The 137,747-nt window shown below is 41.4% G+C and overlaps 5 protein-coding genes across 6 annotated transcripts; 2 read left to right on the top strand and 3 right to left on the bottom strand.

The window, feature by feature from the left end:
- Positions 1-23,434: 23,434 nt before the first annotated feature.
- Positions 23,435-79,792, bottom strand: LOC134873522 (GDNF family receptor alpha-2-like). 2 transcript variants are annotated; one of them, XM_063897188.1, is made up of 9 exons: positions 79,189-79,792; positions 78,931-79,079; positions 77,308-77,676; positions 63,918-64,004; positions 47,046-47,424; positions 35,925-36,037; positions 34,882-35,022; positions 29,219-29,361; positions 23,435-24,644 (listed from the first exon to the last, which is right to left on the bottom strand). In XM_063897188.1, the coding sequence occupies exons 2-9, from the start codon at positions 78,980-78,982 to the stop codon at positions 24,507-24,509; spliced, it is 1,422 nt and encodes a 473-aa protein (XP_063753258.1). In that variant the 5' UTR covers positions 78,983-79,079; positions 79,189-79,792; the 3' UTR covers positions 23,435-24,506. The 2 variants fall into 2 exon arrangements, with proteins under 2 accessions (XP_063753258.1, XP_063753259.1); XM_063897189.1 differs by lacking the exons at positions 78,931-79,079; positions 79,189-79,792 and adding an exon at positions 78,439-78,590.
- Positions 79,793-82,233: 2,441 nt separating this feature from the next.
- bco2l (beta-carotene 15, 15-dioxygenase 2, like) lies at positions 82,234-116,386 on the bottom strand. The gene is given in 14 exon segments (XM_063897187.1): positions 82,234-83,546; positions 83,787-83,897; positions 84,066-84,248; positions 84,776-84,907; positions 85,320-85,490; positions 85,894-86,054; positions 89,231-89,248; positions 89,251-89,370; positions 90,662-90,764; positions 90,870-90,985; positions 91,436-91,647; positions 92,518-92,695; positions 94,719-94,763; positions 116,357-116,386. Coding segments are annotated over 13 exon segments (1,656 nt in total). The 5' UTR covers positions 94,753-94,763; positions 116,357-116,386; the 3' UTR covers positions 82,234-83,429.
- Positions 100,287-104,351, top strand: ela3l (elastase 3 like). The gene is made up of 8 exons (XM_063896260.1): positions 100,287-100,438; positions 100,647-100,735; positions 100,921-101,018; positions 101,354-101,482; positions 101,933-102,069; positions 103,037-103,182; positions 104,060-104,212; positions 104,297-104,351. The coding sequence occupies exons 1-8, from the start codon at positions 100,399-100,401 to the stop codon at positions 104,312-104,314; spliced, it is 810 nt and encodes a 269-aa protein (XP_063752330.1). The 5' UTR covers positions 100,287-100,398; the 3' UTR covers positions 104,315-104,351.
- Positions 116,387-117,393: 1,007 nt separating the features above from the next.
- Positions 117,394-124,686, top strand: fam219ab (family with sequence similarity 219 member Ab). Its single transcript, XM_063896588.1, has 6 exons — positions 117,394-117,651; positions 118,645-118,744; positions 120,012-120,117; positions 121,153-121,233; positions 121,531-121,585; positions 122,975-124,686. Exons 1-6 carry the CDS (start codon positions 117,574-117,576, stop codon positions 123,131-123,133), a joined length of 579 nt encoding a protein of 192 aa, XP_063752658.1. The 5' UTR covers positions 117,394-117,573; the 3' UTR covers positions 123,134-124,686.
- A 1,860-nt stretch (positions 124,687-126,546) lies between these two features.
- On the bottom strand, positions 126,547-130,872 carry klf9 (Kruppel like factor 9). Its single transcript, XM_063896587.1, has 2 exons — positions 130,030-130,872; positions 126,547-128,473 (listed from the first exon to the last, which is right to left on the bottom strand). Exons 1-2 carry the CDS (start codon positions 130,412-130,414, stop codon positions 128,193-128,195), a joined length of 666 nt encoding a protein of 221 aa, XP_063752657.1. The 5' UTR covers positions 130,415-130,872; the 3' UTR covers positions 126,547-128,192.
- Between the last annotated feature and the right edge of the window lie 6,875 nt (positions 130,873-137,747).

The raw sequence follows: 137,747 nt of genomic DNA, 5'->3' as shown, positions 1-137,747 counted from the left end.
TTGGAACATTTTAATCCTGCTAGTAACAAATGTAACATTACTCTGATGAGATATTTTGTATTTAAGTATAAGGAACTACAATCCTTTTGGTATCCCGATCACATATTAACAGGTATTTCGTTACAGCCCAAACTTGGTAGTGTGTGTGTGTGTGTGTGTGTGTGTGTGTGTGTGTGTGTGTGTTTGCACTCACTGTCATATAAATCTCCTGCCAGGTCTCTAAAGATCGCATTACAGGAATACAATTAAGAGATGTTTGTGTTTTCTGCCAAAGTGAATGAACCGCCGTGATTACTCATGTGAGTTTTGTGTTTTCACTTCTTGAAGGAGCAGACTGTCACACTGGGAATGGGACCGCAGCAATTGATTGGATTTTATGTCAAATTTACTCTTCCAGAACGTGCCTCCTTTTCCTTGGCCTGGCCCCATCTCTCTGCTTATCTTCACTCGACCCCCCCCCCCCCCCCCCCCCAGACACACACACACACACACACACATATTAACGCACGGGGGAAGATCAATACCCAGTTGAATAAAGAGGCTGAGCATAATGTTGTTGACCCAGCTGGCCCAAGAAACTGACCCTTGTCAATTTTGATGGCCAGATGCTGAGCAAAGATGAGACACACACACACACACACACACACACACACACACACACACACACACACACACACACACACACACACACACACACACACACACACACACACACACACACACACACTTCTGTCACACATATGCACACTTAAATCATCTTCATGTACAAATGAAATACATAGACACATACTTTATGCGTTCAGACCCTAAGGATTTTGATGAAGTAGTTCTTAACAAGTATTTAGAAAGTAACACACACACACACACACACACACACACACACACACACACACACACACACACACACACACACACACACACACACACACACACACACACACACACACACACACACACACACACACACACACACACAGAGAGACAAACACACAGACAGACACGTTGCCAATCTCAAAATCCAATTTCTTATGTAAGCCTGCTCTATATTTACACATATGCCTTTTTTTGGCAGACTGGTCGATGTAGGCAGCTGAATGTGAATCCAATGTGAATCCATAAAACACTGGAGATTTAAAAGACAGTGTTGAATCACAATAGTATCACACATTGAGAAACATGCACAGTAGATGTAGGATTAACCGCTGTCATTTACATTTATAATGAGTCATATTGTGGAAACGTTGGTAACGTTTATTTCAGAATTTCCTGAACAGACTGAAACTTGAAATTAAAGTTCTTCTTTTGCAAGAGTTTTTTTTACATAAATAAATCAGTTTGAGCTTTTTGATGTCGTACCAAATGAGTTGAAAGAAGAGTAAAACATGCTTACTTTTACCAAATGATCACTGGCACTGAAGCAAAGCCCCCTGCTATTAAAAGCAGTCCGACATGCTTACACACATATTTTTTTCAGGCCTGAATAAGCGCAGCTTTTTAAATATTAATTAGCAAAATAGTTCCAGAATACATAAAAAGCATGCACATTTTGAACCTTTCATCTCTACTTTACAACTTCACCGCAACTACAATCTCTGAAGGATCGTTTTTGTGTGTGGAATATTTCCAAGAGAGATTATGGTACCATTTCCCAAAATATATTCCAAATCCCTTGTGGGAGGACTTCATAATGGTAATCGATGGTAATAAATGAAAGCCAAACCTCTCCACCACAGGAAACTGCTACTCTTTGGGTCGTAAACAGGTAGCAGTGACACTGACGCTCCAGTTTAATTACCGTGAACTACTCCCCAGTGCTCCTTCTATCTCTCTAATAGCATTTCCACTGCTGTCTGAAATGGTTTGTGGGTACTACACAAGGCCCTCCATCATGTAAACTGTCTATTTGGGGAACATTCGCCCCTCCAGAGTCTGAATCACTCAGCCTCGCTGCAAAAACTTAACTATGCATTTTTCCTGATGTAGGTGCCGCTGCACTAACAAGCTGAATGGCCTTCGGTAATCCTCAGGCCTTGGTGTTTTTCTTTATTTCCAAAGTGCTTTTCTATTTTTTCCCCCCATCTCCAGTCAAGGCTGACAGCTCCGCCGTGTATCAGCATGTTCACCTGGGGCCGAGCAGAAGGGCAGATAGAGATAATATTGACAGGGGTTGGAGTCAGACATAGATAGATGATGTCACTATGGACAAGACAAAGTGGAAAGAAGAATGGACAAGAAATGGAAGAAGAATTTGGGTAAGGAGAGAAAGTGTACAAAACTAGGGCTTTAAGCTAAAGATTTATTGATTCTGTTGTTTTCTTTCTGTCCCTGTCTCAGAGGACACGCTTGGCCTATGATGTATGACCACCTCATATTCTGCCGCTGCGAAAGGGGACATGTCATGGAGTCAGTCTCTGCGGGGACGGTGTGTAACGATGGCAGGTACAGCAGGTGCAGGGCAGCCCCCGGAGCCACGCACATCACAATTCCACCGAGAGCTGTGTGAACCAGGGAGAGCAAGAGACACATTGACCTGCTCGTTGACCTGCAAGAACAAGGGTTCCCACTGAACTCAATAAATCTCCTGTGCTCACTTGCCAGACAACAGACAACAGAACCTTGTCATCGATAAATACAATCCATGCACAGATTTGTATTTTCCCCTGGCGTAAATAGGTACAACTTGTCCTGGAAGACTTGAAATGTGAGGTTGCACACATGCACACACACACACACACACACACACACACACACACACACACACACACAGATGCTCACACTTCAAAGCAGCGATGGCTGTCTCTCTCTGTGCAAGGCAATTTGCTCTCCCAAAGATCTCTCACACCGGCAGCATATAAATAAGCCTGGCACCAAGCGGTCAGGGCGCACAGTAACAGCCTGTCAGGTTAGATGGGGACAATAAAGTTGTCTGTCTGTCCCACACACCTGATGAGTGGAACGAGTAAAGAGCAAAGCACGCATTACACACCCAGGCGATGGTGTTGTCACCGAGACGCGCACGCAAACACACACAGGGGGTTATTAGTATTGATTTAATGTACCTCGCTCAACTCCACTAAGCCACAGTTTGATAATGCTTTAATTCATCAACACAGCCTCTGTGTTGAAGGTGTTGGGCAAAGAGCCAAGACGAGCATTGTCCTCACAGACGAAGAAGGATTCACTGACTTCAGATAAGGGTACAGGATCAAGCACATATATAGCTACTCATCAATATACATGTTGATCCGTGGAAATGTGAAGTGAGAGGTTATTGGTAGGACAGGGAAGCCTCTGGTGCTCACTGAATCCCTATCGAAGCTTCTGTTCCAACCTTATTTTACCTTTCAGACCGATATGGACATAGTTCTTTTAAATTGTGGGGTTAATAGAAGAATCTTTTGTAATGATTTAAGTTTTTGATTCAGCAGCTGGGAGGCGCAGGGTGACTCTGTGCATATGTAGTACAGATGGATCACTGCCAAAGTCACCCTGATCCAGTCGTTTTACCCCCCAGGTGTTAACGTGCATCATTTCAATTTCACAAATCAAGTCATCTATCCCTCCCGGTGGTTAACACTTCACAGGCTAGCAACAGTTTACTGCTTTCACAAGTCTTAAGCATCTGCTAATGGGGATTATATGGAGTGTAACTAAGCTATTAACTGCAGCAAGGTGCACACTCAGGTAGTGTGAACAGAATAGCAGAATACACTCCTTACTCCACAATCCGTTCGAGAAAGCTCCAGATCTTATTGTTTTTTTGTAGTTTCTACTAAAGATTGACGGTGTAATATATGCAAATTGTTAAACTAGAGCTGACTCATGCCAGCTCTCAACAAGTGTCTCAATTGAATCATGAAAAAAGCGGTCTGCTAGCCAGTAGTTATTACTTTACAGAGAGGCCAAGCTGGTGAAAAATGGCCTTCAATATCATGTAATTAAGCCTATGTGAACACTATCACAGTATTAAACAAAAATGTTAATACTTACTACACTAATTAAAGCTGAAGCCCCACTGCACTAATGCACTTATAGAAATCCTCCTGTAGACATAATACCAGCTTGTGATTGCACTTTATTCAAACTGTTATTTTATCCGTCTTTTATTCTCTGCCACAAACTGTTATAAGCTTGTACCTTAAAATAACCCCACTACACATAACCCGTTTTCCTCAGCCATTTTGTCAGTCCTGATCTTTCCTGATCACTTAATCCCTTTTAGCATGGCTGGAGTAACTAAGGTGTGATGACAGTATGAGGCTGAACCGCACAAATCAGTTTCTTCGTGTATAAAAGAAAAGAAAAATGTGAAGCCATTGAAAATCTTGAGAGTGATACTGAATGCAGAGGGAGTCGCTCATCTGCTTCACAAGGGGGCACTGTTGCCATTCCCTTCATAAACCAAGGTCTCACACACATTATTTCTTATGATTTTGTCTTTCTTTTTGATGATATCATACAAGAAATGAAATTATGTTACTCCTTATAAGCAGACGGGAAGTATTAACAACAGCTTCCCCATTCTCTCCTTGGTTAAAATTAGCTGAGTGCATAATACGGGGGGCAGTTCCTCCATTGTGCTTGGAGCACACAGGGTCTCTGTTAATTTCCTAGCTCAGTGGTGAGGCAGTCATTATCTGAGGATGGGCATCTACAATGGATAATTATCCTGGGAAAAAGGATTTCAAACTGTGGAGAAAATACTGCTTTCAGCAAGGGGGCCTGAATGCACATAAACACTGGCTAGCAGTTAGTCGTTGCCATTACGTCTTTCAATCTGCTTTTTTCCAGACGCCCAGTTGTGATTTGGACCAACCCCCGACGAAACAATTTTGAAATCACTCTCCTTTTTTTCCCCACATTATTCTATATGTATTGCTGTTTTAAATCTAATTGCCAAATGAGCTTGCTAGCTGTGGAGACCAGATAATAAAGTGTGTAATTTGAGTGAAGAGTGGACTCACAAAAATGTGCACACCCGTGGGCACAGGTGCATAAACATAAACACTTACCTGCAAATACACAGAAAGAAAATTATGGTTGAGGCTTGACATGTTCTCATTCTCTGTTGAGTTAATATCAATAATTACTACCTTGTGTTTCAAAGGCTGCGTTTTGCAGATGGGTTATTTTAAATGGACTCTTCCTTGGTGAGAAAGCATCAGACATCAAACACGCCTGCTCAGTCCATTTATCAGCACAGTCAGTCTGACTTTCATGCACTGATTTATAATTTTAAAGAATAGGGAGGCTACTCGACCTCAATGAGAATCCCCTTCTGCTGTCAATCATTTTATCTGAAAATCGAAAGATAAATGACTTGACATAATGTCATGTCAATGTTATCTCTGCCTCTTACATGCAAATCAATACCACGGTCAATTCCTTTGTGTTCGAGGGGACTCAACAGGGATGGCTGAGACCAAGTTTAAACAGATCCTGGATCAGAAGTGTTTTGACTCCGCTGTGCTGAGAGAAGTTCAGTTCCCTCCTACGCCCTGTGACCTCAGAAAGTGGAAAGAAAGTGCTATTTTATTCCACTGTGGACTGCAGTTCTTATTGGAAAAATTCATGCAGAGAATCAATTGATGTCCAGCAGTGCTGTGCGGCAAACTTTAAAAAACCTTAAATAATATTACACTAAAAGAATAATGACTTGGAGAAGCTTCACACACTCAGACATACACACTGCACACCGCAGATGTTTGACCAGAGCAGGGCAAGTGAAGAAAAAGCCAGATCTTGAAAAATACATTACATCCTAATAAGGTTATCCTCTATAAGATAAAAGCTAAATAAAATAACAGGAAATCTCTCTGGATGAGGGAATAAGTGGATGACAACACTGTGGTCTGATTTGTTTCTGGTGTACTGCTTTAGCTCAATGTAATTGGCCATACGGTCTGCAGAACACAGGTGATTTACAGATAAGTGGGTCTGCATGAGGCCTGGTTCAGGCTAATGCTCATCCACTACCGTCAGCAGTTGGTCTCCTTTTTGTTTCAACTCATTAGACCTGAGTGCTGCAGAGGGCGGGAGAGGGAAACATGCAGCTGAGAGTTTAGAGCTGCAACTCTTAGAACAGCCATGCATGTATACATCTATAATTTCTGGAAGGAAAATGGGAAGGTTTCATAGTGCACTTTACTACTTTTTATTGTAGCTTGCCAATGGGGGTGCTGGGAGAGTGAAAAATGAGGAGAGACAGAGAGTGAGAATAAATATCATAATGAATTTAAGGCTCTGTCACGCTAAACCTGTCACTGTCACTTGAATACTTAAGTTTGGGATGTTGGGATTTTTCTCCTTATCCTCTACCCCCTCACAATTTAAATCCTTTTCCCAAAGACACATTATTATTCCCGTATCAGTGGATTGTGCGTCCCAGGTGACAGAAGATTAAAAGAAAAGATACCCACGCAAGAAAGACAATTCAGGCCGAAAGTTTTGCAATCTGATTATAAACCATATAGTTCGCATGATAACGCATACAGTCTCCTTGCTATAGAGTTCTTGTCCTCAAAATACCGAAGTCGCCTTTGCAGTGCTTTTTCTGTGATGCATTCAAATGTACCAACACTTATAAAGGGCAATTTATTTAATTGAATGAAAACTTTAGATCAGAAGGCCAAAAGGAGTATTAAAGGTGTTTGAATGCCACTGCCTTGGATGAAGTGGTCTGCTGTGAATTAGCTTTAAAAATGCTCCAACAGAAGGACACTTAATCCTTCTGTCTGGTCAAAAAAATCTCCCTTTCAAATCAGAGCAAAACAGATGCACAGTAGCACTTCTGTTGACAGGAAGCATTCAGAATAAATCATCAACTTTGTGTTTGTCCATTACTGTCTTATTGTCTTCCCCCCATTAGCCGCGAGCATCAACAAGCAGCCATCTTCTCTTTCAGCTCACTTGACCCCCTCAATTAATCACCCCTCCTCCCTATTTTTCCATGAAATGTTTACCGTCTTCCTCTCTGTCCGGACCTACTCACTCTATCATTTCTTTCCATCTCACCGAGTCTCCAGTGATATCTTCTTAAAAGATGGAGCAGTCATCATGTCAGGGATGGAGAGAGCCAGCATTCATTAATGATAAAGTCGTGTAGATTTCTTGGAGATATTACACATTGATCCGCCTCACTAAATAAACCTCCCTGTTGTGCTGTTTTAACGTAAGGGCATTAGTCAGTATTTTGGGAAATATTAATCACTTTCTTGCGAAGATTAGAAGATCAATTCTATCTGTCCTCAAGGCTTACCGTGGGCCAAGTTAGCTTAGCTTAGCATAAAAACTAGCTTTGTCCATTCCTTCACTTCTAGAGCTCACACACACTTAATTTAATACAAAAATCAAAGTAGAGAAACAGCCATTATTCATTTACCAGAGTCATGAGCCAGATATTTCATCCTGGATGGGTGGAAATTGTGTTCCTGGCTCTTCCTGTTTTCAGTGTTTGTGCCAAAATAGAAAATCTTTGCTATGAAATATTGTGACTCATTAATTGTGCACTGTTACGGCAATACTTCAACCTTTTAGTGAAATAAGCTTATTTTATTTCTGGCAAAAAGTAAGTTATGATATATGTTGCCAGTTTTGAAGATAAGGCCAGCAGCTACTTGGCATAGCTTAGCATAACAACTGGAAACGTATAAACAGCTAGCCACAGTAGCTACACAGCTAGCCACAGTAGCTACAGCTAACATAGCTACAGCTAGCCACAGTAGCTACATTAATACAGTATGGTACAAGTACAAGTACAAGTACCATGGCATTTTTGGGCTAACCCTCTATTCCGACATCCCCCTATTCCGACATCCCCCTATAACGACATGCCCCTATTCCAACATACCCCTACTACGACACAATTTTAGTACCGCCATTCCGACAGTTTAGTAGGCCTACCGCCATTCCGACAGTCTACCCATGCGCGTCAGGGCATCATCTTTCTTTCATTCATTTTTGTTTGTGTGTCGTTTTAACATATACTTTTTTAACATATTCAGTTTATTTTGTATAATATAATATAGCCTATTGTTGTAATGGATGCACTGACTGGTTGGCACTCAATTTTGTTGTTGTCGATCGCCCTGCATCCGATCTACAAGGGAGTCGCTCAAAGAAAGTTAAAGCTATGCAAGCCATCGAGGTTGCTCCCATTTCTGCGGAGCTGTAGACCGGAGCTGATGGGATGACGATGGAGAGACTTGGAGGAGCAGTGGCGGTGGATTCGGGAGGGCTATCAGAAGCGTCCATGAGGGGGGAGGGGGGCCCTGCGTGTCTGACAGTGTCAACTACCGCACCGAATGCTTCACCCTCCCAGCACATCACACACACTTGCAGAGATGACTTCTCCCAGGTGGATCCTTAACTAACACCGTCTCGTCTCAAGGCTAGGCCTACGTCTCCACCAACTTCCTCAAGATGCTTGAAACAGATATTAATTACCTCATGTCGGAATGGCGGAATGTTTTGAAAAAAAAAAGTGCCTCTACTCCGTAGTATGTACCATGTTACTGTAAAAAAAAAAAATGCAATGGTTAGGTGCACCATAATACTCGAAGCCTACCATGACACCATTTTAAACAGTGCCCAACAGTAAGTCGAAATATCTTTTAACAGAGATATCTTGCCGTCTGCAGTTGAATATATACCACTTTAAAGAAGATAGTGTTTATTAAAGGTATTCTGTTCTTCCATCAGCCCATTCTTACAAAATGCAGCATTTTCCTGAAAAAGGAGTGATCACAAGTTATTATTTTTCTCCATCTTCAGAACCTTTGCCAGTTGTAGCTACAAAGTGCAGCACTTGGTGTGTGTCTGTGTAACAGTATCCACCTCGAAATTTCAGTACTGGGAGAAAGGGAGCACAGCAAATCTCCAGGTTTGTGATTTTCTCACTTTTATGGGTGTTTTTTGCCCTGCTCCACACAACTGTCTTTTGCCCCCTCTCTTCAAAACTGCACTTTATACCCATACATACCACACACACACACACACACACACACACACACACACACACACACACACACACACACACACAACACACACACTGTGTAGGCCTTTCCATTTCTCATCACTATCTGTAAGACATCACCCTCCTTCCCCTTGATTGTTCATCCATTTCCCCAACACTCTCGTTATTTCTCCTTGTCTAAATTTCTTCCTCTACCTTTCCTCCCTGAGCTCCCCTTACCTCGCTCTCTCTCTTTCTCTCTCTCTCTCTCTCTCTCTCTCTCTCTCTCTCTCTCTCTCTCATTCTCTCTCTCTCCTTCTCCGTCTTAGCCCTGCCTTGTGTGTGGTTGTAAGAAAAGGTTTTTCGACCTGACATTGGTTTGTTCAGCACGTCAGTCCACAGCTGCTGGAAGCTCTCTGGGGTCAGGTTCTGTTGGTTGTGGAGTGCAGTTGTCCAGCCAAGCCTGATTCAGAATACAAACCTGGAGTTCACCTCTGAGGGGGGAGACAGGGAAAAGGCTGAGAGGAGGAGGAAGGGGGGAGAGGGGGGGGGGAGGGGGGCTTGAGGAGGTGGTCATCACCAACTCTTCTTCCCTCTGTTCATCCCTCCTAACCCCTCTCATCCTTCGCTGCTCTCCTCTCACTCTATGCCTCGATGCATACATAAAGTACACACACTCAGGGTAGTCCAACGGCCCTGGGCTAAGACCTGAAAATACAAGCTTCAACACACCCTTACACACACACACACACACACACACACACACACACACACGTAGTTGCGATACCACACTGAGATCCCCAGAGCTGCTCTCTACCTTGCACTGAGCTTTGTATGATGTTCACCTTTACTCGGACTTCGTCTCAACTCAATAAATCTCTCTTCACACTTTCACTGTAGTTTTTTTATCTGAATTTAACTCCATTGTGTTTTTAGCCGGACTACAAATCCCTCTTTCTTTCTTGAAGTTATTTCATGCGCTGTTGAAACACTTCATCACTATTTAGGGGCTTTAATTCATTGGCTGCTGATACTGACTAATGTAATATTCATTATGATAGTGCATTTCTATCAATACTGTTTGAGATGTTGACACGCCATCTCAATCATTATGAATGATCCCAAATAATTATTCCAGATCTAAACATTTCCCCACTTGCTTTGGGTTGTACAGCACACTCAAATATTTATAATTCATTAATTATTTGCTGTTGGTTATGATCTGACTGTTAACGCCAAGAAATAAACAAGAGCTACTGCCACAGTTGAAGGCAGATTTGCTGGAGCAGCGAAATACTCAGTTTTACGGTAATTGATGAAGCACTACAGCGTACAGTATTTCATGTGCTGAGTAATTTTCTAATTGGTCGAGGGGTAGTGAGTGGTTTTGTAGCCCTGCAGCCCTATCAGCGGGGGGGAACACTTGCTCATCAGAGCGAAAGGAAAAGGAGAAAGAAATGCATTGAGTTGTGAATCTCTTTAATTGAACTGAGTTTCTGAATATCCAATAAACTTACTTTTTTCAACCCACTTCTTTACTGCTTGTACCTTTTGAAGCTTTATAAAAGTAATACTTTGACCTTCAAAAGCCTTCTTCAATGATCAGATCTCACACACCACTCCTGCTGGAATATGTACAGCTCATGAAAATATCGTTACAAGTCTGGAAGACACTCGCATCATGCAGTGTGTGCATGTCCACAGAGAGAATGGGATCCTATATATCCAACTCAGAGGTATGGATGGAATATTTTTTGCATAATGGATTATCCACAACTCACAGAGTCTTTTATGAATGAAGTGTGATGTTTCAGATGGTTAACATTTTGGGAATAGATGGAGAACATATGGTGTGTTGTGGAAAATAAAAGCACAAGACATGCAATAAACAGAGCTGGGTAGGTTTTATTTTTAACAATTCCTTCCTCCAACCACTTTGACAAAATACTGCAGTCATGTTATCAAAATTCCCAAAGGGTTGATTGTGAAATGCAAGTGAAATTGCCAAAAATCGTTGCTGTATTGCTGTTTTTTGTATCATCCAAAAGAGGGTCCTTGATGGGTCATCTGCTCAAAATTCAAATATTCCAGTTGTGAGAAAAACCGAGGGTAATTCTTTTTGAAAGCTCATGTAATCCAAAAATTCAGCCATAGCATTTTAAATCACCACAGGCAGCAGGAATAATGAATCTTTTCGCTGTGTGCACGTCATAAACATGTAAACTGGCTGGGCCAGGAGGTGCAAGAATAATGAGAGGCAGTCTAAACAGTCCGTCATCATCTATGCCTTTAGAGTGGGTCCTCTACCCGGGCCACTGCAAAGTATATTGGTAGCAGTATAGCATAGCGGTCCTCAATTTATCAATAAAAGAACCAATGTGTCACTCCAGTAAACACACAGGCTGCATTTGCATTCAAGATAACGAGACCTGTCATGTGAATTTTATACTCTGTCTCGTCACTCTGTTTGTGCTGTCCTTCTTTTTTTGCTCTCTTCCCTTTTTCGTTTTTTCTCCCTTTGGAAATGTGGATGAAAGCTCCTCCCGTGACCACGACTGTTCTTCATGGACCTCTCTAATATTCAGATTCCAGTGCGTTGCAGATAAATTATTCATAAATTGCTTTGCATAGTACCATTTCTTTCATTCTTTTCTGCCCAAATGTGTTGTATTCTTCTTCATTTCTATTAATTTACACACAATCTCTCCTCCCAGTTATGCCACTTTTCCCACCAACCACCTATTGTTGCTTGCATCCTGCAGTCACTGCTGGTTCCACCACTGCTTTTCACTTCTGCTTTTTCTTTATTAGCCTGCTTCCATTATGTTTGCCTCTCCTTTTGCAAAAATATAATATGTTTTCAGAGAGTGCAAACTACATTTAGCTATTACCTATTCTGAGAATGAAAAACTGAATTAAAATGCAGTAAAAATGCAGTGTTGACAGACCAATCCAGAGAGAGTAAACAATAGCTACGATGGTGGGCATCAACATAATCCCTATACGCGCAAGACTCCATGCGCTGTACAGTGTGTGTGTATGTATAATGTGCCCTCCACGGGATGGCTGTGCAATAAAGGCCAGAATACAACTGTGAGAGAGACAGAGATCCCATCACCAAATCCAATAAGAGGACTAGAATTTCATTACAGATGTTCAGCTTGGATATGACGGCTCCATCAATAACCGCCCCACATGTGAGAGGCAGAGATGTGAGCATGACGCAGTCAAAGTCGCACAGCCATGGCAGAATCTATATCGGATTGTTTCAAAGCTCCAGTAGCCTGAGTCGTCTTCTCCCTCAATGCCTCTTTGTTCTTGCTGATGCTTCTCTTTCGCTCTGTCCTTCTCTCTTTCTTTCAGCTTCACTTTTTTTTTTTTTGGGCCTGACAATAGAGATGTCCAGTCTTTCTTCATTGGAGCAAGGAATTACATCTCAAGTGGTCTGGTTCAATACTGGCTGTCCACTCTTCTCTGCTGACAAAGAAGATGTTTGCTTGAAAAAAGAATATATATATATATATATATACGGCCCTTGCTATGATTTCAAATTGCATTCTGTCTCTGCGTTTCTCTCCTCCCAGACGAAACCATATTCACCCGTCAAACAACGTGTCATACGCAACACCTTTTGTTAAGTGACAACAAAGAGACAGTCAATTAAAGCATCAACAGCAATTAATTGAAAAATCATCTCTTTTATTTGTGAAGTCAATAACAGTTTTTCTCATTTACTGTGAGACAACTTCAAAGGAGTTGTAGAGCTTATTTGCCTTTTCCCCAATAACATATCTAACGTAATGCCCCCTATATATTCATAATGGGATGTGCACTCCTTTTGTAAAGCATTTTATTGGAGCTTGTGCTTTTTGGGGTTTTCCTTCTCCTGCAGTGTGTTATAATATACATTGTTGTGCATGTAAATGGTCTGCAAAGGCCCAAATCCCAAGGTTCCCTTCATAGGGAGTTTCACCCTCGCCTTGATTGTAGTCCTTTGTTTACTTCTGTAACATAGTGACCTCACTAAGTAACACGTGGCTATCTCAGCCAACCAATCAGAGCAGACTGGGCTCTGGTTTCAGACGGAGGGTGAAAATAGGTGCTGCAGTACAGGCAGTATGAGAAAAATAAAGAGCTTTTTGAACATTAAAGCATCGAGCTTTAAATGAGCTTAATATGTCCTTTTTTAAATAACACTGCGGTTCATGAGAGACATTTGAACACATATAAAAGCCGTAAGAAGGTCAAACCAACTCCACTGGACACTGAATAGAAGGGAAGGACAGCCGTGTCTGGAAGAGTTGCCATCCTTCTTGAACATTGGGTGGAAATAAATGTGATAGAAAATGTCAGAAGCATTTTTCAGACCATTTAACTTTTTTTCAGACAACCGAATATGTGAAGGATTCCAGTTTTTCTTTAGAAACACAATTTGTGACAAGGAATTCATTGGCCTTTTAAAAAAAGTATTGCCCTACAATGATTTGAAAGTATGAAGAGACACTTTCCTTCCATCACCTTAACATGAATGAACTTCAAACAGGATTTAATTGTACTTCACTGAACAATATTGAATCTTTAATCGGTTATTGTACAATTCATTCTTTTTACATGTCCATAGAATCCTGCCCTACTTGATCATTTCAACAGGCTCTGTATCATTTAGCTTATTGTGTTTATTTACTTTTCTAATATGTATATACTTCATATGCACTACATTTAGACCCGTCTAACAACCCAACCTGCACCATTTTAGTTTCATGTTGCACTATTTTTTAGAGTTTTACTTTCTTATTTTGTCTTATGTCCTTTACTGATATGTTGCATTGTTGGAGGAGGTCAGGACCTAAGAATTGTATTACCATAACTACACTGTAGCTAATGTGCACATCATAATAGAAACCCTTGAACCTGAACTAGATATGATTATGGAAACGCTTTTTTGTTCAGAAATCTCTTAAACAGGTAGCAGTTAGGCAGAAATTGTTGAGGTATAAAAGGCTTTTCAGGGTTGTAATAGTGTACTTTAAAAAAAGCACTGATTGAATTGGTCATTTCATGCAGGCATCGGAGAGGCAGAAATATTTGTGTTTCTTTTTACAGCCACCACTTGGGTTGAATGAATGCAGGGTATTGAAGTTCACATTTTTCAATTACCTCTCACTGCCATCTGGAACCCACCGCTTGGGAACTGCTATGGCCAGCCTTTGTTTCATTTAATGAGCAGAGTTGATTCACAAGCCCGTGCTGAAAGTCCAAAATGCATCATATATGTTATATAAGCGAGAGTCTGCAGCGCTATAATAGCAAACCTCACTCACTTAATTACATTTTCAGTGTCAGGTATAATTATTCCTTCTCCCAAAGTCAAGTGTGTGCTAAATATTATGCAAACTTCAGAGAAAAGAAACTGCAATCTTAATTATTGCCGTGTCACTGTGATGTGCTGCGTTTAAATTGCACAGATCTGCTTTCACATGCATCTTTTTTTTATGTTTCCCATCTTTTTCTGTGTTCTCTGAATCACATAAATAAAGCAGAACGTCTTTTTTACAACATAAGGTGAGCACTGCAGTCCATCTAGTGATTCACTGCTGTTGCATCTGTCTCTTTTATTCACTTTAATTCCCTAGAACTGCCTATGTAATACCGTATTGCAAGTCAAGCAACCAGGAAGGATTCCTCACATTATAGTAAAATATTAACACCTTTAGTGGAACAAATGAAAGCAGAAAGAAATTAGTTTGGCTTGCAGATCGTGACAAAAACATCTGAATTCTTCTCGCAGGCATTAAAGTAATTTCTTATCTCACACGGGTATATATACTACGCACAACATCATGAGCAGTCCATTACTTTGAATTTATTCGTCTGATGCTCTTGCGTTTCTCATTTTATCCTCCTTTGAGTTATGTTCACAGTGTATTACAGTGCTGAGGATACATGCTGTGGCTAGTCTTTTGCCCAGGCATTGAAATGACTATCTTCCTCAGCTCATATCGCAGTGGTTTTGAAAGCATTAGTGCATGCCATACATATTTATCAAGGATCATCACATCCAGGCGGTGTATCAAACTTGATAAACATTTTATATCAGAAATCCAGTCCTGTCAAGCGTGAAAGTGACACATTTTCAAGCACATCCGCAACTATTAGTCAATATTTTACTGGAGAATCTTTTTCCAGATGTCAGCAGGCAGCCTACTATGCTTTTCCTTTTGCATGATGACATAAGACACATTAAGAGCTCATTACAAGCGTTTACATCAGTTTCTGTGGTAATCTCCAAACACCGCCCGTGAAACAGACTGTGAACCGCACGGTAGCAGATGTATCACTCATTCCTGAGACAAAAAATTACTTGGCATGGCACCTAACATAGGGTAAAGGGTCCAATTGCATCAGCAACAAACTGCTGTGCAAAACAGAAGAAGAGAGCCCAACAAAAACAGGTGGGTGAGCACAGAAAGGAATGATGGGACGGCAATGGGAGCCGCATGTGATTGGAGCATTCCTAGCCTCTGTAAACCTTTCTTCTCTCTGCGCCATGTGCAGAGTGTTGATAAGAGACATCATCCCACTGACTCATTAATCAACTGTGAAATGTACAGCTACCTGCCTCTTTCTTATTCCCGTGCCCCCAAAACCCCTCCGCTACCTCCTCTTTTCCACTTCTACCCGCCTGTAAAAAGAAGAAACAAACTGGACTCCACAAGGATTTCCTTTTGAAAAAAAGAAAAAAGGAGAAATTGCTCTCCTAGCACATTTCTGTGTTTCATTTTTGTACTCACAGACCTTGTGTCTCATCATCTCTCCAGATGGCGGCTGAGAGGACGCTGGCGTGAATGTCGCCGCTTCTCAGTTCTCCAAAGTTCTCCAACTCGCTAAAATTATCAGACTCCAAACTTGGATTCCTACCTCTGAATCGCGGGTCTACAGGTTGCTGCTACAGGGATTTGCAAATCGCTGTTGTTTACGAGTTGATCTGCTTACTAGTAGGCATCAATCTCGCGTCGCTACATTCTCGTCAGCCTGTGTAATCTGCGTATACTTTTCATTCATTTCAAGACGATCTGTGGACTACCACCAACGAGAGTGTTCGTGTTACGGATACCCTGCTTGACACAGATCAACAGTGCTGCAACTGACCTGGTTCACCCGGACTGCCTCCTCCATAATAGTCTTGCTGAAGTTTTCCTGTTCGTAGTTAGCCGCCGCGCTAGCAGGCTAACACTTTCTGGTGCTCTTAGCTGGATAGCTAGGATGCGCTGTCTCGCTGCCATGACTCTCTACTCTGCGGCTGAACTTCTAAAACTCAGCACTCTCTCTTCTCCGAACTGTCTTGAGGTCATCAGATCTCTCTGCCTACTTCGTCGCCCCCGCTACGTGCATAGGGCTGCCAGGCACAAGTTTGTTTACATGGATAATACTCTTGCTGTCCCCTCAGTTAGGTGCACCGCTTCTCTGCTGCAACGTCATCATAACAAACCACGCCCACTTGCTGTCAACCGGTGTCCTCTGCTCCCCATCAATTGCACTGTGACCCCTGCTGCTGCCTCCATGAATAGGGCTGCCACATTTATGTTATTAAACACTCGCTCACTAAATAACAAAGCCCCACTAATTTATGAAGTTATTCTGGATAAAAAGCTGGACTTCCTATGTCTGACAGAGACATGGCAGAGCCAGCAGGACTTCGTAACTCTTAACCAAGCCACTCCCCCAGACTATGTGTATCTTCATAAGGCCCGTAGCCTTGGCCGTGGTGGTGGGCTAGCTGTTATTCATCGATCTAATATACTGGTCAAAGAATTTCCAGTCAGCTCCACTTCCTTCGAAAGTCTCCATTTTGCATTGGCAGGCGCTACACAGCTCCAAGTGCTGCTTATCTACCGGCCGCCTAAAGCCTCCACCCACTTCTTGTCAGAGCTCTCCGGGTTGCTTGCCACCATCTGCCCCATGTACCCATCTACTATTTTAATGGGTGACTTTAACATTCATGTGGACTCGGCTAACTGCCCCTTTGCCTCTGACTTTTTGTCACTATTGGACTGTTTTAGTATTGCGCAACATGTGCATGTTCCAACACACACCAAGGGGCACACCCTTGACCTTGTGTGCTCCACTGGAATCACCCCCTGTCATCTCCAGTGTGATGACCTGGCTATTTCGGACCATCTCGCCATCTCATTCTCTGTTTCTGTGCCCCTTCCCAGTCAGCCCAGTAAACGAACCATCACATTTCGGAAAACCAAACAGGTCTGCACATCCCTGTTGTCTTCCACCCTTGTGACCCACCTGGCCACTCCCCCTCTTAACACCACCGTGGATGGTCTGGTGGAACACTACAATACTGCTCTCTCCCTCAGTCTGGACTCAGTTGCCCCTCCCATAACCCGGTTGGTCTCATTTGCACGCCCCGCTCCCTGGTTTACTCCTGAGCTCCGCCTCATGAAAGCAGCCGGCCGCCAGCTTGAGAGGCGCTACAGGACATCTGGCCTCACCGTACACCATGAGGCCTACAAAGACCACATCAGGGACTACAAGGAGGCTCTCTTGAAGGCGAAGACACTCTACTACTCCATACTTATTAATAACCAACAAAACCACCCTAAAAAGCTTTTCATAACAATCAACCGACTACTGCGCCCTCCTGATTCCCCCCAACCCTCTGATGCAGCTGATCTGTGTTCCAGGTTCCTGGACTTCTTTCAGAAAAAAGTGGAAACTATTCATAAACACCTTCTGCAATATTCTACGCCACCCCCCCCTTCTCCCCACCATCCTGGTGCCGACACCCCTACTGCCTGCCCACTGCAGTGTTGCCTCTCCTCCTTCACCATGTTGGACACTGACCAGGTGCATGACTTGGTGTCCAAAGCGAAGACCTCCTCCAGCCAGCTGGACCCCATGCCTACCACCCTGGTGAAGACCTGCCTCCCTGTCATCTCTGCCTCTATTGCCGCCATCATAAACTGCTCACTGGACTCTGGTGTGGTGCCCTCAGGCTTCAAAACAGCTGCAGTCATTCCCACCTTGAAAAAGCCCGGTCTGGACCCTGACGACCCTAACAACTATCGTCCAATCTCCAACCTTCCTTTCCTAAGTAAAATTCTGGAAAGAGCAGTGGCTTCCCAGCTTCAACATCACATGTCACACCATGAGCTCTTTGAACCCCTCCAATCTGGCTTCAGAACTCAACACAGCACCGAGACCGCCCTCATTAAAATCACTAACGACCTGCTCACTGCCGCCGACAATGGCCTCATCTCCATCCTCATCCTCCTCGACCTCTCTGCAGCCTTTGACACAGTGTCCCACTCCATCCTCCTCTCCCGTCTCACTGAGCTCATCGGCCTCAGGGGCTCAGCTCTCTCCTGGTTTCAGTCCTACCTTTCCAACCGCAAACAATATGTCACCCTGAAAGATGCCAACTCCATCCTGGCCCCAGTCAATCATGGCGTACCCCAGGGATCTGTGCTCGGCCCTCTCCTCTTCACCATCTACATGCTCCCCCTCGGCCAAATTATTCGTCACCACGGCCTCAGTTTCCACTGCTACGCCGACGACACTCAACTGTACATCAGCACCAAACCCTCCACTCTGCTCCCACCTGGCCCACTCATCAACTGTCTGCAAGAACTAAAAACCTGGATGACCTCTAACCTCCTCAAACTCAACAGCAATAAAACTGAGCTCATGGTTGTGGCGCCCAAGCCACTGCTCAGGAAGGTTGGGGATCTTCTCCTGGAAGTGGATGGCTGCTACATCACCCCATCACCCGTTGTCCGCAACCTGGGTGTCATTCTCGACCCCACTCTATCATTCCAGTCCCACATTAACAACATCACTAAATCTGCATTCTACCACCTGAAAAACATCTCAAGACTCCGACCCTCACTTTCAGCCTCAGTAACCGAAACCCTCATTCACTGCTTCATCTCCACCCGCCTGGATTATTGCAATGCCATCCTCACAGGTCTCCCCTCAAAAACCCTGGACAGACTGCAATATGTACAGAACTCTGCTGCTAGGGTCTTAACTGGCATTAAGCCCTGGCAGCACATCACCCCCACCCTCATGCAGCTCCACTGGTTACCTGTCAAATTCCGCATCAAATTCAAAATCCTATTACTCACCTACAAGTCCCTCCACGCCCTTGCCCCCCGTTACCTCTCCGACCTCCTACACCCCTACACCCCCCTGCGGTCCCTCAGGTCCTCTGTCAAGGACCAGCTGGCAGTACCCCGCACCCGACTTAAGACTTTTGGGGACAGGGCCTTTTGTGTGTCTGCCCCTACCATGTGGAACCAACTCCCCCCACACATCCGCTGTGCCCCCTCAGTTGATTCATTTAAAAAGCACCTCAAGGCACACCTTTTCTCTGAGGCCTATGGACTTTAACCCCCTCACAACCCCACCTGGCGCCCTGCGCACTTGCACCCTCACTCACTCTCACACACGCACTCACACACACACACACACACACACACACACACTCTTTGTAAAGCGACCTTGAGAGTCCTGAAAGGCGCTATATAAAATTAATTTATTATTATTATTATTATTATTATTGTGTACGCCTGCATTCACACACACAGAGACAAGCGTGAACACACACAGGGGCAAAGAGGAGACCATAACTTTCTAATACAGACACATGTCCTTCGTATTTCTGTCTCGGTAGCTTACATTGTGATCATGCAAACAGATAACTGTATCAGTTTGGCTTTACGACATAAAAACCAAGCTGACACCATCTACTTTATTCTGCCTCTTTTCAAGCTCTACCATCGCTGCTCTCCTGCACTGGTAATACCTGCTATAAAATCCCTCATATATATTTCTAAATTGAGCAGTGTGTTGTGTAGGTCTCCAGCATACTTTCCCTTAAACTGCGTCAGAACTGCTGATCTGCTGCCTTTTCAACCCAAAACCGAGCCCCACTCCAGGGAGGGTGAAATGAAGTGAGGGTCGATTTGAATTTTGATCAGTTTACTGACATTTCCTACATGTCAAAACCCTTCATTTAGATTTTGCCCGCCTTTATGAGAAGCTGACTATATTATAACTTAGTGCGTGTCATCAATTTTTCTGAAAAGTAAGCAACAACCTGACCAAATCAGAGTTTGATTAATAGGCAGGGAGGTGCATTGTAGAGGTGACAGCTGCGTAAACAGGAAGCCCAGTGAGCCATTTAGCTGTACGTTTCCTGATAGAGTAGATTGTAAAATATACACAGCAGGGCAGAAGTTCACTTTCATGTTGCATTTATGAAACTGAAAATACTGCTAACAGGCAAAATGCAGTGATTTACATTTACGGCACACCGTAGAGGCATGAAGAACTCTATTTGGTTGCACGCATGAAGTGAAAAGCCCAAAACATTTTATGTTGTCAAAAGGGTTGAACTGAAGTGTCAGTCAGTGACTCCTCACAGAACGCATCCCAGAAACATCACCAGATCCCGCTATCATCCACACACAAATGCTGCAGTCTGTCTGCATTTCACCTTCTCCCAGTTATAATCCCGCTGTAGACCCGACTGAGCTCGAAATTATTCAGGAAAATGCAAAATACATAGAGGTGTAAATTACTGCAGGTGAAGAAATGCCCAAGTGTCAAACAGGACAAACACACCTTGTAATAAAAAGCTCAAATACTCTATATTTTACTTTGAAAATGTTAGCATGCGCACAATTTGAATAAGGTTTTCCTGCTACAAAGAGGACCCGTGTCTGTGACAGGTCTGCACTTTGTTATGACTGTGTTGCATTCTGGACTTCTGAAGCTGTCCTAGAGGGGAAACTGGCAGCTCTGCTTCATCTTTGATGGATTTCTGTCTCTGAAATCGTTAAATGTTGATGTAAGATCAGACACCTTTGCTTTTTTGAAATTCTCAAACACAGAGCCTGACTTTCACTTCTGATGTTACGGATGGGTTTTTTAAATTGAAGCTTTGATAGATTTGTTAAAATTGGACGGTTTTTCACAACAAACCATATCTGTGAAAACGTGTAGTATTATATAGATAGAGAGTCATTTAGAGCAGCTTGTAAACATTTTCAAAGTTACTTTTGATTCAAATGAACGGCAGCATTGTCAGGAACAATATTTGATGAAACAATATTCAGATTTCGACTAGAAAACTGAGGAGCAACTTTTAAAATATGATTATTTGGTATAGATTAAATCATGAGTGGATTAACTGAAAATATTTGGCATCAATTCTGCTATTGTTTTTGTCTAAACATATTTAAATGTTAAGATTTGCTGCTTTTACTTTTCTTCTGCAATATTACTTTTACGCCTAATATTTGAAGTAGATAATCATACTTAAATACCTTTATTTAAAGTATGATTCAGAGCTTTTACTTCAAATGTAGTATATCTTGAGTATTTGTACTTCTTCTTACCTAAAATGGAGCATTAAACCTTGTAGTGTGACCATGTTTTTTGACAAATAACATGCTGTCTAGACCAAGCCAAAACATTGAAGATGGTGCACTGTTCAAATTCATTGAAAGTTGAATTTATGCAGAGAAAGTATAGTTTTATATTCCAGTGTTTGACATTTTGTATTCTCAGAAGCCCAGAGCGGTAAACACACAAGTTAAGGTAATCACTGTCATTTCTGCCAAACCTGACCACACTGTGTACGCTGCAAGCACATCAATAAAATATCGAGCAGAGTTTGATTTTACTTCTGTTCCCGTGACAGACTGTATACTTTTTTTGTAAATCAATGTGAAACATAAAGCTCTTTGATTCAGAGCATGCATTTTCGTGATACAACACTTCACTGGATGTGTCGCCTGAAGACGTACACATATTGTGGGAGCACTCATTGTGCATCAAGGGAAAAGATGATGTATGTATAAACATTCAAAATACATCTTGCTACCAATGTTCCCATTGTCAGAAGGGTTTTAAAAGGATAGGTAGGATAGATTTAAATATGACCTCATATAACCATGTGTTAATTGGAGGATTGGTTGGTTGGTCGGTCCACACGGGCCAAGAAAAATCCCTTTCTCGCATGTGGGACAAAACCAAAGTCCTCTGTATGAAGGGATCCCATCCACAGGACAATCATCATAATTCATGTTTCAATCTACATAGGTATGAGACCTTTGAGGATTAAAAATGCATTAAAGATCTGAACGGATCCCTTAAGAAGTCTTGTTTTGCCCAATGTTAGTCTAAAACTGAAGCAACAGATTTAGGGTTAGCTGTGCACAACCCTCCTTAAATTGCATTGGGTAACTTTCACACAAAAAGCAAGATGTTGTGTTAATTATTCAGCTTTGGAGGAGCTTGCGGGTAGATTTCTGACCAGACTTGTTATCCTGTTTTCAGGCTTTATGCTAAGCTAAGCCCACCAGCTGCTGACGGTTTTATATTCAGTGTACAACATTACAAGTGATTGAACTTCTCATTCACATTTCACAACTAGAATGGCAGCTTTATTGAAATGTTTGTTCAATTATTGTGCTGCACTTTCAAAAACGATGCAAATATGAAAATACAAATGTGCCAAAACACATACAAATAAAGAAACGTCTTCACCAAATTAGAAACAATTCACCAACTTGAAGAATGCTTAATGTTTTAATAAAGCTGCAAAAACAAAACGCCTCAAAATCTCACAAGACAATGGAATGGGGGACACTAAAAAGTGACGCACACAGCTGGGACAGGGGCACTTGTTGACATTGGGGGATTATAAATTGGCCAACTGTGACTGTTAGTCCGTCTGACAAGGTTAGCTACGTCAGCTAGCTAGCTTACAGTAGATCTAGAATAATATTGGAAGGAATTATGCATTTACATTGTTAAAAAAAGCCGACAAACATTTAAGTAAGTTTCCAGTGACAGTTGGACAGCTTGATAATCCCCGAACATCCACAAGCGCACATATCCCAGTTGTGGCCATCACTTTTTAGTTTCTCTGTTTCCGTTTTTTTTATTTGCAGTATTTTGTGTTTGCAGCGTTTTGTTTATGCAGGGCTTTTAGTAAACCCTTTACACGTGTTGTCAGGTTGGTGATTGTTTTCTAAATGCTGTGCAAGTCGTTGAAGATGTTTCCTCCTTTGCATCTGTTTTGGCAAAATAGTGTCTTTGTGTTTGCACCGTTTTACAGCGTGTCGGTCAACGTGAAATATGGATGCAAATGAAGTTTCCTTTTGAAGACCTTAAATATAAGACCTTTTTTAAAACATTCTCTGAAAGGTTGAATATAACATTGTTTCATAAGCAGAACAAAAAAAAAATAGCGTGTGTCCTGCCTTAATTACACTATGCATCATAACCTCTGCTCTCTGAGGGGGCAGAACAAACCCCCACACCGGCAATTTAAACTGCTTCTAATAAGCTACTTTCCTCCTGCATGGAAATATAGATCGTGCACACACACACACACACACACATTGTAATAATAATTGTCCACACACACTCAGTGATAATACTCACACACAGGGGTTATGGCTTTCCAAGCAGTTTGTGCTTGTTTAATCTCATCCCTGTATACATTCTTTGTGATCAATCCTTTATAGACAAATATAAACGCAGATAATGAAGGCTTTCAATTAGTCCCAGTACAGAGCCACCTCAGAGTACAGTCCATTCAAGGTACATCATTTGGTTGAATGAAAGAAAAGAGTTGTATATATACATAGACAGAAATATACACATGTGCAGCTGGACTTTTGGAGTACACCCACAGTCATAAACAAACACAGCTCAAATGACCAAATGACCGTTCACTGATTATGTCACCGTCTTTAAGTTCTTTTTCGCCGCCTGCTGAAAAAGAACCCAAATGAAAGATCTGTACGGTAGATTGATTATGGTCACGGATACTATACCAACACTTATAACACTGAGTAGGCTTTACAGTTTAGAGTTTACACTAGTGTTGAAGAGACAGAATGTAATCATCCCCCCCATCCCCCCTAAATTTGCGGTCTGTTCATCTAAGAGATGATTAAGTCGTGAACCAATTCAAGACAAAAAAAGTGTGACTGGAAGCAGAAATATGTCTCTTTCTTTCTCTCTCCCACCCTCTACCGCTCTACCCCATTTACCTCTTGCTCATTCCCTTTATCTCTGCAACAATTTATTTTCTGTCAATCCAGTCTTCTTTTAATTAGGTTGTTCATTCCCTCTCTCCCTCCTTTGGTGAGAAAACGTGCAGAAGTCTTTCAAATGATCAGCTTCAGTCCTCCAGGATTTTGTGTCTCAGTCTGAGGGAGAGTCATTCCCGGAGAATGGCCTTTCATGGCCTCTCCTACCGAGGGACCTTTTTAAAAAGCCATGTGCTCCATCACTGTCGTGTTCCGACCTAACAATACATCAAATGAACAACAAATTCACAATTGCAAAATTTCAATATTTTTCACCTCTTTTTGTTTTTTTTCCTCTTTCATAAATGCCATTTTTACGTCAACCGCCGAGAGATTCAGCCTTCTTAATATCAGTCTCCGAAATAACACCTTCTGCTTTTGGGATCAGCTTGTGGGTGGATGACCTCTTTTTTCTCCTCCTGGCGATTCTATAAGGCATGCTGGGCCAGGACCAGAGCCAAAGCCAGGGCGGGAACCAGCGCCCAGACGTTGGCACACAGACAGGCAGAGTGATCCTCTGGCAGGCCATGGGTTTTGCCCAGACCACCCTCACTTGGTTCAGGATACTGGGCAGATAGAGGGACACACAGAGGGAGAGAGATGTGTAAAAGGTTAGACATGACTCAGACACTCGTGCTGCTTCTTGCGCTGGCATTTGATGAGGAGACGGGGGGGGAAGTGAGTAAGGACAGGGTCAGAGCTAAAGATAAGACGAATAAACAAAGAGTCAGAAAGTCAGAGTAAAAGTGAGACACCACATGGATCTGCGGCAGACCCACTTTGGTATACTTCAAGCCCCGGCTGCTTTGTATGCTCTCTGCTTCTTTAACAAGTTGGCAACAAAGGAAAGCTTCATGTGAGGACTTTTTATTTTTCTAAACTCTTTTAGGTTGTGCCAGCAAGTCTCTAAACAGTTTTTAAAGCTATCATCACAGACGTTATTTACAAGAAAAACATGCTACCAAGCCAAACACACACACACACACACACACTAGAGAAGCCGGCAGCAGCTGCGTATTTCTTTCAATATTTCATAAGGCATAAATTACAGCAAGCAGAGCCCAAACCAAGCACTTGCGAGACCCCTTGTATGCAGTTTGACTGTGCACAATTGAAAACACTACAATGTTTATTCTTATGCACAAGAGAAAATAAACTTATGTAGGGCAAACAGAGAGAAAGAGAGGCAGTTTACCACACTGTTCACATTATGGCAGAGAGCAGTGGGAACACATCAGCCCAGATATTAAACTCTGTGGCCTCCAGAGTTCTACTGTTATATCCACACGGAAATTGCCTTATTATGTGCTTTCCCATAAAATTGTTAGCATTTTGAATACTTTTTAAATTTTCTCGTATTCTTGTAACACAAAGCATAACCATTTGCCTCGAAGTTAAAGTAGTCTCGCTCAATTTGTGGAGGCACCATTTTCAGTGCAGCACAGCAATACAGCGGCCCATCATAACGAACATGAAACATTTTCTACTCCTCCTCCTCCCACTCTTCCTCCATCATCCCCTCAACTCATCTTCGGCGATGTAACCTTTTGCAGAAATTGTACTTTGCACCATTTCCCTGTACACAGGAAACTCATTTACTCAGATGTTATCCACCAGCGTCTTCATCTTCCCAACAGAACAAGGCAACATGTGAAACATCGAAAAATGATACATGAAAAGTGTGTTGGATTCTATTAACAAGACAGGCATATTATTTTCCCTGTAAAGGAAAGGAAAGAAGGATAGAGAGTGAGGAAGGGGGAAAGGAGGGGCTTCCAAATAGCTGCAGTTATCTCAGTACCTGGGCTTGTGCATTCACACAAATATGGTTAAATGACAGTTGCCAAAAAAGGGGGGGAAAAAGCTATGGGTAGCTTGACAATGCACCAAACACATCCGCGACTAAAAGCCAATTAATTAGCAAGAGCAGTGATGTGTGGCAGCAGCCTGTTGACATGAGTCCAGATCTCCGGCTGCAGCCAATATCCACACATACACTCAGGCTGGTGAGTCGCCACACACACGAACACACACGAAAACACACGCCTAAAGAGCACCAGCCGCGCAAACAAACGCATGCACCGTGACGGAGTGGAGACAATGTCAAAACACGCTCTCGTTTACGGATGCAAAAACACATGCAAAGAGGGAGAGAGGATGGAAAACAGAACTTATTTTAAATAGGGATAAGACTGTTTATCATCGAACAGGTTACTACACGTTTACTGTACACAGAGTTTTCATTATCGATCGGCACATGTAAAATCTACAGTTCTATAAGGCTGCAGCTTCCAAGGCAGGCGATGGAGTAACCCTGAGGAACGTAGTTTCTATCTGCAATCAATTGTATTCAATTGAGCTTAAAATCAACACATGGCAGTGACAGTGTGGGAACAAAGACAGCAGCCGCTTCCAACTGGTTATGAGGTTACAGAAGGTTAACTGTTTAAAAAGGAATGTTTGAAAAGCAGTAAAAATAATAAACATTTCCTTATTTGAGGAGGATATGTCAATTCGAAAAAGGATTATAAAAGCCGAGGAATACAGAAAAGACATCAGTGCGGATTCACAATATTCCTCATTGAACATAGAAATGTTCGCAAATGGGGAAAACTATGTTTCTCCTTACAAACAAAGATTATTAAACTCTGACAATGCTCAAAGGAGCGAGCCTCAGCCCACATGTTTACTCACTGAGCAGGGGATAAAACCCACAACAACTGGTTCTGTCATTTATGAATAATTATGCATCTAAATGTGCTGAAAACACTCCATAAGAGAGCAGTATGACTGACGTGAAGGCTTAGTCACAGACCGCTGATTCTGCTATACGCTCACTCCTCTCTAACACATTATAGGTTATGCTTTTTGTGTAATGGTGGTACATCCATCCAACAAAATATTCTGTACAGTAAGGACCCCACGCTGGCCACTGGGAGATTTACAACCTTGGACGGTCAGTCTTCTGCCAGGAGGACTCCATACCACAACAGCATTTATCTGCCATGGAAGTTTGACAAGTTTTAATTGCCAGCCTAGTTGTCTGAGAACGCAGGGCCGCCCAAAATGTCCCTACCAAGCTCCCTCTCTAATTATAAACTTCCTGCTTGAGTAATCACACGTCTTATTGTTTCCTAATTACCATTTTTACAATAAATTAAACACAACGCTGCACTGAGACAGGCACAGAGCGGTGCATCAATACTGACGTACACACACATTCCTCTGCAGATATGTACAACACATTACCTCCCCGCCATCTCTCCCTGCAACACCTTTCCCAGAAATACACAGTGTTATTGTTATCAGAGGTGCTTGTTCATTAATTGTGTTCCTCGCAACATTTTTAAGATTTTAATTTGCTGTCTTCGAAACAATGAGTGTTTCTGCGTGAAGGACAATGCCGCATGACTCGGGTGCCGTGTGACCATTTATTGGCTGTGAAAGCCCCTGGAATTACTCAAAATAGATATCTTAATGGGAGTCATTCATTCAGCATGCTAATTTGCATCCATAAACACGCTGCTTAGATTGCGTGTATATCTGTAATAGTGACTGAAGAATGACTTTAACAATCACATCAGCAGGCAGCGCATCAGCGGGAGCAGGAGGTTCTCAAAGTGCAATCTTATACTACAGTATCTCATTCAGCCCTGCTTGGTTACTGGGTCTCCTGCAAAGGTGAAAAACATCATTAGTCTTTCACCAGAAGGCAGCATCTAAAATACATCTGTAAAACAGCGCAATATTTCATTGTGAAAACTAATCAAACTTGGCTAGATAAAAAAGAGAAGGGGGAAAAAGGAAAACCTCTCCTTTGCCCAAAGTGCAAATGAAATATTCCTGTCCTGTTCAAGAGAGACAGATAGTGAGGGGGGGAGTCTGCGGCAGACAAAATAGTCCTGTCATTTTGCACATTTATTTAAAAAGAAAATGAAGTGCAGTTCTATTAAAAGACAAACACATGTGCATTCTTGCAGCACAGCACAGAGTGATGTGTTTCTGCTCTTGACGGTGAACCCAGTTATAGCTGAGCCGACTGCAGTCTTCTGTTCGGGCACTGGGCCAGTATTTTAGAACCTCTAATCCAGATTAAAAACCCGTCTTCTCATTCATTTCACTATTTCATTGTGTGAGAGAGAAATATAATATTTCAACCATATTTCATCATCTTGGGTGTAGCCTAAACTGTCTTATCGTAAAGCGTCTGAACTGATGCACCAACTGCTTTAACGAGCGGAGAGATTAAATGTGATGAGAACGAGAATGGGCCATTGTTGAACTTCATCATTTCGCCTCTTTACAAAATCCTCCTTTCATGAAAGCAGAGTTAAACACTGTGGATCTTTTTGTTGTAGAAAGTCTGTTTCAACAACTTTATCCAAGGAGGTTGACTGCTGGAAATGAAACGATACATTTGTGCTGCAACAACAACACGTACATATGAAAATGATTATCTTATGCATTGTGTTGTGACCAGGCTTACATATTCAGGATTAAAAAATCAGATTGCTTTTGTTAGAACATGGATTTGAGCAGGATAAAAATACATTTGAAATAAACATTGTTATTGTTTTTATGTCGACGCACTGCCTGAATTTTATTTTTGGTTTCCATTTAGGCTACTTTGTTTTTAATTTTATGCAGTACACTGAAAAAAATAAACAGTGACTCTAAATAAATGTATGTCAACAGGTTCCACATATTGTGTTGAAAGCGATAATATTGAGTTGTTTAAACTTAATATTATCGATTTCAACTAATCTAATACAAGTAAGTGGAACCTGTTGACATAATACATTTATTTTAGTGTAGGTAGACACCTGATCCATGAAAAAATGCGTGCTTTAATTAATGTATTCAACTAAAAAAGAGCATTTGTTAACAATTGTATTCTTCAAAACAACATAAAAACATCTTATTGCAATTTCTCTAATTTCTTTTGACTCGTTTTTATTTGCTTTGCATTTGAGATGAAGGTAATCCTAGAGTATCGGAAAGTAATCAGGTTACATAACTTTTATTTTGTGATACTAAGAATAGGAAACTGATTATATTTGTAAAGTAATGCATATTTAAAGTAGCCGTCCCGACCCTGGTTGTAACAAAAGCAATGAAACCATCAATTTTAACATATCACCTTGTGGATGATGACAAAGGGAGGTTCTGAGGGGCCTGTCGTCCAATCAGAACCGGTCTTCGTTGTCGCAGAGGGGCCGGGGACGGACGCGTTTTTGTTCTGCATGTTGTCTATCCCGTAGCCGAAGGCCTGGATGGCATTTCCTGGAGGGACAGAGATATAAAGTCATTTGTTTTTCACTGCCGTCCCAGCAAGACGCCAGCGAGCAGACAGACAGCTCTAAGTCAACTTCTTGGTCCCCTGCCCAATCTTTGGCAACCGAGGGAATGGGGGAGGGTGGAGAGGGCAATGAAAAAAGGAAGGAGTAAAAAGAGTAAGAACAGCCAGCCTTTTTGCTTCGTCAGTGATCTCGAGAGTTCAGCTAATCAAAAACAGCAATCAGGGATTTGTTTTAAAAAAAATGTTGGAGCAGAGTCTCTCATCTAAGGTCAAGTCCCTTTAATCACTGAGGGAATTTGAAAGGGTTATACCTGTTTCATCTCAACCCAACTTGACTTCTGTAAGGCCCTTTATGTCTGAAGCCAGGCCTCCGAACTCTCTAGTCTGCCACCTTGAAGCTCTTTTTTTTTCATCTAGAAACCCGCAGGCGAGAGCTTGGTCCGTTATACTTGCCTCCTATTGCTGGCTCTATAGAGCTCCCCTGCCCCGTAATCACCTTTCAGGCCCTGAAACACCATGCAGATAATCAGCGATCGGTCAATGTCGGGCTGTCAGTGAGTGTCAGTGAGCAAACCAACATGTAGCTTCTGGTGCAGAACATATGTGTTGATTGGCTCTTTGCTGTTGCTCTGAGCTGGGTTCAAAAGTAACTATCCAAAGACTCGATGACAGGCTGCAGTCCCTGCGGCCACTAGTTCGTGAATGTCTGTTTGGTGTTTCTGGGCCTTTAAGTTCTTCAAATCAAGCCTCTTGTTTTAGGGTGTTTTTTGTCCGCGTGCACTTTTATTTATTTTAGAGCAGGGTTTGCACTTTTTGCTCAAAGAAGTTGTTTGAATTTAGGTACAGCTCTATCGTCCTTTAGTTTTGGGTTGATTTTAAGAATTTATTGTTAGCTTACTTTAAAATGTTTGAGTCGAGCCGTCGATTTTTGGGGGGTTGTTTTTTTTATCCGTGTGCAATGGGTTATTATTTTCAAGCAGGCTGAGCACTTTCCCAAAACAAAATCCCCCAGATGTTATCTTCCCATTACAAGCGACCATCCCTATCCCGAGTCGTTTGGATTAGGGCACAGCAATAACTTCCTGTACATTTTAGGATTATTCGATTTTTCGTTCATATACAACAACACTTGACACATACAGTGTTTCCAGGTAGACTTGTTAAGAGGTAGTAAGCAGTTTGTCTTACAGTGTATGCTGAAAACAACAACCAATTTAACCTAAGCCAGAACGGCTTCTATGACTGAACCTTAGTTACCCATTATCTCTTCCCACCCAGCAAAAACAAAAAACAACAAAAACACAAACAAAAAACAACAAAAACAAGAAAAATAAGGGGGGAGGGGGGGGGGGGGGGGTCGCTTTCTGGGTGAATAGTAGTTCTATCTAAATAAAACATTACCAGAACCCGCAAGTGAGAATCTAACCTTCTCAAGTTTGATATTAGTTAGCACCTCCCTAAGCCAGCTATTGTGTAAAGGGGGGAGAACATGTTGGCCAATAGGGTTGTAAAAGCCAATACCCGGCGCTTTGTCACAGGGAGAATAGGTGTTGTAAGTGGGGGGGGGGACCAAACAGGCGCCATGCAAGGCTCAGGAATAAGATCCATCTCAAGCACCATTGCAAGTGTATCAAAAATGTGGCGCCAGAAGCCGGTAAGATTCGGACAGGACCAAAACATGTGTGTGTGGTTGGCAGGTGATTGTTTACACCTATTACAACTGTCACTGGTGCCTGGTGCCCGTTTGTGTAGTGCACTCTGAAAAGAACCTTACATTGTAACAAGCTGTGCCTATCACACATGGAGGACGAGTGAACTAGCTTAAGAATTTGGTCCCACCGGCTGTCTGATATTGGTACTCCTATCTCCTCCTCCCAAATCCGCTTCAGGCGAGTCACCTGGTCAGGGTTAAGGGAATCAATGGAGTTGTAGATCACTGAGATGGAGCATCTTTGGGCAGGGTCGAGGGTGAGCAAGGAGTCAATCAGAGACCCGGGTGGTTGGTTGGGGAAGTGAGGGTAGGTGGTTTGGACAAAGTGCCTGGCTTGAAGAAAACGGAAAAAGTGAGAGTTGGGTAATTCGAGCCTGGCTGCAAGCTCTGTAAAATCAGTACAAATGGTTTATTTGTAAAGGTCCTTGACATGCAGCAGGCCTTTGTTTCGCCAGATATTAAAAGTAGGGTCTGACATAGAGGGTGGAAATAGATGGTTTTTAACAATCGGGGCTAAAGTTGAAGGTTCATTCAAGCCATAATGTTTACGGAATTGCATCCAAATTTTCAGGGAGTTGGTAACAACAGGGTTCCGTGAGACATTATGAATCTTGAGAGGGAGTCGCGCAGTAAGGAGGGACTGTAAAGAAAACTTTGAGGACCGTAGTACTATCTGAGCCCATGAGGGACCTGTGTCAGCTCCTCTGTCAAACCAATGAATAAGTTTGTTAATGTTGCATGCCCAGTAATATTGGATGAGATTGGGTAGTGCGAGACAGCCCAGCTTTTTGGGGAGTTGTAAAACAGCTTTTTTAATATGGGGTGGCTTGTTCAACCACAGAAACGACGATATTGTCTGGTCTAGCTGCTGAAAAAAGGACTTTCTCATAAAAATTTGAATATGCTGGAACAAATAGCGGAATTTAGGGAGAATCACCATCTTTACAAGGTTAACTCTGCCAGTTAGGGAAAGGGGGAGAGAGGACCAACGAGTCATCATTTTAGGATTGATTTTAAGAACGTGTTGTTATCCTACCTTTAAAATGGGTGAGCTTCCACCTATCTTTCGGATCTTTCACAACCATAAGGTCACTAAGGTCTGCTGACCAGTTGCCTTTGGCACTGCCAAGATCAAGGTTGAGCGAAGGGGAGATAGTTCCTTTGCAGTTGCGGCACGGCCCCCTGCACTGCCTTGTGTTTAATATTCTAGGCTTTCTTTTTGAATGCACAACATGTTTATAGTATGCTATCAATTCAGCTGGTAATTATGCTTCTATAAATGAATCCTGCAGAGACATGATAGAGACGTCTATCAAATACAAACAAACAACAAATACTGGAATGATGTCCGCACTTGAGATGATGAACCCCAATTTGTTTCCGGGCAGTTACACACTCAGCAATGGAATCAGTTAAAAGTAGAAAATCATTCAGCTCAAACAAAGGACAGCAGCCTGTGAATGCATATGAGTGCCTGCAGATTTACTGTATGCATGTGTGTAATGTTGTGTCTCAGTGCATGTGTGTGTCCCTGCAGAAATGTGATAAATCCCTGTTCAGTCAGCTTTTCAGCTAGATATGGCAAAATAAGGGCTGAGTACCTTTTCACTGCTCATCCGTTTAAAACACGAGGCTTGTTTCTCTTTGTTCAGCCAGAGAGAAGGCAAGGCATGTAATTGCTTGGCAACCACCTCCATTATAAGGTCAGCAGGCCGAGATGACTTTGAATAGATTCATGTGACTGATCAAACTAAAAATATTCAGAGACAAAGCAACAAAATAAATCGGGAACGCACATAATCGGATGGACACAAACATTCCTCAGTACTCCCGATGCATGGCCACATTTGTCTGTCTCATCCTCCATCCACCTACACAGTGTTGCACACAAGCACGCGTACTGTTCAGCAGAACACAAACAAAGGCAAACACACATACCCCTGTACACCTAACACATACAAAAGCACCCTTCATGTTTCGCTTTCTGTTCGACACTGGTGATTTGGTGCTGGAAAATAAAAGCACAGAAAGGAACAGAGCTCACCAGAGAAGCCTAACAACTTAAATGCCAGCAGTTAGGAGGCTGCAAAGTGCCACTGAGACGTGTGATGTCACGCGTTTGTTTGTCAGTGTTGCTCGCTGTCCTCCTACAGATGCCGAACGACGGAGGAATAAAGTCATAAATCAAACTACTTGGCTGGAAGGCCTCCACACAGGATGCTTTACTGCACTCAAATGTCTCACTGAGTGATTTAACTCATTGCCAATAGCAATTCAATTTTTTAATGACTCTGGATAAGGGGTCCTTTAACCCCTGGGCCACAGCATGCATAACCTCACCTGCAGGGACAGATGGAGGAGGAAAAAAAGGGAGGAGAGAACAAGAAAGGCAGAGACAAACGGAAGAGGGGTATATTTGATCTATAATAATATTCATTTAGTTGGACTGTTTTATGTTAGGCTTTTTCATATTTGACTAATCCTTTCTATTTATTTACTCGATCTTTAAGGTGAGAGTGTGAGATAAAGTGTCTATGATAAATGATGTGTCTTACAGATTCCTTCAATTGCAATGTGCTTCAGATGTCAATCAATGCAAAAATAAGGTATTTACTCAACAGTAAGAGAGTCAATGAGGGCAATTGGGAGCTAAAAGTGATTTTTCAAATCTATATGTATAGATCTATATGTATGTATGTATGTAGCTGCACATTGACTGTTTTTCTCCTCAGCGTTGTGTCAAAGTTTATCGCCTGTTCTCCCTGACTGCAGAGCGGAGATGCTGCAGTTTGTGTTATTTTTCAAGACGCCTCCTCAGCTCCTAGCGTCATCCCTCATCCTGCACACTCAGCTAAAAAACGGTACACCAGCAATCTATTGAAATGGTCTGAAAGCATTATCCACACAATGGAACATGTTAAAGGCAATGGTGTCGTGTAGCGCTGATCACACTGCTCGCTCCACCATAGCAAGGACGTGGCTTTCTGTATTTAATTTTTTTCAGTCAGAAAAGCACAAAACTGTTTGAGGTAACCTCTCTGTCATGCTGCACCCTGGGTGTTATGCATGAGATGTACAGATGATATGTATTTTAGCATCTGCTATTATTTCATTTTGCACTTGTTCTGTTCCTTTTTCATGACATTTTTCCGCCGCGAGGGATAAGCCCTTTAACTCTCTCAGATTGAATATGAAAATGACATGCAAATGGTTTCCTTTGTATTAAAGTCTGGGCAGATCTTGCCCAAAGGGGGGATGAGAAGTGATAAGAAATGACTAGTTTTTTGAGAAAGTAAGAACATTTAATTCCATCTTAGTCAGTGGGCAAAGGGGTGTTGGTGGATAAGTTGGATAAATGTAGCACAAAAACGTTATTAGGACTTGAAGGAGTTTCATCTATCCATCCATAAATGCCTCAATCTTTCCCGTTTTATTTCCTTTTCTTGCAACCAGCTTACATAAATAACGTATTTTCTCTTTAATTTAAGTTCAAAAATCAATTTTAACCTCATTTTTATACCTGGATGGCTCAAGAGTATCCACCCGACTACATCACCTCCCAGGTTTCACCACTGAAGGGCTCCAGGACATTGAAAAACAGAGTCTGCCATGAGGCCATTAAAGTTGCATTAGATCGAAGTTCATAGCTCACTCTACTCTTACATGGCAGCAAGAGTAACTACTGCATCACACGCTAGTGCACTTATCAATATAACATGACTGTTGGACCCTATCAGTTACAGAACCCATTACACATGCATGCAGAGTATCCATATATGTTGGGATGGCTTACTTAGGCATGTGTTTTCCGTGAAGTGCCGCAGGAAGTTCAAGCATTCCTGTTCCTGGTTCCCGCTGCCCTTACAGGTGCACCACGGGGAGATGGTCCAATTGGAGAAGCTGCTGTCGACATAGTTGGGAGTCATTTCTGTCCCTGTGAGGGCACCCACACACAAACACATACACAAATCAGGACAACTGTTATAGGTCACTAATGGACAATAATGGACTACATTTATTGCACACAGGCTATAAACAGATAACAAGATGTTAGTCATAGGAATGGGTTTGCACCATCTGAGTTTATGATAAGGTGAAGCATTTTGTAATGCTTTATTTTAGATGTAAAGAGGCCATTATGTTATGAATATTTTTGCAAAGTAGGTGCTTTAGGGACTGTGTGTGTGCTGTTTGAATTTAGCACTGCTGTACCAAAACATTTTACTTAGCAAATGTGTCCCTGTGTCGATGCTCTCAGCAGGAGTCAGGGGTGTTAGATGCACTTTGTGTAGTATTTTTCCAGAGAAACCCAGGAAGAGCCATGGCAAATTAACACTTCACACTGCACCAGTTATGACACATGGTGGGGAAGCAGTGACTGATTGTGAATTATGGACTCTTCAACGACCACTATGCGGTATTAAAAAAAAAGGAAGTTATTTTTATGTAAATTTGCATTTTAAAATCTTCCCGAGCTCCGAGATGCCAAGGGACTGTTATCAAACATTGGCCGGGATGGAAATATGTGCATGTTGTAGTCCAAGCACATTGTTTGAGCAACATTTACTATGAGCAAACAGATGGTCATCAAGTGTTTTAATTAAGTAAACACTCTCTGTGCCTCTCCTGCCTAATTACTTCTAGTAGTGAGCTGATGTCCAGTGTGCTTTGGGAGATGTAGTCCGGGCGGGGAAAAAACTGAAGGTCAACCTGTCTTTAGCCATCAATATTTATCTCATCTAATACCTGGAAATTGAGGAATTTATTGTGGGATTTAAAGTGAATGTGCCCACCATTCCACCTACCATATTTTCTCTTAAACACTCATAAACTCACCGACGAGCCGTGCGTAGGAGGCCAAACAGGCTTGGTGATTGTCTTGGTTGGGACAGGTGCTCACTGTCTGCGGCGTCACCCCGCAGTTCACCACGTAATCAGCCAGCCTAGACCTGCACACAACAAACGTGAAGCACAGAACCGAAAATCAAAAAAGGGAAGCACGGGTTCAGTTAGGAGCAAAAGACAGATGAATGCACATACCAAAATTCTAAACACACTGCCTCATTTTCTGGCACCATTGTCACAGCATCTGCCAATTGCCAAACTGGGATAGTATATGCAACATCTGTTTCTAGGCCATGACAACAGGTGTCCTGAATTAAAAACCAGGTCTTGCTCACACCTCAGTACCAACAAGCTTTTTACTATTTTCAACAGAAACCCAGGGCATTCGTGTGAGGGTGAGAAAGATAAGATATGCCTCTTCTTTCTTCCAAGCTTATCCTGGACATCTGCACCGTCTCCCAAACTCACTTTCCCCACAAACCGAGGGAACTGATAAAAATAGTATGTTTTTGTTTCGGTGTGTGTTTGTGATAAGAGCTTAAGTCTGCGGAGGCCCCCAGGGTGCCATTGCTAATCCACTTAAGTAGGTTTATTGGGAGTAGCGTGTGCAATGTTGGTCTGTCTGTACTGTTCACATCACAGCTGCCCACTAAGTGAATCACAAACCATTGCACATTTCCCTCCCTCTTTATCTCTGTTTCTCGCTCTGCCATGACTTATTCTCTATGACCTGGTCTGACCAATTTCTGCAGCCTTGAGTTCAAAGGTGCTGAATTGATCCTCAGGCTGTCTCTTAGGATGCACGCACACAAACATAAACACACAGGAAAACACAGAAACATGATCTGAAAGGGAAGTTATATACCGTTAAACAACAATGTGTCACAGCGTTTTAAAGGGTGCTATGTGGCCAAATTTAGAAAAAGATCATTGAGATTGACTTTTGAAATTCGATAAAGATATTAATCACCATCAAGATGCCAGCCAGTGTTCAATACTTTCTCTGTGTCTCTAGACAGTGATGTTGGTACTGCTTTTCCTCAAAATCAAAGGAATTGTCCAACATTCTTTGTGTTATTTCGGAAAGGAAAGATCAAAAACGCTCAATACCGCTCCCACTTCTGTATGAAATACAGGTTGATTAAGGAGGTGGCTAGCTTAGCTTAGCACAAAATCTAGAAGCTCTATTATTATGAGTTGGGTGGTGAGGAGCAAAACTATTTTTGACAGTCGAGCTAGCTGCTTTTCAATTGTTTCCACTCTGCATGCTAAGCTAAACGTAGCTAATGGTCATTTTTTTTGTTTCAGTCCGAGGCTTTTACTTCCACTTTTCTTTCATTGAATGTTCAGTGCTAACAACCTTATCTACACTTGAGTCAGACACGTTTTAAACACTGGTTCAGTTGTCTGACAAAGCAGGTGTCCATATAAGAGACATATAATCTTCTGCATCTCTTGTGTTCTCCGCCTATTTTTCGCTCATTGTCTAGCTGTGGAAGGTGTAGTCAAGGTGTCAGAAATGTGCGGTCTGGTGCTAAATTGCTTCTGTCAAGTAATTATCCTAATGTCTCAAAATGGATGTGATAATAAGTGAAAATTCTACAATTATAACAACTCTACTCGCATTTGCATGAACTATTAAATTCACATATCACTGATGTCTATTGGTGAAGTATTGAATCAAACTGTAGTTAATGAGAAACCTCGATGTATGCATCTACATTATTGAGATTCATATTAAGAAAACAACAGATTGCTGACGGTGCACATCACTGCATGCCATGGCAGCCTAAACAGGTGGAATGTTAATGTCAGAAACATTTACATACTGCCTTGTCTTAAAATATGCATTGGGCCTTTTTCTACTATTAACTTCTATGGTAGCGCTTCTTCATCAGTATTCATCATTTTGTGCCTTTTTCTTAAATTTCTGAAGTAGTTGGATTGGATGAGATGCATTGTAATGATAGTGAGCTTCCTGAGTTTATTTGCAAACACTGAATCTATTGCTCTCGGCAGGAAGGACATTGTTGTTCAGGAAACTAAGGGAGGAGGGTACATTTAGCCGTAATACTGTCTATCAGAGAAAGAGGGTTCTTCTGTTGTTGCAGCAAGTTTAAGACCAATGTATGCTGTATCTGGGCTCTGTGAAGACAGCAGAGACAAGCAGATTTGGCTGAGGGGGAACATGGGGTGATAAGGTTACAATCTCTCCGTCTCCCTCCCTCTCCGTCTCTTTCTCTCTCGCAGTCTTTCACCACAGTGGAGATGCAGCCAGTGTGGTGTGATGGGCTTGGGCCTCGAGCAGCAAAACCCACTCAGACTCACTTCATTACTCCAACTCCATCTCCATCTCCATCCGCCCCACTATCAAATCACCCGGAGAGCTTCTCGATGTGACATGCTGCTAACATCACATCGCGAGCCACGCTTCAGAAAACGTATGGCTGCTCTTCCATGGCTGCAAAGACCGATGCCGATGCACGCATACACAAACACACACTCTAATGATGATACACAGTACATAACATTAATTCCCACAAAGAGGAACACACACACACACACACACACACACACACACACACCAATCCCTCTCCACAGCAGCCCTCCAAACTCAAAGCCCTCTCTCATCCATTCCTGTTTTGAGTGAAAGAAGGCACTTGTACCCACAATCATGCCACAGATGATAAAAAAAAAGATACAACAGACCGAGAGCGAACAACTCTATTGTGCCGATACAAAGCAACCTCTGCAGCCACATTTTCCATTTTTCTATTTCTTATAGGCAAAGGGTCCTTTACTTTCATGCCAACAAAGACTGTGAATGTCAGATTTCTTTTTTAGGAAAGGCAAAGACCACGGTAGATTAAAGAAAGTGAACCAGCACTGTGTTTCTTTTTTAGATGCAGAGCCTTTTCAGACAATGATGGCTTAAAAACAGTAATTTAAAGTTTAGAGAGGTGTCCTGAGTGTTCAGACAATGGTGTTCCAACACTGAGATTCAGCAAATTTCATGGCTTCCACGGGCTTTCCATTATACCTCTGCAAAGCGCCACTCGCTGCTGAAATTACAGGCTGTCTAGCTCAACAGAGTTTTATGGTCATTTCAGCCACTCAGCCCCCAGGGAAGTGGCAGGGGAGCCCCCACAGAGGTAGACTTCTTTCAACCAACCTGACACTTTAAACACAGTGATTCGGCTGAGCACTGAGTGCCTGTCCATCCAGCTTGGCAGTAATAGAAAACTAATGGCTTTTCATATGGATTCTTATTCCTATCACTTGATGCCTCTGACAAACAATGTGACTCAAATCAGATGAGTGTCAGTCTTGGAAACCATTTCCCTTGTGGCGGAGAGGAGGAGCAGGAGGAAAAACAGTTATCAATTTCCAAAGTCTCTAATAGCTTCCTTTCTACATTAAAAACTATCGAGAGACCTCTCTCTGTGCTCCGTCTACAAATATGAGATCTTCTCCGGATGATCATTTCTGTTAAATGTTGCGCCTCTTTACTCTTATCGCTTCCTGCAGTCTTCAGCCTGGAGAGGCTTTAGAAATCATATCTCTCACTCATCTACAGAGAGCATCACAATAACCCTGACACAATGGCTGCCGACATAATAGCGGTTGCATGTAGCAAATGAGAAAAACCAAAAGATGTTTCTCGAATGCCACGCTTTCCCGCCTCTGCTATCTTCTCCTCTGTTGTGTTTCTCCGACCTCATCGCTCCATCTCTCCTCTCTCATTCATGCCCTGTTGTCTCTGTCATACAAACTCATTGTCGTTGCAGCCTTAAGTGTTCATATGCAAACTCACGGCAAAGGAGGTTTGACCCTGGATTAATCAATAGGCTCCCTAGCCTTGTGCATTCTATCTGTCACTTTATGTTAAAAGCAAGTCTTGGCAGAGCTGAGATCACTCTATTTTGTCAGGCATGGTTTATAACATCATAACAATTATTATGAAAAGCTTCACAATAAAGCACTGATTTTGTGTGGAGTGCTCTGAATATATTCTGATTAAAGGATTTTGTTTTTTTCTTCCATTAAAAGACTATTCCATAAATTGGTGGGCTTCAGTGTCATCCCGGTCCTGCATTTCCACTTAAATATCTGCCAGTGACCCAGAGATTGCTCCGGTCAGAGATGATCATCCATTTTACCCACAGCTATTTTCTCTTGGATGTGCGTGGAGAGAGGCCTTCCTCTTTTGGCAGCACTGTACTCATTAGGATTCACAGTCAATACTCTAAAAGGGCAATGTGGACAGATGGCATTCAGTCAAAACACAAGGCAGTTTAGCTTAGCTGTCACACGACAAAACCTTTCACCCCCTGACTCAGCAGAGAATAGAAACCAACAAAAACTGTCTGGTGGAAGAGCGTCGCCTGCATTTTAAGCAGACGTTCCATAAAAAAAAGCAACTATCTGAAATGTTTTATTAAATTAACACACTTGTTGTTATCTTAACTTATGCATGATGGCAATGTTCCTTGTCTGGTGACCAGAGAATCGTCGCGTAAGTCGGTGTTTCTTTTACTTTCTCTCCCTTTCTGTGTTCACCACCCGTTGCAGATGTCTTACAACCCCCTGGTGAATGTTATAACATCGGGATGAATGCTAAATCAACTGTGCCACACACAGAACCTAGTACTCTCTGTTTGATAAGAGGCGAGTAGATTATTCAAGGTTATCTGAACTCCCTAACTGCTCGCCGAACAAGGCAAACATCCGCCCCCAGACAAAGAGTACATGTCAAACAAATGGGATGAACTGTCCCTGAGAAAATTACACAGTTAGCAGCACGCCAAAGAAAAGCTACTAGCAGTAATTAATTAACTGTTAGACACATATTACGTGGGGAAAGTTTAAAGAAAGGCCACAAGCTGCAGCTATCAATAAGACTCCTTAAGTATGAAGAGAAGTTCAGAGTAAGAATGATGAGGGCCAAAGAGCAGGCTCTAATTGACACATTCAAAACCACACATCGACTATTCTGTAAATAAGGCTGAAGTCGTATTGATAATGTTGGCATTAATAATGGATAAGGTGCTGTTGGCTGAAGGGATTGTAAAGTAGGGTCTCGTCGGTAAAGACTTCCCCTATACCATGTTCCGTTGGAGATTACGGTTAGGAAAGTAAATGGTGATACACTAATCCATGTATTGGAATTAAATGCACTACTCTTTCTTTCCAACTCCGGCCCCGTCCGTCCCATTACTTGTCTTCCTCTCTCACTTTCTCTTACTTTCCTCTAAGCCAGTTTGCGGCTCTCATGTGTAGCCAGCAGGCTGAGCACGTCTCCACTGAAGCTAAGGCCTGATTAAAGCCGCACACTGCAGCACTCACACTATGTATGAGAATAAAGGTCACATATTGACACATGCTTCGCTTGCAAAACCAGAGTTTAGCACTCAGAAAAGACACTTCACTTGGATCACTTGTAACGTAACTAGGGAGATAGGAACAATCCAGGTCGTACCTTCAGCGTAGATTTCTACAAAGGTAATACAAAGCTCTACTTCTGTCATTGTGAAAACCATATTTTATAGTGAGAACATTCATGTAAGCACATGTTGGCTACTCCGTCCTTTCATTAACACGGTAAGACTTGGCTTTACATCAGATATTAGAATTAGAAAGATTTAGGTTGAAATGTGTGCTAATTAGTCCATATTCTTATATAAAAAAGGATCTATTGAATCTGTGTTCTGCCCCGTTCTTTTCTGCCATCTCAAATACAAACTGCATTGCTGATTATGCCTAGAGAGAAACACATTTTTTCCCAAATTCAGTTTATTTTGATGTCACAAAGACGTTTCTAATCAAAGTCTGAGCAAGTCTGAGTTAGATGGAGGTTGTGTGGATGGTTGAAGAACTAACACAGGAGCTGTTTTGTCGCTTGTGAAATAGAAAATGCATGTTCAATTAACTAAGATAGGGAATTTCAGAAATGACACTTTGATTTCTTTCAACTTATGTACAGAGGTTAAATTAGCATACTTCATTTACATAAATACTGACTAGCACATAAAATATTATTTCACTTCAAGAGGACATATTTGGTCATTTACATGTTCATATTTGTATTTAGAGCCTCCACTGGGACATGTCTCCATGCTTTAATGTTCAAAAAGCTCTTTATTGTTCTCATAATGCCTGTGCTGCAGCACCTCTTTTCACCCTCTGTCTGAAACCAGAGCCCAGTCTGCTCTGATTGGTTAGCTTGCCGACTCTGTTGTGATCGGTCAACAGCTTCGAGATGTCCTGCCCCTTAGCCTATCACGTACAATCTGTTGGAGCGCTAGCCAATAGAGGCGCAGCTGTTACGTAGTGATGTCACTATGTTTTGGAAGTAAACAAAGGAGTCCACTGGAGGCGTTTCAGAGGGGTGCTGTGGGAGAGAAATTCTCACTGATGGGAAATGTGGGATTTATGCCTTTGCAGACCTGTATAACACACAACAGGAAAGGGAAAACCCCACAAGTATAGTACGGCCTCTTTAACCTTACAGGTCACTTTTGCTTTTATTCACAACTTCAATCATATTTTCAAAACTACAACCAGAATCTGGAAGTCATTCATTCTATTAAAACGTTGCTGTCTGATGTAGGAACAGGGTCGCTGTCATGATGATCACTTCTTACGTTACACAGGCTGGGTAATGTGTATGAGCTCGGCTGCACGCAATAACAAAATCAGACAATAATCAATCCATGTTTAGGGTAAGGATCTAGCGCCGTAGCTTTGATGGTAGATGCTTTGCTTACCCATTGTTCACACATGAGTCTGTAGCTCCGGGCGTATTTGGGTTGAGCATGTCATTTACATACGCTGCTTAGAATGTGCTCTTATATCTTGATTCCTTTCCCGGGAAATGGGTTTCCACGCAGTCAAGTCTTGGCTGCTCATTACGGTACATCACAGTGAACTGACTGCATGTATGAAGACGAGGTTAGCGAACGGTGAGTGTCCTGGGAATACTCTGAGGGTCTTCGCAAGTACGAGCGCACCAAAGTATATGTGTGTGAGATGGAAAGGGAGAAAAACTGATGATAAAAAACGCAACAACAATCTTTCAACTTGGTCTCAGAAGCCACAGAGTCAGTCTCCTTACACTGTTCCCCCTCAGTGGAGGCTTGAGTTGTCAGATACGGCAGAGAAGGCTGTTGATTTTAGGGCAGTGTGTGTGTGTGTGTGTGTGTGTGTGTGTGTACTACCCTGTGAGTTTTTCTGTGTGCAAAGGCAGCCTGGTACAGAACATCTCCCAAACTGGGTCAGGTTACCTGTATAGTGATCGATTGTCTCTCAGCTCTACACTTTGATAACTGGTGGCAAAAGAACTCAATCAAAGAGCACCCAGTGAGCCCAGAGACACGGGGATATTAATCAAAGGTAGAAGTGTTGCATTGATCTTCGGACAATCAATGCAGTACACATACAAGTCAATGCTCTTTGGGCTACGCTTCAACGGGCTTACGTTGCGCGAGCTGACATGGAATAGAACAGGGAATTTATCTGCTCTCACACATGCACACACACATGCTCCAAACAGCACATCCAAATATAGCCCTATTGTCACTCTGTGGACTCAGCAGTCCCAAATGAATAGATGTTGGATAGATTTGAAGGGTGGTGAGAACACTGAGAGAAGAGGAAGTGGATATAAAAGCAGGACATGTAACAAATATGGGTTTATTGTTTGTTGTATGTCTGTTTTTTTCTCAGTTTGAGCAGGATTATGGAAGGAAATAACATAATAACTGCAGCAGAAGTACAACCAGGTGTAAGAAATAGGAGCTGCTCCATTTAATGCTTGTTCTCCGTCCATCTGCAGTACCTAGATCTCCAGGGTATGTCAACAACTGCCTCCACAGAGACCAGAGAGAGAATGAAATCTTCCAGTGCAATATGCCACCTAAGCCCGTGCCAAAATTATATATTTGAAATCCTTTCAAATATTTATTTTTGTTTGATTGAGCTCTGCGCTCCACCTGGAACAATCTGAACAGTCTCCAAAGGTGAAATCAAAGCCAATCTGGCATCCAATGTGCAAAAAGCAAGAAATTACAAAAAGAAAAGTATTTCAAGGCATTTTTCAGGGAACGGCCTGCCTTTCAAAGTCTAAAATAAATTAAAAAGCAGTGAGTATACATTTTTAAATCCGTTTCGACTTTCAATCGTGACCTTTTCTTCATCAGAGCACGTCAGGGAGCTGAGTTTGTCTTTTAGTCGGCCTGCAGAGATCCAGAGCTGTGTGACGGGACCGCAGACGTCCATCCCGCTGAAGTGAAGTTACGGCCCGGATCGATTCTGCGACCCTCCTTCACTCCCTCTCTTTCTCTCATTATGTCCCTTCCCCTCTCTTCCGCCTCCCATTCCCTCCCCCCTCGCTCGATCAGTCCCTTGAGTTAAAATGAAATAGGCTTGGGTTAGCTGTGTATCCCCTGTTTGGAGTCAGACAGGCGTCCCCAGGAGAGACAGGCCTGTGGTGGAAAGATCTTCCTCTGCTTTTATCAACACATCTCTGAGAGGGGAAAGAGAAGCCAATAAAAGTATTCCTCTGGTGCAGTTCTTCAGAGTGCTGTGTTAAAAAGTTTTGCTCAGGGCTCCTTCTGAGGGGTTTTCAACGGTGTTTATCACCAAGGTGGCGTGAAAACAAACTCTAATCTGTTAAATTAGCATGACAAATAGCTTTTAAATTTAATTTGCTTGTAAACACACACTTGGTGCAGAGAATATGAAGAACATGACGTGTTGTTTAGTGCAACATCTCTATAAATGATCAGATTAAATGAATATGAAGTCAGTGTATCCTGCATAGAGAACTGCCTGCGGTGATGCATGACAGCATGTAACAGATAGAGGACACTGAGACAGACAGAGGACACGTTAAGAATATCTCACAGGATAGTGGTCATTGTGGACACCTCAAGGCGGGATAAAATCACCAATCAAAGCACACTGTCGGCCCGGGACCGACCAATGACATCTCACTTTAATTGAATCGTTGTGACACTCGCCCGCACGGCAACGCTTATTCACTGCAGGAGAATGCGCCAGCTAAACAGTAGATTATTTGAGTCACGTTCCAGCTAAAAGTGGTTGTGTGCGAGTGTGTGTTTGTGTGTGTGTGTGTGTGTGTGTGTGTGTGAGACTTCTGAATGGTTGTTGGTGCACGAAGCAGCATGTGTCCGCACTGCACTGTGTGTGTGTGTGCGGCTCATCGAGCTGTTGACCTCAGCGGGGCATGACGCAGCCACAGATAATGAGCTTTAACGTTCTATTTCATCTTTCTCAATAAGCAGGTGCACAGCAGACACCTGAGGGCCTAAAGGTCAAAGAAAGCAACTCAGCCTGAAAACAGATTACACAATGCAGGCAAGCAGGTAATTATCAGGACAATCATAAATCGTAGAGGAGGCGATAGAGTTTCCCTACTTTAGCAGCGCGCTGGTTGGATTTAGTGTTGGTGGAGAGTGGAGAGGAATTGAGTTTTCTCCATTAACGCTCAGCTTGAAGGCTGCTTACTCTATGTGGAAACAGGATAAATGTGAAGCACCGTAGATATACTTCTCACAAGGATTTTTTTGTGCAAGGGTAGCAAGAGTACTCTGAATTTTATGTGACTCTTAATCATTCTTATTTGGATATTTTTCATTCTTACAGAGGTTTTATTATGCTTTTTGGGGTTTCCCTTACTAGTTAGGTTTTTGTGCATGTTAATGTCTGCAAAGGCTTAAATCCCAATGTTTCTCTCCCCCACACTCCCCCCCTGCCTGAAACGCCTCCATTGGAGTCCTTTGTTCACTTCCTTAACAGACTGGCTTCTATTAGCTAGTGCTCCAAGACATGTGATAAGTGAAGGGGCGGGACATCCCTAAGCAGTTGACCAATCCCAACAGAGCCAACCAGCTAACCAATCAGAGCAGACTGGGCTGTGGTTTCAGACAGAGGGTGAAAAGAGGTCCTGCAGCACAGGCAGTATGAGAAAAATAAAGAGCTTTTTGAACATTAAAGCATGGAGACATGTCACAGGAGAGACACAAATATTAATATGAACACACAAATTAGCACAACAGGGTCCCTTTAAGCACATGACCTTGGCTAGTTATCCAAAAGAGAGCAAAACAATTAAGATATTTTGAAGTGGTAAAAACTGTTTTCACATTTATATCAGTGCTTTATCTTATTGGGCAAGATACTATTCAATCAATCCAAGTAGTTTGAGTCTGTTTCAAGTCATTTTCTACTGTTTATTGGTTGTTGTGCCACAAAACCCTAACTAAATGTATTCCAAACTGGTCACAAGACCTTTGTCAGTCTGTCTCTGTATTGCATTAGCTGCCTAATCATCCGTCCAACTGGGACATAAAAAAGTAACCTTATGTTTTCCCCTCTTTATAATTCATACATTACAAGTATTATTTTTAGTGGTGAGCTTTCAGGGGTCTAACACTTGGTCGAACTTCATTAGGTTCACAAATGAGCTTTTAAATGCATGGAATTATTTAAATGTCCAACATCTTTTTTGTATGCTATTAGACTAATGAACGCTGAGTATATCTTCTCCAACAGCCTGTTGACAGCCAGACACAGCACATGGTACCACAGGGTATTGAGATCCTGACAGCTGATAGTACGACCGCTGTGTTTCACCTGCTCTCAGCAGCACTAACACAAGGTAACATGTCACGGCTGGGTAGCTGTGAATTGAATCCGGCCGCGTGAATCCAATAGAGGCCCCATGCAGCCAACGTGATCCACTAATGTTTTGTTCAGCTTAATTGAGCATTGTCTATTCAACTTAGCCTCACATCTTCATCTAATAGCCACAGCCTCCCTGAAAGTGTAATTACTTCACTGGCAAAGTTACAGCAAAGAAATATGCAACTTTGGGATGCCATGGAAAGGAGGAAATTGTCTCTAACACACAGATTCAATTTTCTCCTTTCCCATTATTTTGTGGTTGCCAGTAGCTCATCACATCATCTCATTTCCACAGCACAGAACACTGCCAATCACACCAACCCAAATCAGCTCAACTCATCTACCCTGCCACTACTTATAATAAATACATATATGTACCACCCACAACATTTCCCTTTACGTCACCTGCAGAGAGAGTCCTGGCGGCAGACCCTGCGTAGCTCCAGACAGTTGGGTTTCTCCTTATCTTTGTACGAGCAATCAGGAACGATTGTCTGCCTGCGACGCTCTGCGCAGCCCTCGCTCTGGCAGGGGCAGAAGAGCAGCCGGTGGCTAAACTCAGGGGGCACGCGGTCCAGGAACAACCTCAGCGCTTTGTGGCAGCGCTTCTTGCTGCACACTTCACCCTTGTTCAGGTCCTCCTTGCTGCAGGTGGCGATGTAGGCGGAGCGTTGCCTCTTGCAGCTGTTGTTGAGGTTGCACGCTTTGGTCGCGTCAAGGCAGGGGTTGCAGTTTTTCTCGGCGTCGACACATTGTAAACCTTTCGGGGGCACTGTGAGCATGCCTGATGGTGGGATCAAAGAAGAGACAGGAAGCAACAGTCAGACATGTGATTTCATACGATACATGGTTTCTATATCCTGGTGGAGTCATTGCTCGGGTAAGGTTATAAAACAGGGACAATCCCTTACAGATATACTTGTGTTTTGATGCCTATACTCTACAGATCAGAGCTGTAATAACCAGGGACGTTCTAGAAAAATAAGGTGTCAGGGTGCTAACGTCACTTCCGGTCAAAATTAAGGCCCCGCCTACTCTCCGGCGATAATGCGTCACATATCGCAGCTCAAACAACAGTTCAATCCAACAGATCATTCAGAAATCACAGTTTCAGTGTAAGCCTGCTGCCTGCCACTCGTACACCAACCGGACATCTGTCCCATATTTATTCGGAGCTCTGTAAAAATAAAGCTGTCTCTGCCGTCTGACGCTGTATTTGACAACATTTTCATATTTTGTGAGTCAATATACCGATTTTGACAAACAGAAATATTGTTTTCTGGCATCACTTTAACATTTGACGGGGAAAATCTGTATTTTTGGTACGAGGGCACACGTCGACAGTAAGAAGACGCAAGACCCTGTTAACCCGGTTTAGACTAGTGTAATGTGGGTGTAATAACAGCACAACATGGGTGTAATAAGGGTTCATCAAAAAAGGGAACCCTTAATGGGCTATGTTAGTTGATCAAAAAGCCTTAGAAAATTGCAATTAATGCTTTCTTTCTTTCTATTGTCATGTGCTTACCCTTTAAGGGTTAACTGATACACTCACACATCTTTCCATTGATCCTCTGACCCAACACCATCAATCTGACGTAGTTTACAGTCAACCCACTTGCAAAGTCAACAAATAAAACAATCGTTCTTGGATCTCTAAACGTCGGGGAGTTCATAGCAAATGTTGAACGTTGAAGGAGACTCTTCGATTTCATCCATCAGTAAGCCACTGGAGGAATGCCTGCAGGTAGCAGACAACCACTCCAGCTGAATTATTGATTGAGTCTGTTTCAGACCTTGAGTGAAATATGAATCAATTAAGCAACGACTTGAAATTGGAAGTTTATAAATGATTCATTTCCAGGTAAAACTATGATGTGATTATATCTGTACGCTATCAAGTTGTCTTCGCAAGTTACCTCCTTTGTCATTTGACTTAAGTTCAGTAAGTCTAAGAAGCAAACGCTTCATGTTTTTAACTTTAATATAAATCATGTAAAGCAAACAAGTCCTTGGGAAATTATTGACAAGAACTCTAATTGAACACCGGTCATTGAGAAATCACATTAAATAATGTAGCATCCGCGCAAAACGTGCTAATTCAAGGACATTTGCCTCGATGCTATAACACACCCTTTGCATGCACTTATTGGACGGAACTACAAGATCAAGTTCCCTTTTATTTCTTTCCATTGTAATCACAAACTGAAACATTGCAATTACCCCTCCGGCCGCACATCATATTTGCAGTAAACAAATGATGTCATTAGGTGTGTCTGGGCGTTCTCACATACTGCATATACCACAGAGACAGTAGAAAAAACCCCACCCTTTTTTCATGAGATATACCGGTAATAAGCAGGATCATGTTCACTTGTGGAATCCCTCTCTTGTATTCAGGCTATATCAGAGAAGTTAACCTCCCTCCCCCTGTAGATAATGATATTTCAGAGGTCGTAGCGGCACAGTGACACCCAAAGAGATTCATCTCTTATTCAACAGAACCAATCTAACTCTGTCTATCAGCCTGCAGCGGGAAGAAGACCATTTATTTTAGAGAGGTGTGCTCGAGATGCTGTGCTGTTTCCAAGTGGTGCATTCCACGTTATCAATCCTAGGAATGGGGATACAAAAAAACACGTTACATCACAACGGGGGGATAAAATATTAAGCCTACCCCTATAATTTATGATTTACTGCAGTTTCAGAGCACATCAGATAAGACAAAACTCTCTGCCACTGAAGAAAAACAGAAGTATTGGGACTTCATCACAGAGTTAGACTAGTTTTCTGTTGACCATTAATTTAATTTAGATGTAACACCGTTAAATGTAGCAGACACAGGAAACTTGATGTGTTCAAAATAGTCCTGTATTTTATTCCATGTTTGAGAACCTCCGCTTGTTTCCGTATAATAAGAACATTAACTTTACTATTAGAATAACACATCATTGTATCATCAATTGAAACTTGTTTATCCTGGCACTCTCTGAGGGGAGTGGATAAATGATCCACAGCAGATGTCTGGCAAAACTGAGTCTTGTTAGTGTACGTGACTCAAGAAAAAGGGCTGACAGAATTGTACTCAGATCATGTTCTTATGTGACAGTGACAAACCTTAAAGGCAAGATGTGAGACAATTAGGCGACCCTGTCAAGAGGGAGCAGCTCGGTTCATGTCGGTTCAATAAGAATTGAAAAGAGTACTGATTTTGGCTCGGGGAATGAAGAGGCCGGAGCAGGGCCAAAGTTTCACTAAATTGGGCCAAGCTTGGCTGAAGCCGGCCTGAAGGGGGGCAGGACGGTCCAGCTGGAGGATAGGTTAGCAGCGCGACCGTCCAGTGGTTCAGGCAATATAACATTGATGGATTGCAGCGGCTTAATCTCCCCTGGCCATCTGCAGGCTCTAATGTGGGCCACCGGGGGGACCAGGATGAAAAGAAAATAGGAGAAGGATGAGCTACTAAGATTTATCTGACCAAGCGGGGCTGAAGCAGCTTTTGAGGCTACAGCGACGGACGAGAGTTTTTACTACCTCTGAATTGGGGAGCTTGAGATTGAATTTGGTGCTGAACTCCAAAAAGATATCCTGGGGCGAACATAAGACACAAAGCCCACATGATGGCTCTGACGCGCTTACACACAAACAGGACGATGGGCGAGAGCTGGGGGGAGAAGAAGAAGAGGAAGGAAGCTAGCCAAGAAGTGGAGATGGGGAGGGGAAATGTGCAGTATTGTGTTACAGAGTCATAATTGATTTTCCAAGTGCATTACAATAAAGGTTTTCAGCAAACATATTCGGCCATAATGTGAGAAGGAAGGGGTTGATAAGCTAATGATTCGACAAATGGAAAAAGCTTTAAGAGGGAAGAGGAGAGAAGAGGAGGGAAGAGGAGAGCAGTTGATTGCAGCGGCTGATGATGAGCGATAGAGAGATGACATGAAAGGACACGGACTAACAGATTGGACAGCCACTTACACAGACATGCTGGAGAGCTTTCAATTAATCCAGCGTAATTCAGCGGAGATGTGTGACTCTTGCACAGAATAATTAACCCGGCCTATTGGCAGTGTAATCAACAGCTCACGGCATCACAATACTTTACATATATCTATCACCTCACCTTGCTGGCTGGAGTATTATACATTAATGAGCACGAGAGGCATTGACTGAATGGATGAACAGATAGAGAGGCTGCGTTGATTGATCAATGGATGTAATGAACACAACACATCGAGGTGATTAAGTGCAGGAAAAGTCATAAATAATATTTTTCCTATTTCATCCTGGCACCTGTTGGTTGGCCGCAGAATATGAATGTTTGCGGGGATGTTTACCGAGTGTACGAAGGACAATGTGACATTAATTTGGGGAATACAACACAGGAATTCACAAAAGAAAGAGTTTCCTATTTTGTTTATTCACAACTGGCTCATGAAAATGCAATCTCATAACTGTTAAGTCGATGTCAACAACAGTAAAAGCATCATCAATGCGTTCGCAGATCCTGCCGTTCGACTGTAAATAGGCTTTTAATAGGGCTCTCTATTCTACGGGTATCATAAATTAGAGCCCACTGATGGCAATGCAGTGGATATAACCATCTATTCTTTCCACACACACACACACACACACACACACACACACACACACACACACACACACACACACACACACACACACACACACACACACACACACACACACACACACACACACACACACACACACACACAGGGGGAGAGCAAGGGAAAAGATTGAACAGAAAGAAGCTGCGAGGTAAAATGTGAGATAAGAGACACCTATAGGGAGACAGATGGAGAGAAACTGAAAATTACATAAGACCTGTGTTCCAGTGAGAAAACAGGAAAAAAGGGGGATAACAAGAGAGAAGTGAGGGCGGTGGACGGAACACGTAGGAATGAGAGGAAGTGGATACAAAGTTCACGTACACTGTATCTGGATTTTGATGCGTTTGTCCCCAAAGAGTAAGGGATCTTTTTTACCGTGGTAATTGCTCTCTGTCAGCCTAATTTGAATTCTGCATTTCATATATCATCCCATACTCAGGGGACGCTGCACTGCAGAGGGGAGTTCAGCCCAGGTTAGGAAGCGGCACTTGGCTCAGGGTATGTTCTCAGTAATTAGGAAAGGTGCCAAAGTTTGGATTTAATACGGCCCTGGGTGAGCGTGCAAGAGCTTGTTAGGGAAGTCTTTAGTCCGGACCCCGAGGAGCATGTCAAGCATTTCTGTGTCAAAGGGTTCATCAGTGATTAGCTCTATACTCTGTGTCGCCGTGGGGTTTCCCCCCACCCCCCACCCCACCCCACACGCACACACACACCCTTAAGCCTTACTGAGCAAGTAAGACATATAGACGTCATCAGAGGAAGACTGGCGGGGTTCATGAAGTCTTCTGTTCTCGGGGATCAAGTGAGTTTTCACCTCTATGCGTGAAATTATTGGTGCAAAATCAACAGGCGTGTACATGAGAGGGAATAAGCAGGGATGAGAAATGATGAGAGGAAACTACATATTTGTTTGGGATTTAAATGGGAGAGGTGGGAGAGCGTTGTCCAAAGGAATTTTAAATCATTGTAAACACACTTTGATCATTTGAGCTTTTTACGAGCGCCTGCCTTTAAGTTTGGGCTGCCTCTGGCGGAATTCAAAGCTTGAGAATCTGCAGTCTTAATTTGCGAGTTGAAATAAGCGAACGAGTTGGGTTTGTTTGGTGAACCTACACAAAACCAACAACTGCTTCCTTGTTAATTACGGCCGTGCAAGAAGGGAATAACTTAAAATGCACACAAACTGTAACAACAAACGTGTTCCCTGGATTATTAAGTCTTGTTTAGTGCAAACATGTTTGAGAAAACGCTGACTATAACAAAGGATAAGTGAGCTTCGAACAACAACTCATTACTGATCCACGAGAGACAATATAGGGCTTTAGTTAGGGTAAACTCATTATAAAATTCACACAGAATAACGAAGCACATAAACAGAGTCATATAATCACACACAAATAATTCAAAAAACAAATCTTGCACAAGTAGAACAACAAAAAAAACACGACTGTACGCATGCAAACTAGAAAGATCTTAATGTTGGCTTAAGTAATAGTAATTGTTATGAGAACAATGTGTTACATGTCTAGCATGCTAAGCACGGCTGTTGCACACGTCCCTTTTTTTCCCCCGGCTGTAGAAACAGCTTTCTGGATTTAATTGGATGGTGGGCACGCTGGGCTGAGAGGTGAGAGGCTTAGTGCTGAGAGTTAGAAGGTCTAACTAAGGGATGTTAAACTTAATTCCTGGAGGGACCTTATGAATGCAGGATTCCAAGCTGCCCTCTGCTCCAAATAAGTTAATTAGCTCAGGGCTGGGTCAAGAGAACAGAATACATTTCACACGGAGCATATTAACAATTACAGTTAATGATATCTTTGTATGCCGCACGTTATATGGAATTCATGTGGGCTTAGATGAGGATCCTGGTGCATTGTGTAGGAACGTTTCTCCCCCGCATCCTTCATACATGATGTCTTATTGATTCGAGCAGAGAGCTATTGATTCGCACTGCATCTCATGCCGTGAAAAGGAGAAAACAATGGTTATATAGCTCTTTAAACATGGACAGGGCTCTCTTGTGGGGCTCTGCAAGCAAGGAGAAAACGGGAAATAATACAGCTTTTTAAATGTTAAGATTTGATGCTTTATTATTTTCCATCATAGCAAGCTGAATGCATTTGACTTTTCGACTGTTAGTCCAATAGAACAAGCTGTTCAGAGACATCACCTTGTGCTCTTTTTTTCAGTTGAATCCCTAGTCTTTATTAAAAAAAAAATCGGCAAGCATAAAAAGGAACCATTAGGACTGAATCAGGCTCTAAATGTGATTCATTTCCTGAGCTAGGAACAGGAGGTGTCTGTCATTGGCAGGTGAGGGACAATAAACAAGACAAATGTGCCAATTTGTTTGATTCTGTTAGATTCCCATTGGTTGAGTCATATTTTATTAGAATAGGGAAAAAAAGCATTATTATTACTCATTGTGCCTGATCATTTCGGCAACTAAAGGGGTTTGTGGTTGGGAAGTGATCACCAGTGGATTTCCTCTGGGAAATAGTCTTCAGCAAAAACGTTTTTTTCAAGTTACAAGCATGTGTATTTCTTTTCTGTAAGGCTGAATGTGAGTAAATCTCAGTTTTCCACTCATGACAAAATATACACAGTAAGTGTCCCTCAAAGATGTAATGGAAAGAGGAGTTTTGGTTAAGGCTGTTTTCTTAAGGAAGTGTTGGTGTTGGTATAAACATATGAAGACACTTTGTGTACAAAGCCCTAAATGGGCAGGAGCCATCCTATCTTGCAGACCTCCAACCCCATATTCTAGCTCTAGGCCCTTCAGGTCGGCTAACCTGGGGTTCCTGGTTGTCCCAAACTCCAAATGTAAACTCAAGGGGCGACCGTGCCTTTCCTACTGAAGCCCCAAGACTGTGGAACATCATCCCCCTACCAATCAGATCATCCCACTCAATTGACTGATGTACTAGGGTGGGAAGTAGTTGCGATTTTCTGCAATATGTTCTCAGCATTGCTCTTAATCTTTGTGCCAATTACTTTGATAAACTGGTGTTTTATTTTAGTTTGTCTTGGTAAATGGTTTTCTCCTGTTCTGTAAAACAACTAAATACAGACAGACTTCTGCAATAAGTCCCCTCTACTGCATCTGGTGCTATGATAATGTAAAAATACAAATCAAGATGGTAGTTTTAGCCGGAGGTCATCAGTCTCTCTCTTCTTCCTCAGACTACCATGCTCCTGGAAAGCAGCGTGAGTTCAATGCCTTTGTGTTGGACAAGAGTTACTACGGTCCTACGATGAGACCACATGCATCGACTGGACGGACGACTCCAAGTGTTTTGTGGTGGGCAGCAAAGACATGTCCACGTGGGTGTTCGGGGCAGAGCGCTGGGCCAACCTGATCTACTACTCCCTCGGGGGACACAAGGACGTCATCATGGGGTGTTTCTTTGAGAAGGACAGCCTTGATCTGTACACAAGTATCCTTTTCAGGTTTTTTGCAGATATTATAAAAGAGAATACACCTACTGAACTGGTTATAGTTTCCCCACAACTTATAATAATAAATTAGGTGAAAACATACTTTTATTCTCTAGCATTTGACTCCTTACCTGGCTGATAGTGCCTATGTATTTGTTTATTTGTGCATAGGTATGTGTGTGTGTCCATCTCTACGTCAGTGTTTCTTTTATTTATTTATTCCATGAAAGGTTGCGTTGGCTACCTGCTCTGCTCAGCACTTTGGTCATCGTCATTTTAAAATGTGCTTCATAAATAAATGTGATCGATGAATTGATTCACATGAAGGTAGAAGCAGGCTTAATAATTGTTTGTTTATTTCCTTTCACAAGATTTCTGCATCATACCTGCGATAAAGGATTGGCTGAATTGATCGCGATGCTGTGAATTTGAGCAGCTGCTTACATAATAGAAAACAATATCTATAAGTTATGAAATCGTTGAAAGAGCAACTCTGGCTGCAGTGAGGGAAACTAAATGTTGTATTGAGACGCTCAAACAATGCTTACAAGCTATGACTGCTTGTCTGCAGGTCATTAGAGAGCATCTGAAAAGTGCATTTTACATGCATCTTTTAATACAGGTCAATATTTTCATCACGATGGAACTGCAGATCAAGTTTAATTTCACTCTTTCTCGCTCCATTACTTTGTAAAGTGGCCTAAATGCGTAGATTCTTTTGCCAATTTTCAGGTAACAGTCGTACGTGTTTCTCCCGACCAGAGGAAATACTCACTGGTTGTTTTTGTAAGATAGCTCAAAATGCTGATGATAAAGTGGTTTGCAAACAAGAAAAGGACCCAGAGTTTTCAGCGACTGACCTCTCATTCTTTTGAACCTCTTTTGAACATCATCTCTGACCCAAACCGTGTTCTGAACAGCGAATATGAATTGTTGCCATTAAATCGGAGCTACAGTACAGGGTCCCTCGGTTTAATAAAGTCCAGACCCAAGCCCTCCTTTGTGCACCAGTCAATTCTAACAGAGCTTAATCCCAGGTCAAATGCACGCTATAGGGTCTTTAGCATGTGTCTGTATTGTGTTTTAATATCTGTCATTGTTGATGGTTCAAATGGAGCTCCAACTTGATTCGACCATTAAAGTAATATCGTATGGAACCAGCTTCCAGTTTATTTTAGGGTGGAAGACAGCGTCCCAATATGTAAGACTAAAGAGCTTACATTTAAAACCTAAAGTGAGTTTCAGGCTTCCTTAAAACGTCCTCCTCATGGTGTTATATTTCATTGTGTGTTTATCGCTTTTTATTTCATTTCATTTACTCTTATCTTATTTGTAATTTACATTCTATCCTGTAATTGTGTTATATCCTTTTTATATTGTCATGCATGTCTGTTGATCTGCTAAGCCCCCTGAGACTAATGTGTTTTGACGCTGGGCTATAAAAATAAAATGTAATTTGATTTGATGTTCTCTTTCCTCCTCTGTGTTTCGTCTCACGTATGTATCAGATATGTTTATAGGGACCGTACATCTTTCTGCTTTCAGGCTGGAATCAGAATGTGATATCTGAAGCTTTTAGTTTTTACAAAACGCTTTACAACACGGGACCATCATCATATTTCAGATACAGGCCTAGTGTTACGAGCTGAACATACTGCACTGGATGTATTGACTGTTGTCTCACTTTCTGGTACAGAGCGTTCACTTCCACTTCCAGCCAGTTTTCATTATTGTCTTATTGACATGTTTGCCTCCCTGTAACCTCTACTCTCCTTCCATCTATCATCTCCATCATCTATCAGACATCCATGCCCTCTGCCCTGACACTGACAGCATGACATAGCGACTCAGAGTCACGGGTCACCGGAATGAGCAACACACGGCAATAACCAGACTCCTTCAGCAGGATGTAGAGAGGTGGGCAGGTGCGCAGCATCACACCTGAGGACAGGTGGCTGAAAACGCTTCGTAGTTAGGATTGGGAGCAAGTATCATCCTGCAGATAGCCACGCCACAAGGACCTGTTGCCCTGGTAGGCGTTCTCTCTTTGGATTACAACATTTCCTGTGCTGCCCGGGAAACAAAGCAGGAAGCATTGTTCATGCAAACCTCTGGGAAGCAATAAACTCCCAGCTTCATAGTTTGTCTTTTATTTAGACCAAGACTGTTATTGCATACTTTATAATGTATATGTCTTGTTTATATTCCTGTGTTTATCCTGTTCCTTTAGGTCTGTTGTTTGTGTTGTGTGCCCATTAGATACTTTTTAAATATATTGTGTTCCATGATTAATATGTTTATGTCTATATTATATTTAATTCTTCTGCAAGGCCTTTCTTACATGCTGTTGTAACGCAAACATTTTGGGATCAATTAAGTATTTCTTATATATTCAAATCTAATTTCATATAAGATAATCAACCAAGTAACCAGTTGTACTATGTATACCACTCAAGTATTTTAATTGGTCATTTACTGTACTGCAACTTCATACTTCTATTCCACTACAAATATATTTTACATTTAACTTCACTACCTTAATCTGAGGACTTTAGTTACTTTACAAATTCACATTTTTGCATAAGAAACTGATGAAAAAGTACATGTTTTGTAATATTATAAATGATATTTTGTTATAAATCCAACTTGAAAACAGTTTTACAGCTTTTTGAGAGATTGAGAGAAAATAAATTGACGTATCTAAACATTTAAGGTAGTTTTCTAATTGATTTGAAAGACCTTTGAGGTATTTGTTTTGTTTTTTGATTATTTTTCTGCATTGGGTCCTTTTATAAATGTTACTTTAACTACATTTTGCTAATAATTTGTACTTACTTTAGTTATGTAAGATTTCCAATGCAGGTCTTACTTACTACAGGGTGGTATTAGTACTTTTAAGGATCTGAATAGCTCTTCCACCACTGCTGGTAACCTTGCTTGCTTGTACACCCAGCTACTTCTAACAGCTTGTCAGTGATTGCAACACAATGACAGCGAGACGGTGCTTCTTTTGTGTCACTAAACGCAGTCTACCTTATCACAACACAATGTACATTTACTATCCCCCCCACCCTTTAGTGGTGAGAGGCTTTCCACGACACAGAACACTGCGCCTGGCTGCCATCCCAGCAGAGAGGCCAGTGGTAAAAAGCCGGCTGATGTTGGAGGAGGACACTGTGGGAACGCTGAGGTGATGAAACACTGCTGATGCAGGTGCACAGTGCCAGTGAAGCCAGGACAGAAGGAGCAGGATTAATCGCCTCCTCTCTAACGAAACCACCCTCAGCTAGAGTGGTGCAGAACGAGTCCTTAAAACCGGAAATGACTTTGCATTTTATAACCCAGTTCCCTCTTCCGACAGCTAATGGTTTTTTAAACGTGTTTTCGGTAAGACGCCTGAAATAAGATCTATGGTAAACACAAGCTTAAAGGATTTTCACAGTCTTATCCAACATACAATAACCCACTGGGGAAGGCCTGAAGCTTACATGTGTCATAAGAACTGCTAACAAGTGTCTAAATTCGACAACTAAACATCATCATGCTGAGCATTAGCCACCGTTAGCTTAGTGGTGGCGACGCGCAGCCATGCTACCATGATGTAGTGTGTTTATAGCCATGCTGTTTTACATTATGCTTGGAAAATATGTGGACATTTTCTTGCTAAACAAAATGTGTAAGTGTAAAGCTTTGTTTGCCAGCAATCTTATTCTCTCCTAACTTCCAGGTCAGCCAAAACAAACACATCATTAATGCACCACTGTATTCCTTATCTCCCAAATGATTATGCAGGCCTGGTTATCTTGCTACCAATATCCAAACACAGAGCACATTTTAGATGAGTGTTTGCCAAGAGCAAAACTATATGAAATCTTCCATTTACAAAATATCACAAAACTTGTTGAGAATATTTGAAGTCTCATTTATCCAGTCGTATGTTCACTGCTTCCCAAACACGTGCATTTTCACTAACAAGGACAAGTAGACTGTTGTACTATACAGACTATACAGATTCTTCGTACGATTTCACGAATGAAGGGAAAAAGAGGCTGAGCAATTGATACACAAATTCAGGGACATATCATACAGGGTTATATATGCTCATTGTCTTCTTGTCTGTGTGTACAGTGAATGCATATTTTCAGTGTGAAGATATGCAGAGTCTCAGACTACACAGTCTATAAGAAGGGGTTTTTAGTTTTGCAGGTATCACTTGGGGCAATGCAGAAACTGAGTCTCCATATGTTCTGTTTAATTTCAACTTCAGAATGACGGTGCATGCAGTTCTTCTCCCTCTCTATCACAACTTCTGTCCCTTATCTTGCTCCCAGACAAAAACTTTTAAAGTGGCAGAGATTATTTTTCAATTTCCTACCTTTCCTCCTTGAGAGTATACATTCCCCTGTCCTCATCATCCAGCCAGATATCCAATATTCCCCGAGTGACATTGCAGTTAAACAGTTATGGACGTGATTAAACACTTTGGTGCGGTTACAAAACAATAACAGACTACAAAAGGACAACGAGTGGTGCTGAGGAAGTGCCTGCATCTCTCCCAGATGAACTGAACACATTTTATGCACGCTTTGAGAAGCCCCCGGCTGTGGAGGCACCAAAGGCCCAGGATCCCTGCTCACTGGTTTTAACCAGTGCAGATGTGTGTAGATCTCTGAAAAGAATCAACACACACAGGGCTCCAGGACCTGATGGTATCCCTGGCCGTGCTCTCAAGGTGTGTGCAGTTCAGCTGGCAGATGTGTTCACAGACATTTTCAATAGGTCACTGCTCCAGTCTGTAGTCCCCACATGCTTTAAAGAGTCCATCATTGTCCCTGTCCCCAAAAAGACAAAACCCATCTGCCTCAATGACTACCGCCCAGTTGCACTCACCTCCATCATCATGAAGTGCTTTGAGCGGTTAGTCAAAACTTTTATCACCTCCTCCCTCCCTGACTCACTGGACCCCCTGCAGTTTGCCTACAGAGCAAACAGGTCCACGGATGATGCCATCTCCCTCACCCTCCACACTGCCCTCTCCCACCTGGACCAGAGGAACACTTATGTGAGAATGCTGTTCATTGACTACAGTTCAGCATTCAACACCATTGTGCCCTCCAAGCTCATCATTAAGCTCAGGGACCTTGGGCTCAACAGCGCCCTCTGTGACTGGATCATGAGCTTCCTGACGGGCAGATCCCAGGCAGTGCGGATGGGGAACATCACATCCTCCACCTTGACCCTCAACACCGGAGCCCCTCAGGGTTGTGTGCTCAGCCCTCTCCTCTACTCCCTGTTCACGCACGACTGCGTGGCCACACACAGCTCCAACACCATCATCAAGTTTGCTGACGACACGACCGTCATCGGCCTGATCACAGACGGCGACGAGACGGCGTACAGAGAGGAGGTCAGAGCCCTGACATCTTGGTGCCAGGACAACAACCTCCATCTCAACGTCAGCAAAACAAAGGAGCTGATTGTAGACTACAGGAAGAGGCAGAGAGAAGCACACACACCCATCACCATCGACGGGACTCCTGTGGAGAGAGTCAGCAGCTTCAGGTTCCTCGGGGTTAACATCAGTGAGGACCTGACATGGACACATCACACCAGGGTCATATCCAAGACGGCTCGACAGCGGCTCTTCTTCCTCCGCAGGCTGCGGAAGTTCAACATGGACTCCAGGATACTCTGCAACTTCTACAGGTGCACCATCGAGAGTATCCTGACTGGCTGCATCACCGCCTGGTATGGCAGTTGCACCGCCCTCAACCGTAAGACTCTACAGAGGGTGGTGAAAACTGCTCAGCACATCACCAGGACGGAGTTGCCATCCATGGAGGACCTCTACACCCAGCGGTGTAGGAAGAAGGCCGGTAGGATATTAAAGGACCCCCATCACCCCAGCAACAATCTGTTCTGTCTGCTGCCGTCTGGCAGACGGTACCGCAGCATCCGGACCAAGACCACCAGACTCAGAGACAGTTTTATACCACAGGCTATAAGACTACTGAACTCCTGAGCTGTGTGAATGTCTACTCACATCTGTTTATAGTACACACATACATATATATATATATATTATACACATCTGCCATACATATCTGTTTATAGTACACATATCTATATATTATACATATCTGCCATATACATCTGTTATACATAATATATGCATCTGTCCATACCTCCTCATTCAACAGTGTAAAGTATTTAAATACTTTCAATGTATTCCACATATGTATATATTTCACATCCTCAAATCTGTATTGTTGATATTGTAAATATTCTTCTCTCTTTTTCACTATTTTATTTATCTTTTGCACCATGTATGTTGAGTTGTTGGAGGAGCACGCGACATAAGATTTTCATTGCCAACATATACGCTGTATCTGCTGTGCATATGACAAATAAAACCTTGAAACCTTGAAACCTTAAGTGATCGAACTTAAGAATTATTTTCTTAAAACAAGTGTGTAATTACTTATCAGTTTGCCTGTGGTTTTCTCCCAGTGCCAAGATCAATTACACTATCCTTAGAAATGATAAATAATGAGGAAAGCTTGTGGTTAAACAGATTTCACAGAGAAAATCCAATATTTCACCTAGGAATGATTGGAGGAAACGGAAGAAATTAATGAGTCCCCTGTTGTATCTTAATATGTTTAGCTACCCAGTGGCGATTCTAGAGTCTGTTGGGGCCCCAGGCAAAAATTCACTGAGGAGGATCATTGGGATGAACCTCTAATGTGTCACTCTATTACAGTGAGAGCCTACCTGATAGTGTCACTCCGACCGATCAGGTGGGGCCCCCTTAGGGATGTCTCCTACTGTCATTGCAAAGTTGTGCATTATATGATGTCTTTGATTGTATTTTTGTATCATTTGTTGTTCTGAACTTTGCGTCAATCAAAAAAGAAAAAAAAAACTTTGCGCATTGACACTTCTGTCGTTTAAAGTTCTGTCGGCCCTCGGGGACCCCCTACTGGTCTGGGGCCCCAAACAGTTGCCTGCCTTGCCTATTGGCAAGCTGCGCCCCTGTAGCTACCCTGTACTGCGATCCTTTCACCATCGCCCTCCTACACTGCTGGGCTGAGGATGAGTGTCTGTACTTTGATATTATCTCACTGGACTGTTTGTGAGGAGAGCTTTAAAAAAAAAAACCTAAACACAAGTCAATGAAATGTTTCTGCTCACACAGATAATCCAACATTTTATAAATGCTCATTTTAAGAACAATCAATGCCTGACGATCCTTTATCCACTTAATTATTAACATTATTAACAATGAACATTTCTTTTGAAATGTTTTGATATTGCAACTGGAAGATTTAAAATGTAAGATGTTCTTGACATAGTTATGGCTATAATTCAGGAACGTATCCTGCAACTGCAGCTTTATTTCAGAGGACATATCATGCTCCTTTTCAGGTTCATATTTGTATTTTCTGCCTCTACTCTGACATGTCTCTACCCTGGAAAAGTCCAGTCTGCTCTGATTGGTTAGCTCACCTGCTCTGTTGTGATCGGTCAACCACTTACAGATGTCCTGCCTCTTATCCTATCACAAATCATCTGTTGGAGCACTAGCCAAGAAGAGCGCGGGTGTTACATAGTGATGTCACTATGTAACAGAAGTAAACAAAGGAGACCAATGGAGGCGTTTCAGGCAGGGGAGGGGAGTGTTTGGGAGAGAAAACTCCCTCTGGAGGCAACACAGGGATTTTAACCTTTGCAGACCATTTACATGCACAACTGATAATAAAGACCTTTTAAATCTCAGGTTTGAACTCAAATGTATTTTCTGCAATATTACATTGATACATTTAAATGGCCTTAACTTAGTAATCAAGAGTCTTACTCATTTGAAAGTTTCTCTTTGCCCAAAGCCATAAAAAAAAAACCATTTATTTAATCAGCATGCTTGTTTTTTTGTGTAGATGCAACATCTAAACATTTCCTATCATTAAAATAACATTTCTTTAAGAGCTGTGCAACCTTGGCGGTGAATGAGCTTATTGAATGTTTTCTTGATAAACACGTTTTTAAATCAGGGAGGACAGCGTGCCATCCTTTCTCAAAACTCCAAAGCAGTCAAAGCCTGACCTTTTCATATTTGATCTTCTACTCTTCTCCTTCTTTTAACATATCAAACAAGCACATTTTCAAAAAGTGATTCACTGCTGATTCCAAGCTAAGGGGATTATATCAAAAGCGTGTCTTTCTTGTACCTTCCAGATATGAAACAAAGCAAGATACATCAGCCAAATGAAAAGGAAAATGTGCTGCCTCTGTTTGTAAATTGCTTTTGGCCAAAATGAAAAAAATAGAAGTGAACATCCTCCAGAAATTTGTCTCAGAACTAGATGAAAAAAAAACTAGACTTTTCAAGTGACTACGCCTGTAGCTCTGGCAATGGACCGTCATCCTCCCTGTGTCCAATCACACCTATTGTATAACTTGCTTTTATGCACTGCATTAACCATTGTAGCTGTGTCTCATAATAGGATCCACATTGATTAGTTATACCATGACGGTAATAACCAGTAAATTAAATCGCAGGCTATAGCTCCCCTGCTGAGCACTGGGCTGTTTAATTAGTAATCCAAATAGGAAATCAAACTGAAAGCAGAGTCAATAGCTGGGAAAAATGTGCGGGTAATATACTGCGGGTATATGGTTTACCCCACAGGCCCATAACATCCGTCGAATGTCAAGAGAGATCAAACGATAAGCACCCGATCCCTTCAAAGGCTGGTGAGGAATGATCTACCCAGGCTATTTAGATCACTTCTTCCTTATTCATCCCAGCGTAACCTTTATTTCACCCTCTCTAGAAGTCTCCAATCGTATAACAACCTAGTGAGGCTGTCCAGCAACATCATCTCTGTTCCAAACCATGTTCTGAACAGCGAATATGAGCTGCTACCATCTAATCGGAGATACAGGGTCCCTCGATGCAGCAGTCAATCCTTACAGTAAATACAGATCAAATGCACGCTAAAGGGTCATTGAGCATGTTTCTCTCTGTGATTGTGATGTTAAATGTTTTTTCATGTATCGTGTCTTGATATTTGTCCATGTTTATGCTACAAATGGAGCTGCTGTGACGCAAGTCAAATTTCAGACTTGATCTGATCATTAATGTATTGTCGTATCGTACAATAGACCACAATGTATTTACTGTAGTTCAAGATCAAACCTGACGTACCTGAAGAGATGGAGGCCAAGCGAAATGCGTCATGGTGTCGGCTTGGTGGTACAGGTTCATACGGGGTTGAGTCATCCATGTCTCCACCTGTAAAAACAGTAGGAAGATGAAGGTAATCAGCATTGGTTGTACAGCAGAGCATTTCCCAAGACAGAAACAAGAATTCATTTGAGCTATGAGGACCTGACTAAACACACAAAAACTCAAAGGAAATTCAGTTCATGAACACTGTAATAAATGAGATTGCACATTACACTGCAATGATGTCATTCCGGTATACTGGCTGACCAAGACTTGAATCGGTTTGGTGTTTTTCTTCACATGGAAAGCAGGATGTTTATCATGGTCAAATCATTTCCTCTTTAAGAGAGTATTTTGTCTGTGCCGTGGTTTGATTTTGGGGAGCAGCTGAAAGATTAAAGCCCGAGCAATACATCTTCCCCGCGAACAATGTGTTTCCAGAGCTGTTTGTAGGGGGGAAAATGTTTTAAATCAAATTAGCACTCAACTGACTGAGTCTCTCCCGTGTGCCTGCTTCTCCGTAGGCCCTAATCCTGCATTTAAAATTCATAGCCATTCGGTGTGATTGAGACAACCCCTCCAGTGTGTAATAGCTTTGCATTCTGATCCCAACAGAAACACAGCCAGGGTGTTGTGAGGAAGGTTTGGAGGCCCGCTGGTACAAATGAGAACATTTTCAAACCTGTTGGAACAAGACTGCAGTCTGCCTACCAATCAGTATATCCAATCAATACATATAGTTCACTTTGTTTATCAACATCCTCCTCAGATGCTTTCCCAGAAGATGATGTAAGCTGATAAAACGTTGTCTCGTAGCCGTTGGATAATAGGTTGGGATATCGGGTTTTGTGTGTGTGTGTGTTTGTGTGTGTTGCGGTATGTTCTCCATTTAAACTAATCAAAAGCACAGGAAGATATGTACATTGGCTCACAGTTAAAAGGAATGGCTAAACTTGGATAGTTAAAGGAAGTCAGAAAGGGAATGTTCTATCGTAATTTGTCCACAGAGTAAAGAAAAACAACCTCAGACGCGCGTACAGCAGACTCGTCGCTGTACACCGAGTTCTACATCTCCACTGTCAATCAATACTGACAATCATAACAAGATGGAGCCGCTCAGCTGGCCATTCTCCGAGCTCATAGCTATTGACATCTGGCACAAGTGAGGATTGTAAGTGTGTTTAAGAGAGAGAAGGGGAGCAGAGGAGAGGCAGACCGGAGAGAAAATAAAGACAAGCATCGGAAAACAATCGGAGGGGAGAGGAGCAACACATGCATTGTAACCTGAATCACCTGAGGTTTTGAACACTCAATGTACGTTCCTTGTTTGTGTTTTGTAAGGATACTGTAAATAGACTGTATTTCTATAGCTCTTTTTCAGTGTGTGCAACGCCTCAAAGCGCATTACATAAGTCAGCCTACATCCATTCACTAAAGCTGCCACCTGCTCAGGGACAGTGAAGGAAGAAGTACTCCGGTACCTCAAGTAAAAGTATTAATACCACAGTCTAAAATAATCCAAAAGTCCAAATCCAAAAGTAAAAGTACAGATGTATTATCAACAAAATGTATGAGAGTATAGCGAAGAATTTCTCTTTTAAAGAATGTACATTAACCAATAAATATAAGAGTTTGTTTATGTTGTGATTCAAACTTGTGGTTACATGTTACTGATGTGAAAAGCAACTAGTGACATATAGTGGAGTAAAGAATAGATTGGCAGCAAATGGAAAAACTCAAGTAAAGTAGAAGTACCTCAAACTGATACTCGAGTACAGTAAATGTACACACATACTTAGTGGTTACTTTCCACCACTGCTCAGGGAGACTCATATTGACACACATCACACACTGTTGGATACGGGGAGAAATCTGGGGTTCATTTAGAGTTCATACACGAGGACACTTCGACATGTTTACAGGATATCGAACAACCACTCTTCCCTGAGCCACAAGAGTTTTCTTTGAAAGTGTATCTCTGTTTTCATATTTTCTAGTTGCCTCTGCATCATTTCATGTTAGTTCTGATGCTTCTGCCAAAAGACAGATGCTGCCGGACTGGAGATCTCTCAGTAAGTCTAATTACAACAATTACCGTCCGAAGCCACAGTGCTTCAGAAGCCTTTCAAGAGTTCAGCTAAGCACATTTCTTCTGGCAGCAGGAGACAGTTGTTTTGTATTTCCTATAAAAGAGGGAAATATTTTTCAGAAAAGTACAACGCTTCTTCCACTAAAAAAACACTTTGTGCTGCGCAGAGCAACATGGAAATAAAGGATGCCCTATCTTTTGTCAGGAGCAAAACAAATTGTTATGAGGTTGCTTAGCATTTTGTTCTGGCAGCTTCTTCCAGCGCAGGGAAGCTTCACTGCACAATCAGCCTGGGATCAAACAGTGTTAAGGCACATTAAACTTCATAAGCAGAACTGTACAGTGTGGCCATCCAATAAAACAATGTCAAACCACAACAGTAGCTGTAGTTACTGAATATTAAAAGCATATTTACATGGATGTAACAAGCCGCACTGAATCGTAAAAGTGCCAAACACAGTATAATCACACCCACCCTTAGGTTGTGAGGACAGCAGGAGGCCTTGTTGTACTTTTACAAAAAAAAGTGCTCTTTGACAGTCATCCTGGACCCAATTATGCATCCATAATAGAAAATACTTCCCAGCTGTTCAGCGATAAGATGTTTTCAGCCACAGGGCAACAACTTATCGCTGTAATTAAGCCTCCGTTTGACTTCATTTGCTCTGACAGTGTGTGGAGCATGACCGGCACGGCTCAGACAGGCATGCAGGCCTTTCCCTGGTTACATCGAGGGAGGAATACTGCTTTAAGTGTGTTCACTGTCTCTTCCTTTGCCATAAGGGGTTTTATGAAGCCGTTAGGCCATCGCCCTTTTCATATACATTATCAATGAAGCTAAACTCCTGGGGTGACGGAAACGCTCCTTTGGATATTTTAGTGACTTTCTTACTCTGTTTGTTTTTTAAAGGTGCCCTATGCTGATTGTGTTTCTATTTATTATTAATGTTGATTTAATATCGTCGCCCAGTTTTGCTGCAGGCAATGTTGTGAAAAGACCAAATTGTAATATTACTTCTTATTAGAATCATAACAATGTTTTTGCACCACCACTTCTGTTGCTACATTAATCACATGAAAGCAAAGCACAGCCTGGAGCACAGCCGGAGGTCTCCTTGAGGAACTTGCCCGGTGACAAAAGGTGACCAAGCCTTTTTTCGTCAGAGCTCCCAAATGTTGCAAACGAGCTGTCAGGCATATCACAGCTTCCTCTTCAAAGCGCTTCTCAAAGCATCCTTGTATTCCTATAGAAACGTATTAGACGGAACACTGGGAAATGAGAATTCACATTTTTATTGCATTATGATAAAATGCATTAATGTTTCCTCTCAACTCCCTCCCATAATGTGCTCATTTCAAGGAGGAGAAGATAAAGTGATACAAATGCATTTTCTATTTTTTTTCCAATTGTGTTTAACAGAACACAAGTTGAGGCATAAATTCAGTTAGCGGCTCACTGTTTGAAGTGGTATTGACATTTTAAACTCAATTCCAAACCACACAAATAGAATATTGGATTAGCTCTGAATAATATTTCAAGTCACACTTCCAATCCGTGTGTCGTGGTGGGCCAACACAGCTGAGGAAATGAGTGATTTCTTTTTCAGACATGCCTTTTGGCTATGTGGATGTAATGTCAATATGAATAGTTACACACCTGCTTACTTAAATCGGCATTTTAATACCTGGTGTCTGATACTAGATGCTTAATACTGTGTAAATATTGCACAGCTTCATTAAATAGCATCTTTACAGCTTAGAGTTTGAAGAAGATCCTTTACTTAAGAAATAATCGAAATAATGCCGAGACGAGTTACCCGTAATACGCCGTATGGCTTCCAATCTTTTGTTTAAGAGTTTAGAGTTTACTATTTTCTCAGTTTTCTTTAAATAAACGGACAGTGCGTTGATTTTCTGAACCCTCACAACAAATACTAGGCTCCTAAATTACTCCACTTCAACTACAAAGTACTGATTTCAAAACTTAAAGGTCCCCTGTTATGCAAAATGCACTTTTTGCTGTCTTTTATACATAAGTATGTGTCCCCGGGGTGTAAGGAGACTCACAAAGTGTCAGAGAATACAACCCTCTGTCTTTTCCTCCTTACCCACATCTCTAAAAACGGGGGTACAAATGAGCTGATCCAGATTTGCTGCCGATATGACGTCATATCGGAAATGGGGGCTGGCTTTACATCACATTACAACTCCTGGCAACGTCCAGCCCAATATCAATCCCCTCCGCAGCACCTCTGTGTCTCTGTGCAGGATGTCTGCAGGAGGGACTTAGTGTTGTTGTTTATATAATACATCTAATGTCTCTGTTCTCGTGGTAAACACTGAGAAGTGTTTCAGAAATAATGCTGGATGTGGTTGGGGACATAATATGGCGTTTAATCACGGCAGCGTTTAGCTGAGTTTCTCCGTTAGAAACTTCTCTGTTCAGACAGAGAGATCATGACGCTCCAAAGGGGCGTGGCCAGCTTCAGCTCATTTGCATGAAAGCGACAGTCACAGAATCAGCACTTTCGAAAACGGGGCTGAAACAGAGGGATAGCGCACATGCTAAAATGCATGATCTGTTTGGTATTTTGAGCAAAACAGGAAACCTTCAAGTAAAAGTACAAAAGTATTGACATCAAATAACTAAATTTACACACCCTGCACAATGACCCATTTCAGAAGTACAGAAGTATTATCTGCTTAATGTATTTTCTTTCATTTGTGTTTTTTTAGTACAGAATGCATCTTTTTACAGTATTATATTAATATGGTTATGATTTAGATACTGGGAATACTGTTCAGTAGCTACAATACTGCAATACCATCCATCTTCTCCCGCTCATCCTAAATAAATGTGCTGGAGTAAAATGTACAATATTTTCCTCTTAAATGTAGTGGAGGTAGAGTATTAAGTTGAACACAGTATGTCAAAAAAGGACTTAAGTACAATACTTGAGTACTTAAATACTTTCCACCACTGCTTAGCAACATATTTGGGCGAACATTAAAAACAGGCAGCAATAAGACTCTCCTCAAAATATCATTTGAATAGAAAACCCCATTTTGGATATTGTAAATTAAGGTTGAATTATCAAAATGATCAAAAGAAGCAATAACTGTAAAAAGTCATTGCTGCCGCTGTATTGATAACTGAAAGATACCGATCCAAATGATCTATGTTTATAACTAAATTGTGTTTGGCCCCTAGTAGTGCTTTCAAAACTTGGCTGCCTTATACCAACAAGCAGCTATTTCAATTAATGATGCGGAGCGTGAGAATCAAAGGGGGGGAAATGGAAGTCACCATGCTGGGATGACAGCCGCCGGGCCTGCTAGTTGACTCCAGTGACACGCTTTCATTCAGCGACGCCGTGAACCTTCCTGCCATGAGTGAGTCTTAATGCCCACATCATGACAGCGTTCGCCGAGCAGAAGGGGCCGTCACTCACTCTCCTCTCTGATATAGAGCCTGAGAACTCACTCCACTATAATCTAAACCCCGCTATACCTGGCCGCTCTGTCACACTCTCTATACAGCCTCGTGTTGAATGGGAGTCATCTGCAGCACTTCACCTTTCAGTGTGGAAAATCATTAGACAGATTTACGCGGAGAAACAGAGCCTGTTTTGTCATCATATTTCACTGATCCTTTTTGGGGAAGGAAGATAAAAAGGTTGAAAAGGAGGAAGAAGACAAGGAGAAGGGGAACGCTCCGAAAGATCCTATTGATCACATCCAGAGGCTATCGACAGGTCCCTTCCTCTGATGATGAAGCAGCCACCTAGCGGGTGCAGGCTGGGTCTCCAGCAAGGGGAGGGAGGAAGCAGAGAGGACGTATTCAGCATGCAGGAGCCTGCTTTCCCTATCCCCTGACATGCGGGGCTGGCTGGAAAAATGTTCTGCTTATGACAGTGGATGGCTAAGGTAATGGCCGGTGACTGCTACCATTGCTCATAGTAATGATGGTTTCACCCAGGAATACTGTGTACCTTTGTAACCCCCCCTACACCTCTTCGTTTCCACCCATGACTCTCTTTTTTTACCCTTTGGTTTTCTCTGTCTCTCTCTCAAACACCCCCCCCCCCCTTCTTATCAGTTATCTACCGTCCTCTCCTCGCCTTGTGTGCCATCATTCGCTCCCTCCATTTCTCTCCCTCCCTGCCTGAGTCAATCATGATGTGAGCAGCATTCTTACACTGTCAATTTCAGGTAACTCTACACGGCTTTTGAGGCATACTTGTGGTATTAGCATGATGTGGTGACACATTCAAAGGGTGACCTTTGCAACTGTGACATTCTTGAAAGTGGGGAAAATAAATCATGCCATGAAATTGTCTGGTGCGCGCGTCATCTCATGCAAAGATACAGTCTTCTCTCACAATGAGCTGACAGGAAGCTCTCCTTTCTCTCCCTGCAGTGAAAGTTCTGCTCAGCTAATTAAACTGCTCTGAAAGCCCCCCACAAAAGAACTTCGATTGCTACTTGAAGACCCGGGCTGTGGTTCATGGCAGAGGCTATGAAATAATGTATGATAGAGGTGTGGAACTTATCGTTTAAATTACTAATTCTACTGCAATCCTGCAAGGCTATATCCACATGAGTCCCAGGGCACGATTGTAAGAGAACCACAGCTGCCTATATAAGATCCCTGTGTGTAGCAGCCAATGTTTCTTTCTTAGTAATTACTTCTTTTATAGATTCAAACTGCAAGACCTCATTCCTCATACCAACTCGGCCCATTCTGAGCAGAAACCACCCATTATCCATCAAGGTGACTGACACATCGAATTTAACTGCCATATTTCCTTTAGAAAACAGAATTAATGGGAAACAATTAGCACCATTACTGATGGTTTCAGGCGCAGTACAGTTTAGCCTAAAGGCAAGCCATACAGCTTAGAAATCAAGAATGAAATCTGGCACCACATCATATCAGAAGGGGAGTATACCGTCTCTTAAAATTTTAAAAGGGAAAGAAATACCACTCCACCACCTGCTGAAAGAGCATACATCAAACTCACAGTGTTGCCATACTCTGTACTGTAAAGCGTTTTCTCAGCAGTGGTGCATTGTTTTTTTTTATCACATAAATTCAACTTGGAAACACTTAAAGATTCAGGCCTCTCAATGGACCTTTGTAACTGGAGACGCTCATGCTGCTCATAAGTGTCTGAACCTTGTTTGCTGTAGCTAATGTAATTTACAGTTCCATCTCACGGACAGAGGACACACTGCAGCTTAAGGGCCTGTTCCACCAGGGCATTATACGGTGAGTCTGCTTTGACTTGGCTTAAGATTTATTACCTTTCAGTCTCAGGGTAGACTCCTTGGTTTGCTTTCAACTAAGTATGACATTTTCAGTTATCACACCGAAGCATGACGGAACCCTCTGGAGAAGACAGAGGTGCATGTCGCCCAGTTTGACGCAGTGGTTGTGATTTTAGATCTATGCAATCAGAGAATTAATTTTGTGGTTGAAGAGAACTGTTCACTGGCTGCAGAAAAACACCATTACTCCAACCTGATTTAGGGACACAAGTGATTGTTGATTGGCTGGTGATGGCGTTCTGGTTTAGCAATGATTAACACACATCTCACATACAAGGTGACATCCTTTCTGTCCTTCGTTTTTTCTGAATTTGAAGGGGCTCTATTAAGTTTTATTGGGTTTGCCCTTTCCTAAAGTGTGCTTCATTGGTTTTATGCATGTAAATGGTCTGCAAAGGCTCAAATCTCCTCTCCTCTCTTTCCTGCCGTATTAGAATCCTTTCTTTTCTTCAGTAACATGGTGACATCACTATGTAACACTCTCACTTCTCTTGTGCGTGATAGGTTAAGGTGCGGGACATCCCTAGGTGATTGCCCAATCACAACAGAGCCGGCCAGCTGACCAATCAGAGCAGACTGGTCTGTGGTTTCAGACAGAGGGTGGAAAGAGGTGCTGCAGCACAGGCAGTATGAGAAAAATAAAGAGCTTTCTGACCATGAAAGCAACCTGATACTATATATTATATCACATTTGAGACACAAAATACCAATATGAAAAGGGCCCCTTTAAATTCCTTTAAAAAAAATGGCAATCAGGATTCAAAAATGCAAATTGAAATAAACAAAATGTTTACATTTACAACTGATTCATTTTTCATCAGCCATAGAAAAATGTAAAGTTGTTTTTGCCTCACACTACCTTCCCTTTAACCAAAACAGTTTAGTTTCTGCACCTACAGCAAGTGGAGGCAACTCACAACATCTAAAATAAAATGCTGCAGGGACTGGAGGCCTACCTGCAAAAACATACTTTCCTATCATTCAATATTTACTTCTTTATCAGACATCAGTGGAATAACAAAGAGACAAAGCGGTGAGGCGATGAATGTAAAGATGAAGATCTATCAAAGCTTGTTTTGAATCTTTGATTGAGGTTGATTTTTTCATTATTCTCCACATGCCTTTGCCCTCAAATTGATTCATGATGGGAGTACTTTTATGTGTTAAAGCCATTCGGTTTATGAAGTCCTTTTGATCTGGAAAATAACGATTGTCTAGATAAAGGAGTTGCGCAGATTTCAAATGCAATTCTCTTTTATTCAAGTACAAACGCTCAAGGCTTAGGGGCAGTCCTTCCTTCATTCAGACATGAAAAAGGAATCCGTTTGGTCTAATTATGACAAATTCAAGAAGTGCACAGAATCTTTCATAAATGTGTTATGCACATTTACATTTGATATATAAAGTAATCACTATTTAACATTGAGGGAAACATATTTTGTGTATTGGTGCCCATGTTCAAAAGAAATATCCTTTCTTACTTGAGAAAACATTTACTATGCAGCCTAGCTCAAAAAGCTCAACTGTATAATGTTATGTTTTACAATTATGAAGTCAAAGCAAAACATCCCAAATTATTTGTCCCTTTTTAGTAATGTTTTTTCCCACATATTGGATTTTTGGTACTATTTACAACATCCACTTGGTTCTGTTTTAGGAATAAACAACATTACTACACGCATTAAATTAGGTATTGCTATAACCTTGCCCAAGGCAGTGGATTATTGTGCTGTTTTGCGTTGAGCTGATCTGGGAGTCAGGGCATTGTTTCAAATCCCAGTCCATCCCTGGTCCACATCAGCTTTCTCTTCATAGACACAATGGTTAAGTCCCGGAGCTGGCAGGCCGACTCCCTGCTCCGGTCAGCACGGGTCATCAGATACAGCCCAACTTCGAGCGTGGCCTAATTTAAAATGTTCTATCTCAAAACATGAAGTGTGTGTGTGTGTGTGTGTGTGTGTGTGTGTGTGTGTGTGTGTGTGTGTGTGTGTGTGTGTGTGTGTGTGTGTGTGTGTGTGTATACAGTATAGAAGTACATGGGTAAGTATGTAAACGTATGAATTTCTGAGTGTACTTATATACATATATTATTATTTATTTTTTAATATGTTTTATATTCAAAGATCATGATATATATATGTATTTTTTAATATATATATATATATATATATATCATTTTCTTAAGCGTTGAAATTACTTGACTCGAGGAAAGGCTATTTTTTTCACAAGTTGTATTTTCTGTCCTCCCGTTTTTATTAGCTTTGTTTTCCGGTTACATGACTGTAGTGAATTTACTTAGTAGAATAAGAATGTATATACAGTGGGGCAAAAAAGTATTTAGTCAGCCACCAATTGTGCAAGTTCTCCCATTTAAAAAGATGAGAGAGGCCTGTACTTGTTATCATAGGTATACCTCAACTATGAGAGACAGAATGAGAAAAGAAAATCCAGAAAATCACATTGTCTGATTTTTTATTTATTTTCAAATGATTGTGGAAAATAAGTATTTGGTCAATAACAAAAGTTCATCTCAATACTTTGTTATATACCCTTTGTTGGCAATGACAGAGGTCAAACGTTTTCTGTAAGTCTTCACAAGGTTTTCACACACTGTTGCTGGTATTTTGGCGCATTCCTCCATGCAGATCTCCTCTAAAGCAGTGATGTTTTGGGGCTGTCGCTGGGCAACACGGACTTTCAACTCCCTCCAAAGATTTTCTATGGGGTTGAGATCTGGAGACTGGCGAGGCCACTCCAGGACCTTGAAATGCTTCTTACGAAGCCACTCCTTCATTGCCCTGGCGGTGTGTTTGGGATCATTGTCATGCTGAAAGACCCAGCCACGCTTCATCTTCAGTGCTCTTGATGATGGAAGGAGGTTTTCACTCAAAATCTCACGATACATGGCCCCATTCATTCTTTCCTTTACATGGATCAGTCGTCCTGGTCCCTTTGCAGAAAAACAGCCCCAAAGCATGATGTTTCCACCCCCATGCTTCACAGTAGGTATGGTGTTCTTTGGATGCAACTCTGCATTCTTTCTCCTCCAAACACGACGAGTTGAGTTTTTACCAAAAAGTTCTATTTTGGTTTCATCTGACCATATGACATTCTCCCAATCCTCTTCTGGATCATCCAAATGCCCTCTAGCAAACTTCAGACGGGCCTGGACATGTACTGGCTTAAGCAGGGGGACACGTCTGGAACTGCAGGATTTAAGTCCCTGGCGGCGTAGTGTGTTACTGATGGTAGCCTCTGTTACTTTGGTCCCAGCTCTCTGCAGGTCATTCACTAGGTCCCCCCGTGTGGTTCCTGGATTTTTGCTCACCGTTCTTGTGATCATTTGGACCCCACGGGGTGAGATCTTGCGTGGAGCCCCAGATCGAGGGAGATTAGCAGTGGTCTTGTATGTCTTCCATTTTCTAATAATTGCTCCCACAGTTGATTTCTTCACACCAAGCTGCTTACCTATTGCAGATTCAGTTTTCCCAGCCTGGTGCAGGTCTACAATTTTGTCACTGGTCTCCTTTGACAGCTCTTTGGTCTTGGCCATAGTGGAGTATGACTGTTTGAGGTTGTGGACAGGTGTCTTTTATACTGATAACGAGTTCAAAAAGGTGCCATTAATAAAGGTAACGAGTGGAGGACAGAGGAGCCTCTTAAAGAAGAAGTTACAGGTCTGTGAGAGCCAGAAATCTTGCTTGTTTGTAGGTGACCAAATACTTATTTTACCGAGGAATTTATCAATAAATTCATTAAAAATCCTACAATGTGATTTCCTGGATTTTTTTTTCTCATTCTGTCTCTCATAGTTGAGGTATACCTATGATAAAAATTACAGGCCTCTCTCATCTTTTTAAATGGGAGAACTTGCACAATTGGTGGCTGACTAAACACTTTTTTGCCCCACTGTATATATGACTTTTCCCTACTAACTACATAACAGCAAGTCATTTTATGTGCAAAATGTTTAAATATATGTTTGCTTAAGGCACCAGAGGTTACTTTTTAAATATATTTCATCACATTAATACTGAAAAATGTCCAGGTCTTTTACAAGCTCCGCCCTCCTCTGACTGTCATCATTGTCCTTTCACCTTCTCAAGCTCTACTCCTCTTTTTTTAGTCCTTAGTTCCTAACTTTTCCTATCTTTCTGTCTCATATCCTCTCTAGAGCCATTCCTATGTTAACAACAGTAGAAAATGCGTCAAAACTACATTACGCATCATCTTACCCAAGAACTACACCCTAACCTTCCTGATTTGTCCACAAATCATTTTCAAAGTGGTTCAGCACCATTTCAAGAGGGTGTGTTGGGATTCGACCCTTCGTGTTTGTTTCCAGAGATGGATGTTGTACATAGATTGTTTCCAGTTAACAAAAGCGTGCTTGACTGCACAATGGATCGTGATTTGATTAAAGCTGCACTATAAGAGCTTTTCGTTTGTGTTAAAACGGGTTTTATCTCTGAGGGTGACAAGGCCAAAGCAGGACAGTGCTGAGAGACATCTGCTGAGTAAAGAAACAAAAACTCTGTGAGGGGCAAGCACAGGAGGTCTCTATCCCTGACAGTTAGACAATTTTCATGAAGCACTCAAACACAGACTCTTGGAGTGATGCCGAGCGCCTGTTTCTTGGGGTAAAAGAGAAGGCGAGAGAAAGAGATATAGAGGGAGACCAGAAAGATCATTACAAGGGGGGAAAGAGTTCAGAAAGAGAGGGAGGAAGACAGAAGGCCTGGGGAGCATCCATGTCATTACATTTCCCTTGAACTCATGTCAGGGACCCTCTGCTGCCATCAGTCTGATGAAGTGTATAGCTGGTGCTATGAGCAGTCATCCTGGTAAATCACTTCACGGATCGCCACACAAGAGCCCAGAAAGCTCTGAGCTTGGAGACTTTGCAACATTTCCAACATCACCACACGTGTAAAAACAGCCGAGCACGTAATGCCCTTTATGTTTACATGGCATGACACTTGACATCAGTCACACAAGCTTCGGCCATGTGTGAGCATGGAGAAATGTCGCTCGTGGGTTCAGGACTCACTTTGAGCCCGATCCCCAGGGCGCTGCAATCTCCATCAGCTCTGATTCAGTCAGATATGTCTTCATGTGAAACACTTATGACCCGTATGGACCACGAGTCATGTCAATCCAGGAGGATGCTTCATGCTCTCTAAATGCTTTGCAACGTGAAAACAAGAAGGTTACAATAAGAGTGCTATTTAACGTGCTGGATAAGTGGACATAAGGGCCACTGAGCTATAGAATTGTAACCTAATATGGAACACTTTAGGTGAAAACCAATAATTCCACCATAACAGGTCTATGTGATGTAATCCCATTAAAGCTCCATTACCTTAGAGTGGGAGAGGAAAGAAGGAAAGCATATATTTTTCATCAGGGGCTTCTGGGTATCATTACAACAGGGCATCAGGGAATAGGGCATCAACAAGGGTGTGGAGTGCATCCTCATTGTCTTTGCCCGGAAAGTACACTCTTAGTTGAGATCGGAAGAATCATTTAAAATAAATGTTATATTGCTAAAGGATGAAACTCATGCACATTCACATCTACAGAGGTGTGTTTCACTTTGACAGACAGAATGCTTACTGCCGCAGTGCTTCTATAGTAGCTATATGACCATGAGGCTCATGAAGAGCCCTGCTGTACATTTTCAGGAACAAAACCATTTAACATGGTGTGAGCTGGATTCACGGCCACAAGGGGAATACAGAAGGCAACAAATGACACTGAAGATCCAGGTCGTTCATAATGAGCTGACTGTGAAAAATGTGGAAGGAGCAAGTACTAATTTATACGTTTGTAGTTTCACAAAGCATGATTTAAAGAGGTATAATTATGTTGCAGGTTGTGAAATGGCCACACAGTTTAACATGAGGTGAATTTGTGAGACACAGAATAGTAAAACCATCTGCCTCTTACCTTCATTGAGTCCCATGTGGATGGTCCAGTAGTTCTGCAGACACTGCAGCTCCTTCTTCATGCCCCTCTTGCAGCGGCAGTCATACAGAGGACTGACCAGGAGCACTTCCAAGGCCGCCTGGCACTCCCTGTTGTTGTCCAGCATGGCTTCCTTCTCCTTGCCCACAAGGCACTGGCGCATCACCCGGTACCGAGAGCTGCAGTGAGGGTCCTGGTTGCACATGTCACTCGCCTGGATGCAGTCCACCCATTCCGGCTGAGCTCCGGGGCCAGACCCGGTGCCCGGAGATCCTGGAGAACCATTGGCCATGGAAACGGACAAACCTGAGGGAGTCTCCCAGGAACTTGCTGACTCATCTGGGGGACAGACTGGTGTGACAAGACAAAAAGGGCTCAGAAATTGCACTGGAATATGTGGGATTTTGTATTTGTGTGCAAGCATATCTTAAAGCTGCTTTCATTTTGTGTTCTTTTTGATTTGAGAGCCATAAACATGGCTTGTGACATGCCGATACATGCCATGGTGTCTTTCAGCAAGACAGTTACACTCTTCATGGTTCACATTACTCTTATACATCTCTCCATGGAGTCGTGTTAAGTTCTCTTTTAATTCATATTCTGTAATTTTCTATTCTCACTTTAGGGCATCTAAAAACAAGCGAGTCTGCAGTGCTCAGTTTCCTATTAAATGTAATTAAAGAAAGGCTTGATCAATGAAGTGTATCTAATTATCTCACCTTTATTATAAAAAAAACAAGAAGTGAGCTTCACATAATTCACCTCTAGAAAATGACACCTGGCTTTGAGTAAACAGTGATGCACAGAGTCAGGTGTTGCATTTGACAGGAGTCAACATTCTCTCTCTCTCACACACACACTCTCACACACACACACACACACACACACTCTCACACACACACACACACACACTCTCACACACACACACACAACACTTTGACTACAGGTGATTCTGGTGAAATGACAAGAGAGACCCCGTGTGGTGATACTGAGCATCGACCTCAGAGGGGAGGGGACACTGCATCAGTATCAGAGCAACGTGAAGGAAAAAAAGAGTCACATGAAGTTAACTGTGAAAATATTTGATCAGTCAGATGACTTTAACTGACGCACTGGCGTTTGTGGACGACACTCATGATGGTAATTGGAATGATGTTGATGATGATGATGATGATGATGATGATGATGATGATGGATGATGATGGTGATGATGATGATGATGACATTAAACCAAACACTAGTGTGATGAAAGCTCCGTTTTTTTCCTTTACTGACTAAAAGCTGTGGAAATAATGAGATCCTGTGGGATTTAATGAAGCCAAAATAGTAAGTGTTTCACTCGCATACAGCAACTTCACCTTCTATTGAATGACATTAAACATAATTAAAAAAAATAACAGTATTGGAGCACAAATATGAATTAACAAAGAAGCATCATGAATCTTTTGCCCCTCGAGCAACTCATGCATGAGAAAAGTGGACACACAGCAGATAATGCCCCTTGGCAATCATTAATGTCAGAATGTATCCATCCTGTCATTTTTAATGCTTGAATTGATCACATTTGCGCACAGCTATAAATGTTTTCCATATTTTACTTCTCACCTAAAAGCAGGAGGAAGATGTGAACGCACATCCACACTGTGACAGACTTCATGTTGGACTGGAGATGAGTTAGGGTCCAAACGATGAATATTTCCACCTTGTGAAAGGTTAATTCCCCTCTTCGGATCCTTGACCCAAGCGTAACCTAACTAAAAAAAATGATAAAAAATAAATATCCTCTTTAAAAACGCAAAAAAAATCCTCGACCCCAAATAGTAATCCACGATTTTTAATTTTTTTTTAAATTAATGCACTAACCACGACACAGGAAAAAATCCTCTGATATTGAAGAAAATCAAAAATCAAATGCCAATCAATCAATCAGTCAATCCATGGAGCAGTTTCTCAGGGTCCGTCTGAGCTGCGTTCATTCCGACAAACTACTGAGACTTGATCTCTCCGCATTATAGGGCTCACACTGCCCGCTCCAATTGCCCCTTTGAGACAATTTCTCCCTAAAACATTCCTTAAACTGGCGTGAAAAGATCTGTCAGCTATGCCAATATCTCTAACGAGGCAGAGGAAGTCATCTGAAAGTGCTACAAAACGCTGACTGGATTGTTTTCTCCCCCACCACTGGCTCCTTCAAAAAGCAGTGCGCTCCTCTGGAGGGAGTGAACGCTTCTTTTGCACTGACTGCATGCGTGTCGAGGCATCACGGCACTTTATAAAGAGGAGTTTCTGTGCGCCGGCAGAGGGCGCTGTGGGGAGGGTGCTCCCATTGGAAAACGTGGGTCACATCGAGGCCCAATAAAAAAAATGTTACCCTATAGAAAAATCACCACGATATTTCTGTAATCTTCCTGCAGGGAGCCGGGGAGAAATACACCTGCGGTCCTCGGCAGCGGGGAAATTATACTGACCTCACTTGGCCTGTGAGGTATTTCCTGTGGGGTATTGCCACAGGATTTTCTTTGAAAGCCTATACATTTTGTGAAACAATTTCTGAGATTCATGTGCAAAATCATTCTTGCAAGATTGCTATAGCTTTCGTTAAAGCTTCTTCACAGTGTTTTAAGGAAAGATGAGAAGAAAACTGCAGCAAATCAAGGAAGGAATTCCATTTGTTGTCTACTCACTGCAAGAATATCTGCCGTTCCAAATCTTGTCAATCCATCTTTTATTCAGTTATTTAGCAAATTCATTTTTGGCTGACATTAGCGGTTTACCGACAACTTAGAGAAATGTGCTAATCATTTTTAGGGACAGGGTTCAAGGGTGAACTCAACAAAGATGATGAAAATGTCATCATTCATTTGAGATATACTCCAGCAATTTCTCATGACATCTGTGTTTCCTCTGATTGAAAGAAGATTAAAAAAAGGAAAAAAGAAAACCCGGGCACAATGCCTGGTATTATATATGTGCTCGGAGGGAATAAGCCCACAAGAAGCTGACGTTTTTCAAAGTGGCTTTGCATTAAACAAAATGACTTTGTTGTGCATCATCGCTTAAATAGTGCTGGGAATGTCATAAATCTCTACAAATCTTGAAAACAAAGTCCCTATTTAGAGGCTCTGACAGCGACAAACTGCAAGGCCACTGGCTCATAATGACGTTTGACTGTCAGCCCAGGCTTCCATCCAAGAGGGAAAACAGCTCGCCGCTATAATGGCAAAATCAGCCTCATTCTGCCTATATTGGCCCGGGCTTATTCTCGTCTCCCCCCAGATTTTGAAGTCTCTGTCATTATGAGGACACTGAAAAGCATCATCCTCCCCCATGACTGTCTCCTGCATCTGTCCTGCAATGGTGCTGCAGTGACTGATGCAGCCTCTTCTTCAATTCTTTAAAGCAGGAATGCATTTTTCAACACAGAATGGCAACCTTGTGCAGCCATTTTCAAATCCAGACCAATTTCCTTTTTCATTTAACGGCTTAACAAGAAGGTGTAAAGTTATTCAAGTCATTTCTGACTAAAAAAGAGTTATACAAACCAGTTCAAGTTTACAGTTGCTTGAGCAGTGGGCTCAGGAGGAAGAACACATTTCTTGTAACACAAAAAAATCAAGAGAAACATGAGCTGCAAACACAGTGAACAAAAACGTTTGCACTGTGGATTCCTATTCCTGCTCCACATTGTTTCCACCCATGATTGTGCAATATGGATAAATCTATTTCTCATTTATTTATTTTCTTGAGCCAGGCTGTCAGGTCCACTGTGGGAAATTATCCTTGTTGACATTGCACGATTCACCCCCTCTGTGGGTATTTAATTGCTCCGCTCTGACTCCATAAAGACTCTGCATTGTTTTTTTTTTATGTGTACGATTAGAGACAGCCCACAGAGAGACACACACACATGCACCGCTCCATACTGGTTTCATAAATAAGCATATACTTATGCACACAGATGCACACAATCTGTATGTCAGATAAACGTTCTCACTGTGATGGCTCAAGACCGTGAAGATAGGGAATGACAAATCTGGATATTGAAGACATTGTTCTTACTATTGAGGAAAATCTGAGCCTGTCTCTGAGAAGTGTGTATAATATGGTGAATATAGATGATACCATTATGAATTCATCGGATATGAAATAATGATACAGATGGTAGTCAGAGTTAAGACCCTGTGCAATAAATTGTGCTAAGTGAGACAGCAGGGGGGTTCAGTCATACACACTCTCAGGGGTCAAATAGGAGCGTCTGAAACTGTGAATGCAGGCGTTCTATTTATGCATGCACGTTTTATTTCTGCTGCAGTAAAGGTGCATGCACAAGTGGAATTTGGAATGACTGTAGTTAGTGTGTTCGGCTATCATTCAAGCTCCACCCAGGTCAATCCCACACATTTATCCATCAAAGTGTTAACTATCTAGAGCAACACATTGAACAAACTATTGATCCATGTGCTTAATGTCTCACCCCATAATACTTTAAATTGAAAGGGTGTTAGGCAACATTGATAAGGTTTTGCTTTCGCCTCACAGATTTGCGAAAAAAGGAAATTTAGCTTGAGATTTATCTGAGGGCAAAGGTCGCTGCATCTCTCTCGGCTGGTCATGCTCGTTGGAGAGAGTACTAATGAACCTAAGCTTACAATATTTGCACACACACACACACACACACACACACACACACACACACACACACACACACACACACAATCACACAGAGGTGAAGCATGACTGATTAGATTAGGAATTATGGACTAATTAATGTGCATCTTGGGAGACCTGTGCAGCATGCTTATTAGGAGACACAGCCTGGGGTTGAGCAAGGAACATGACAAAAACATAGGTGTAGTTAATTCCCAGTATTAAATTAATTACATTTCATTACAAACAGTGCACCACGGCTCTTTTTCCTTGCTGTTTTATTCAGTTCACCGTAAAAGGAGAAGCAAAAAATGAAATATCTGTGAACAGTCCTGAATTATTTACGGGTAGGTTGCAAAATATCTTTGAAACTGTAACTCTTGACTGAAGGTGTTTTTTTGAAATATTGGGAAAGACAAAAATGATATGGGTCACATAATATATCTGAAACCTCTTGGCTTTCACACAGCCATTAGTGCCTGTATCAGGTGCAAAGCCATAAGTCATTTAAAATCAATCTATTTAAATCAAAGAGAGGGGAGAAATAACTGATGGCTGCGGATACGGTGGAGTGACAGGTGCAGCTGTAGGCTACTTCTTATTCCTTGTGCGGTCTGCTCCTTTCCCCCTGCATTGTTTTTCTGGCGAACAGTTTAATACAATGCATCAACAAACTGCTCTCACACAAGTCCTACATGTCAGTGTTTATGTGTGTGTCAACTTTGTTTTGGGTTGTTTTGAGCGTCTAAAAAGCGCTCCGTTTCTGATATGACCTCCACTAGACTCTCTGGAGGCTATCGACCAGTTAGCTCCATTTGTTTTCCAGGCATTTCAGACGTTGTCCATTTCTATCACATTACTTTGACAGAAATTGAATTTCCTCTGATGCATTTTTATGTATCCTAAGTGCTGCGCCGTTCTCACTGGGAGTATAGCGTTTCCAGTGGCGTGATGATGCAAAAACATTTTGGGTTTATGCAGAAAAAAAAGGGGGGATAAGGGTTTTGTTTCGATGTTAGTATTGACTTATGTTTTGGTCTATGTTTTTCTCAAGATGATTCAAGTATTGGTCCTTCAAACTAAGCGCTATCGGCCAGGGACACTAGACATTTTTTGAAGGATGTTTCAAAAATCTTACAAGAGCACCTACTGTAAAAACACTTAGAGGACACATTTGATCAGTGTGCTGATGCCATGCTGGGCTTTCTGTCTTGTTAGTCTCCAAAAGATTCCTATCTATCCGACTGTAAGGGCAGCACAGAGCGAGCACATGTACCTGTTCTTATCGAAGAGGCACAAACAAATAGCATGAGTCTGCACTTTTCTTGCTGCTCTTATTTCTTTTACAGCTTAGGAATTGTACAATCAATGACATAAACCGTATTGATATTGATGACTGCTCTGTGGATAAATAGATTGTTCCTTAAATTTCCACAGAGGTGCAAACGGTGGTATGTCTAGCCCATGAGGTTAAACACGCCGTGGGTCCCGTACGGGATATTGACAGGGACCTCTGCTCTGCCCAGCTCAGTGAAGGTCTTGGCATCCAGAACGAGCAGGAAAGTGCTTTTCTCCTGGAAACAGAACAAATTAAATGGGTAATGTAAATAGACAGGTCACAGAACAGCCTTGTCACAACAATGATAGGGAAAGTACTATGCATAAGTACAATTATTTTTGATACTTTAATTACTGTGTCAAAGTGCATTGCTATATTCTCACGTGATAATGATTTCATTTATTGCTTCTAAAGTCGACACTATGTGCTGCCTCTGTCGGTGATTGTTTTTCTGTTGTGACTTTTGTGAACATACTTCTCTGGGTGTAATGATGACTGACAAGACTACTCCATCATCTTCCTCGGTAGCTTTGGGCGAAGCAACAAAGACAGGCTCAGACGGGTACAAGCCGGGATAACGCCACACCTAGACAGGGAAGATTACATGAACATCCCCTTCACTCTGAGCCGTTTCATGTTATAAAACCAGCTCCCCACCTCCTGCTTTCCCTGATAGAGAGGCAGCAGTAGAAGTAACTTTGATGTGCACAGCTAACAACGAGGTCTCCATAAGAAGTCTTTGATTAATAGAGACCTTAAGCTCCTTGGTGTGGACATCCATTTTGAGCAGGGAGTCACTGAAGCAGTGTCCGAAGCCACAGGAGTAGAAGTAGCGGTAGGGTTTTCCATTGTACTGGTCGTAGTTGATCTGAGGAAACTCGAGGCCCCCGTACTGCAGGAGCTCATCATCGTAAAGTTCCTCATGGGTCATGTAAACCTGGAAGGTAACAGGAGGAAGTGACATTTGTTACTTTCACTTCAACTTTTACATTTTAGTCAAAAAATCCACACAAGCAGACCTGATTTACTGTCTCTGTACACTGGTGGAATCAAGGGCGTCACTTTTTGGTGAAAAAAGGTGAGGACATAGGAGGTCTTAAATGGTCTTCAACATTTACACTTTTAGAAAATGCAATGGGGGGTCAGATTAAGATCAGAGTAGATAAATAACAAGATTGGTAAAAGAACAAGCAACATTTTATAATGACTGTTAAATGGCAATTGTTCAGCCGCATGGTGGACATTAGTTTATCTGCTGAAAGTCATGAAGTAACTATCTTGTAAAAGTGCCTTCAGTGTTTCATCATGCCGGATAATTGTGAGTGGGAGTGAATAGGCTGTATTCACCATGATTATAGGCCTCCATTTTTGCTTGACTCCAGGAAAACCAGTATGAATGTAATGCACAGTTAAACATAATACTCAGTATACACAGTGACCGTGCTGCACGCTGTTTAATCGTACCTCGTTTGCCTTTGTTTTCTTTGCTGTGGCTTTATACCCGGTGACAAGGTTTTGATCCAAAGGAGTTTTCGTGTCGACAGTCAGGGGTAGGACATATCTCCTTGGGAGGTTTCTGCACAACGAGTTGTAAAACTGCGAGATGAAATCAGACAGACAGACATGAAAAATTGTGAGCGATTTGACTGAAAGGTGCGATGCAGGCTCCGAAACAATCAGATGCAAACAGATACAAAGTACTGACACAAAATCAGGCTTTCCTTATGACAGTCTGGAGGATTTTCAGGTGAGAATGTTTTGATTGAAGTAAAATTGCAGCACTAATTCAAGAGTGACAGGAGAGAAAGTAAAATGGAAAAAAACAGGCAATCAGATAGAGAGCAGAGAGACAAAGAAAGAAAGGGAGACGGAAATTGCATTGAAGAACAAAGATAGATAAAAACAAAACAGAATCCTGATTCACGTTTCCTTTTTTTTTAAACAGATATTGAATGAAGAAGATGTGAGCAGAAAAATGGTGGTATAACAGACACACCAAACACCTTACCTTGTCCATTTCCTCTCCAGTGCTTCTCCTGAGGTTCTCCAGGGTGAAGTCTCCAATGACCTCACCATCGTCCCCGCAGCACATGTCCATGACCAACATCCCGTTGTCTTCAAAAGCATTGATCTGATGCAGTGTGAACATGGCTGCTGCCCGGTATTTCATCTCACTCTCCTGTCAGGAAAATAAAACACCCCAAAATGTTGAAGGGTTATAAATGCTTTTGAACAAACAAAAACAAAGGCTTCTCTTTTGTTGTTTTTTTTTAACATTTGAGGACAAGCCCCCTCTCTCAGACTGCTGCTATTGTGTTGTACCTTCACATTATGAAAGTTTCATATGCTTAATGGGTATGCTGTGTAATGAGATGAGAAAATTGAGAGAAACAATGTATGAGGAAAGGCTACACCATCAGTGTGTGACTTCATCAAAATAAATAAGGAAAAAGCTCCGCCAGCCGTGAAGAGATTAGCTCGCAGCTTTCCTGTGTTTGTTTCTGGCTATTCAGCAAACGTGCGCATTTCCTACCTCACACTTTTACTGTCCGTGTCTGCAGGTGTGCGGTGGATTAGCTCACCTTGCCAGTGTGCCTGTTGACCAGGTGGAAGATGGTTTCGTACTGCGGCTCCCAGGTCATGACTTTGTGAAAGCTCTTTCCCTGGATTCGGTACAGCATGAACTTCAGCAGGTCCAGCTTGATCGGCTGCTCAATGAACACGATGTAGTTCTCCGACATGACTGGAGACACACAGGAGGACATTAATTCAATAAAATAAAAACACATATTTCAGTAACACATGTGATGAAGCTACTGAAGACTTGCAGTGTAAATCATGCACAATCTGTAGGGTCTTCGGAACAAAGGGACACCGGTTCAAGTCCCGATAGGACCAAAATACCCAGGGCGACTGGTGGCTGGAATGGGGCTAGTGTGCCTCAAGTGCACGGCTGATGTGTCCTTGAGTAGGGAACAAAACCCCCAAATAATCCTTGGCGCTGAAGTTTTGGTGGCTTCTTTGCTCTGACACCTCTCCACTGATTCATGTGCATGTGTGTATATTTCAGGTCATTGTCTGTGACGTAAAGTAAATAACACTAGAGTGAAACTGCATTTACACTTGGGGATTAATAAAGTAAAGTCTTATTCTTAATCATGTTGGGATAATACATTTGAGTTTGATTTTCAGTTCAATATTGAGTCATTTTTGGGTATAATTCCCTCACAGATACAGTATGACTGCTTTGACATAGCTAATTATTATTTAAGGACACATTAACAGTCAATATTACTTCAGTAGTTAGTTAGCTGGGAACCAAATTACTGTACGGGGTAGATGGTAGGACATTTATGTATTTATGTAAACTAAAAATGACCCCATCATTCAGGATTCTTAGTTTTATCCCACAGATCATAAAACCGCTAAACTCTCAACTCTGTGAATTCCCTTCACCTCCTTATGTAAACACATCTGTAAACCGCTAACATACACTTGCGTATTTATAACTTGCAACATGTTCTTGCACTTATTTATAATTCTGTTCCTCCTTGCGCTATTTTACAGGGTTTGATCCAGTTATTGTTAGGTAATGATGGGACGCTCACATAATTACACTTCTCTACCTCAGATATATATTTATTTAAGTCTTATCTGGACATGATTCAAATCTTTGTGTTTATTTTGCACTGTTGGAGGAGCTTATATAATATGAATATTTTCATTGTTTAAACTATGTTGTTTCTATTGTGGACATGACAATAAAGCCTTTGAATGTTGAACATGTTGGACCGGTGATAGGGTTTGAAAAGTGATTAACCCTGTGGGTCAGAAGGCCACTGCTACTATGGTCGGTTAATTTGAAAGGTAGAACATTTCTGCCTCAGCACCGACCTTCGAGACAGAAATGTTGTGCTAGCAGATAAACACGTGAAACGGGGGGTAAACATAACCCCCTATCCACTGTAACTACTGACAGAAGTAATTACGTGTTGCCCTGTCTAACCGTTAAATGCTCCACCACTTTTGAGATTTCTTGGAGCCAGACAGTCTGGCAGAGCGAGGGTGGTCTGCCGGAAATATAGACTGAGATGTTATCAGGGAACTGGTGCAATACAACAACCAAACAGAGCAACATTGTGCAACATCAGGCAGAACAATGAGCATGTGCTTGCGTAAGCTGATTGAGATCAGGCTATATGCTTCACTCTGTCGGTTTTTTTTTTTTATCAACTGCTTGGCTATCAGCTGACCAGCAACATCCAATCATATTGTCACCGGTGGTGGAGGTGCAAAGGTCCTACCTGGTTCCTTTATGAGCCTAAACCACCAAATCTTACATGTTGACCTATAAATGATCAGTTCTTAAAGAGGCCCTTTTTCAGGTCTCATATTTGTACTTTCTCCTGGGACATGTCTCCATGCTTTAATGTTCAAAAAGCTCTTTATGTTTCTCATACTGCCTGTGCTGCAGCCCCTCTTTTCACCCTCTGTCTGAAACCAGAGCCCAGTCTGCTCTGATTGGTTAGCTGACCGCCTCTTCTTTTATTTATGCCCTTTCATTTGTGTGTATATATATATACATACAGTATAAGTTAGGTGTATAGGAGTGTATGTATATACCTATTCTATATATAGTGTATATTTTAACTTTTACTTTTTTTATATACCTCGGGACTGTGGGCAATAGTATATGGAACTTTCTGTCTGTACACACTAATGGAAAGATTGACTATAAAGTTGACTTAGGTAAGTTCGGGGTAGCCTCTACATTTCATAACGTAGTTGAAACCTGTTAGACACACTAGGTTATTGGATTGTTGCCATCCCTGTGTTTTGCTTTGTTCCATCCTTAGTGTAAAAAAGAGTGAGGGTTTTTGTTTGAGTTTTGTTTCTAAGGATAGATTTAGAGATAGGCCTTGTTTTGTTATATTTATTTATTTAGTTTGGCACAATCTCCCTCGTCTCCTCCTCCTCACTTGAAGAACGTCTGGGAAAATATTCTGTTTTAAAAGGAATAAACCTTTGTTAACTTTCACTCTGACTCTCTCCGTTATTGGTTGTTGTGTGTTACTGTCCCCTGGTCCCCTAGACCTTGGTGAGGATGTAACACAAATGACTTGACTCTGTTGTGATTGGCCAACAGTTTAGAGATGTACCGGCCTTCACCCTATCACGTACAATGTGTTGGAGCGTTAGCCAATAGGAGCGTGAGTGTTACATAGTCAGGTTACTATGTTACGGAAGTAAATAAACGAGTCCAATCAAGACATTTTGGGCAGGTGGAGGAGAGGAGGGTGTTGGAGAGAAACTCCCTCTGGAGGGATCTTTGAAATTGTAGCCTTTGCAGACCATTTACACGCACACAAAACAATATAACACACTACAGGAAAGGGAAATTCCCTTTAGCCTAATTGTCACTGACTGAAATATAACAGTAAAAGCTGATTTACAAACAACAAAGCATCAAACACTTTAACACTCATTATTACAGCATCTTGGTAGCCGTGCTTTTTGGAGTTAAGCAAGGGAAGAAACTCAAGTCCAAAAAAAGTTATAATTATGTCTTTTCTAACAGATGACATTTTTTCTAGGACTGACACAGAGGGTAAGAGAAAGTGTGTGCTTTTCAGTGTGAGTCAGAAGCAAAGTTATAGACAAAGAGAGATAGTGAAAGCTGAACAGAAAGACAAAGGAGCTGTGATTGTCAAAAAGAAGCAGGGCGAGACTAGAATTCAAATGAGTAATTAATAAGAGCATGGGAAAAAAGCGGTGACGCTCTCCTTCGGTGAAATAGACTTACCCTGTCAGTGCGGGCGAAAAAACAAAGCCTCGCACAGAACTCATTAATTCCACCTCAGTATACATCCAGCATGCACCTTAAAGACAGTATTCGTTATACTGAAGACAGTATCTCACCAAAGCTGTGATAATAGAAGGTTTCCTGGCTTCAGCGGCTCGGATGGAGCAGACCACTTTGGATCCAGTCAGATCTGCAGAGTCTTCCTTCGCTGCGTTCTCGTCAGGAGGAGGCACACGGATGATGTTGTAGAAGAAACCTAAAGGGGCCCAAAGACAAATGAGGTTGCTGAGAATTGTTGGGATGGATTACATAGGGATATTGATCTTAATACAGATTGTTAGGTAGGCTTGGGAAGTAACGGATTTACATGTAAGGGCAAACTTTTTTCACTGAGGGCCACATACAGAAAAATATACAAAGGGCTGGACCACTCACTAGAGGTGAAAACATGGCTTATTAACACATGAATACTGTGTAATGTATTATGCCATATATATTTAAGAAGTACAATATAAGACAAGCACAAGTTTCATGTCTTATAGAGTTTGCTGAGGGCCGATTCAAAATGGACAACGGGCTACAGTTGGGCCCCCGGGACGTAGTTTGGACACCCGTGATGTTTAGGATACAAAAAAAACCAGTGTTTTCTTACAGTTACATAAAAAAGAAGTATTCAGATTACTGTTGAATTCCTAAATATTGGAGATATAGCAGGATTACACTGTTAGTAAAAACTAAAAGGAGAACATTGTGTTTCTTGTTAAAGAAGGCGAATACTTTAAGCGTTTGAGTGAATCTATACGCCTACGGCCTGAATTTACTTACTTTCATGCTTTCTTTGGTTCATTTGTACTGATTTAATTCAGTAAGTGAACCTACATGTTCATGAAATAGTGTTTGTAAGTTTAACTGTGTGTATTAAACAAAAACGGAGCATTTTCTGTCAGCTCAGATTGCTTTGTTAAACTGTATTTTGTGCTCATGTTTTTCATTGCTGTGTTTAAATGCGTATCCAGCAGTGGCTCAGTAAGTAGGGGCTTGGACTGGGAATCGTAGGGTCTCAGGTTCAAGTCCCCAAACAGACTTGAAATGTGGAAAGTGGACTTCTACTTGGAGAGGTCCCAGTTCACCTCCTGGGCCCTGCTGTGTTGCCCTTGAGCAAGGCACCGGACATCTCCAATCCCCCCTCCCCCATTGCTCCCCGGGCGCTGCACGTTAGCTGCCCACTGCTCCTAGTGCTAGGATGGGTTAAATGCAGAGGAGGACTGTGTGTGCTCTGCTGTGTGCATGTATGTGACTAATAAAGAGGGTTTCATCCTCCGATTCTTCTTAATGATAGGCAGGTTTTTCTATACATAATATCTTGAGCACATTTGTTATCCTGAATATCTTGGATTCTTCTTTTCTAAGGTAAGGATTAGGTTAGATTAGGTTGCTGATCAAATAGTTTTACAGTTAATTAATAGTAATGTAATATATTTTAAAGGAACCCTTGTAATGCTGTTGGTAGGTAGAACGATGGGAACGAAGGAGGAAACGAAGGTTACCGTTCTTCCCGTAGGAGTTGCCCATGTTGTACGTGGCTCCGTCACGGTCATAGTGTGGGTGAGCTGTCGCCGAGTTCACAGCGATGTACTGAGTCCAGTCCACCTTAAACAGACAGCATCATCATCTTCATTGTCCTCAATATTTTATTTTATTTGCTCTGTGACCATTTATCAGAAGAGACTTTTAACATCTGTTACTCTGACTCACCTTCTCCTTTGTCTCCAGGCTCTGCGGATCTACTCGTCTCATGTAGTTGGTTTCTGTGCTGACATAATAGTCCCCCTTGTACTTGACAAAGTTCACACTGGCGTTATCCGTGGCCTCTGTTCTCACACACACAAAGATATCAGGAACATCTTAAATATAGAAGCCAAACTCACAGAAACTATTTTTTCCATCAATTTCTTCTGCTTAATCTTGAGTTATGCTTTCTCTCACAGACCTCTACATACACTCACACATACCGACCGACTTGTGTGGTCTGTTTTGATCAAAAACTTACTATGATGTAACACTAGCTTTCATTAGACTGTACACAATACAGCACATACAGTCAAGGCCATGAGCACTGACGACAGAAAACCATAAGACACCTTTCTGTTTTCTTTGAATTTGACTTTGCCTGTAATATTCTAGCAAAGCTGATGAGGTACCTTCATGCAATATTGAATTGGATAGTTTAATAATGCATTTGGCACTGCTGGTGATATATACCGCTGCGCTGAAATGGTTTACACAAGGGAATATGCAATATGTAAAGAAAACACACATACTGGGGACTTGAAAGCGGGAAAAGAAGCGTGAAAAGATGTTCTTGCAGGGATCGGGCATGGCTAATGTGCCGAACTCTGACACCACGATGCGGTTCTTCTCCGAGTTTTGGACGTACGAGTCACTGCGAAGGAAGCGACTGCTGTAGGTGACGTTCCCCTCGCACAGGTGGAACCGGTGCATCATGGCCATGCCGTCAAACCAGTGGGTGTATCTGAGAGGGAAAAAGACATGTTACTTGTCAACGGAGTATTGTGAGCGTTCTCTGACAAATCTTATTCTTGGAAGTCGAGTGAAATACTTAGACTACTTAAACTATTCTCCTTGCCAACAACAACAGGTCAGTGCGACATGAGAGTTAAGAGGAACAACGATTGGATCCTTTAATACTAAATTACGTAAGCCAGGTGGGTGGGAAAAGAACCGTGTGATATTTGTATAATCGAAACGCGCTCTTGATATTTTTGCCGTGTTACATTTGATTGTAATAAAACTAGAGACCTGTCGGGCTGCAAATCTCCTCCTGCCCCTCGTCTGATCCTTTCCAGCCACTACACATGTAAGGAATTTGATTTCTTAGTAAACATGGACATCCTGAATTTCATGAGGACAAATACTTTGGAGAATTTGTTGTTTGTGGAGGAAAAATAACCCCCATTTGACTCCATATTCTACATGGTTTAAAGATCTATGCTCTTTTATTTTTGCATAACGTACTGAACATCTGTGTCTAAATCTGGTAAAGTTGGCTCTCTAATTGAACCATTCTTGTAAAAAGGAGGAAGCAGCATTGTGTGGCTATACACATTTGTGTGTTTTGTGTCTCAGTATTTTAGTTGCTGTGTTCACAGTTTTGAGAACAGAGTTTTAAGAAATATATCATAAGGCTTGTCATATAGGCCTTGGGCAAATTGTGACAAACTATTTAAACCTTTGAATCAGTGTGGGAGTGATCGAGTTTAACCCTACAATAACTCCTATGTGTCTATGCTATATTACCTTTTTTGTAAGCTGTCAGGTTAATAAAGTTCACTTGATTTGAGTAACTTCTGCACTTTAAAAGTTGTTGTTTCTTTCATATTACCTGTCCTTCCCAAACTCAAACTTCCCAGGACCATTCCTCAAGAAGCTCCCATAGATCCATGTTGGAATGGTTCCCTTGATGGTGGTGGGGATGGGATCGGGGGTTTCCTCAACAGACTGCACCAGAGGGGCAATGCTTTCCAGCCCCTTGCCCGGCGGACATTTCTGCCTGCTGGAAGCTGAGGAGCGGAGAGGAGAGGAGAGAAGGGTTACTGAATGGCTGATTTTTTATTAGTATGCTGTTCAATCTTTGGAGATAAAGCAGTGAGGAAATACACAGACATGATAGTACACATGGGGTGGCCATCGCTAAGGGGGTTTTGTGCTGGACAACAATCAGCCGGTGAGTGTTTCTATCCTATCCGCTGCAGTCAGCATATCAAAGAGAATAAAGCTAAACCTTGAGGGAATTTCACCCTTATTGAAGTGTTTGTATCATAAGCGTCAACTAAATAGCATGCACTGTTATGTTACACGAGCAGCAGCTGAACTCTTGGCCCTACAAGCCCTCACTTCTTTCAGGTATATCACCACATAATGCTGGGCGTGGTGCAGTTATGTGTCTACGGGACTTTCCACAGCTGGGAATGAGGAAGCGATGTACATTTTCTAATCTGTTATTCACCGTTTTTTGGGGCAGCGTGATCTACGGATATCAACACCATCTCTATCAAGGAGCAGCTTTATCTTTAGAAATAAGTTGAAGACATCTGTGTGATAAAAAAACACTTTTACACCTTCTTCACACCACTGCAGCTTTTTTTTGAGCTATCAACACTTAAATGTAATAATCAACAATGCAACAAAGAAGGGTTGAGTGAAAAAACAAATCTCTCCTGTGGTAGGAGCATAGGTTATAGAAGCGTTGGGAGATGTGCTGTAACAGCTGCTGCATGTTCTTATGGCTCATGGGGTCGTGCACGTTGAATGACACCTGCGCTATCTATCGCCTTATCTGTTATCCAATAACCAATTCCCCATCCTCACCTCGCCACACATAATGGCGTTCGTAAAATATACATGAGGGTTACGTGATTAGCAAAAGCAAATCGCTGCGTTTCAATACCCATGCTGAGCTCAGGCTTCAATATCAGAGCTTTTGGACAGCGTGGATTGTTATTGCGGCGCAATAGACAGAGGCTGAATGTTGTTCATTCTCATAACACTACTACAACAGACTATAAAAGCGAGAATGTGCAATAGAGAGATAACCACTGTGGGCTTTAACAGGCCATCTGTACTTAGACTGAGTTTAGGGGGTATTACATGTATTTCCTTCCGTGCGAAAACAAAACACAGAAATGATGGTTCAGATAATATATTCCGGCCTCTTTTATCCAACTTTGTTGTAAAACTACATTTGCAAGATTGGTTTACTTGTAACAGCTCTTTCTTAAATAGTGTTTTTCTAATGCCACCAGCAGTCTGTCTGAATGTGTAAAAGTAAAAAGGCCTTGTTGGAATTAATTGTCAGATTCATGCACACCTTTTTTTAAATACTCTTCATTTCATGTGCAGGGACCTCGCTGCAGCCAGTTTTCTTATTACATTTAAGAGCTGCGAATGACTAAAAGCTGTTAATTAGACACTGTGCATATTTCTTTCTTTTTCTCCAGCTCTGATTCAACAGGAGACCTTGGAGCAGGAACAATGGAATATGCCAACACGTCCTGTTGTAGCTGCAGCTCTGATTTTGAAACCCAAGAAAATACAATGATGACTAAACCACATTACACACGTCGTTGTGTCTGTGTGTGTGTGTGTGTGTGTGTGTGTGTGTGTGTGTGTGTGTGTGTAATTATATACAAGATTCAATGCTAATGTTATTATCCCTGCTTTAAAAACACCAAATGTCCACACTTTAATGTGTGAATTGCTAATTCAGTCAGTCGTGGATTTTCCCCCAAAATCAATGACAATAAAAAATGGCTTCTTGTTTTGTATTCATATAGAAATAAGACTAGTGTGAAATCAAGCAGATCCTTAAATGCATGAATACTCAAAAGGAATTGTGTATTCATGTTATTGTGGAATAATATAAAACCACATGAAAAGCAAAAGACTCTCCTCTTTTAAAATGATGACAGGTATTGATTTTTAACTATTATCCCAAAAACAAACGTCTTTATTTTTGCTTCACAATCATAATTTAGCAAAAAGAGAAACAATCTGGCAACACATCTGAGGGCGGTGTGTACTCACTGCTGTGTGTCTGAGGCTCTGCAGTCGAGGACATGGCTGGTCTGACTGCAGATAGGATCAGACAAATGTGGGAGATTTATAAACGCCTGAGGAAAACCTTTAAACCTTTGCCTTCTTCCCAAGATAAGGAAGTGTTGTCAGGCATGAAACAACAGGTGTGGCGCAGTGTTGACTATCATTACACTGGCAATAAAAGTGAAAAGAAACGCAGTGTGATGCAGGTCAATGTTAGCATAGTGAGACATAATACACCAGTATAGAGTTCTTAAAGATACACATTTTATTTTCCTGTATCTGTTCTTGATTATGCTTTTAGTTTGAGCGTACCTACTTTCATTCAAACGTTATTATCTGGTCCTTGTTTCTTGTTGAGGGTGAGTGAGTATGTGTGTCTGTAGTATATGTAATGTTGTGCAACTGTCTGTATGTGTTTTATTATTGTGTATTTATGTTTTAGGACCCCCTTGAAAATGAGAGCTAAATCTAAAGGTGCTATCCTTCAATACATTCTCTGTTTGTTATAAATAACTATTGGATTAAATTGTTATGCTTCAGACTCAGTTATGTGTTGTATTATCATGCTACTATTATTATTGCATTGTTATTAACAATAGTTAAAGGTCCCCTGTTATGCAAAATGCACTTTTTGCTGTCTTTTATACATAAACATGTGTCCCCGGTGTGTAAGGAGACTCACAAAGTGTCAGAAAACACAACCCTCTGTCTTTTCCTCCTTACCCACATCTCTAAAAACAGGGGGTACAAATGAGCTGATCCAGATTTGCTGCCAATATGACGTCATATCTGAAATGTTGGCTGGCTTTACATTGAACTCCTGGCAACGTCCCCCCCACGTGACACGTCTCAACCTATCGTCCGCAATATAGTCGCGAGCTGAATCCCCTCCGCAGCACCTCTGTCTCTCTGTGCAGGATGTCTGCAGGAGGGACTTAGAGTTGTTGTTTATATAATACATCTAATGTCTCTGTTCTCGTGGTAAACACTGAGAAGTGTTTCAGAAATAATGCTGGATGTGGTTGGGAACATAATATGGCATTTAATCATGGCAGTGTTTAGCTGAGTTTCTCTGTTAGAAACTTCTCTGTTCAGACAGAGAGACCATGACGCTCCAAAGGGGCGTGGCCAGCTTCAGCTCATTTGCATGAAAGCGACAGTCACAGAATCAGCACTTTTCGAAGACGGGGCTGAAACAGAGGGATAGCGCACATGCTAAAATGCATGATCTGTTTGGTATTTTGAGCAAAACACATCAGAGACATGTTTTTTTTAAAATATATTCGAGCCCTATAATATCGGCAATAAAAGAGCATGATAGGAGACCTTTAATGTAAAGGTAGTGTTTATTTTATATGCTGTGTGCTGTCTTTAAGAATGACCAGTAGGCCTTTTATCAACGTCAGGTGAAGTTACTGCTTTTATCTAATCTCACTTGTCACGTATAGGTAATCGTCTATAATAATGCAATTCAAGATTGCTAGTGTCACACTGCAATCAGGGTTCAAACACATTTCTGCTCAGTTAAATTACATAACATGTTTATCATTTAGAGTTTCTATGCCAAACCTGTTGCAATGTCTTCCAGTCAGATGCATCAGTGTCTTCCAACAAAAAAGTACAACAGTAATGAGTATTTAGTTTTAAGACCCTGATAATTGGCCGTGGAGGATTGTGTCGGTGTGTCTAATTGTGATAATCATAGCGTTCAATTTATTTTGACATTGCATGCAACACCCGGAGCAAGCCTGCAAACACGCCTCTCCGATGTGAAATAGTTGTGGTTGTTTCAAAACCAAATTACTGTGAATAACTTGTCGTACACTGTACTGTATGTGTGTATACGTGTAAGACATGTGTGAATGAAGGAGAACAAAACCAAAATAGGGAGCACTTTAAGTACAAACCACACTTATTGTCTAAAAAGGATATAAACAGGTCAGTGAGATGTATATCAATGGCAAAGGGTTTAACATTAAAGAAACACACATGGTAAAAGAAAACAATCATAGGAGACTGAATGCCAAATTTAAGAGATTTATAATTAATGTGTTTTTCAAAAAGAGGGCAGAGCATACATCATTCATAATGAAAACAGATGTATGAAATGAGCCACTGGAACATGATCAGACATGCATAAACACCAAATCAATACAATAAATGATATATTCATTAACCTGTTTTTAAAACACTGTGTGTGGTGAGACAGGCTGCACTTCTGCCCTCTCCCACTCAACATGAAAGGAAATAAAAACCTGGCAAGTACGTACAAGACCCGTAGGAAGACCAGTTGGGTCATGATGTGCTTATGAGATTCAATTAAATCAGTAGTTCCCAACACAGGAGTTTCTACGATACGATACGTTGGGAAGCACAGAATTAAACCAGAGTAAACAAAGACATCAAAAAGAAATAAACATATGCGGCAACTATCAAAAAGCGAAAGCAGGGAAGGCCTTCTGTTACCATCATGAGGAAGGATGAGGATAAAAGCAAATCAGCAGCAGACAGCCAGCCGATGTTAGGATTTACTTCAGCCCGCCGGCTCAAAACCACACTGCCTGTGGCAAATAAGGCTGCTACTGGAAAATACAGCGGTGGATTTCTTTTTTTAGAGGCAAAAAGCTTAACAATATGGATGTTAGTGAGCTCAGGATGAGCTAAACCATTAGACTTGAGCACAAATCAAAAGATCCTGCATGCTGAGCATTGTCATGGTGTTGCTGGAAAAAAAGACAACACACACACAGCTGACTGAAGCCAACAGCAGCGACCTGTCACAATGATATTCATACATTATTTCCAAATCTGTCCCCTTCGCTCCACGGCAAAGTACAATGTTTGCTGCCCTACAATCATAAACCTCACAAGAGTCATCAGGAATTCAGCTTCTCTGTTCTGTTAGGGAAAATATGCTGAAGTTTACCTGTTACAAACCCCAAGGGGGCTTTCAGTTGATGAGGTGTTTTGCTTTGCTAAGCCATGAAACTAGAAAAAGCCTCCTCTCAAAAGATGACAGGCTGCACATAAACATATTTCACTGGCAAAGAGCAGATGTCGGAGATCAGAGGTTTTCAACTCAAATCGGAGATGTTCCAGGTCAGAGTGATGATATTATTCTGTAAAAACAGCGTTACCTGAGATGTAGCTCACCCATTACCTATTCTGATCTTGTCCCATTTAATGTAGTCGTATAAATACAGCGCACACCTCAGTTCATTATCTTGAGTCATCTGGCCCCTTAATGAATACAAGACGTTTAATCAGAAAACGGGCGGGGGGGGGGGGGGGGGGCATCTGCTCTGGACACTGGACTGTAACACGTTCAACTATGTTTTGAAGATTTGAAAAGTTGCTTTAATTAGATTTCAATAATTGCATCTCGAAGCTCACCTATGCACTGTGATGATGCGTTCACACACACACACACACACACACACACACACACACACACACACACACACACACACACACACACACACACACACACTGAAGAACAGTTAGAGTCTAACAGTTAGACATTTGCTGCCTTTCAAGGGTTTTTCACTATTATCTCCAGTCTGTAAACTATGGATGCGTAGCTCTAACCACTCTTTGAACATAAGCAAACATTACAGATCTAATGGTTTTGTAGATTCATCTGCGAGATGTTGTGAGGTATTTTTCATAGTGTATTAAAGCATCTGACTATCATTTCCAACATCAAGGATTTGCTTGACCTCCTTTACAGATGCTTCTGTACAACCTAGTTAGATTCAAACCTGATGATCTTTTATTTTTTCACAAAGCTTGAATGTTATTTCTTGCTCCAGACAGACACAAACATGTGGCATTAAATGTCTCTTGTTGTAAAATAAGCCACTTAGGCTGGTGTCTAAACAGATAAAGTGTCCCATCTAGTGGTGAACTGGGAAACTAAATGATTCATGAACTGAGCAGAACATCCTGTCTGAAGATTGTTTTTTTTCTCACTACTGAAACGCTTTGTAGTACAAAACAATGTTTGCTCAAAGAGGTTACACACCCCAGATGTAAAACTGCCTAAGCAACGTTTGGCCTCAACAACCTGATTCTGTCTGAGCAGATTTCAGGTCCTCTCATCTGAAACACCTTGGAAATCATTTCAGTCACTTTGTGTTCAAACAATGACTTTCATTCGCCACCTTTGCAGCCTCCTCCTCATAACACCCAACATCACCTGTGCCATGTCGCGCCACCCAAGCAGCCTTGTGCAGATTAACACTTCCACCCTGACATTTTAGAAATTGCTTCCTCATATCTCATAAGTTAATCAAGTTATTAAAACGAGCCCATGATGCACTGGGCCGATGTTTTAATCAACACGTTTCCCTACTTATACTAAATTGACTGTGTTTGTATCTCATTATCCAGTCTTTACGACCCCTCAAAGCACTTTACATCCAACAAGTCATCATTAACCCATTCACATCTCATTCAAACACAGCAAGGCCAGTCACACACACTCACACACCGTTGACCACGCCATCGGGAGCACCTTGGGGTTAGGTATCTTGCCCAAGGATACATCAACATGTTGACCAATTGAAAGACAGCTCACTACCTCACAGCCACACTCGCCCTGCATACTATAGAATAATGCTATGTCAGAATCAGAATTTACACATAGGAATTTGCTTTGGTTTATATGGTGAATTCAAAGACACAGTAAGAAGAATATGTAGCAAAAAAAAAAAGTAAAATATTTATAAATTTAAGACTTTTGAAATAAATTAAAAATAAAAACAACATTTACACAAAATATAATCAGGTGAGAAACGAGCACAGTAAATTATAATAAAACATGACAAAAACTAAATACTATTCAAAGTGGAGAGCTTCAAAAGAGGTACAGTGTGGAAACGAAATGTGCAACAGTATTTACAATATGAAAAAGATCAAGTCACTGTTCTCATGACGTGCTCTAATGTAGTGCATAATGGTTTTCTGGGGGTGATAAAAGTCAATGTCAGTGGGGGTCCCGGGCCTTGTTAAATAAGCCAGTAGCAGACGGTGACAATATGTGTTTGGTCATGCAACATCTCTCACATTTCTAGCACTGCAGGATTCAGTAAGAATCTGAAGAAGTCAAAAGTGTGCCACTGTCGATATTTTCTGCACCAATGACACCAGCTGTTCCTCATTGTCCCGGTTATGTATTGCAGTAATTCCCCCTCTATGAGGTTTGTGTCACTCACAACGCCCAGAAAACAGGCCAGTACCTGTAATCCAGATGTTTGGTTCCCATGCTGTTATGCAAGCGTTTAGTTCCAGGTTTCAGGGAAACGCAAAGGTGAGATTAAAAACAGAGAAAAATGTGAGGGTGTGTGTCTTCACCGCCGCCAGCTGTTGCAGACACACACATACCATGCGTGCATAAAGAACAGGACTACCTGTATCCTATCATAGAGGACACACTGTAGCTCTACATGAAGGTCATGGGAAATGTCCCAGAAAGCACACCTGCGTGTCTCATTTGCCACCTAATCTGCGCTGACCCTCGTCACCATTGGTCCATCCGTATCCCCCGGAGGCCATGACAAACCAATGGGAGTGCGCTCTGCCGCATTCGGAGCGGGTGTTGCCCGTGGTGGAAAGTTTAAAAGACTGTGTGCCCCGCTGAGCCTCAACAGAAGCATCAATCAACATGATCCCCATTGTGCTGGCCTCAGTGCTCATTGCTAGCGGTAAGAACATCTGGCACCCCCTAATTCTGTGTGTAATTGTTTCTCCAGTTTGCAAGTGGGTGTGAGTGAGTGTGCCTGCCTGCACATTACCACACAGTGAGTTAGCATAGTGCAATGATGATTCAGCATAAGAATAAAACATGCATTGTTCTCTAACCTCATGAACACTATCCGATGTTCATTACATGCATGTCTCTTCCCTGTTCAGCCCTCGGGTGCGGCACCCCAGCCATCGAGCCCCTGACTTCCCGTGTGGTCAATGGAGTCGACGCCAAGCCCCACAGCTGGCCCTGGCAGGTATGCCAATAGAAACACATCTGTCTTTGTTTTCATATTTGCTGGCAACCTTATGGGTCTGCTAATTAGTTTCCAAATCCAGTGGCTATTGAAAACTCTGTAATTAAATATTTTGTAAATAATTTAGCAAACCCCATCTCTACGCAACCTGTTGTATCCCTTACCATGTCCTTATTTGTCTCCAGATCTCTCTGCAGTACAAGAGGGATGGTGCATGGAGGCACACTTGTGGAGGATCTCTGATTGCTGCCAACTGGGTCATGACTGCTGCTCACTGCATCAAGTATGAACAGCAGAGGAACACACACACACACAACCATCGATGCCCACTACTACAAGCCACACACTCTCAGATATTCTGCACCACAATACTTGGAAATCTGCACCCTAAACACTTCTAGAAATGAGAATCAGGCAAGGTCCAGAAGTGTCAAACTCAAATGTCAGCCTCACAAGAAAATACAGTCAAGGTCATCTGGACACTGCCCAATTAAAATACTCATCTTGCAGCCATAACTAATCATCAATTACAGTTCATTACATCTTTCAACTGTGTATTAAATCCTCCGGCGGGGTTAGCATGGACCTAAACAATCTGTCCTCTCTTCCCTCCCAAAGCGAGAAGCTGACCTACAGAGTCCATGTGGGCAAACACAACCTGGTGGAGCAAGAGGCTGGCTCCAAGGCCATCATGGCAGACAAGATCATCGTCCACAGGCAATGGAACCCGGTCTTAGTGGCAATCGGGTAAGACAAGCACTATAACACAGCACAAAGAGAAAGTGTGCCGCGACATGCAGTTCATCATAATCTCACCCGTCCCGTGTCGAGGTGATAAAGTGGACCGACACTCAAAGTCCATTTATTCACTTCGGTCCAACACGTCCCTTTGAAACAAGTTCTCTATCTTCATACAGATTATATTCCTGCACAGCCAATAAAAGTGTCTTAAAGCATGAATAACCTCTTTAGTGTATTTCTCATTCTCAAATATGCAGCTGGATTTTTGCTTCGGTGGAACATTAGATAGATAAGATGTGGATGATTTCTCCCTATGCATAGCTATGATAATAAGAAATATGGCAATGCTCGATTAGTATATTTAGCTTTCTGGCTCTGGAGTATTATGTTAAATCGTGACACTAGACATCCTCCCTGAGTCACCTTCTCTCTTTTTTATATATGTGGTTCTTGCAGAAATGATATTGCCCTGATCAAGCTGTCAGAGTCTGTGACTTTGAGTGACCACGTGCAGCTGGCATGTATCCCTGCAGCTGAGACTCTGCTGTCTAACCTCTACCCCTGCTACATCACCGGGTGGGGCAGGTTGTCCAGTAAGTCACTATTTATGGAAGGCTGTGCCGTGTTTGTGTGTCAAATTTAGCTTAGCGTATCTGGAGTATCTTCAAATAATCTGCGATGGGAAGGTTACTTAAAAGGTGGCCGCCGGTTGCAGCAGCTCCCTTTGTATATTTTAAAATTTCTTATCAACTATTCGTTTCATTCTATTTGTAGTTTTTTATGATTAATAGGCATTGACTGTTAACACTGCTGCTGCTACAAAACACGTCTAAACTTTGGCTGAATCCGAACGATTCAACGAAACTAATAAGCAAAGTCATGCAGTACGCTTTGAATACACAATAGTATTTGAAGAAGCATTTACCTGTAAATGCTTCTTCAAATTAGACGTTGACTCCTTGGATATTAACATAATATGAGAAGCAGGAAGGCACAGCTTCCACTGATGTTTCTCTTTTTAAGACCAAATAACAGCACGTTTTCCAAACATTTTTGGACGCCTGCAGGTTTGCTATGGTTTCACTCAAGCCTGTGCTTCGTGATGTACCATCCTTGACTTTAAAACGTACTGCAACATCGTAATGAATCTTCTTCGTGTAACTGTAAGGGAATACCAATTTTTTTTTTTGGCTCTGGATTACAGAATCTTGTTTTATGTATGATGTTTCTCCCCGGCTGTGTTGATGTGTAATTGAACTATTTCTTTCAGCTTAGCATCTCTGAAATGTCTTCATGTAACTGTCCTTTAGGGTTTGATATGCGATGTTTGCATAAATAGCCAGTTGTGTAAGAGATCTTGGTTACCCATGGAGCAGTTGGGATGTAAAGCCTATGCAAGAGATTATAGCTGTATGTTTTCAGGGGGGGGGGGGATTACACCTAAATTGATATATTTGGTCGGACTGTGAACTAGTGCGCTTGGGGAAATGCTGTGGAGCAGATTTGGAAGACGGCTGGTGTATGTGGATGATGGTAATAGACTCTGCCTGTGTGTTCCAGCCGGAGGCTCCATTTCCGATAAGCTGCAGCAGGCTTTGATGCCTGTGGCCGACCATGAGACCTGCACGCAGTCTGACTGGTGGGGCGTTGCCATCAGGAGGACCATGGTGTGTGCCGGCGGGGATGGAGTCGTCGGTGGATGCAACGTAAGTGTTTATGTGTGTGTGTGTGACAAGGAATGACCTCCCTTGGCTTTAATGAGTCTGCAAAGATGGCAAGATGCTCAAGTGTCGTGTGACTAAGATCCTCTTTAACCTTAACAGAGAACGTTAACTCAACTTCGAGGTACTTGTACATTAACATAGTATTTGAATTGTATGCTTTAGAAGCAATTATTGTACTTTTTTTAAAATTCACTACATGTTTTTGACATCATTACATTATAGATTCAAATGATTAGCCAATACAAAAGAAATATATATGATTGTAACATTGACTTATACATATGCGTTAACATATCCAGCAGCAGTATAGAGTATTTTACCAGCTGTGATGAATACATTAATGCATCAATAATCATAATCCAATATTTAATGACTTCATATTCAATTAGATTACGTATACTTTATGATCCCAATTATTTTATAATTGCAATTATATCATTTTAATGCATATACTAAATTAATACTTGTGACAGAATATCTCTAAAATTGTATTGCTCCTTTGACTTAATAATTATAATACAAATAATAATAATAATTATTATTATTATAAAAAATCATACTTAAGTAAAATATATTCTTCATGCTAAATACATTGTCAAGTGTTTGACCATGCTTTGATATTGCTGTACTGTAATTATGTCACTGATGCACATTTGAATTTGAAGGCAATAAGGAAATTATACATGGAACCAGGGGTGACGTTTTTTTGCCTTTACACCGGCAGGTATTCCTTGTGTCCCGATGACACTTGGTGAAACAATGATTCTGATTGTGATTCTCACAGTTGTGCCCTGCCAGTCTCCCAGCAGCTCCAGCAAATGAATAAAACACGAGCTCTCCTCTCTCACTGTGTTTCCAGGGCGACTCCGGTGGTCCTCTGAACTGCAAGAACAGCGAGGGCACCTGGGAGGTCCACGGCATTGCCAGCTTCGTCTCTGGTCTCGGCTGCAACTTTGTCAAGAAACCCACCGTCTTCACCAGAGTCTCCGCTTTCAATGACTGGATTGACGAGGTAAGGGCTGGAGTGCCTCCACTTGGCTCTCAATGAATGCTGTTTTATGGTTTTGACCTAATGACTGAATGTTTGTGTTTTCAGACCATGATGAGCAACTAAAGAAGACGACGTGTCAATAAAGAAAACCCCAAAACTGCATTTGTCTTGTGTGTTTTCAATCCGATCTAGCAGACTCAAATCTGATCAACTCACATCCGGATAAATAATGAATGCCACATTATCCGACTCTGGGCCCTCCCATGAGGCTGGCTAAACATGGAAACGATGTCAACCAATATCCAGCAGGTGTCCTCATACACTCATGATAGGAAATTAGTTCTGACAGCTTCCCAAATCAGGACACTGTGCAGAATGACCAATGTCTCCGACAGCCACAGACACTGCAAATAACTCATACAGAACAAGCATGGTCCATCTATGATACAGTATGTCAAATAGCACCGCTGCATATTGGATGAGTAGAGTGAATGATGTTATGTTATGAAATCTCTCCCTGTGAAATATGAATCTAATATCCCAGCTTGAAACTGACCAGGTTTGTCCGTATGCCCTTTGAATAGAAGGGCTTTATGAAAACCATCATACTGGGGAGTCTATCTTCCCTCATGATAATAGCGCTCTGAAAATGAGAAAAGGCTACGGCAAGGTTGAGATTAACACTTCTGTCATTTTCTGTTCCTTCTGTGATGAGAAATTAAATTGCCTCTTGTTTCTTTCTTTAGTTTTTTCTCTTTTTCCTCATTTGAAAGATGTTCACGCAGATACACACCCTGATAAGTTTTGACAGGGTAATGGAGGTGTGCGAGCATCTTCATTGACATGAGAGGCAGTGTTCAGACATGACACTTCCTGCAAGAGGAAGTAATAATTAATGTGTGTGCGAGTGTGTAAGATCAGGCAGAGGGAGAGACAGAGAGTCAGTGTTTGTCCGTGTTTCTCTCGAGCTATATCTGAGTGCATTTCTCTGATATGATGAATCACTCTTCTGAAGAAGCTTTCTCTGGAGTATCAGCCTGTGATCAGAGATAACTCTCCTATCCAGGCTTTCAAGAAGTGCTGCTCCCTGACTAATTCAGTCTGATTTCGATGACAAATGAAGGTATGCCAGGATATTGCCTATCTACATTTGAAGTGGATACTTAAAAATAAACCTGTACATTTGTTTTTACTAGCACTTTGTTTTGTTCCAGTGAACAGTAATGATGATGCAACACTGCATGAATATGGGAGAGGAGCAATTCATCAAAATGGAATAAAATAACAACGTTAAAATTTAATTACGTGTTTCCTTAAATCGTTCAATCATGGTGCTTAAATGAGGATATATGAACTGATGGTGTTATAAGTCATATGACTGCAATAACTGATGCTTTTATGATGACTTATTAATACATATTTCACACGTTGAGATCTCTTATTGTATGCATTTAATTTAGCTACTAACATCTGTCAATTATTGCATCATTTGTCAGTCCCTATATTTAATTCAAACTTCTTGAAGTATTGCTAATATGTCCAACAGTTAAACCCTTTGAGCCGCTGCTCTCTCCGTCCCCCTGGAAGACTTTTTTCTAAAAGCCATGGGTGAAAAATGAAGCCTCAAAAGAATGCTTTGTCCCTGCCTGAACTTTTTGGGTCATGGTGCCCCACTCCCAACACACACTCTCACACTCACACAAAGACAGAGAGACAGGGAGACAGAGAGCCTTGCAGAGCCCCCCAGGGACACCCCGCTTTTGTGCTGCATACCAATGAGGACAAGAGGAGGCAACAAGTTTTTTTAAGTTTGTGCAGCTGCTATTCAGAACCGTGCAACTTTTTTCAAGTTTACTAGGCGGGGGAGGGGGGGATGTGTAAGACTACATACATATGATGCTTGAAATTAATCATTCTGCACGATCATTTCACAACTAGCCATGTCTCTCTGAAGTCTTATTAGCCTATTACAAGTATGCAAAGCATCCTGTCTCTTATTTCCAAGTTTAAAAGTCATATTTTACTTTACTTATGCTTGTTTGTTGCAAATCATCCTGTACAAAAGTGTTGGGACGGTGGGATGTTCTCAAAGTTGTGCGATAGGAAAAGCCCTTGATGGGATGTTCAAGCTTTTTTGTATAAATAGCTCAGTAGTAACGGACCCAGAGGAGACAGAGGGAGGGAGGTAAGGGGGGAGGGGCTGGGGGATGATGAGCAGCCACTCTGACAGCAACATCTCCGCTCTGTCGCGCTGCGCCTGTCAGCAGCCACTGGGAACCGTCCAGGACTCTCTAGAATTCATGGGTGCTGACCGCCCTGTTCCTGCTGTCCAGCCATATTGTCAAACGCTCGGGCAGTTTGGTGACCTACTTCGCAGAAAAAGTTCCCGTCTCACAAACAATTGAGTGAGGATCGCTGAAACATTTTATCTTGACGCCTTTTGCGGCTGAAGCGCGCGTAAAAACAAGAGGACACTGAAGTACAAACGCATGGATACCGGACACCAGAGGGGAGAATTAGGTAGGCTGGTGTATCAAATGTTAGTGTGCTTTGACTGAAGTGACCATGCAAGTAGGCTACAAACAACAAACTACATATTAAAGTATACACAAATGACTTTTGTTTAGTTGTTCATAAGTTTATGGCAACACAAACACATTTTAAAAAGATACAGTATATGTTGGAGCTATTGGATGTTTGTGTAGGCTACTGGAAACAGAAGCCTATACTCCCAATTTCCTTTAATTGTAAAGACCATTTAAAGTGCTTTGAAGATTTGCATTTGTCTATTTAATCATTTTGTATAATATCCGCAAATCACAGGGCACTGCTGTTTACCTTTTAAGAAAAGTAAATGCCTGATTATGCTCTCCTATTTGGCTTAGTAGATTCATGTCATAAAAAGTGTCAACACTGTTGATTCACCAGCCTCACAGGGAAGTTGTTGGCAATGCAGCTGTTGTTGACACATGAGTTAGGGAGAAAGGGGTGCTGTTCAATCTCAATCTGATCATCCACTGCAATCTGATGCATGATGCACAAATATTTGCCTGTTTTCCATGTGGTAACTGCAGGAGGCACATGATTGTGAGGGTAGTTGTATATTGCACACAGTGTTCGTTGCATGTCGGCTATATTTGCATGCGTTTACATAAGATTGTTTGCATCTGCACACAAAAGGCCTCTTATGTCTGTCAATGGCATCATTCACAAACACACGCATCCAAGCACAAGCTCGCATTCATGATGCATTTTGCTTCTGCATGACACCAGTATCAACCTCAACCTTAAGTGCTTCCTGCTACAGCCACACAACTCAGACACACAATGCAACAGGGGGACTGTAGCTATCTGTGTATTGATTATGGCATCAGGTAGTGTGTGCATGCGTGTGTTTATGCATGTTCGGGTGGTGGGTCACTCATGTGCGGTTGATCTTTGGACCTTTTAATCTACCAAAACAAACTGTTACTCTATCACACTTATGAAACAGTTAACTGACATGCTGACACATTATTTTACGAAGGCTGTTTTGTGTGTTTGACTTTTTATGCACACAAACATTCACTAAATACGTTTTATCTCGCAAGAGCTGTGAAAGATAAAATATGTGAAAATCCCAGTACTCTGAGGAAAGGAAAGCGATCCTCTTTGGCAGTAATAGTAGCACACTACCACATTTCTTTCCTCCACTGAAACAGAGCTATCTTGCATTCAGAGGAAATGTATTTATCTTGCAAATGAGAACAAATGATGCTCGTAAGTAACAAAACATGTGGCACAATCGTCTACTCTGGGGAGCATGGGTTGTAAAAATGTGCTATAATTAGGGATAATTGGTGCAACATACATCTTTTTCTTGTTGCTATATGCACCTCTGCCAATTTTCTCTCTCGCTAACACACACATTTCCCCCCTTTACATCCATCTGTGAGCTTCTATCCTGCACACTCCTTTCTTTTCATCTAACTGGAATTGTAAACTCATCCACACTAAATGTAGTGTCACCTGACTTCAGCCGGAAACGTTTGGGATGTTTTGGAAATATTCTGCAGTGCAGTCAGGGCAGTTTTATTGACAGTAATCACAGTTGGTGATTATGAGGGTTCATTCCCCCACAGCGATGCCACCAGCATCTCGAGAGGGACCCATCTGGTACAAACAGAAAGCGACTTTATGCGCTCAAATGCATCACTGCCACCAACTCTGACTTGAAGCTATCCATCTTTGTTTGACTGAGTCATAAAATAGCTATAAAGGGAAGGATAAATAAGAAATTTGTTCTCAATAGCAAGCTTGGACCGTCGCAGCGTTGCCCTCAGTAGGAGAGAGGAGGAAATATGGTCTCATTATAGAAATGTTTTAGAGAGAAGCAAAGAGACGAGCTCTACTTTTTATCTGCTAGACTTTATGAGGGAAAATATTCACACTGATGCTTCTCTACCTCACTGTCAATCTCTCACACACACACACACACACACACACACACACACACACACACACACACACACACACACACACACACACACACACACACACACACACACACACACACACACACACACACACACACACACACACCAGTGACCCATTTAATATCTGCCCAATAAACTGCCAACTACATTCCCACACGTTCCTCCCGAAAACAAATTACTGCAGAACTCATCCAAAATAATTCAGCGAGAAAAAAGTGGGTACTCGCACCTTCTTTATCAGTGTAATAACTTCATCGCTCTCTGCCTGTGTATAGGAAGCAAGAAGAAGAAATAATCTTTCAACACAGCGCCGCGGCCCAAAGGCGCTTTTTTGTCCTTCAATACTTTTCCATCATCCGCAGATTATAATACAGAACAATGTCACGAGAATTATGATTTCTCTGAACCCCTCTGACATTTTTCCGTGCACATTACACGAGACGATGTGATAACGCTCCCTTGTGTAGCTTTATTAAAAAAAACGTTGTAATGCTCTCATTGCCCCTTTAAGTAATCTTGAGAGTAAGACCCATCTGCAGACACGGGATATATCTGTCCCGTATGCAGCGTCTGCAAGTGTAAAGCCACTTTGTCAGGGAGTAAGTAATCTTCACAAAGCTGACCTCATAGTAGACTTAGCATGGTGCTTGACAGGCAGGAGTAGGTCAAGTATGCTCAAGTGTGTGTGTGTGCGTGTGTGCAAGGATTAGGCGTGTGTGCAGGTGGAGGTTAAATAAACTCATGTGATCCATTTCCTTTCTTTTCAGGTACATTCTGTGGAGGTAAAATGCCCAAACTGGCCCTAGATGCCGACCTCCGATCCAGCTCAGGTATGATCATAATGAGTCTGGAGACTACAGTCCAATCAACCATGGAGCAGGATCTGAGGACGGGCCTGTCCGTGTGGGCCATTATAGCCATCGTTTGTAACTCTGTGGTGGGCGTCCTTATCCTCATCCTCTTCGGGATCATCTACAAGGCCTGCAAGGTGCCTTCACACCAAGAGAAAGTGCTAGTTTTCACAGCGATGCCGGAGAACAAGAAGAAGAAGGAGAAGGCTGAACAGAAGAACCTGCTGACAGAAGCCTGATCACGACAGACACGGACTTGAGATGTTATTCAACTTTGTCAGCTTAGTTGAGTCCACAAGTTGAGCTGAGGATAAGCAGGACTCTTTATTTCTCTTCTCCAACCTAGCCATGTTCACATTTCTCCACCATCAGCCCCTGTTGTACAGCATTCAGCAGAGTGTAGAGTGAGCTAACTGCATTAGGAGTTGCAGCAAGGCCAACAACAACAACAACAACAGCAAGCAGGCCCAATCCTCTTATCTCTGCGGTGCGTTGCTGGGACTGTCCATCTGTCAGTCTGTTTGCTCTGCTGCTCTACACAGGCAGACCATGATATCCTCCTCTACTCCATCCATTCTCATTCCTCCATACGACACCGCTGAGAGGATGTGGCGGAGGAACTGCAAAGACACCATGTATTGTAACATGAGAGTTTGGAGCGATGACATCGGTTTACGGTCATGATAGCATGTTGGAGTCTCAACACAGCTCAGTGTTTGCCAGCTGCAACACTACTGACGTCAACAACAGAGCTGCCAGAAGCCTGGAAGAGTCAGGAAGGAGAGAGATGCTGCTGGGAAAGTGAGCATGAGTTACAACCAGGCGGAGAGGGAGACAGATGGAGATAAAGGACAGATATTTGGTGGGGATGATAAACTGCTGGGGAAAAATCGGAGAGGGGATGCTTTGATGTTGTTGTTTACAGAGAGGCAGCCCGAGGCTCCTTTTTGACAGTCTCCGTATTTGACACACACGCTTCCACCGATCCGACTCCCATGAGATTAAAAGCAGCAGCAAAAAATTTTACTTGTGTCCCAGTGTGCCTCTCTTTCATTTTGTTAGCTCCTCTAAAAGTTAAATAAGAGATTTATTCGCAGCCTTCCCCAGAAATGACAGACTGACTTAACACTCACTGTCAGGAGTGAATATCGCAGTTATTGGAGGGAATGTACTGCGGCTAACACGTTTACTGTGTGATGTCAATATTGTCAGAAGGCTAGGAAATGTGACAAGCCAGTAATAAATGTTTGTGCTCATCATCAGAATAACAAGGGCTGCATTTCTCTTCCTGCGCTTCTCTTGTGTAGCAGATACAAGGATGATTCACTAAAGGGCTCTTCACAGAAATGTTCGTTATAAGGAAATCTAATATCAGGAATCGTTAACGTGTGATTTGATGTGTGATTTGATTATACTTCTGTGCACATAATTGATGGACAGTCATTTGTGCTGAAGTGACTCATTTGGTATAAGATAAATCTTTAAAATCACAATTAAGTTGCAGCTTTGGTGAGCATTTCCTTTCATATCAATGTACATTTAGTACTTTTTTTGCACAAAATTACAACTTTGAAGGAAGAATTTCGGACTTTGGAAACATGCAGTGGTGATTTGTCAATACATTTGATATCTTAATGGATAAATTATCAATCAAAAACGACTTTACAGAATACCTGGTGTTGAAAATAAGAATATATGTTGCCGCCCATCAAAGGAGCAGATATGTTTCATTTTGTAATTGCCATTGTGCTCTACTGTTTGCCTGGTGCTACTGATGAGTTTATTTTTTACTAACACAATAAACTAATTTAATATTTTTTATAACCGTGTACTCCACAATCAATGTTTGCTTCCACCCTTTGTGTATTAAGTTAATGGCCCTTCAAATGATTTAAACATGGGGAAATAGTGACTCTTAACAGCGCCCCACATCCTGTTAAACAACAGCAACCAAAACCTTATCCAGTAACTACAACACACCATAATAATATTTGGACACGACTTTGGACATTTAGTACTTAAATTGTACTAAATGCAACTTTGAGGTACTCGTACTTGAGTATTTCTATTTATGGTGTACTTCCTTATTGTATTTCTACTTCATTACATTTTATTAGGATTTATTTGACAGCTATGCTGCCCTACAAGGGGAAACCATAGTAACAATGCACACACTGGCTTGTGAGCAGTGGCTCAGTCAGTAGGGGCTTGGACTGGGAATCGTAGGGTCGCCGGTTCAAGTCCCCGAACAGACTTGAAAAATGGAAAGTGGACTGCTACTTGGAGAGGTCCCAGTTCACCTCCTAGGCCCTGCTGTGGTGCCCTTGAGCAAGGCACCGGACACCTCCAATCCCCCCTCCCCATTGCTCCCCGGGCGCTGCACGATAGCTGCCCACTGCTCCTAGTACTAGGATGGGTTAAATGCAGAGGACTAATTTCACTGTGTGTGCTCTGCTGTGTGCATGTGTGTGACTAATAAAGAGGGTTTCATCCTCCGATTCTATCTATCTATCTATCTTATGTACAAAAGTGGTGGAGCACTACTCATACAGTCCTTTTCAGCATCAAATGACCAATTATTTGACTTATGACTTATCCCTAAATGCACTAAATCAGAGTACCTGCACTTTGCTTTAGATCAGATGAAACCGCTCATTTATTGTCTCAGGTCCCGAGTAACTTTTTCATTATTTTCTTCATTAATTTAGATTTTTTTATCCAATTTATGAGCCGATAATTAGAGGCAAAGAGTTCCTAGTCAAGAACACATTAATTATAGCACTGAGGCATCTTTCCTAACATTAGAAAATGTTTGTTACCTTTAGTAACTGTCGAACTAACTAGCCACCTAATTGTTTTCATGCATGGATGTTCATTTTCATACCCGACTTTGATTTTATTTGGTCTAATCTATTTGTTTTCATCACATTTTCAAACAAAAAGTTACTTGTTTGTTGTTGCCAGTTTTTAATTTAGCCTAATTTAAAATGTAAATGTGCCCTGAGGCTCCAGCGGTCGCCATCTTTGATATAAAAAGGTTACAAACAGCAGCTTGAAATTAAACAAACAATGTCATTATTGTTATCTCAGTCTATTTATAGGTTACTTTATATATTGAAACGGATCTAAATACCTCTATTATCACTTCACAAAAGGGGTTTTCTCACTATTTAAATTAGGTCCCATAGGTCAACCTCTTAACAACATCACAGATAACATGATGAGATAGGGTAGTTGTTATTTGTTTGGAAACACGTATGAGTAAAACAGTGGTTTACAGCAGACAGATGGTTGGAGGTTTTCGGTGGACTTCTGATTTGAAAGTGATCATCAGAACAGCGGCTCTACATCTGCCTCGTGTTCATCTGCTTCACTTCTATTCATCTGACTGCCAGGTCTTCTCTCACGCTCTTTGGCTGTCTTCCTCTTGTTTGTTCCTCTATTCCCATGTAACCGCTGCCAGACCCATGCACGCTGCCCAGAGCAGATCAAGTGATCTACTCCACAGTGAGCTGATGTGAAGGTTAGTTTGTGTTCTCACACTCAGCTTGAACCGCTGCACTGTTTTTCATATCAGTCCTTCTACTCATAACACTGTTTATAAGCCAGTGAAAGAGAACATCTCCTGTCCATCACGCTTACATTGATCCCTTTATCTCAAGAGTTCATGGTCAAACATGACAACTGAACAGTCCCTCAATTATACCTGGGGACGCATTAACGTGTCCCTAAGTTCAACTCTGTGTTACATAATGATCAGGACAAATAATACAGACAAATAGATATATGAAAAGCAGGTAATCTGCAGCTCCATCTGCACGGTTGGAGGGGTTGCATAACCCACGCAATTTCCATGGGATCAAATGTAAATCCACATTTTGGACACCACATGCTCAAAGTTAAGTGGGATATTCCAACTACTGGAATCCCATGAAATCTATAATTTAATGTAGTGTGATATAAATATCTGTTGCTCAGAGTTTGACTGTAGGTACACACATGTATGGTGTATAGTGACAGTACAGTTGCTCAAGGGGACTGCAAAGATCTTCATGTGTGTCTTAGTATCATATGAATAACTAACGAAAACATTTGAATCCCTCACTCATTCTTAATCCAATCTTCATAAAAGGCTCCTTAATGACTCACAATTGCACGCAGACTCACAGTCATTAAATTGATTTTGACAACAGCTCAGCTCTGATATCAAAATCAGTATAATTTCGTCAGTGTGAATGTTTATTCCGTCAACAGAGGTCTAATCACTGCACGTAACAAGCTGAAATTGTGATCGTAATAGGAAAAGCATCAGTATGCATGACAATTAAGAAAATTAATTTGGATTTTTTATATTATTTCCACTAACTTGCACCAGAAGCCTCTCACATTTCCCAAAGTATGAGAAGCTGACCTCCAGGTTTGCTGCTGGAGTCATATCTAATCCATATGCACGGCCAGAAGTACGCACCTCAAACTGTTTTCATTTAGAAGACTGAAACACGATGACCTACTTGACCCTGCTCTCACCTCATTGTCATTCATCCCCCAGCCAGCCTCTGTACCTCCTCTCCTGTGGAACTAGACTGCCACCTGCTGGATACATGGCTCATGTGTTCGGCCTCCAGCTGTAACCAGCTGGCTGCAGCAGAGGCTGATTTGCTTCCCCATTATTGTGCAGCAGAGCATGCTATTGCTGCTCTCTGCTGGTATTTCCAGGTAAGGACAATGTGCAGTCAGACGTGTCTGTGACTTTCATGAGTCACCATCAAGAATATTCTTTCAGCAGGCCATCATTAGCCAGTGGATGTGTAATTACTCTTCAGAAAGTTTAATAAATATGGTCATTTTATTGTTGGATTTAAAGGTTTGTTTTAAATTCAAGAGCACATTGTCATAAAATAATATGTAATCTAAAATAGTTAGTCTTATTATTTCATAATCAATTTAAATATATAAAGTAAAAACAAGGTGGAAACCTCTTCAGGGAAATATGTGCCGAATAATGCAATCGCCTGGCAAAAAAACCCAGTCTGTAATGATGTTGTTTTTTTAATAAGACCTACAGAGAAGTGCCAAATCAACTCTGGTGTCTTGTCAGGCAGTACTATAATTCAGAGTTAAAAAATAAATATTCATTATTGGAGTGTAAAAGGATCATTATCAAAAGCAATAGTCCTGCATTCAGATTCCTATGACCTGGTTATCAGTAAAAAAAACACATTAAAGTATAACAAGTATTCATTATGCAGCAAAGTAGCCCCTGTCGGTAGGATTTAAGAGTTAGTGATGTATAAATTTGTACAAAAAATATTAAATGATTGTAGTTTCTGAGAGATGAAGCTAACTCAAAGTATGTTGTATCGTGAGCACAATGCTTTATATTTTATAAGCTGATCATAACGTATTTAAGCTGACTTAAATATGCAAAGTAACAAGTAATTATAGCTGTCAAAATAATGAAAGGGAATAAAAAGCAGTATATATTAGCATACAGTAATTAATACAGAGCCAATTATTGTACTTTTTACTCAACTTGTCCTAAAATTCAGTTAATTTGCACTGTGAGTATCTAAAGCCACATTTGAATTATCACATGGTGTTCTGTAAAATATATATTACATCTATTTTCACATTTTGTGAAAATAGATGTAAGATAAATGCACTAGATATAAATTTACAATATTTTACTCAAATGGAGTAAAAGTGAAGTGTACTCAGAGCGTCATAGAGTAGAAGTAGTACTTGGTCACCACCGTTCATAGAAAACAGGTTGCTAATGTTTTTCCCCAACTAAGCAATCGTAAATGTTAAGCAGAAAAAACAAAATAAATCCGCCTCAGTTTTCTTCTGTAATTTGAAATAAATTCAGGGCATTAAACTGGATGATAACAAACCAGAGGTTATATAATCAGTTCCCCATTACAGTTATTACTGCTGCTTTTTGTTAGACATGTTTTGGACCTTTTCAACTCATTTCTGGCGCTATAATTAATTGGTTCCAAGCTGTTCGTATGACTGAGGGATTTATTCTATTTTAATTAAAATTCCTGGATGGAGACAATTGTTAATTGACTTTCTGAATGATGGGTTGTTAAGCGCTCTGCTTCTGGTCTTTCTAGTATTTCTGTAATGAATAAATGTCTTGTGTGTTTACTAGTCTGCGAGGTTTCAGCAGGAGGTAAAATTAAAAACTGCATTTCATTCCAAGGCTGCAAGAACTGAGTCACAGACCTTTACTTTAAGATGTCACTGTTACTCTGAGGAGCAAATGAAAAAGAAAAGGTATAGGAAAAACAAGAACAAGTTGCCTCACATAAAACAAAGTCATATGTACGCTGCTAAAGGGATTGCCTTTCATAAGATCTTAACATGAAATGAATCTTTTACCAGTGGGGGAATAATTAAGCAAATACATTGAAATGAAAGTACAAATACTCTGTCACAAGTAAAAGCCATGCATTTTAAATGTTACTTAATTAAGTTAAAGTTTTAAAGCAATAGCATCAGACATATATAAGCTGCTTAAAGTATCAAAAGTCAAATTGCCTGTACTTCAATAAGAGGACATTTACCACCACAACTGCTTTGTCGTTGCAGGCGATTTGTGCAAATAAACACAAGTCATAACAAAAGGGAAGCTGCTCACTGTGCGACCATTGAGCCTCCAGACAGATACACCAAACATTCCCTAATCCCTTCATTTCTCACTTAAAAGTGAAACAACCCTCGAAATGTTCACTCTTTACTTCCCCTGTAGTAACGCAACCATAGGTGTACACTTCACACTGCTTTCTTTTAGTTCTTAGACAAACCTTTGAACACGCATCATATTGACTTACATGTTTGGAAGAGTGTGGCAGGTTTCCTCCTGCGAGTTAGTTTGGCAACACAGAGGCGGATCATTTCCCTAAATAATGTAATCTCGCGTAACTTCAAGATCACGTGAGATCCGTAATTACTGTTTTTATTCATAATGATTGACGTGTGTGGGAAAAAACCCTGTAATCTCTGAATGAAACGGTTTAATGAAATATAATTAGTTTACCTATTCTTAATTGTATATGTGGTAGTTTAGACACTGTCAATGCTATTTTCTTTAAAGTTGGATAAGTTGTATTTCCTCATGTAAAACAGGTGGGAGGGGCTTCTTGTTTAAAAGGGGCTGCCTATCAGTCATGTTTTTTTTACTGAGCAGGTAAAACATATTACTACTATAACACCTCCAAATTGTACCTTGATTATATTGGTATTATTTTTGTGATAATTTGGGCACAATTTTGTACCTATATATATATTATATACTCACCTTTGAAGACAGGTAAATAATCAAGTCTGCATAATTTTTTACACTACTTCTGTTCTTATTATTTAAAGGTTTTTCTTTTGTTGATTTTAAGATGGATATAAACCCTTAAAAATGCAGAATAATCCATATGTAAATAATATGTACTATTGTATTGGATATGATTATTGATCCATGAATGTAATATCACTTAAATGTAACTTGTGAATTTCCCACACATTTCCACTCTTATATCAACTCAACTTATTATAATAATAACTGAATAATAATAACAAATAAATAAAAAGAACTGTTTATTTGTTAACATAGTATTTGTTTTCATAGAAAAACATTAGCCTTTTAACTTTGATTACATTTATATATTGAATTAATAAAGTACAAGATTTGCCTCTGACATTAAGAGGAGAAGTAAAGTATCTTGAACTTGTATTAAAGTTCATAAAAATCTTCACCACTGTTTATCCACGTGTTGGACTATCACTTATTTTGCTTGGGACACAATAGTAGTACACCGTCAACGGCCCCTTCTGGGTCCCTCTACCCCAGCTTGGAATCCCTTACCCGGAAGTGGGTGTTGGAGTCACCGTCACACCACCGTCGACACACTGCCTGCTGGGATGAGGCTCGCCACCGGAGAACTACAGAGATTTGTACAAATCTGAGATCGCTCACACTCTCGTCGATAACTCGTCGAAACCACCCGATACAAACACACCGTTTCCAGAGGAAGGAGGACAGAGGCGCGCTGCCAACATGATGGAAGAAATAGATAGATTTCAGGTGCCCAGTGCCGTGCAGGAGGCGGAGATGCAGGCGGAGATGCAGCCGCTGGTAAAATAGATCTCAATTAGAGAAAATCAACTAGTGTTTTTTTGTTGTTGTTGTTGTTGTCACTGTTATTTTGGTATGTCTAGTGTTTGAGGCCTTCCATTCATCATGTTATGCTCCGGGATCCCGACAGATCCATCACCTGCTGTCATGCGTAATATCCTGGTGTACCATTTTCGGCCACAGTAATTTCCCATAATGAAAGTGTAATTAGTCACAGGGTAATAGATTTTAATCATGGAGGTATGTTTTCGTTTTCTGTGTGTATCGCCAGCAGCGCCCGGTCTGCTGCGTAGTGAGCAGCCTCGGTCATGTCTGGGAAAACATCCCATCCCACCGCCGCTGCTGCTGCTACATCCCCAGCATCCATGCAGCAAGTTGCTCGGGATAAACGCCACTAGTGTTGCCTTAACGTGATTAGTGAACGGCTTCTAATCTCAAACATGTGCATGTATGTTCCGTCAAATCAGAATGAATTGATACAATAAATCAGTGAATGTGATTTAGCGGTAGGCTCCGTGGCCTGTAGCGGGGCCCTGGGTTACTACAGCCTGCAGGGCGGCCTCTTCTGCCGCAAGAAAGCCAGACTAGACCCCGAGGTAGTCTGACCTCATGTCTCCAGGCGTTTGTACACATCCATTCATCTCTTGTGCGTCATATAGCCACTAATAGATGAGGTGTTTCCCCTTACGCCCTCCAAAGGATTCTGGAGCAACCTCACCAGATCAAGAATCACCCAGCTTTAGCTTTCACTTTAGATGTTTTCATCATTTCAGTCTTTATCACTCCGAGGTAGCTTGGACAAAACCTAGGTTGCCTATAAAGGTGAACATTATGTTGCCAAGTAGTTTAAATATTTCAGAAACATGTTGTATCTATTTATGAACTGTTTCATTCACTTTGTCTGTGGCACGTTGTATTGTGCATAACAACCAGGTATACATTATTCATTAATGCCTCAGTAATGCACATTTCTGCTCATCTTTGTGTCTCCAGGACCCGGCCTCGTCCACGGCCTCAGAGGCGGACTCCGACACCCGAGAGGTGGAACCTGTCACCATCAACTACAAGCCCTCGCCCCTGCAGAGGAAGATAGGTGAGAAAGATCTGTATGGTATTTTTTTAGGCCTTTTGTCTGCCTGTAATCTTCCTGTAATCATCTGTGTATTTAAAGACCTGGAAAGACTATCCTCCTCTTATGTCCAGATGTGTCATCATCTCCAGGCAAGAAACAGATTGTGTTACAGCATTTCATTTCCTCGGGCGATGGAATCTGAACAGTGAAGAACGTTTTTCAGAGAACTTTCCTATAACAAAGCTGTGTGGTCATATCGTGTTGTTTAATCATCCTTGTTATGCTGCTGGAATATAATCAAGAAGTTGAACTTATTGCTGCAACTTCAATCCATTTCATTGTCTAATTTGATATCTGCTGTTTGATATCCATGGCAGCAATGTTTGCCACTCTGGTTTGTTTTACTTTTGGGAGTTTTAGCCTTTTAAGAAAAGCTACACTCCTTAAAGGCTTATTTCAGCACCTTGGACAGAGTCCAGTATTGAGCAGCAGCACCTCTTTCTTATTGTTCTCATACTGTAGTGTTTTCTTAGCCAAAGACTCAAAGAAACAAGTACATTAGGAAGAATTTCATGAAAATGGTTGTTTTATTCTACATCTAACCTGCATGTTTTGAGTAAGAGCATTTTCTTTCATACTGTTCTGCTCAACACTCATCATTTTTCCTGTTGATTAAATACAATCTGAACATAATCCCTTATTGATGCATGCTTATTTAACTAGAGATGGAAAAGGCTGTTATATGCATTTAATGGACTGTTAAAACTCCTTTCTGTCTGACACAATATATTTTAAATACAACATCGTCTAGTGTCATTCATGTATTTTTCTTTGCTCCCCGATGGCTCAGACTACACTGATAGTATTGGTTTAGTTATCACTCATCTGTGACAATCAAAACAGGGAGAAATGGGAGGCAAGAGCATGTTGTTTCTGAATGTATTGACTTATTCCCTTTGGCTTTTGGATCATAATATATTACCAAACTTAACTGCACCTTCAGCCCCGACAGCAATGATTCCGCCTGCAAACAGACACTGAAAATGCCTCGATGCCACATCTTCTACTGTGCTGCAAAGCCTAGTGATGTTAGCATGTTTAGAATGAAATTATATGAGAGTTAAGAACAAACTCAACCTATTTCTAATGCCTGATCATCACCGCTATTGAAGAACTTTACTCAAATTGAACTGAATTATGAAGAGACCTACCCACAGTTTGCGGTGGAATTGCAACAGAAAGTTGAGAAGTGATTGTGTGTGTGTTCCTGTGTGTGTTTCTTGTGCAGAGAAACAGAGAGAGCTGGCTAGGAAGGGCTCATTGAAGAACGGCACGGCTGTAGGAAGTCCAGTGAACCAGCAGCCAAAGAAGAACAATGTCATGGCCCGGACACGGTAAGAAGTGAGCGATGTGGTCTCGGTTTAGCGGAGAAAATTAGAGGCTGGCTGGTGTCTCTCTGAGCGATTACAGTCATTAAAACGTCTTTAGTTTAAAGTGATGAACTCGATATAAGTCCTGAGTGGGATGTAGCACTTAAATACAGTCCACACCTGTGCTAGATGTGAGTGAACAAATGCTATAGTATTGCATGTTTTGAGCAACAACTTATAAAGCCTCAAAACAATACAACCTTAAATCAAATATATTTAACTTATTGCATTTGTTTACATACAGTATCACAAACATTATACTGTTTAGCTTACTGTACCTCACAGAGTGCTGTATTTAAATTAGATGTTTGCAAGGGACTCTCTTTGTGTTGAAGCCATAATTACCAAGATTGGGCCCAAAACATGAATCGATGTCAAGAAAAGTTTGAAGCTACTGATGAGTACATGCAGGAATTGTGGTTATTTTATAATAAGTAAGCTATTTTTAGTCGATGACAATTGTACACTCTTTCATTTTATATTAACAGTGCATTTTATCTTCTCATATTGTGCAAATACATCTTGAATATACAAAAAACCTAAATGAGTAAGGACAAAAGCAGCCATTTCACAAAGTGGTGCAGACATGTCGTCCCCAGTGCTACGCATGTGTAACATCAGCTACACGTGTTCATGGGCTTTGACAAGAGGGATCTCATCCTCATGTCCATTATTTCTGTCTGCCAGTGAGGCTGGCAAGAGTATAGTTTTATTGATTCTGCGTTTGTAAGATGTTCGAGTTACAAATGAGACGTCTTTCATGCTTCACTTGTTCCTGTAGTTCTGCCGCGGGGTCGCCTCCAGGCAATCCTTTCTTTCCTTTTAGCCGCTCAGCCAGTCTTACTCACTTATTCCTGTTAGTGAATTTATTTTCCTTCTTCCATCTCTTCCTCTGTTCTTCCTCTCATACTCTTCTACACCCGTTTACTACTCCTCTGATAATCATTTCTGCCATCTCTTTCCATGCTCTCATTCTCTTAACTTTTCCCATCTGTGCAGGTTGGTAGTGCCCAATAAAGGCTACTCCTCTTTAGACCAGAGCCCAGATGAGAAGCCCTTGGTGGCCCTAGACACAGACAGGTAACACACACACACACACACACACACACACACGGATCAACCTTTTCAGTTTAATTGCGCAATACTGAACATATCGTCTCAGACATGTTTTTTATAGTATTTATTTATTGTAATTTATTCTATTCTACATTTCTTACTGGATTTTTGAATGTGCTTTTATTTATAATTTAGTTTTCTCTTACTGTTTTTATTTAATTCATCATACACAAAAGCAAATTCATTGTACGTGAAAAATGACTGGGGAAAGAAACAGATTTTGCTTAATCTTAAACACATTAACCTCTTTCTTTGTTTCAGTGATGATGATTTTGACATGTCTAGATACTCATCGTCGGGATACTCCTCTGCTGAGGTAAGAAATGTGATATAGCAAAAATCGGCTCACATTTGCTCATTCATTCAGCCCCCCCCCCCCCCCATCGTCTCGCCTTTTCCCCTCCATTTCCCATAAATGTCAAGAGGCCAGAGAGCCCGGCTTTTATGCGTCAGTCCCAACAAAAACCCATTTATATCCATCCTGCTCATCCATTATAATTCTGTGTGGCCCCCGAGCTACCGAGCGTCATTACACTGCATGAAACACAATGCTGGAAATAAATGTAATGTCATCTCTGGGTGTCTCCCTTGAACATCATATTTTCACCGCTGCTGCCAATTTGAATGCAAATCACAGACATCATTTATTGCCCAGAGGAATCCTCGTTTCCATCAATTCTCTGTCTCTGACGTGAGCTTGTTTGATTTAATGTATTCAAGCCAACAAGTGCAGGTTGTCAATTCACCCTGCCAACAGCATGATTGACCTGTAGTTAACAAAGAAGGGAATTGCAATTATTATCTAGTAAAGTATACAGGGTTATCAAGAGTAGTCTAGACATGTATTACATATAAAGGTAAATGCAAGGATATCAAATGAAGACATTGCTTCTGTTTTGTGTGCAAACAAAAGCATTGTTTTGCCTTTAAAAAATCCCAGCAGGACAGTAGTCATCCCATTTATGACAAAGCTCCAAGTGATGAACATTACAGCCATCTGTGAACATGCCCTAACCCAGTTTGCCATGGTTACCACTGTAAATGTTACTCAGTCACGAGCTTGAAAAAGCCATGAGATTTTAAGTCGGTAAAAAGATCAATTTTCCTTGATACACCTCTGAGTTTTATGGATTAGACAAACAATATATAACATGTAGGTAAGTGAGTTTGACAGGTGTTGTTAGACAGTCAACTCTGGATACAGCAAGGCTAGTCGTTGTGCTAAGCTAAGCTAGCTAGCAGCTACCTGTAGATTCATATTTAGTATATGCTACAAACATGAAATTAGTATCAATCATCAAAAATAATAATTAATATTCCCCAAAATGTCAAACTATGTTTCACAAAGTTTCATTTTTTTGTAGCTAATCGGCTAGCTGTTCAAACAAACTACCAGATTTGGGACTCCAGAGCTCATACTCATTTTAAATTGACACTTTCCATCCATTATTGACCGCTCTAACTCTTTTATATGTTCTTGCAAAATGTAACAAACATGGAAGCAGATAATCAGCACCAAAAATGTTGTTGATCATTTTAATTTTGCACAACTAAATGTCTGATCCTATAAGGTAGGAGTCTGGTTCAAGAGATCTAAACACCACTAACAGATACAATATGATGGACTGATTCACATACTGATGACTTACTTTAGTGTATAATCAGTTGTTAAGTTGTGTCCTCTCTCCGTCCTCCCATTCTCCAGCAAATCAATCAGGATCTGAACATCCAGCTGCTGAAAGATGGTTACCGCCTAGACGAGATCCCGGACGACGAGGACCTGGATCTGATCCCGCCCAAATCAGTCAACCCCACCTGCATGTGCTGCCAGGCCACCTCCTCCACCACCTGTCAAATACAGTAACCCCCCTCCCCCCCTGACCTTCTAACCCCTCCCCCTTTCACACAATATAACCCCCAATCTTCATCTGCTGTGAGTTTACTTCGCCTCCACAGTGGTGACAGTGAAGTATTGGTAGCGTATTGTAATGACAGTTAAGTGCTATGATGACAATGAGGAGTAATCCGATTAACATATAGAGTATTTGGTTTAACGTGTAGGAGAAGGAAGACGGATGAAAATATTCAATGTGTATTTAAGTAGAAGTGGTGGTTTCCTCCTATGGCAGGACGTGTTCGAGAGCCCTTCTCCTGATGAACATGATGTAACACACTAATATTAGTGGACAGAAGGTCAATTGATGCTGTAAAGAGTAATCCATTTCCCTGAAGAATAACAACCATCATAACTGATGACTCAACGGCTTCTTTCTGGGTTGCACCTTTGCATTTTTGTAGTTTTTTTAATTTAGTTTTTATTTAATGCTTAAGACTGATGATACGTTTGATTGTATTTGTTGACATGGAGATGTTTTAGGAGTGTGGAATCCCTGAATAGAGGATATCTAGTACCATATTCATTGAACTGTACAGGGTTGTTATGTAGCACAGGCCCGGTGGCTGCACTCATTCACTCCACCCTCAACACTTATTGGCTGGATATGTTTCATATCTTCAACGCAGAGTAAAGGGATGAACCTGTGAACATGAATAGCTTAGGAACACATTGCATGAAAAGCACTGGACTGAATACATAAGTGGGAAATGAAAAGGAAGTAGCTGGTTGCACATTTGATTTCTGCCCTATTTTGATTGTGCAACCACTTGACTGGTTTTGTTTGAATTTGCACATTTTTTCTTTTGTTGGGCTCATATCTGTGTACTCTTTCCTGCATAGCAGTGACAGTGTCTTATCTGAAATGAACTGTGTCAAAAGGGAGAGATTACATATCGCTGCACGACCCTCTAACACATGATGCTCAAACCTTTTACCAAGGCCAAAGGAACGTCGGGTGACCTTAAGATAGATTTCCTCGCACACGATGTTGTGTTACCCCCCATAATATATGTTTTTCTCCATCACTGGACACTTTGTTCCCATATCTGTTTAAAAGAAACAAGGATTCTGAAGCGAGCACACAGACATATGCATGTAAACTGACATACAATGCCAACATAATGAGTGAGATGGCATCTATGTGTCTCTTTTGATTGATTTTTGGAAATTGTTTATTAATTGCATCATCTAGGACCATTGAGTTGGAGCAGTTATGTTCTTCATTTATGACTCCCTCCCTCCCTGCCTCCTAAATTGATCATTTGCAATTAGAGTATGCCTTAAGTACCGAGAAGTTTTAAAAGACGTGTGTATTAATTGCCATTGGATCATTTGGTTTGTTTGAAGAGCATTTGCTGTTTATGAAGTTTTTCTTAATAGACACGGGTGATGATTGTTTTTCTTTGGTTTCATTTTTTAAATTTTTCTTGTAATGTAAACACTACCATTACAGTATTTAACAATGTTATTGTTATGTGCGGTGTATGACAACAATAAATAAACACAAAGCTAATGGAGTACTCCCGTTTCTACCTAACTCTTTCTTTGTTACACCTTATTTACACACAGTGGTACAAAGATACCAATCGTCATCAACTTTATTTATAAAGCCCTTTAAAAACCGCCGCAGCTGAAACAAAGTCCTGCAAATGGATGAGAACACGTAGCACAAAACACAATAACAATATCAAAACAACAAGACCAATGAAACAAAAACAGAAGCAGAGTCTCATGCTGGGTTAAAAGCCAAGGAATAGAAATGGGTTTTAAGACGAGTTTTCAAAATGGGCAGTGAAGGGGCTTGTCTAATATGCAATGGGAGGTCATTCCACAGATTAGGACCGGCAGCAGAAAAGGCTCTATCCCCTCTGAGCTTCCGTTTAGGCCTTGGTACCTCCAGGAGCAGCTGATCAGCTGACCTGAGGCACCGGGCAGGAGTGTAAGGATGGAGCAGCTCAGAGAGGTAAGACGGGGCAAGAGCCTTTAAAGATTTAAAAACAAATAAAAGAATCTTAAAATGGACTCTAAAATGTACAGGCAGCCAGTGGAGGGAGGCTAAAATGAGAGTAATGTGTTCCCTTTTACGTGTTCCAGTTAGGAGGCGAGCGGCATCATTTGGGACTAACTGGAGACGTGCAAGGGAGGACTGGCTAACTCCAAGATGAAGTGCATTACAGTAATCCAGTCGAGATGTAATAAAGGCGTGGATTACTGTTTCAAAGTGCTTATGTGCAAGAAAGGGTTTCACCTTTGCCAGCTGCCTAAGATTAAAAAAACCTGGACTTCAATATTGCACCAATTTGCCGGTCCAGTTTAAAATCACTGTCCATCTTAAAACCCAAGTTTGTGACTGTTGGCTTCCTGTAGTGCTCTAAGGGGCCCAAGTCAACAGGAGGGGGTTCACAAGAGCCACTGGGACCGAACACCATCACTTCTGTTTTGTTTTCATTACATTTTAAGAAGTTCATGGACATCCAGGCTTTAATGTCTTCAAGACATAACAGAAGTGGTTTCAGGGAGAAAGCATCCTTCTTCTTCAGTGGCTCATAGATCTGGCTTTCATCAGCGTAACAATGAAAAGAGATACCATGCTTTCTCAGGATTGAACCCAGGGGCAGCAGGTACAATGAGAAAAGCAGGGGCCCTAAAACTGAACCCTGTGGAACCCCATATGACAGCGGAGCAGTGCGGGACTCAGAACCACCAAGGCTTATGCACATGGTTCTGTCTGCCAGATAGGACTTGAACCAGTCCAGGGCGGTACCAGAAATGCCCACTAGGTGCTGCAACCCAGGCACTAAGATGTTGTAGTCCACGGTATCAAAAGCCACAGTTAAGTCCAGGAGGACAAGAATCACATGGTCTCCAGAGTCCTTTGCCAGGAGGATGTCATTAAAATGTAGATGTAGGTACAATCTGTACATGAATATTTTTGCTGCTTTGTATTTCAACCTTGATACAATTCAGAGGTAAATCGTGGACTTTTACTCCACTACATCAATTAAATACCTTGAGTTACTGCTTGCAGATTTTGAGCAATGAAATGAAATAAAATCAACACATAAATCAGACTTTAGTTCCACCTGGAGTAAAGTCATCAAAACTAGCTGCACCTTTACCAGCTTTGATAACACTTTAATGATCATTAATTATAAAACATATCAGATGTATTATTCTGAAATGGCTCAATCTGACTCTACTTTAAATATACATTTCGATGATAATACTTTTGTACTTTTACTAGAGTAACATTTTGATTGCAGGACTTTTACTTGAGTACAAGATCCGAGTACTTCCCACAGCAATAAAGAAGAGCCTCTGTTCATTTATAAAAGGTGTGAGTATAGTGTGTGTTGTGGGACAGAAAAAATGAGCAACTGTTTAGAAAGAAAAATAATTTTAATGTTAAAACCTTTGAGCAGTAATTATTACACAGCTATGTATTTTTGCGATAACATGGGCTCTGCGTTGACAGTCCCTGATTACAGTAGCATCAGAAGTAAAGGCGTCGACCTGAAAGGCACCAACATCTAATCACAGTTGTCATAATGCCATGAAAATAAAAACAACAGCATTGTACAAATACATGTCCTACAAGCTTTACTACACCTAACTTAACTCTATCTGGACGTTTTAATGTAGCATTTGTAAAAAGACAATCAACAATGTTTCTAGCTCCAGTAGTGGACGAAAAGGTTCTCTCACCCCGTTGGTTACGTTATAAAAGATTACCAAACAAATAGAAAAATCTATGTACCAAACAAATACATACAAACATGCTTCAGGATGGAATTCATAAACTAATAACAAAGAGCTTGCCTCAAAATGCTACGATGTAAAATAGAAATAAAAAAAGGTTTTATGACTTCCTGTTGAAATGTTGTGCTTCCATGTCTCCACAAAAAAAGGGGGGGGGGGGTAATGCATCACATTATTCCCTGATGAAATGCAGTCCAGATACAGAGTAAACAAAAGGTAGTTCAATGAACAACTGGCACGGTTGGCATTACAGACAGTCATTGATATTCCAAGTGTTTGAATATCAATATATAGAATATGAAGATTTTCCAAGATGTAGAAAATCCTCTCTGCTAAAAACAAACTCTGAAAAAAGGCACAGACCTCTTTTTTTAATACTAAATATGTATCATTATATATCATTTTCCCTTTTAAAAGGTTTAACCCTGTTGTGTTAATCCCTGCACTGTTAACATTCAAGCCTGGAAAAGCATTGCAAATGTTTTAAATGTATTTCCCTACAAGGTTTGCCTTTGTGTAAAGGTTAATTATTTGTAACTTAATCGTGATGTGACGCCCAACCCAAGAAACTGTACAAGCAAACTATACCCTACAAGTCCATAGCCCGATATATATCACTATAAAATACAAAAAACTCTGTCATCCTCTATATAATAGCTTTGTTTTATTATCCTCTAATAACACTAAACTACAGTACACTGAGTTAATCATCCATCTGAAAGTTAATCTGTTTATATATTTACATGACAATACTGCTGTACTGTACATTCATCTGGTCCTGGACTCGAGTTACTGTACGAGTATGAGTGTGTATGTACTAAAGGGCATTCCCAAAACATCTAAACCCACTTCAATATCTCAGTAATGATTTGTTTTCTTTGTGTAAATGAAGTTTGTGAGGCAGCAAAACACATGTAGTGTTAATAAAACATGAATGGTTAATAGATTACAGATCATTCCAGCGGAAAGAAACACAAATAACACAAAGTACTGATAATAAATGGCAAAGCAAATAGAAATTGACCCTGAATAATAAATACCAATTATCTCAGGAAGTAACAGGGGTCGAGTTTGAATACATAACTTATATTTCTGTTTGCTGTTGCAACATGTTACATGCATAGAAAAAGGTTTTACAGAGTGGTCTGGCTGGTGGAGCTGATTGATTGGACGGGATTAGTGTGAAGGTGCAAACATTGTGTCTGTGTGTGCTCTCTTTCTACTGCATGTACCTTCATGTATGTATGCACAGCAAGGAGAGAGTATCTCACACCCCGACAGGGCTTTGGTCTCCAGAGTCAGAGGAGGACAAGGACAGGGAGCAGCGGCGTCTCTTGGCCGCGCTGGAGCCCTGAAGCATGCTGGGATGGAAGCCTGCGTGTCGCCGGGCATGTTTGGTCAGGTGGTCGCTCCTGATGAAGCACTTGGCACACATGGGACAGTTGAATCGCTTCTCGCCCGTGTGTGTGCGGTAGTGACGCGTCAGCTCGTCTGATCTGGAGAACTTCTTGCCGCAGTCAGGCCAGGTACACTCGAAGGGCCGCTCACCTGAGGACACACACATACAGTTTAAATGACTACACTTTTAAAGACTCTCACCTGCATTTATTTCATTAAAAAAAAATCTAACTCAAAAATACTCTGTTTTGCTGATATTGACATTTTTCCTCATAATTTTGGGACCAACGGACAAAAAGTTAAATAAATAATAACAATGATGATGATAATAATAATAATCCTTACGATTTTTACTTTGAGGATAATAATACACAATGCTATTATTTTAATAATGTATACAAACATGTGATATTCATAGTAATAATAATCATAATGATTATTAATTAATAATATATAACAATATACTATTATCAATTGAATTATATGATGATGATAATATATGGTATTTATAACTTATTGTTGTTATTATTTTCTGTGTTTCCTTGACATGCTTATCCATTGTATTTTAGCCACATCAACAACTGGCTTTCTGAACCCCAATATTAAGAATTGCACAATCTTTTCCAAAAGTCTGAATGAAAGAGAAGTATTATTATATTTGATTTAATATGTCCTAATTTTCTTAAGATTAAGGTAATACTGTTACAAGGAACCTAGGGTCTCCAGGACCCCCCCCCCCCTAAAAAAAACAAGAGAAAACTTAATCGATAGGTTTTACTCAAACTAAGTAAGTTTTATTAAGATCCAATCATTTGTATTCTTAGCCATTGAAAGAGGGAGGGCAGGCAATAAATAACAAGAACACCCAGTACACAATAAATCAAGTTTGAGAGGAAGGTGGGGGGAGGGGGGAGCAGCCATACAGAGTTCGTTTCCCAAAAGGATTTTGTTTTTCTCGATTTTTTGGGAAGGCCTGAATCAACAATTCTCGGAACAATAACAAAACATATTGATTTGGATATGGTGAGTCATAAGAGCAAAAATATCAAATAAGAAAGAACTGTGGCCGCCCCCACCCCCTCCTCTCCATGTGCTCCACTGAACCACATGTCTGCCCTTGTTTACAACCTGACGGTAGGGGAGGGGGAGGCGGATGACGTATGCGGAAGTGGTGGTGCAGGGTTATCTGCGGACAAGAACATGAGGGGGCAACAGTGTCGCAGTGACCTGCATGTGGATCTGAAGCTGAGGGGTCAACATGTCGCTGTTATTACAATACATGACATGCATATAAACACAACAACAAGTTAGATAATGTAGGTAACGCACGATTCAGAACTCGGGGGACTTATTTGGATAACATCATCTGTTATTGTGGTCCAGGATGTTTCTGTATTATCATACCTGAACAATCTAGTGTGCATAACAAATATGGGCGGAGGCACGCGGTGTTCCAATATTCTGAGAGCCTCACTCCCCCGCCCAGTCAGCCTCACACTCACCCCCCCCCCACCCCTCACCCCCACCCCCCAATTCATGGGACCACCTTTCCTATAATGTGTTATTCATTTGCAGGAACATGTGGTCTTTACTGTGTCCTTTATCTTTACCATGCATCTGAAATAATGATGATATAAGTGAGTGACGCAGAGCAGTTTTGCTTTCGTCACCAGAACAACACGTTAGTTGTATGGAGCCTCACTCACCGGTGTGCACCCTGAGGTGGGCTTTGAGGTGGGACGATTTGCCATACACCTTCCCGCAGCCAGTGAAGGGACAGCAGTGTCTCTTCTCCGGACACTCCTGTCTCGCCTTCACCACCTTCTTCTTGATCCGGGACTGTTTGGGTGTAACCCGGCTGTCCCCGGCGCTCAGCCTGCAGCTCCCCCGCTCCACTTTCTCCTCCACCTCGCTGTTCCCCCCGAGACATCTGCTGTCCCCGGGACTGATGGCGTTAGGGTTGCATTTGTTCAAGTCCAATAGAATCATTGCCACCATCAGTAAAGTCCTGTTCTCCTGGTTCTCTTTGTCCTCTGTGCGCCCCTGTGGTCGGCTGGGGTCACAGTCTGCAGAAACAGCCACCTCTGACATCACCAAAAGCAGATCTGCGGGTGGAGGAGAGAAACAGTGTGTCTACAGGAGCTGTTATCCAGAAACAATCCGACAATGTTGATGACGCTGATCAGACCGCGGTCCCCAAAGGAAACATGTGGTTAAGCATCCACACGTGCCGTCTTCAATGTGACTATTCCGCAAAGGCTGCGTTTTTCGTGTTGAGGTTGCAGGGCGGATGATTAAACACCCCCACAGGAAAGATAGCCGTTTGTATGTCTCCCTCTCTCCTTCTCCCTCGAGGTTGTTTTTTTTATTTCTAATTGCCGGAACAATAAAGCACGCCGCTCTATCCGACTGAGCTGCAAGCTCTTGTGTCTGCGTTTATTCCTCCTTTCTGTGCACTCCCACACTTGCGTCAACTTGTGCTATATCTCTGTGAGCGGCACTTCCCTCAACTCCAAGAAACAATTTCGCGGAATCCCACGGTGTCATCACAAAGCGGCCCTGTGATTGGCTACGAGGAAATGTGACTCGGTTTTTGGAATTGTCCATTCATAGGAGTGAGTGAAGGTGCAGTGGACCAATCACAGGTTGGGATTGGTGAAAAGAGGGCGGGACTAGATTGATGTTGCTTTCAGGTACTTTAAAAGACTGGGGGAAATATGTAAAAAAATCCCAAATGGAATTATAATTCAATCAGTTAAGATGGTTAGTATTTTAAAATAGCAATAGGTCTATCCAAAGCACCGATACAATATACTTTTTGGAATATTGTATTCAACAACAAAAGTCACATTGACAGTTTAATAATTTTAATAATTTATGAAGGAAGACCCCATCATAAATATGTATATATTATTTGCACATTTTGTCCCAGATATTCTCCTATAACAACTCAAAGCATATATGTTTTTTTGACTTACCTAAACTTTTAATAACCAGGCTGATTTGCAAGTTCCTACCGAAGACAACTCATTTTATATGTAGCTCTTGCTTTTACGAGGCACGTGAATGCATCATCACAACAGGGTGGCTGGCTTCACAACCTTATCCTGGCACGCCCCTACTCCCACATGCTGGAGTGGGAACAGTTTATTACAAAAGTCTATTTTTAAAAAAATATTTACTAGTACATATTGGTATCTATGTGAAGATCTGGGTAATGAATACCTGATTTCCAAGTATTTTGTTTGTTCGATCCTCATCACGCAAGAACAAGCTGCTTTTCACAACATGTTTGTGCACAACAAACAACGAGAAAAAAAATGGAAACAAATCGAGGAGCAGTGTACACTTGTCCATGTTGATGAATCAGATGCATTGCTTCATGTTTTCTATAGCCACACCGACTATTTCTTCCTTTGTCGAGACTGCAGTTGGATTTGGCCTGTGTGTGTTGGGCTGAGGTTTCTGAAGAAGCCAATGGTCGCTGGAGTTGCTGGAATCCCCGCCTACTTCTGCAGAACTATTTGCTCCTCCGTTATCAATCAATGAAGGTCACACCAGGCAACCAGTTTCGAAAAAAGGCATAGAAAGCAGCTGGTACATAATGATCATATTTTTTCTTTAAGCATTTGTATAAGGTCATATGAGGTCAACACAGTGACTTAATTGTGAGTTTTCAGTTCATTCTTGGTTTATAATGTATTGGAAAAAGGCAAAAATATTGATATAGTTTGACAACATGGGACGAGCGAACATTTACTGAGGAGCTGCACTACAGAGGATGATAAATGCCATAAGTAAGAATACATCTAACACTATAAATGTATATGTAAATACAGAACTAAATGAAGAATCTAATAGATAAAATATTAAATACATGCAAAACATACACACATACACATACATACATACATACATACATACATACATACATACATACATACATACATACATACATACATACATACATACATACATACATACATACATACATACATACATGTTTCTGTCCTCTGACTTCTGTGTCATAACGGGAGATATGTGTTTTATTTTATGGTATGTAACACAACCCAGCCACAGGGACCCCTAATGTAAAAGCTGTGGACATGTCGCACTTTGTGCCACGCCAGTTTTACAACCTTGTGGTGATCCTAAATTAGTGCACTCCTCAACGGTCCACAAAGCTTCCTTGAACAACTCAGTGCCAGTGTTAACTCACCTGACACTGGGCTTGGGGTCAGATAGGCTGCCATTGTATAACAGAGAGGGTGTATGATAAGCCAGCTACAGGCCAAACTGAACAAGAGAAACAGAAAGGAATGAAATGTCAACTTACATTGGCTGTGACTTTGTGACAGCTAATCTAAGTCTCAATTTATTTTCTAAAATAAGAGAACATGCATTTTATGAGTACTGTATGTGTAATGTGCAGAAACATAAAACTCATATGCCTGTAATTAATTATTACGCCTGTATCCTCATTGTCGCAGATCTCGGCTTATGTAACAGTACGTTTAACAACTACAGTCATAAAGCCTTACAAGCATGAATGGAGCAACTGATAAGGATATGATGACAGGTACCACACTTACTGCAGTTGCTACACCTATTACACATGAAAGGTTATCAGGTTTTATTAGCATCACTAGTTTATGGTCTGATGGAGAGTGGTTGTCATAACCCTCTTTTAATTGCTCTGTATTTGCCTGAGGTAACATGTTTGATTTAATAGGATTTAAACATTTAGAAATGACTGTTTATTTTTGCCTAATGGCAGAGAAGATGATAGCTTTTCCTCTCCCAATGAATTTTAGAGTAGATTGATTGACACATCAAACTATCTCCACTGATATGACTTCATTTCACACAGGTTAAGACGTCTTGCAATGATTATGAGACACCGTGTTTCTCTATCCTGCCAAGTTTACATTCCCACACTTAATTACAGATGTTTTTCAAGAAGTCTACAGTTTCCTTTGTTCCACAGCACTTCCTGTCTAGTGGGACTTCTGCATTCTTACTCAACCTTTCATGGGGGAGTCTGGTGTCAGGACAAACAAAAAGCATGATGAACATATCGTGCTTGTGGCTGTTGTGCTAAGCAGAGCGGTTCTTGACTCAGACAGACAATGTGTTACGGTTAAATGGTCAGGCCATTCCTATAAATGTGTGCCTATCATAACTCACACCCTTACATGGGAAATAGATCCAGATACTCTGGAACTGTGATGATGACCAAGACCACCAGACTCAGAGACAGTTTTATACCACAGGCTATAAGACTGCTGAACTCCTGAGCTCTGTGAATGTCTACTCACATCTGTTTATAGTACACACACACATATATATATACAGTGGGGCAAAAAAGTATTTAGTCAGCCACCAATTGTGCAAGTTTTCCCATTTAAAAAGATGAGAGAGGCCTGTAATTTTTATCATAGGTATACCTCAACTATGAGAGACAGAATGAGAAAAAAAAATCCAGAAAATCACATTGTAGGATTTTTAATGAATTTATTTTCAAATGATTGTGGAAAATAAGTATTTGGTCAATAACAAAAGTTCATCTCAATACTTTGTTATATACCCTTTGTTGGCAATGACAGAGGTCAAACGTTTTCTGTAAGTCTTCACAAGGTTTCCACACTGTTGCTGGTATTTTGGCCCATTCCTCCATGCAGATCTCCTCTAAAGCAGTGATGTTTTGGGGCTGTCGCTGGGCAATACAGACTTTCAACTCCCTCCAAAGATTTTCTATGGGGTTGAGATCTGGAGACTGGCTAGGCCACTCCAGGACCTTGAAATGCTTCTTACGAAGCCACTCCTTCGTTGCCCTGGCGGTGTGTTTGGGATCATTGTCATGCTGAAAGACCCAGCCACGCTTCATCTTCAGTGCCCTTGCTGATGGAAGGAGGTTTTCACTCAAAATCTCACGATACATGGCCCCATTCATTCTTTCCTTTACACGGATCAGTCGTCCTGGTCCCTTTGCAGAAAAACAGCCCCAAAGCATGATGTTTCCACCCCCATGCTTCACAGTAGGTATGGTGTTCTTTGGATGCAACTCTGCATTCTTTCTCCTCCAAACACGACGAGTTGAGTTTTTACCAAAAAGTTCTATTTTGGTTTCATCTGACCATATGACATTCTCCCAATCCTCTTCTGGATCATCCAAATGCCCTCTAGCAAACTTCAGACGGGCCTGGACATGTACTGGCTTAAACAGGGGGACACGTCTGGAACTGCAGGATTTAAGTCCCTGGCGGCGTAGTGTGTTACTGATGGTAGCCTCTGTTACTTTGGTCCCAGCTCTCTGCAGGTCATTCACTAGGTCCCCCCGTGTGGTTCTGGGATTTTTGCTCACCGTTCTTGTGATCATTTTGACCCCACGGGGTGAGATCTTGCGTGGAGCCCCAGATCGAGGGAGATTAGCAGTGGTCTTGTATGTCTTCCATTTTCTAATAATTGCTCCCACAGTTGATTTCTTCACACCAAGCTGCTTACCTATTGCAGATTCAGTTTTCCCAGCCTGGTGCAGGTCTACAATTTTGTCTCTGGTCTCCTTTGACAGCTCTTTGGTCTTGGCCATAGTGGAGTTTGGAGTATGACTGTTTGAGGTTGTGGACAGGTGTCTTTTATACTGATAATGAGTTCAAAAAGGTGCCATTAATACAGGTAACAAGTGGAGGACAGAGGAGCCTCTTAAAGAAGAAGTTACAGGTCTGTGAGAGCCAGAAATCTTGCTTGTTTGTAGGTGACCAAATACTTATTTTACCGAGGAATTTACCAATAAATTCATTAAAAATCCTACAATGTGATTTCCTGGATTGTTTCCCCCATTCTGTCTCTCATAGTTGAAGTGTACCTATGATGAAAATTACAGGCCTCTCTCATCTTTTTAAATGGGAGAACTTGCACAATTGGTGGCTGACTAAATACTTTTTTGCCCCACTGTATATTATACACATCTGCCATACACATCTGTATATAGTACACATATCTATATATTATACATATCTGCCATATACATCTGTTATACGTAATATATGCATCTGCCCATACCTCCTCATTCAACAGTGTAAAGTGTTTAAATACTCTCAATGTATTCCACATATGCATATATTTCACATCCTCAAATCTTTATTGTTGTTATTGTAAATATTCTTCTCTCTTTTTGCACTATTTTATTTATCTTATTCGCACCATGTATGTTGATTTGTTGGAGGAGCATGGGATATAAGATTTGCACAACATATACGTTGTATGTGCTGACCAATAAAACCTTGAAACCTTGAATGAGGTTGCTAGTATTGTAATGCATTTTCATAACGCATTGCACATGTGTGATTTATAGGATTGGTTATTGTTTGTGTATACAAATACATATGTGAACTAAACTGTAGCCAGTCCACTTTGAAGTGTAACAAGACCCTCAGCTTTACAAAAAAGGAAAGAGAGTGTAATGCTTTCCATGAAGTGGGAGGTTCATTCATCGGTACATTTCCTAGAAAACCTCACTCAGCTCTGGGGTTGCTGGGATTGAGCAATGCTGCCTCTGAAAAATTTCACTTGGCCGAACACTGTAGCCATTATTTAGGTACATGCTCTTGCCTGGGGCTGTTTATGTGAGAAAACTCAGACAGTAGGCCAAACGTCCCACACACATTTTCTGCACTTTTGTCCTCATATGCCTCTGTGATTCCTCAAACATACATGTTGGTTTTGCCGTGATACTTTTGTGTACATTAATAAAGCGAGGGATGTCACAATGTATCGCAATGCAACAGTTCACAACATGCTGAGGGGAGGGCCACACCTCTCTAAAACAGTACCTCTTCAGTTGAGGCTAATCCTGTCTGCAATGCAGTGACTCATGTCTGAAAGCATTCTGTGATCATAAAATGTATACAATGATACATTACAGTGATCCATGGTGGAAGTACATATACTCAAGTACTGTACTACAAGTCTGAGGTACTTGACTTGAATATAAACTTATATTTTACTGACTTTTGGAGGCGAAATGGGCTATTCTGCATTATTAGTCATTTCCCTTTTGGTATTTTAAGTATATTCTGTAAGGTTTTGATTCTTTTACTTGAATATGGTATTACATGTAAGACTTCTACTTGTATCAGAGTGTTTTTACACTGTAGTATTGCTTGTTTCACTTGAGTAAAACATCCGAGTACTTCTTCAACCACTGCCAATGCTCACTAGAGTTGACAAACAACAAGTGCAGGAGGAACAGTTCTGGAAGATAGCTGACACAAAGTCCCTATTTCAGCAACAGATGCTGTGCGCCAAAAGATAGCCCCGTGTTGGAGGGGCTCCACCCCCACTCTGCTCCAATTGTTGGCAGAATATCTTCATTTCCAGAAAAATAAACCGGGTGAAACAGGCGATTTGGCTGCATATAGAATTGCACCTTCCACCTCCTCCTCCCCCCGCTCCTCCTGCAGAACAGTAAACAGTTCCCTGGAAGAGGAGGAGGAGCCGCTTTTCTTCTCACCGAGGTGCGAGAGTTCAGCAGTGCACGGGGAGTTTGTGGGTCATGAGGATGTGTTGTTGACACGACATGCTAGTGATTATGTCAAAACTTGATTTTTTTTTTTGGAGTAGGCGTGCATGTAAGGAGTGGGCACGTGCTTAGACTCAGCACAGAACGTTCCCTCCACAGTGCCAAGTATGAAGTGACGCAACACCCTGACTTGCTCCCTCGCCAAACCCTCTCCAACCTGAGTCACAGCAGCGGAAACACTGGAAGCCCCGACGGTGCGGCTTCCGGCTCTGTCAAGCAGAGAGCAGACAGACAGGGCTGCAAAGTGAGGGAACACAACACAACAAAGCACAGCACGGGGTTAACAAGTCGGTGGCAGCTGCAAAGTCAATGAATAGCAAAAGAGAATAACAGATGAATCATAAAGTGAACAGGAAACATACAAACAATGCTGATTATATTGCCATTTCATGCTATTGCTTTATTTCACATGTTTTTTCTCGCCTACAGAGCATTTAACTGACAGCAAGTACAGCTTAGTTTAGACAAAATAGTTTCAGAAGCAATTCAAATGATTCAAATGCTGCATACATGTAAATGCATCATTAATAATAATAATAACTTACTGGTATAATACAGTAGTGTAGATTTAGGTACAGTTTAAATTACAATATTCATTATAAGTTGTTATGTAAATGGGTTACTTTTGTCACCTACATTTAATTGTAAGTAACCAATAAATACAAATATATTTTTAATTGGGAAGTGTTTTTTCACTATTGTTTAAACAACACATTTGCATTTCTCTCAGTTACTCAAGACCATTTGGTCAATAGCGACAGGATTGTGATGTTTCTCATTTGAAGATGGACATATCACATATTACAATTATTATTTGAAAGGAAAACGTCCCACGCATTTCTA

Source organism: Eleginops maclovinus, chromosome 12 (assembly GCF_036324505.1).
Source record: "Eleginops maclovinus isolate JMC-PN-2008 ecotype Puerto Natales chromosome 12, JC_Emac_rtc_rv5, whole genome shotgun sequence".
NCBI classification, from domain to species: domain Eukaryota; kingdom Metazoa; phylum Chordata; class Actinopteri; order Perciformes; family Eleginopidae; genus Eleginops; species Eleginops maclovinus.
This window is presented reverse-complemented; position numbering and strand designations above follow the sequence as displayed.

Excerpts from the sequence above, each read along its gene's own strand:
- LOC134873522 (XM_063897188.1), bottom strand. The coding sequence starts at position 78,982 with ATGAAGTCTGTCACAGTGTGGATGTGCGTTCACATCTTCCTCCTGCTT. Across the intron at positions 64,005-77,307 it reads CCACATGGGACTCAATGAAG|GTGGAGACATGGATGACTCA; the intron begins GTAAGAGGCAGA and ends CTGTTTTTACAG. Across the intron at positions 36,038-47,045 it reads CGCCAGGACTCTCTCTGCAG|GTCTAGGCTGGCTGATTACG; the intron begins GTGACGTAAAGG and ends TGTTGTGTGCAG.
- ela3l (XM_063896260.1), top strand. The coding sequence starts at position 100,399 with ATGATCCCCATTGTGCTGGCCTCAGTGCTCATTGCTAGCG. Across the intron at positions 100,736-100,920 it reads CCCACAGCTGGCCCTGGCAG|ATCTCTCTGCAGTACAAGAG; the intron begins GTATGCCAATAG and ends ATTTGTCTCCAG. Across the intron at positions 101,019-101,353 it reads ACTGCTGCTCACTGCATCAA|CGAGAAGCTGACCTACAGAG; the intron begins GTATGAACAGCA and ends TCCCTCCCAAAG.
- fam219ab (XM_063896588.1), top strand. The coding sequence starts at position 117,574 with ATGATGGAAGAAATAGATAGATTTCAGGTGCCCAGTGCCGTGCAGGAG. Across the intron at positions 118,745-120,011 it reads GCCCCTGCAGAGGAAGATAG|AGAAACAGAGAGAGCTGGCT; the intron begins GTGAGAAAGATC and ends TTTCTTGTGCAG. Across the intron at positions 121,234-121,530 it reads GTGGCCCTAGACACAGACAG|TGATGATGATTTTGACATGT; the intron begins GTAACACACACA and ends TCTTTGTTTCAG.
- klf9 (XM_063896587.1), bottom strand. The coding sequence starts at position 130,414 with ATGTCAGAGGTGGCTGTTTCTGCAGACTGTGACCCCAGCCGACCACAG. Across the intron at positions 128,474-130,029 it reads CCACCTCAGGGTGCACACCG|GTGAGCGGCCCTTCGAGTGT; the intron begins GTGAGTGAGGCT and ends GTGTGTCCTCAG.